The sequence below is a fragment of the Dicentrarchus labrax genome, unplaced genomic scaffold, assembly GCF_905237075.1.
Source record: "Dicentrarchus labrax unplaced genomic scaffold, dlabrax2021, whole genome shotgun sequence".
In the NCBI taxonomy this organism is placed as follows: domain Eukaryota; kingdom Metazoa; phylum Chordata; class Actinopteri; family Moronidae; genus Dicentrarchus; species Dicentrarchus labrax.
Window position 1 is genome coordinate 25170725 of NW_026136706.1, and position 144179 is coordinate 25314903.

The 144179-nt window shown below is 40.5% G+C and overlaps 4 protein-coding genes and 1 long non-coding RNA gene across 7 annotated transcripts in view; 3 read left to right on the forward strand and 2 right to left on the reverse strand.

The window, feature by feature from the left end:
• Positions 1-530: 530 nt before the first annotated feature.
• ndufa10 (NADH:ubiquinone oxidoreductase subunit A10) lies at positions 531-7696 on the reverse strand. The gene is made up of 10 exons (XM_051403648.1): positions 7522-7696; positions 6029-6197; positions 5633-5848; positions 5368-5454; positions 4277-4398; positions 3545-3624; positions 3373-3427; positions 3186-3271; positions 2844-2952; positions 531-743 (listed from the first exon to the last, which is right to left on the reverse strand). The coding sequence occupies exons 1-10, from the start codon at positions 7594-7596 to the stop codon at positions 675-677; spliced, it is 1068 nt and encodes a 355-aa protein (XP_051259608.1). The 5' UTR covers positions 7597-7696; the 3' UTR covers positions 531-674.
• A 10350-nt stretch (positions 7697-18046) lies between these two features.
• On the reverse strand, positions 18047-20115 carry LOC127365527 (uncharacterized). 2 transcript variants are annotated; one of them, XR_007885223.1, is made up of 2 exons: positions 19901-20115; positions 18047-19008 (listed from the first exon to the last, which is right to left on the reverse strand). It is a non-coding gene; the product is annotated as an uncharacterized LOC127365527 (long non-coding RNA). The 2 variants fall into 2 exon arrangements; XR_007885224.1 differs by having other exon boundaries at positions 19179-20115.
• LOC127365480 (aryl hydrocarbon receptor) lies at positions 19994-49393 on the forward strand. Its single transcript, XM_051403589.1, has 10 exons — positions 19994-20550; positions 27312-27502; positions 40258-40364; positions 42091-42180; positions 42935-43049; positions 43160-43287; positions 43454-43647; positions 43751-43860; positions 44545-44686; positions 44854-49393. Exons 1-10 carry the CDS (start codon positions 20498-20500, stop codon positions 46571-46573), a joined length of 2850 nt encoding a protein of 949 aa, XP_051259549.1. The 5' UTR covers positions 19994-20497; the 3' UTR covers positions 46574-49393.
• Positions 49394-55491: 6098 nt separating this feature from the next.
• Positions 55492-96534, forward strand: LOC127365478 (aryl hydrocarbon receptor-like). Its single transcript, XM_051403588.1, has 11 exons — positions 55492-56151; positions 60779-60966; positions 77044-77153; positions 82734-82823; positions 84083-84215; positions 85600-85733; positions 86707-86909; positions 87152-87261; positions 88686-88827; positions 89068-90676; positions 93196-96534. Exons 1-11 carry the CDS (start codon positions 56111-56113, stop codon positions 93343-93345), a joined length of 2910 nt encoding a protein of 969 aa, XP_051259548.1. The 5' UTR covers positions 55492-56110; the 3' UTR covers positions 93346-96534.
• A 13321-nt stretch (positions 96535-109855) lies between these two features.
• The window catches only part of kalrna (kalirin RhoGEF kinase a), a 148795-nt gene continuing 114471 nt past the window's right edge, over positions 109856-144179 (forward strand). The window contains exon 1 of one of the 2 annotated variants that reach the window (XM_051403569.1): positions 109856-110195. In XM_051403569.1, coding sequence (XP_051259529.1) covers positions 110129-110195 — 67 coding nt within the window. In that variant the 5' untranslated portion in view covers positions 109856-110128. The remainder of the gene's footprint in view (positions 110196-144179) is intronic. The other variant, XM_051403571.1, reaches the window with a different exon arrangement.

Consider the following 144179-nt stretch of genomic DNA (forward strand, 5'->3'; position numbering starts at 1 on the left):
AAGTTTCTATGTGTTCACTGAACATCTGACTTTAAGGGGCGGGGCCTACAAGCAGGATTTGTGACATCACAAATAGTTAGAAAGTCAGTCCTAACCGTGTGATGTAGAAACTTGAAGCCACCAGTGCACATCCACTGAGAATGGACTTTACAGTGAAGTAGAAGACATCTTGTGTCCAGCAGCAAAACTTTAGAAACTAACAACATTTGTATATTCAGAGATTCTGGAAGATTTAATGTAGTAAATTATATTTTAAGGATTTGAATGTAGAAATGATAATTTTGCAGGAAAAAAAACACATCAGATTCACATTATTGTTCCAAGGAGACCATTTGTATTATGTATTAATATATGTGTGAAGGCGATCTTTAATATTGGTCACGTTGGACTGGTAGAACCACACAACAGACTTTTGCTACATTAACAATAAGCCAGTCCAGCTGTGTCTTTTCATGATCCTATATAAGAAACTGCAATTTCTGTTTTTCCATCTTCTCTGGCACGCAGAGTGAGAACAAAAGAGAAAGACATTGTGTAGATTCAAAGATTATTCTTTTAATACATACATATTATTATTTAGGATGTACAACAGAAGACAACTGGATGTGTGGTTCAGAGTTTACTCAATGAGCAGATCAGCCAGGGTAGAATTAGTTACACGCCTGTGGACTCCTTCACTTCAGCCAGATGTGTTTGTCTCCCTTGTCTTCATTATAACCAGCGGCATACCTCTTCCCAGGGAGCTACAAGGACAAAAAAATTTCAATAAAAGTAAAAAAAAAGAACAAGACTTAACACTGAGCACAGAATCACACACAAACAGCTCAGGGTTGTTGGAAAGTTAAGTAGCAGGAGAACAATTTTGTATTTAAAATCAACTTGTTCTAATTGAAATTCTGAAAGCATCTAATCAAGATAACTGGGTTGCCTGCAGAGTTAAATTTGATTCTTTTAACACTAAATTTAAAAGGGATTTAATAATAGTTGTTTATTTGATCAGCAGAAAATTTGTCAACTTTGATAGCTAATTAATCAGTTTAATCATCTGAATAAAAAAAAACAAATCAACCATTTACTTGTTACAACTCAAAATGAATTCAGGATTTCTCTCTTATTTTCCATAAAATGTACAAGGGAAGCTGCAATACATCAGTGTTGCAAATGTCCTTCCATGACTTTACTTTGTCAACTCAAATGTGCTGAGAGAGATTACGCCACCGTGTGCCACACTTCTCATTCTCTCCACTGAGAGCCAGGCTCAGAATTAAATGTCAGGTCACAGCCTCCTGTAGCATTACACAGCCTCATTTTTGCAGCAGGGGGACACACAAAAAAGTCTCCAGTCAATAAACAGAAAAGGTCAGACCCAAATGTTTCCCTGAAAGACTGATGATACCAAAAGCCTTGTAGAATATTCCACATCTGGCATTTGCCTTCCTGTAACTAGGAGCCGTTCAATATTTCAGCAGAAGAAAATTTGTTCCATCTCTCCATCACATGGCAAAGGGTAGAGAAATAAAATTACTCAATATAAAAGATTACAGTGAGGATTTAGACAGAGGCAGCATTCCTCGGTATGATTCTGTAACTTTCAATAAAGTGCCCATCACAAGGTAACTTATCCTCAGATAACAACAAAACATAAAACCAAAGGGCAACATCCCCCTGCAACTTCACTGAACACTACACTGCTAATTAACACAGCAACCAGTGTCTCATTAGGAACCCCCAGCTGATGTGCAGGATTAGCATACTGATCATTGCTTATTCTTTATTTACCTGAGGTGGGTTAGGGTGAATATCTCTCGTCCAATAATGGCTAGTCGAGACTGCCGTTATGTGATCCAACCCCAGGGGTGACAGGGGTGGGAGACTTGCATCAGTCAAATGCTAGCATGGATGACTGTATCAAGAAAGGTAATAGCCACCTCACTAATGGTTAGAAACATTGACAGTATCTAGAATGGACAGAGCTCCTGGGTCTGTGAAGTGAAGTCAACATGGAAGTGTCGCAAACCTGCTTTCTACGTAAATGTATGAGCTCAGTAAACAGTTTCCTAATGAGTTTATGGTCTCAGTCGCTAGTTTCAAGTCTTCTTCTACAGCATGATACAGCTTTAGGGCGGGGCTACCTTGTGATGGAAAGCTCATTCTTAGTGAGTCTGGCCAGCACAGCGCACCAAACTCGGATCAAACTGTCAAACTAGGCAGTGCTGATCAGATATGGATCTAGATTCTGTTACTGTGTTACCTTTTTCTCACCTAAAATCTCACAGAGTTCATGCGAAGGTCCAGTTTTGCAAACCTCAAGCTCAAACAGACACAGAGAGAGACACAGAGAGCCGGTGTGTGTGCAGAGTGCAGCAGAGCTGCCAGTGTGTGTGGTAGAGAAAGCAAAGAGAGCATATTAAAGTAGTTTGTGAGAAAACACTAGTTGTTTTGCATGGCATCCCTGCCTTGTCAACCACTCCAGGGCGCATAATGTTTCTCACATAAACTTCAGAAGAGTGTGATTTGTGACGCAATGAAATGACAATAGCAAAATAAGAAACAACAATAGAACATACACACTGCCTCTAACTGTAGGACACCTGCTGTTCTGCTTCATCTAACATGACATGTGCAACCTGGGCTGCAACTGGGAGCCATCTCTTTCTATATAATTCATATCTCAGTTGTCAGTTAGATTATGGTGCTCCAGTGCCACTAATAGACGCTGGCAATGGAGCCGCATATATACAGAATATTTAAACATGAAATAAAGTGGAGAGGGGGATGGGGAGTGACATGCTGCAAAGGCACTGGGCCAAACCGGCAAGAAACAACATCTTGTCTCTACATACCGATCTAAAGGCGTAGTATTTTTCATCGTACTCGTGGGCCCCGATGGTTATCTCTGGCAGAAACTTCGGTATGTGGGTCAGGGTTGCCACCCTCTGTTTGTCTTGCACGCTGTAAAAACACAGACAAAAAGACTTGCTTATAGGAGAAATGGTGAAAACCTGCATGGTAGAAGCAATCCCAACGAATCTGCATTTCCAGCTCTCAGCGTGATTCATTTCAGGTGCTTTGTGTATTCATCCAGAACGACAAACAGATGCTGAGGCTGTGATATGTTGGTGTGAATCTGATCTTCCGCTGGGTAATTTGCATTACAGTGTGTATAACAGCAATCACAAACTCACAGCTTCCTCATGTAGTGGTAGCTGATGTCATCCTGCTCCAGCCACGGCCCCTTATCAAACTTCAAATACTCAATGTCTTCTGCCACCTGTGGACGGCACACAATAAAGGAGCTGTCAGTCTGTCTGTCACGAATAATCAGTCAATTTTAGGGGTCAGAATAAATGCTACTGTCCGCTATAGTCTTACCCTTTCGGCATCTAGGGCTTGGGCTGCATCGTAAACAAGCAGTTCTGATGTTTCCCTAGAAGAAAAACATAAAAACTCTCTTTAGGTTTGGTTGGAAAAGTGAACACAATCTGGCTAAGAGTTTCTAAATATCAAATTACAAATTATACAACTGTTTTTCATGTCTGCTCACCTGATCTGGTTCAGGAAAGACTTCTTGTAGCAATCCTCAATGCTCTTCAGATAAGCCAGGGGCACATTCTGAAGATAGGGCTGAGAATAATACGATTTCATTTTAATGAATGGTTGGGAGAAGCTTAAAAAGCATGATTATAGTGCTGGGGGGGGGTTTATATTGGTAATGCAATATTTTTATAAGATTCTGGAGATTTACACGATACGGTATATTAGGTTTACAGTGGCTGATTCTACTCTCAGGAGTCCATAGAATATAAAAACATTTGAATGTCATCATGTGTGCTTTGAGCTTTGGCAAAAATGATCAAATATATGAATCAGAATGCACTGAACAGTTGCAGTTTCTTTTCAAAGCTTAATATTGGAAAATAGTTGTATGAACACTATAAACTGATAAAATGCTCAAAGTACTTAAAGCATTCCAAGAGATATTTCTCCAATGTTGTATTACACAAGCAGCAATATGAAAAATGTACATCATATAGGAAAATAAAACCAATACGCTGCTTCATCCAGTATTTCATCTACAGTAGCTGAATAGATGTTTTCTGTTCAGTTGTTCTTGCTGAAAATGGAAGATTACGCCCTCCACTGATTAATGAGTGGGACTGAAATGTTTTGGCAGGATGACAGGAGCCTACAGAGATGACAGTATCCTGTGCTATCAGTGTGTGTGTGTGTGTGTGTGTGTGTGTGTGTGTGTGTGTGTGTGTATATGTGAGACTACCTTGCTGCTCTGTTTCAGCTTCTTCTGCACCTCCTCAGCCGGCAGGTCAATGTAGATGGAGAGGTGAGGAGGTAGGAACTCACAGATGCTGATGCCTTTGATCTCGTTGTAGTGCTGCACACCTGCAACACGTCAGAAACAAATCTCACATTTACCTTTAGCACTTTATCTAACTGAAAGCAAATGAGACGAAAACAGAAATGTGCCAACACTTTTTATACTCCAGTCTACTGAAATAAAAACAAATATAACTTTTAATGGTTGATTGATTGGTTGATATGTGCTGTTGTATTTGAATGCACAGGCAGCGCTATTAAGAAGCTATTATCACTGAAAAGTCACTTCAGCAGCTACCTCATGTAGCTATAGTGCTGTCAGTATCACACTGTACAGTAGCAGATCTGCCATTCACTACCCACACAGTGGCATTCAGCATAGGCTAATTAAGCTGTCACTGGCCTGAGATCAGTGGGGAAGCTTCTCTGTCACACGTCACTGCGTCACCTACATGAGCATGCCGTTATTTTCTGCAGCAGCAAGCTGAATTAGTTAAACTGGAAAATTGTGGATGACAGAAGAGGTAACAGTTTTTTGTAACAAGCGTCAGATTGTGCTGCTTTGAAAACATCAGTGGTGAGTTTGAATATATTTTTAATAATCTGGTGCTGACTTTGTGGCGTTCTGCATGGCCTCTGCTGTGTTACCCTCTCTCTTTTCAGTTGCATATTGGATCTGCTGCTGGTGTGTTCTGACTCTTGAAGCTGCTTTAGGACAACTCAGTAAAATGTGCAGTGTTTTTTTTTGGGTGGTCTGTGTGTGAAGTTTGCCTTGGCCCACAACAGTCAGAACCTAACATGATGGGCTTACACTCACATAGTGCGTATGGTGTAACCTACTGACTGTTAGATACTTGTCGTTATGATGGAAAATGCTGTACATATTTTCATTTTCAACTCGCTATGAATTATGTCAGTAAAATATGATTACAGGGTTAAGATCCTCTGTCTACCTCTGCCACAGCTTCCCCATATCTGATGCCCTAGCGCTGCCGATGTTCGAGTGGTTTGGTGTTTGTGACGCTGAATACTCACACTCCTTCCTGATGTATCCCTGTTTGAACATAGCGTCCAGGAAGACCATGTCACTGAAGGGAGAACGCTCCAGGATCACTCCTTGGCCTGAAACACAACAGATCAGGATGTAGAGGAGTTACTTTTGTTAATACATGCATTAAATCTTATGACTGAACTCAATCTACTGATAGCACACAGGCTGCAAACTTGATAGGATGTGACAATCACAAAGGAGGTTTACACACTAGCACAGGAAAGTGCAGTCAGTCTGAGTCGGTGATACCTGTGGCGAGCAGGTGTTCGATGGCGTCGGCGTACTGAAGCAGCCTCATGGTGTACATCCACAGCTGCAGTCTGTAGCTGTTCCCGTCGGCAGCTTTGGGGTCTGTGTAGAACTTCTCCAGGCTGCACATCCCGTTGAAGTCGACGGGAAGTGGCTCCTTCTCCCCGGTCATCTTGTCCACGTAGAAAGCGTCAGGCTCCGGCATGTGGAGCATCCCTGTACACGCAGAATGATAGGTTATTGTTTTTCCCACATTCTCTATCTTCTACAGAATTATCCAGGCAGCTCGACAACGCCTTCACCCATCCTCTGCCTGACTAAAGGCTTGGGGGAATCGATGGTGAAGTGTATGCTGGTGCAAACTCTAGTGGAAGACCCCTACAGTGAGATAGTTACCCAGCCTGTCAGCCAACTTCTGGGCCAGGACTCCTTTCCCTGAGGCCAAGTTGCCATCCACGGAGATGATTTTGCTGTTCTGGCCAAACCGTGGCGTCGTCCTCTCGCCCAGCGCGTAGGCCCACCAGCCATACCCCAAACTTCTCACTGAGCTTGTGTGAACGCCAGCCTGGATGAGAAACAAAAAAACACCACCTTTAATTACACTCTATTATTTTCATCATTGATTCATCTGTTGATTATTTCTAGATTATTCGGTGAATTATTTGGTCTATAAAATGTCAGAAAACAGTGGGAAATGTCCACGCCGGTTTCTCAAAACCCAAGGTGATGTTTTTAAATGTGAAAGATCTTCAGTTTAATATGACAGAAAACAGAGAAGAGCAGGACGTCTCCATATTTAAGAGGCTGAAAACAGCTTGACATTAATTAACGATTAATTGATTATCAAAATAGTTCGCGATTCTGTTTCCCCCGATGGAGTAACTGATTAGTCAGACCAGAGCCAGATCAACCCACTGGTGGGCCCCAGTGCAGCTGTGTGCACATATATTTTACTCTCTCCACCCTATCGGTAATACACACACACACACACACACACACACACACACACACACACACACACACAGCTTCCCTATTCAGCCTGGGAAAAGTGATTAGTAGTGACAACAACAAAGCATGCGATAGAGCTCAGTGATGGTGTGATGATGAATGGCAACAGGCAGTGGTACCAAACAATCTGAGACACTCTGACACATCTGTTCACTCGGACTGTAAGCATACAGATGTGTGTTCGTCACACAGGACAGTCAGCCTAACATTAGATATTTACAGAAACTGCAGAGCCCCATGTTGCTTACTGTATCACAATATACGGTCGACTCTATGGTAAGCCCGGTATCGTGATACAGATCGCCTCTCCAGATTCCAGCCGGTACCGAGTTTACCTCCGTTAGATGAAGGCGATACAACAACAACAACAACAACAACAACAACAAACACATAGAGGTGTTTGCGTTAGGAACACTGTACTATACTGTACATATGATGTGTGACCGAGTCCCGTATCGTTACAGAGTGTTGAGGTAACAAAAAGGACTACAAATAACTTGAAAATGGCACCTTTTCTTTTCTTTTCCTTTCCTTTTCTTTTCTCTTTTCCTTTCCTTTTCTTTTCTTTCCTTTTCTTTTATTTTCTTTCCTTTTCTTTTTTAGCGTCGGGGCTGGCTAGCTTCACGAGCCCAATGACTTCATTACAAGGTGGTCACGTTATCACTGTCTACTGGGGTCGATTCAAATACTTTAACATCGACTTCTTTATTATTTACTTGGCTGTAGTGACAGCTTGTTTTGTTGACAACACCGTAAACAAAACCGACGGCGACAGACCGCGGCGCTAGCGGCTAGGCAGCTGGCTAGCACAGTTAGCTTGCCCTTGTCAAACAGAAGCAGGACAGATACAAGGTCCGCGGGCGCCCCTTCTCCGACTGTACCTTCTGGGCCACCGTCACACGCTGTGAAGCTGTCGCTGCCGTGGGGACGAGCAGTCGGATCACCCTGAGGGCCATGATTCACTGTCCTCCAGAAAGCGTCCAGAAAGCGTCCGATCGCCCTCCGACCTGACCCGAACGATCACCGCAACACAGCGACGCAAAAAGACGTCACAGGCGGGAAGGGCCTTTGCGTAGTGTTGGCTCATTCGTTATACGTTGTTAGTATGTCTGGTCGTTGCCTGAACATATTTCTGTAACTGCATTAGGAACTGTCGAGTCGACTAACTGGAAATTACTTTTCAGTAAAAAGTTGCCTTGTCTGTCATTTTGCAGTCTTATTCAAAAAGCATTGTTCTGTTTTTGTGGTGTGTAAAATCATCATTTTACATTTACGTTTGAAATTTGATCAATTAAAAAACCTGAAAACATGTAAATGTCACAATATATATAGTGGATACAAGTAGATTGATGGCTGAAAAAAGTCGAAATGAATGAATGATGTTTAACCCATTTGAATTCAAAACCACCCCAACGGTGTTTGAATAAATCACTGTTAATTGATCTTTTGTTTTGTCCATAAGATGTCAGAAAATAGTGAATAATGGACATTACGGATCCCCAGAGCACAATGTGCTTTATTCAAGATGCTTGTTTTAGCGATATTCAGTTTAATACAAAGATAAGCTTTAAATCAAACATTTCATAAGGTGGACCCACCTATTGGGATATTTCACCTGAAATCAGAAATGATGTAACAGTTGACAATCGACTTATCAGCTTACCTGGATAATCATTTAAGTTCTGTAATCAAATACGTTTGTGCTGAAATGTAAGGTTTTCCCATAATAATGACTATTACTATTATTGTTGCTATTATCTTTCATTGTGAGCATTGTGTCCACCCTTCGTTGACCTAGTTATAGAGTCTTGTGAGGCCCCACTGGGACCACTACAGTAAATGTCTGGTGTAGGCCTGTGTGTCTCTCTCTGTTCACCAGCAGGTGGCAGCATTCATTTGTTTTAAAGAACCCTGGCTCACCACTGAGGTCAGTAAATCCCAAAGCCTTTTAGCTCATAAAAAAAGTTCTATTGCAATGTGACCCTGCAACAGGCAGGAACTAAAACTGCCCCCTTCTCTGACAGGGCCTTATGTTTTAACCCCCCCGAGGTTAGCAAGAACAGCTAAAGGTTGGAGCACTGACTTAGACCAAGCTCACGAGAATAATATTACTAGGTCTGTTTTCCTGCAAGAAATGTTAATGGTCGCACCACTACACTGACCATCAGACCAAACTAAATTGAAAAAGGCGATGAGTATCGGGGGGGGGGATCCCAGAGATTTTGTCTGTGATGGCAGGATTTAAAGGATTTAAACCACATTACCCGACCGCACAGATACTGTGTGCATCTGGGGGAGGAAATCCCCCCCCCGTGTGGAACCTGAAGTGACATGATCTCAGCTCTTTTGTCGACCCTGCACACATCGGGGAAAACCCTACACATCCTGTAGTATTTTTACAAATGTTCCAGAATCGGAATCTTCCTGATCTGGACTGGAATTTAGATCATGTAGGGCTAAACATTGCTCATCATGTCTTTGTAGTAGTACAGTAATGACTCACCAGTGAGACAGGTTTAGTTTAAGAGCTGGGGCTGAGATGCTGTTGATTAGACCATCATAGACCTGCTGTTATTGTAACACTGGTCTACAGAGAATGCACCCTAACAGATTATTAGAAACCGTTCTATTCTCTTGGTATTCACACTGATGGTAATAACTTTACACATATGCAACCACCTTCTGTCTAAGTTAGGCTTATCGTTTCCTACACTCGCACTTTCTCCCACAGTTACAACCTCACTACGTCCACACCTGAATTTTCAAGATTTTACATAACACCTCCAGCCTGTCAACATACAAGTGTGACTCACTGGCTGTTTCCTCTGTAGGCTAGGAAACCACCAGTGTAAACACGGCCAACAGTCAACCACGCCACTTCATATTTCATAGAGCGTTCAGTATGAGCGCTAGTGTTTCAGCTTTCAGCCGTCTGCTCGTACAAACCCACCAAATCTAGCAGATTGAAATTCCGTTAGTGTGGACCACAACACCAAAAAGTAGCTGTCTCCTTTTTTGTATTTTTTTCTGTTTCCCAGATTTTGTCAGACACACCTTGGATGCTGCATCATGTTTCAGTTGCGAGCTTTTTTATCTATGTGAGACATAACATTATTTGCATATATTAAGAAGAAGAAGAAGAAGAAGAATATATAATAACTTTATTTATACACTTTTCAAAACAAAGTTACAAAGGATTACAAACAAAGTTACAAACCTGGATTAAAACATTTCAGAAGGCACCAGGTAAAAAAAAAAAATCGTAACAATTAAAATCATATAGAGGTGAGGTAGAACAGGAAAGAGAACACACAACAGACTGATTATTTAGCTATTCTAGAGCATTAACGATGCTCACTGGCGACATATTTTCTTTGTTTTCAGGAAAACTTTAGAAACGAACAACATTTGCATATTCAGAGATTCCGGAAGGTTTATTGAGGGGGAAGGAGGAGATGGTGGATTTGAATGTGGAAATTATTATTATTATTATTTTTACTTATTACTTTTTTGCAAAAAAAACAAGCATGCTCTTTCTATATATATCTAAAGGGGATCTCTAACATACATAAACACTACAGACTGGGGATCCCAAGAATAAACTGCTCTATTACTACCATTATAACAAAATGTTAACTTATTTCTTCACAACAAATATAAGTTATGTAATTACTTTGGGGAAAAATCCCAACAGATTATTGATATTTTAGGAAAATTTTAGTTAATTAAAACTGCAATCGTCTTCAAAATGACTGACAGAGTGCTCCTACTCCACTCCTGATAGCATGTGATACTTTAAATAAGGACCCATGCCAAACATTAACTAAATAGTACATAGTTCCATCTACTACATTGACAGAATTGGGTGCTTTTTACGATCATATATAGGTATTTTTCACTAGTTAAAGGAGAAACAGAAAACAATGGTATGAAGTCTTTAGGAACACCTGTGAGATATGACAACAAGTACACCTCTGGGGTGTGTGGGTGCCCCAGTCGGTAGGATTACGCTAGACACAGCAGACTGCAAAGAAGTTGTTGCGTGCAGGGAAAGAGAGCAAATCCGTGAAGGAAATGTGTGCAGGCAATAGATCTCTGCAGCCAACGTTGAGAGATGAATTCATTCAGCACAAATGCATACACACATACACACATATACAGTACAGTACCAACACTTTCCTGTGTACACATCCTGACACACAAAGACATACACACACCCACAGGAACCGGAGTAATTAGTCAACAGTAAAACAACAATACTCCACATTCAGGTCTCACGGCTGAAGCCCTGTGAGGCCAGCCGAGGGGTTTGGCAAATCTATCTCTGCCAAATTTCCCCTGGTTTTACAGCAGGTTTTATTTCACTCCTCTGCAGTTTGCACTGGCTTTAACAGTGCCAGCAGGGAGGAGGTTCGCCTGCATTGTTTATCATTAAAACAACTCAAAAAGCATGGCAACCAAAATAGTCGCCTACATTTTTCTGCTCCAACCTGCCTCAGAGCCTGCACAGAAACCTACTGCAGCGGTAACACGATGACATAATATTTGAACAGTAACTGTATTACTGTTCCAGTGTTTCTTACTGGGTTTTCATCTCACAGCTGGACAAAAAAAGGGACAAACTGACATAAAACATTTGACACAGTTTCCGCACACTGAAGGTGAAATGAATGAACTGTAGCCTGTGGTGCAGCAGCTTAGAAAAATATAACACAACAATAATTATTTGAAAATACATTTTGGAGAATTCAAATCTGAATAGGCAGTAGAGTTTCAAATGAGGCCTGCAACCAACTTTATTTAATCAATAAAGCTGACGTGCAAAAGTGACAAATTTGGCCATGCTTTCATAAAACGGAAAGTTGCTGGGGTCGGATCCACTTTAGTTGTTATGAGATGTAGCCTTGTAACAGGCACTCTTCAACGTTTTCCAGCTGTTTTTAATTTATTTGACAATATCCCGAAATCATAAATTTTTTTCTTGGACTTGTTTGAATAGGTCACAGTTTCTCATAATTTTCTTACCGTATGAGCCTCCAATAATGTTTAGTTCTTTGTATTTAACACAGACTCTCCACAGAGGTCCAGGTCAGATTAGAAGCTGCTGTTTTCTGGAAGTGGAGAAACCTCCATACGCACTTCCTTCAAGGCAGAGGGTAGGAACAGAAAGATTGCAGCCAATAAGTAATTATTTTAAATTTTTTAGAATTTGGACATCTTTTCAATGAATCGATTATCAAATTAGTTGTCGGTTAATTTGACAACTAATCAATTAATCAACTAATCGTTGCAGCTCGATTTCAGTGTTACCGACTGACATCCACTGGCTCACACCTAGGATCATTTCCTGTTGTTGTTATTTCTTGTACACTAACCAGTGTTGGGCTAGTTACTCAAACAATTGAATTTATTACTCATTCCTCTGCAGTAATATTATCACTTTACTTATCATTTCCTGCCAACAGTAATTAGTTCCAATACTAGTTTAATTTCTTTTCTGTTATTCGCCACAAAATTGGTAGTTGTGTGTTTCTCCCCAAAAATTCATACTTACGACTATTAAAATCCACTTTTTTATTAAAATTAAAGTAATGTGAATATTTCCAGCTGCTGAATATAATCGTTTCCATCTTCCAAACTAGCTAACTGTAATAATACTATTGAAATGTAATTAGTTACACTACAAGTTACTGGGGAAAGTGATATTATTACTAGTAATGCCTTTATGTTACATGTAATGTAACATAAAATTTTAGTGTGGAAATCTCTTGAAGTGAACAACACAGGGGAACAACTGCAGGGTGCTCAGTAAGAAATCCACCACATATGGGACAACCGCCATGACCGCTGTCTATCTGAGTTCTTGTATTATTTACTTACTAATTTGGTCAAAAAAGTACAATTCTGCTCTACTTTCTTCTGACAGTGGGGTGTCTCCCTCTGGCTGCCCTCCAAAAGCACAGTAGTAACTTCCATACTTAACTAAAAACATCACACTTGAAACGATCTGACCACACACGTGCAAACGAACAGAAATCCTGACACTCGCAGGGTGCTTTATACGACCTGATGTTCATTTTAGTGGAGCTGTGGTTGAGGGTATAATGGATCTCAATTACGTTTCACCGTGTTAAAAACTGCCCTCCTGTCCTTCACACGCAATTCTTCCCTTCCCAGAGGGCAGCAGTCCTGCTTCTTGTCAAACCTCTGCCTGTTTGAAAAGGACTCCACAGTTCAGAGTGCTGATGGCCAACAGAATATCTGATGGTCCAGGCAGGGTTAGGATCTACTCTACATCTTATGGAAACCCATTCACACCACCAATACACAAATACACTAATCAACGTTAAATGCCTGATCATTTTTAGTTATTATTATTTGTAAGTAATGACTTGATATCTAATAATTATATCTGAAATCTATCTAATCTAAATTCATTTAAATCTAAAATTATAAAACATAATGTCAATTTATTTACATTTAAAGGTCCAGTGTGTAACATTTAGGAGGATGGAATATAATATTCATAGGTATGTTTTCATTAGCAAATAATCACCTAAAAATAAGAATCATTGTGTTTTCATTACTTTAGAATGAGCTGTTTTTTAAGGAGAGCGGTTCCTCTTCTACTGAGGCTGCCATGTTTCTACAGAAGCCCAATACAGACAAACCAAACACTGGCTCTAGATAGCACCTTGCTACAGCCAGTGGCCACCGTAGTTTCTCCTACATACTTCACAGCCCATTCTCATTACCAGTCGTCAAATACAGACATATGTAATACTCAGTTAGTTGCAATCTGCAACTTCACCACTAGATGCCGCTAAATCCTACACACTGGTCCTTTAATTCATTCAGCGTGGGCTTGTGTGCCATGGATGGTATTCATTTAACAATGCCCTGCTCAAAATTAATAGTATAGTATAGATAGTATCAAACAACACAAACACATCATTTTAACCCAGGAGACGTAACTAACATACTTATTTTAACCCAAACAATGATCTTTTCCCTAAAGCTAACCAAGCTGTGACTGTTTCACAAGTTAACCACCTCATGATGCGTGGTATGTGGACGCTTCCCCACAAAAGTTAATAGGAAGGACTACATGCAAAACTATATCTATATATATATATATATGTAACTATAACTATGACTTATGCCCCATGTATTTGATGTAGTCTTAACTGTGATATGTCTGCAACTAATGATTATATTAATTATTGATTCATCTGTCACTCATTTTCTTGATTAATCAATCAGTTGTTTGAATTGTGAAAAATGTTAGGGTTGGGGATGGGGTTAGTCAGTGTTTCCAAGGTTGCCAAGGGTGATGTCCTTCAAATGTCCACAACCCAAAGATATTCAGTTTACTGGCATAAAGAAACAGGAAAATATTCACATTTGAGAAGTTGGGGTGTTTTTTTCTCAAGAAAAGGACTTCAACGACAATTCATCAAAATAGTTGCCGATCAATTTAATGTTAGTTGACTTAGAAAGTGATCAGCAAAGGAAATAATTTAGACTAATTATTAAAATTTAAAAATGAAAACTAATTTTGTCAAATGAGAATTTGTATTGTTTCCACTGATTGTTCTGTACATATTTATTTACCTGCTGGGAATGCTGAGCTCCCATAAATCTTGCTCAGCGGAAAGGAAAAAATAATTCACAGATTTCTAACCCATACCTGAAAGTGTCCCAGGCTCAGCTTCAAATACTTTGTCTCTGAGCGCCCGTTTGAACAGCCTGAACCGTTCCAATGATGAAATCAAAACAGTAAAAAACATTGTCGTAATAAGTTTAATGGAAGTTATGCAGTGGGTGGAGAACAATAAAAGGCAGTGAGGTAGCTGGCCGTCCTAAATGGAAACCACTGCTGGGCTGAATAAAGCATTGCTCTAAAGTTAGTGTGAAATAAAGACATTGAGCTGGGTGCTGATGACCATGTACCGGTGGCTGTCACACAGGAATGCACCGGGGACGAATAAACAAGCGTGCAGAGTGGGTTCAGCGCATGGGAACAGTTGCACAGCTCTCACCAGCAACCACACGCCAAATTCTGTGGTACGGCAGCTGCCATATTCCCATTTCCTCGCAATGCTTGGCTGCTTTGTTATCCCGCTCAATGTGGGGGTCTCTGTCACTGCACATAGCCTGTGGGCGGCTGGGTCAGCTTTAACTAGGCCTCTGGGGAGCAGCCGGATGGAGATGGCCATGTCAGATGTCTAAATTTATCCCTCACACAAAGCTGTCTAGTTCTTAAGTATCTTAATGAATTCTGGGTAAATTAGGACTTTTTTTCACAAACAGCACAACAGGTTTCTGCGGCCTCAAAAACCCCTTTCCCTCCTCATTACTCGCTCCACAACATTGTAAGAAAACCACAAATTATGAGACATGTTGTGTCATTTAGCGCCACTGATTGTTACCATGGAAACATGGCTTTAGTTCTGTGTTAGCCTGCAGGGAAGGGTTAGCAAACTTTTTAGGCTTAAAAGAAGTCAGTCTTCATTTTTGTGTAAGTGCTTTAGACTCAGAGCAACATGAAGACTAACACTACAGACCACAGTCTGAAATCTCTTTGTGAAACTGGCCCCAGGAGTTGAGGTATTCTCACCATTATACTTGCAGGAAGTGGCTTTTTTTTCCACCAGCATGACCACAATGAGCATGTTTTCTGATCATTTGTTTGTGGAGTTTGCAGCCGTGGGCAGATGATTGTGACTTGGACCCAAGGTAATGTTTAAAGCTATTTATGTAACATTTCTGCATTAAAATGTCCATAAACACTAGACCTATATATGTAGTTGTTGTTATTTCAGATAACTCTATGAATGGTGTCACATGCCCTTTGTGCATTTGTCAGTGTTGTAGTTGTCAGAAATTGACTTTTTATTCAGTTTTAAGCCACATTTGTATGATACACTACACATCTAGGTGGTTTTTAACTCTGTATTTGAACCAGATGAAGAATTTTAGTCATCGAACATCTGGATCTTAAGTTATCAGTGAAACAAGCTAAGCTAACATTAGCAGCCGCTCGAATCGCAGCCCCTCCAGCACATTGTTTGTCAGCCGAACAGCGGCGGAGAAATACTGATTTTTTAATATTGTATGCTCATATTGTTAACTTAAATAACCAGTTTGTGGGTTTAGTGGCATCTAGTGGTGCAATTGCTGATTGCAACATCCTCGCCTCACTCTCCTTATTCAAGCAAGAAAGTATGGTGACTGCAAAACTCGCCAAATGCTCTATGTAGATCCAGTGTTTGGTTTGTCCATACTGTAGAAACATGGTGGTGGACTCCATGGAAGTGGACCTGCTCCCTCTGTTGATAAAAACGGCTCATTCTAAGGTCACATATCTATGAATATTATATTCCATTTTGGCCAATAGATCCTCCTAAATGTTACACACAGGAGCTAAAATGTAAATCCAAGTACAAAATAATGTATTAATGAATGTATTTTCCCTTTCTGCTGCTTTGTCCTTCATAAACCTTTCATGCAGAGGCTGTTGCCCTGTGCTCTAACAGTGAACCTTCAAGGCAAGACAAAAATAAACTTCCTGTTTTAATACTGTATCATGTAGTAATTTTCCATTTTCATCAGGCAGTAAATGACAATAATTACTGGAAATCAAACACATCATTGAGAAAAAGAGTAATATGATTACATACAGATTAGCACTGGTGATAAATGCCCACAACAATGTAAGTGTGAATGATTAGTGGCATACAGAGTGCGGTGATGAAGACATGTGTCAAATAATAAATGTGTGTATCAAATCAATCCAAATTTCACAGTTTAACCAACCAGCACACAAATATACAATAAACTGTTCATTCAAGTGAAATGATTTACTAGTCAACTCTCTTTTAGAAGTTTGTTCCTATGTGTTTGTGTTCAAGTTGTTCTGTTCATTCTGATGCAAATTGGAAAACAATTGCACATGTTTTGACAATAGTGACACAAACAAGAACAGTGTGTCTGTAAAAACACTGAACACACCAAATGAAACAGAAACAATCAAATCGTGCATTGAGAGGTGGGATTATTCAGTTGTGACACAAAATTCAAATAAAGAAATACACGATGTGAGAGCGGACATAACTCTTCTTGTGTACAGGGTCAGCCTGCTGTGGTTCAAGGTAAAAGTGCCTTCCTCATTTGAACCAGTAACAAAATGTCAGGCAGGGATTGTGAACCAACCCGTGAACATGACAGGCAGCTGTTATGAGGAAGTGCACAAGATAAACACTGCTGTTTACAGAAGAACACAGGGAAAGCTTAGGGTGTCAGTGGTTGCCATGGGAACTGTCGGCAACATGCCTCTAGCTGTCAGTGACGTGGGGTGAGGTGATAAAACTCACCTTTACAACATCAATGTTAGAAAGCTGCTTTTTAAAAAACGAAGATCAAAACCTCTCTGTGCAAAATAATTATACACAGAGGTGTTAGTGTCATTCGGCCTACCCTCATTGATATAAATGGGGCGGGCAAAATAATAGAAACACCCGTCGGTGTAACACAATATAGCTCAACAGCCTCCAAATTGATCATAGAGTTGAATCAACACCTCTCTGAAACATTATAGCCTTCATGGTGGTAAGGTGTTTTGCAGGGCTGTTGTATTAGACTGCATTGGTTTTAGCTAGGAGCACCTATTCTGGCAGCTGAGTGTGCAGCTTTATGCATTTCCTTCATGCATGGCATTGTGGGATAATAGTGGGTAACACTTTACCTCATGCTAAATGTTTATACATTTCAAGGGTGTAACCATGCATAGACAAAAACATATTTTTTTTTAAGTGCATTTCCCACAATTCTATGACACATTTAGGACATTGTTTCCAGGACATTATTGACATTTGAATTCACATTAAAGGAATAGTCTGTGATTCCCCCTGAGATAGTGGCTGCCCCTACACTTGTTGTTTTGGTTGCGTACTGTTTACTGACTTTTACCACACCTACCAACAGGCTTTGAGAGTAACAGCTTACATGTAACTGAGTTACCTAATCAGGATACAAAAAACAGTTACATATAGTAAAAATTGGAATAATTAGCAGTTTTTTTTAAAATTTTTTTTTTTTTTTAAAAAAAAAATTATTAAGGAGAAAATTTTTTTTTTTTTATTTTTTTTTTTTTTTTTTTTTTTTTTTTTTTTTTTTTTTTTTTTTTTTTTTTAAAAAAAAAATTCTTTTTTTTTTTTTTTTTTTTTTTTTTTTTTTTTTTTTTTTTTTTTTTGTAAAAAGGGGGTTTTTTTTATTGTTTTTTTTTTTTTTTGGTTTTTTTCGCAAAAAAGGGAGGCCCCAATGGGGAAAAATAACTGGCCTGCTGCTGGCCTTTTAGAAATAAAGTTGCTAAGAGAGTCACCAATAACAAGAGACAGTGCTGCATTAGAGTGTGTTATAAACCATTTATTAATTGTTTAAATGCTGCTTATAAATGCTAAAAGGCGGGCTTACCGGAACAGTTCACCCCAAAATGAAAAATACATATTTTCCCTATTCACTGTTATGCTATTTATCTAGAAGATTGTTTTGGCGTGAGTTGCTTTGGAGATATCAGCCGTGGAGATCCGACATCTCTACAGCCCTCTCTCCAATATAATGGAATAAGATGGCACTTGGCTTGTGGTATACAAAGAGCCAAAAAAATACATTTTAAAAACTCAACAGCAATGTTCTTTCCAGGAGTCATCACCCGGGTACTCAGGATAATCCACAGACCTTGTTGTGAGCAGTTCCATGCAGTAACTACTTTCTTTCTGTGTATAACCGTGCAGAAGGGTCTACTCATACTCACAAGAGGCTTGTGCTCATGACAGCACAAGATGTTAACATTGATTCCCATTAATGTTATCCCATAGTGTCCATCAACTGCACATTCAAAATTCAAGAGAATTTGTGTATGCATGCGGACTGATTTTGCCAATGTGACTGCACTGCACGCTCAAAACCTGCTTAGAAATGCATTACATGTCTAAATGTATGTGGACACATCTGTCTACATACATCTGAATGCTTTCGGTCAATAGGGCGGTTTTCCATGATTTGGGTTAGGCTCCTTAGTTCCAAGAAATTTAAAGGGAAGTCCTAATTCTGCAGCACACAGTGATAGTTGAGACAATAGTGTTCTTCCAGTGTTGTGGCAGCAGTTTGGGGAAGGCCCTTTCCTGTTTCAACATGACAATGCCCCTATGCACAAAGCCAGGCCTGTAAAGAAATTGTTTTCCAGTTCAGTGTGGAAGATATTCAAGCCCACTGGACACCTTGGAGGGGGAACATCGACCAACATCAGTGGCCCATCTAATGCTCTTCTAGCTGAATGGGAGCAAATCCATAATCTGCTGGAAGTCCTGAAACCAGAGAGGAATGGATGAGATGCTAAATCACATATGGGTTTAATGTCTTGGTGTCCACATAGTTTGTTTGAGTGACATAGTTTCAACCATTTAATAGAGTATATGAAACAGGGGCATAGTTTAAAAATGAAAAGCCACCATTATTATGTATATTTTTGACTTACCCCACACTAACTTTGTGGCCGTTTGTGTTATGTGTTAGTTTTTTGGGCTCTGTACAGTTGGGTATGGAGCCCCACTAGGGGGTAGCGAGGCCTTCTTGATTTTAAGCTGTGCTAGAAAACTTAAAAAATATACACAGTAGGCCCATATCTCAGCATTTGGTTCACTTCTGTGAAGAAAAATAAGTCAATTAATTGTCTAACAGAAGAATGGCCAAACGTCAGGGACACGAAAACACTGAATTTGTCAAAAAACGTAGCCGAGTAAGTCCGTATGATTCTTAACAAAAAAAATAATAAAAAAATACATAATACAGACAGAGAATTGTATAAAATGTTCCCTAAACAGAAAGTAATCTGCTCAGAATTCATCCAAATCCCTCGTTTACACAAACTTCTTGCAGTTTCTGAATTCACTGTTTAGGTTCATTGTACAGTTCGGAATGTAAAATGAAATATATATATAAAATATGTCATTTAATCAGGGGTCGTCAGTTTACTAAATGATAGAAGAGGGGTCCCTTAAGGAAAAAGGTTGGGCACCACTGCTGTACTGTATGATATTCAGCTTAAGTATAGCTTTAAATGTAGGTTTACAACTGCATACAGTAATAGTGGAAATCAGAGCCAGATTATAGGGAGTTACAAAAACATGGTAATATATATTATGGAAGCTATTAGGGGAGGTTTTACATTATATTTCCTGCTGTGGCCAGAAAACTCACCCAAAGAACATATTTTCCGAAAAAAAAATCCCAACACAATCTGCATATTACAAAAGCAGAAGCGAGCATACTGTAGTTGACAGTCACAAAGAGTCCAGTCCACCTTAAAACGCAGCTCTGACAGACTACATACACATTTCCTGAAAACGCCCCGTGCGAGAGAAAAGCAGCGAACTCCAGTGACTCTGAATTATAATAATAACAAGGCTGCGCTGTTTATCCAGAGGTGGGGGTTGGACATAGGCTCAATCATACGCCAAACTTTTTCGAAGTCTCCCTTTCCTCCCCCCCAGGTCTCAGAGCTGAGCAGCAGCATTCGGTCTACGGGATCACTCTCGCCGCACCGCCGACCGAGGTCAGTGGCAGTGACCGCCCACGGGAGTTGTCAGCGCGGCAGCAAACCTGCGCGGACCCCGGCTGTTTTTCTTGTTTGTTTGTTTTTTACATGGGACTTTGACTCACTGGCTGAACAAACGACGGACCGCCGACTGTCTCTGTCGTCGTATGGAAGGAAGAAGCCTCTGTAGCGAAGGAGTGAATGAGCCGCACAAAAATTAGCCTAACGTCAAGTTTTTGAGCATTACACGAAGTGACACCATGTTGGGAAACTCTTACGCTAACAAGAAGAGGAAGAAGCCTGCTCCCAGACAGTAAGACATGTCTTTAACTGCTCCACTGAACACAGTGGTGACTTAAGAGCTTTAATTTTTACTTTATACACTTGTGGTTAATTCTTATATGAGAAACTTGCTATCTTTATTAAATTAAAGATAAAGCTTTCCCATTGACTAGTAAATGTGCCATCTGCGATAGCCTAACTAATGCTCTGTGCTATAAGTTATAGAAGGTGAGCACAAAGTAGAGAGAAAATGGACATAAACCGACCGATGTCAAGTTCCTATAGGTATATAACTCAAAAGCAACCTTCGCCAGAATAACGAGTGACTCCGGGTCTGGGTTTGTTCTGCGCTTTTAGTGGACTACCTTAAGAATGTGTCTAGCTCTTGGATCTGGCATGGATATCTTGCCCTCGCGCATTAATCACAATCAAGTTGGAGAGTCGGCTGCTGCTCTCACGCGATGCTCCGAGGAGGGCGGGGGGAGGCGAGGGCTCGCGGGCTCCGAGTATGTTATTGTAATCTGATACGGCCTCGCGCTTCATGGTTTTGGGATCAGTACTGGCTGTGTGATGTGTGTGCTGTTCTTCTGCCCCCCCGCTCTTGCTCCGTATACTTTATAAAGTTGATTTCCCAGCAAACCGGGACTTTACAGTTAGTTACAAGTACCAATAACAACAGCAGAGACTCAGACATTGGCTCTTTCCAGTGTTGATGTGACAACATACAGCAGCATTTTAATGTTGGAGCTGGTCCAGAGTCAGTCTGACTACTGCATTACTGCACTATTTTGAGGGGCTGTCTGGTGTTGTGGGGTGGCAACAAGTGTTAACTGAATAATGGTTTTGTTTATTAAGTATCAGAAAATAGAGAAAAATATTGATAAACCAACTGTACGCTACCTGTGGAGCAGCAAGACCAAGCCCCAGGCAGAGAGCAGGCCTTTGAAGCCAGTTTGACATAGTGGCCGGACCCTGGAACTACAGGAATGACATCCATCACGATGCACACTGGCCTGACAAGACTTTTTCTCATAAGGCTACATTGTGAAAGGACGGGCTGTACTACAGTGGATGATTTTTTCCAAGCAAGTGACTCGATTCACCATCAGAATTTGATTCATTCACTTGGAATAACCTTTTTACAGCGTAGAGGATTCACAAGACAAACACAAAAATGATTAATATATCAACCAAGTAAGATAGCCAGCTCGGCATCCTCTATGGGCCACTGTGGCCATTCATGCAGGTCATTTTTCTGTAGCGGTAAGTGGCTTTTTTGCACCTCTGAGCAGCTTTTACAGGAGTGAACTGCAGCGTTGAGAGCTGCCTCCAACACTGTATCCAGTTCTCTTTATACATCCATGGGTCACACAGACAGAGTTAGCAACCAGCCGGTAAACACAGTGGAGCATTTAGTTCCTGAAAAGCTGAATATGTTTCTCAAGAGTTGGTGGAGACCAAAAATAGAGCTAACTGGAGAGTGAATATTGGGAATTCATCAGCTGACCCAAAGTTTCATGCTTTAAGACCCCCTCCAGACATGTATTAAGACATATATACAAATTGTCTGCTTGAAACAATAATATGTGCTTGATATGTTTTTTACTCACAAAACAGTATCATTTCCACATTAAAATCCTCTCCCCCTTCTCCCTCATTAAACCTTCCACAATCTCTGAATATGTAAGTGTTGATTTCTAAAGTTTTCCTGCTGGACACAAGATGTCTCCTACTTCACTGTAAAGTCCATTCTCAGTGGATGTGCACTGGTGGCTTCAAGTTTCTACATCACACTGTACAAGTTGCATACTGGACCATGCTGGACTTGAGAGCTTGAGAAAGAGTATATAGTTACACCCGACTACTGTTAATTAAAGGCACTTCCACATGTAAACCAAAGGCCTTGCCCCTCATCACAATCCAAAACACAGGACTGGTTCCTGCGATTGCTTTTAACTTAATCTCTTTTAATACAGGCATTAACAATAGACAACAAACCAAATCCAGGTGAAGGTTTGTTTACATAGTGAGTAATGTAAACAGTTATAACACTTTTAATAACAGTGATTTGAAATCATATTGTTGAACACAGATGCACTATGAGTCAAAAGTAGTATAGATACATCTGTTTATAGTGATCTGGCAAATAGGCTGTTCCCAGTGTAAATCCCAAAATAAAAAGGTGGCCTGTGTGCAGACGTCTGTGTTTCTGAAGATGTGGGACTGTGCAATGAGGACTGAGGTTTCCTGGACGGCCAGCTGGGCTCAGCTGCACAAAGGCACCATTGAGCCCGACTGTAAAAAGCTGTGGTCACTACACAGGGGCATTCCATGGCAGATCTGCCCATCCAAATTCTCTGTTTTATTACCCGAACGCCCTCTGTGCATGTTGCCAGTTCCCTCTGCCATGCATCCTGCCGTATTATTAAAAGTTTATTCTGCGCAGCATTTTTTAAAAAGAGGACACGTCTTCCACTCGTACAGCAACCATTTTTAGTCCTCATGCACACAACTGCTTAAACACTGGGTCATGTGCTTTAACTTCGAAAACAAAGCAAACACACAAATTCCAAACTGGTGACCATCATTGTGTCACAAGCCCATATTTGTACCCCAACTGTAGTCTCCCACATTGACATCTAAAGGACGAGAACCGACAGTGATTGCAATGCTTCTGCTGCATGGTCTCTGTGTACCTGCAGTGCAGCACTGCTGAATACACAGTAACCACACAGACTGTACATTCACAAGCTTTGTCCTTTCTTTTTCAACGGTAGCAGCATTCCTACAGGTGGCCGTGAAAGTGTGAGTTAATTATAGTGCATCGGGCTCATTAACCCCGTCCCCCCAACCCCTTCCCCACCCAGAGAGTACAGCAGTAATGTGTGTGAATGTGCAAGTGGATTATGTGGACATTATATTGAGTAAGTGCCCCAATTCATTTATTTTTTTTCCTTAATAAGAAGGGATAACGTGTCTCACCTATGCACGTATTTTTTTTGCACTGTAATGTAAAGTTATTGTGAGAAACACTTCCAGGCAGACGTCCTGATAAGAGCTTTGGCAGAACACCAAAACACTCCCAGTAAGCAACAAAGCTGCCCTTTGTTCTTTGCCCTTTGTTTCATTTTCAAAGAGTCCTCATAAACAGCAAACACACTTTTTTAATCTTTGTGTAACACTCTTATAGGAAAATGCAAATGAGCTTGACATAAACCCCAAATGATGAGTGTGCCTTGCTAAAAGCTAACAATATATTACTGTAAGTTTGTTGTTTATATTGAAGCTTTGTTAGACTATCAATTAATGTCTCATCATGTCTGTGTGCATGGTGGAGCAGGGTAAAACAAATGAGGCAGCTCAGGTGGTAGGGCTGGTACGATAGAAGGCCAGTAAGAGTAGGGTTGGAGGTTTGATCCCTGACTGTTCCTGTCCACATGTTGGAGCAGTTCCCTAAAGGAAGACCCTGAACCAAATTGCTCCTGATGTGTGCGGGTGCCGGGAAAGAGTTGTCGCTTTGAAGTGTCTGCCAAATGAATGCAATGTAAACAAAGGCCGGGTACTCTTTTTTTTTTTTTTTTTCCAGACCCGCGAACAGTAGAGCGGTATCTTTAAAAGTTAAAAAACCCTTTGCATGCTTGACAACAAGATCGAAGCAACCAGCGTGGCGTGCAACAGAAGAAGTTGCTTCCCAGAGTATTACTCAGGCCAGAGATTTCAGCCCAAACCAGTCCCAGAGCTTTTAAACACTTTGGTGTAAACCTGACCTGAAGCCAGTGTTTGAAAGTTGGCTCTGAAGAGTTTGTGGCTTGCTCCCTCCCAGAGGATGGTGCTTTCAATGGACTTCTCACTTCTCATAGAAACTTCTGCATCCAATTCTCCGCTGTATGTATACACACGTTTCAAACGCTGCTCCACATCCATAGTTCGTCTGTCCAGAACATTCCTGAATGCACTACTTCTGTGTCACGCTGTTGCCCCTAAATAGCTCCGAAGCTCCTCTGGATTATATTGTATCTGTTCTTGATTTTTGTACGCATTCGTGCTGCTTCTTTGTATTGTTGTGCACTGTTTGATGCAACTGGAGAGCAGAATTCCCCATCTTTTCTGTGGAGTGAACAAGTTCTACATTTTATTGTCTCCCCTGTCTGGAAAGCTCTTTGTAGGCTCGAGCCTGCTTTTGTAAACTATCCTACTTCCAAACTTGCAGTCTGTGTTTGTCAGCAGCCAAACGTGTGTAGAAAGCACGCTTTTGATACTTTTGAGCCAGAGTCATCCTTTTGGATCTGACAGATGCTCCACCTACTTCTAGCAGACAAATGTATGTCAGTGTCAATATGGCAGACTGCCTTCACTCCGAGACAGAGTTGTTTGGGTTCAGATGTCCACTCTTTTGCCCTTGAGATAAGGAGTTCAAATAGAAATCGAGGGATGAGGTAAAACATCCCCCTTTCCAACAATTAACGTCCTGATGTCTGCTGCTCAACCCCGTGATCCATGGCAAATCAAGGTGGAAAAAATAGTTCTGAATGCTGGCTTTTGTCTCCGCTAGGCATTTCTTGAGAGTGAGATCAGTCCCGCTCCTCTGAGAAGGTACGGCTCGGGTCTGAAGCCAGCAATCAAGTTTAGGCTGCATTCCCTGTGGACTATTCAGTGGCAGAGGAGGAAATTTTATAGCCTATCATTAACCAAAGTTTCAGTAAAGAGAGAAATTAAGGGAACGGTAGAGAATTTGCAGCCTGAAACTGCAGATATGCCGTGGTGATAATTGACCTGGATAAGTTGTTGACGCTGAAGGATAATGTGATTAGAATTGGCCAGTTTGATTGGCTCCTCTTCCTAAATATATACAGGGAAAAACTCCTACTGCTTAAGAAGTTATCCATAAGCTTTTACAATACATTGATAGTAACCATGTCTCATCTATTATTGGAATCATATTAGAATGAACTGTGGGTCCTGCACAGACTGCCTCTAACTGTGACCCTGACCAACCGCTAGAGAACTGCGACCGTGACACATCAAGCACTATTTACGGGATGTTTATTTATGTATAAAGATCCCCTGATCTAATAAGTCATGAATGTGAGATGCTGTGATCAAATACAGATCTATCTCTGTACTATCATAATTTCAGTCTGTGTATTTCTCAGCAGGTGTGTAGTGGAGGAATGTCAACAGTGGTGTTGTGTGTCGTCCCCATTGCCCCCTTTCACTTGGTCTCACTCCCAGTCTAGCATGTGTGTCTGATTTGTGAGTAATGACATGTATCTCCAGAAAATCCAGTTAGTTTGTATTTTGCACTTGAGCATGGGTGGTCTCAAACACGGCTGCTCCCAAAGTGAAAGTCAAGCAGAGAAAATAAAGCTGCTGTCATGGTAAAAAAGTGGTTTCCATTTTGACAAACTACATAAGTAGCCATTGGAATGACTTGTGGTAGCGATGTATATTTTGCATGCTGGTGTACTCTTTATTTTATTCTGGGCCGAAGATTGTTTCCTCGACAAAAACTCCAGTCTGTGTTGTTTTCAAGTTGGCAGATAGTTACTGTAGCTAGGTAGTTGTCAAGTGCTGCAGATTTCCTTGTTTTCATTGTTTAACAGTTCCCAAAAATATCCAGTTTTCCCCATATTTTAGTTAAACGTACAGGCGGAGCTTGTGTTAGACCATGAACCCGCCATAACATAACACGAGGTGGTCGGCAACTGAGTGAGCTAGCAACAGTTGGCGAACTCAACATATCCTTAGTAGGGCCTTTTATTGATACTAATACCATTATTGATTCTGCCTATCGGTCTGATTCTTTGTCAATAGGCTGAATATGGTGTCTTCCTCTCCTCCATGATTCCTTCTTCTTCTTTTAAGTTTCCAGCAGCATATATACATGAGTTTGACATCATGCACAACTGTCAGAAAAACATGCTTGCATTGATAAAAGGAATTTCTTGGTGGCCTAGGAATCTGGTTCTCAACTGGAACCAGTTCTCCATTCCCATCACTTCTCCTTAGTTTGGAGATATTTTGGTGTCTAAACACAGAAAAGCAAGATAGCAACTTGTAGTGTGTGCAAAGCCAGCATCAGTATCAGCAGATATCTGAATTCAGGTATCGGTTCAGAACTGAAAATAAGTGCATCATACATCTCTAATGCTTGGCCTCTAATGCTTCTACGTTGCTCAACCTTCAGTCGATGTCCCGTTGAGACTAAGTGTTCGATTCCTGGTGCTACACTCTCAGAATGGCAGTGCTGTTGGAAGGCCCCAGCTTCAGTTGTCAAAAATGTGGGCCCAGCAGAGCTTTTTGTGCTGCATGGTGCTGTATCATCTGGCTAGGCAGGTCAATTTGTCCCTCTATAGAGAGCCAAGCTAGCTTCTGTTCCACCATCTTAGTTTCTGGTCAGTCTCACAGATACTGTTATTTAGTTTCAGCCTAAATGAGGATCCTGTTGTGTGCAATCAGCAACTAGAGCTCTTGTGAGGCTCTGACAGCATTCCTGTATCTTGTGCTCATCACAGGAGTTGTATGTAATACTGACTCACCTGAACCGCAGTGTTTATTAGTTGCATATATGGCTGTCTCTTTTTTTTTTTCCCTTAGTAGTTCTGAAGCTGTTGCTAAAGTTAATATGGCTCACATGTAATTGGCATGAATCACACTGCACCCCACATCAGATGGCATGCTGTGGCAGGGCCGGTTAGCCAGGCCTGCACTGAATCAGTCAAGGTCAACCGTCTTTATCTCTGCAGATTTAACACTTCGATAACCGGCTCTGATTTTTTTTACGCTCCACAGAAAGAAGCCCGCTGAAGGTAATGAAGTTGTTAAATCAAACCCTTCGAAGCGCCACAGGGATCGGCTGAACGGGGAGCTGGACCGGCTGACGGACCTCCTGCCCTTTTCTGATGAGATTCGCTCTCGTCTGGACAAACTGTCGGTCCTTCGCCTCAGCGTGGGATACCTGAGGGTCAAGAGCTACTTCAAAGGTGTGAACCTTATTTTACTGCGCTGTATGCACTTCAGACTACTGTCTAGACTGACTTGAAATAACTGCTAATTAAGAATTAATATAGTTCACTTGCACAGAAGTTTAGTTTAGGCATTGTTTCATAATTGCTTAATATCCATCTTCTTGAGCAGTTGAGACTTTAGACTACATGGAGTAAGATATGGATTCAAGCTTGGGTAGAGCGGGTTACGAAGAATTAAAGTTTGATGAAGGGGCAAGACAGAATTGTAGAAACCAGGCCAGCTCTCGCAATCGTTCGCAAAGTTTCTGGCACTTGGCAGCCAAGGCAGGAATGAGAAGCCTGCAGGAATCTGGTTTTAGGAAACAACACATCCTAAATACCTGTAACCTTACTCCACCCTGTCCATAAGCAACACCAACAACAGTTTGAAAAAACATTGTAAATATAAATATTTTTTAAAGATTTAAGTCTTTAATGTAAGTTGATTGTCAACATACAGAGTAACAGAAGAGAACATCAATCAGACTTTCTCACGTACAGACGAAGCATTTAGAACACAAAGCAAAAAGGAAGTTAATATAACTTGCAGACATCCTCGCTTTGGCTTTGGAGACCTGATGAGTCATGTGTGAGTCAATTATATGTGAGTCACTCATGTAACATCTCCAAGAGCCACAGATGATAGTTTTCTTTGAGTTACACAGACATTTTAGGTGAGGTGTTGGCAGATGGACGGCTGAGTAAGTTAGCCGCCTGCCTCTGGCTTCACTGGTGTTGTTAGAGTTTATGTGTCTTGTCTCTGTACATTTTCTGTGCATTGTTTTGTGATCTTGCAGTTCTTCACGTTGCACTAAATCTGTGCTCTCTGTCAACAAAAACCCTACAGAATCTTGGATCTTAGTGACTTCTGTGCTAGCCAGCAAAATACAAATGAAATGGCGGAGACTAGTCCAATCTACATAGTCATTGGTATAAAAAAGTGCTAGCAAGGATGTGTTTTCACTAAAAGAATGAAAAGAGTTGCACTGAAGCAGCCGCCTACATGTGCTCAAACTGTATTCCATCACCCTGATATTATCAGGATTGGACACCACTTAGGGTAGTAGTACATAATAGCAGTCATCCTTCTATAATGTATTTAGTGCAACCTAGTAAGCACCTGTTAATATTTTATCAAACAGCTAGTTTTTACAGCTCGCAGTGACAATCCAGTGAAATGCTAAAAAAAAGGAAATGTAAAAAGTCTGTAGCTGCAGACTGTAATTCCCTTGTTAGCCAAGTTGTTTGCAGTGTGAACACCCAGTATGAATCGACATTTAATGCAGTCAGAGGAGTTGTGACATTCCAGCGCTGCTTGTTCTCACACCCTTCTGCCTACTTTTTTTACTGTGCAAGTGAGATAGGTTGAAGTACAGCAGTTGCGCCATCATTTCAGATAGGAGTTTCCATAAACCTTCCACACACATTTACAACTTTTTAACCTATGATGAACTTTCCTCCAGCTTTGATTACCTGCTTTAAGTCATTTTGAAGTGGTAAATCTATTGATAGGGATGAATATGCAGACTGTTCTTTTCTAAGCATGATTCATGCAGCTGGTGGCTACCAAGAAACATAATTTAAATGGAGTTTGGGTTTCTACAGTTCCAATGATCCATGTATAGTATGTGTTTACAAAGAGGAGACTTAAGTTTGTCTGTTTATGTCATTATGCTTTTGAAAGATACAGTAATCTCTCAGTTACAGAATTTATCGATCATTCAAATAAACCATAAAAAACTAGTTTCCATGTAAGGTAGGTTCTGCATGGTTTGCCTCTACTGTAGTATATATATGGACAGACAGCATATGTGGAATATCAGTGGAGTCATGTCAGGCTCCTATCAAACACCTGCGGCCAGATGTAAAAATGATACTAAAACTATGCACATACCATCCCTGAAACGTAAACTGGTATTGATGAATGAGCAACATACAGTGAGAATGTGTGCACCTCACACACACTCCAGACCTTGGATTCACAGTGCCCCATGAGTATGTGAAAATTAAAGTGGAGATGAGAGACTGAATCTCATGTCTAAGGTTGAATTCCAATGGCGGTACATGTTGCCGTTTCAGCCCTAGACATTTTAATTATGCCAGTGTAAAAGAGAATAATATGTGTACGATGCTTTAGAAATCTGATAGAGTATAGTATAGAGTTTAGTGCCTGTTTGCCTCTTCCTAGAAGAGTTTAACATGCAACAATTGCTCTTGGCATTTTTCAGCAGTCTTTACCAATCACAGAATACTGCCCTCCTCATTTATGTCACCCATCCTTCCGCCAGAGTGACATTTCTGAACTCCAGTCATTCTCCTCAGACAGTCGTAGAGGACTTGATGGGCTGCCATTTTTATTTTCCCTCTTTATACATTGCAGGTGTCTCTCAGTGTTTATGCCACTCCTCTTCTCCCTGACACTTCCTCACTGCACTCCTACTACACCTCTCCTTCAGTTCATTAGACATCAGCAGTAATCAGGCACACTGAAAAGACGGTCTGTGCCCTGTAGCAGCGGAGGGCAGGATCAAAATCACATGTCACATCACACTGCCCATGTGCAACCCATCACCCCATAAATGCTGCTGCTTTGTCACTGTATCTGCACTCACTGTTGACCGCTTTACATGTTTAATTTTGCTACCAGAAACACAGTGTTGATTAAATGGCCTGTTACTCATTGATTTATTCAGATACACATAAAACAATCCAGTTATAGCTAATGAGTTGCTTACAGGATCGTATTTATATGTAATATTTATGTTTCAGTGCTTGGGAGCAGAGTCTGAGTTATTGGCTGAAGACACCCCCTCCACTTCAATGTATTTATGGCTTTCTGAGATCAAGACACACCACTCAGTAAATAGCTGCTAGCAGGCTGTTTGCTGGAAGAACAGGAAGTATGTTGTAGCCTCAAGAGCATTCAAGAGTTTGAAGCATGTCAGTAACAGAACGTCTATGATATGTTTTCATTCAGCAGTTCATACTGCCACGGGAAAACTGATAGAGTCATGGATGGTTCAGTTTTCACAGGCCCTTTCATGACACTGGCATCTGAGTCATTATGAGCATAATCACATTTGCATATTCAGAATACAAGCTGCACCTCACTCGCATTACTGCACTGCCAATTTTACACAGCCTGTGAAAACAGTTGTATAAAGCCTTCTGTGGCTCTGGAGTTCGTCAAGTCTAATGAAATAATCTCTGCTTCAACAGAACAGTTAAGTTACTAACTGGGAACATGCAGTGACAAATATGTTGGTGCTCTCCTGCCAGGGAAAATATGGCATTTTGAGTAATTTAGGCTTACACTTTTTTGAAGCCTGAGCCACACTAGCCATTAAAATGTCAGACCTGAGAGTGTGCTGCTGTCACTATTCTTTCTTCAGTCTCTCTCTTGTGAGTCCACTTTATGGAAATGTAATACTTAATCAATGGACTACACCTTTAACTGCATTATGATTGATGTGTATGTGAAGGTTGCCTTGGACTACTGATATTCAGACTGACACAGTGATGTGGGTCAAGTTTGGGTCTAGACACATGACAGGCTTCTTTCCTCTTGTGGTGACCAGGGCTGTAAACTGAATAGAATTATAATTAATTCTTCAACTTTGACTCCTTGAAGAAAGTGTGAGAAAGAATGTATATGTTTGTGCAAAAGAAGTGAAAGGATGCTTAACCGGTAATAATGTTATGTAAACGTGCATAATAAAATAATGGTTTAGTGGTAAATTGTAGCTAACTACACTGCAGACTGGAGTCTCTACTAGCAGTAGAATGTAGAGATTAAGTTGTCTATTGGCACTGGCACGAATGGGACATGTGATACACCAATAACAATATGCAGTATCGACCTTGCCAACTTTCTTTTTGTGTCTCATGACACTTTACGCCAACTAAGTGTTTTGAAAAGCCCTGCTGAAAGGGATCTTATTTGTACTGATGACATGGCAGTTTGATAAGTGTACAATGGAAGTCAAAAAAGTGTGTTGTTCATTTTTAGGTGGTATTAGATTGCAGCATCGTGTTTCTCGGTGTTTTGTTTATCTACTTTCAGTAATGTAATCAAGGTGCTCTGATACCACCTTCAGTGAGATAGGTTACTAGTTACTGGTTCCATCCAAATTCTCAGACTTTATTCAGAAATTACGCTAATTGCAAGATTAGAGATTAGAGGTGATCTTGTTGCAGCTACTCTCATGACAGACAGAATATTAATCCATTAATCCAGATTTACAATCTATACAAACTAGTAGATCATCTATTGAGCCTTTCAAGAACATAGTTGTTATAGCTATGCTGTTCATTAGGGCATAGAAGAATCTGGGGATACGATACGTATCACGATACAGATGTTATAAATCATGATATTGCTCTATATTGCGATACTGTAAGAAAGGCGATATATATTTTAGGAAAACTTAAATAGTATATTCATAAAATCTGAGTAAAAAATGTTTACTTTTTATGCAGCCAAACAATGTTTTCTTACACCCCTACTGTTCAGAAGTTGAATTGATAAATATTATGAATAAAACCCTCATGGCACATGACTAGTGTTTACTGGAGTCAGTGGTTTGTATAAATTACAGTGCTCATTACGTGTTCAGTACATCTTCACCACAGAGGTAATTTAATGATATTAGGCCTGTGTAAATAAGCATTAAAGTAATTGGAGGTGCTAGTTTTATGTTTCACAAAGATTTCTTTAAACACTTCATTTGTCCCTGTACTGGTGGAGAATTAAGCAAGACTAAAATCATCCAAATAGATAAATGTGCAAAGACGAGTGAGATGAGTGTGGCATTTTTATCTTTGAACGTCTTAATGTTGCCTTTGAGTGGTATAGCTGGTACAGGTGGGCAGATGCAGATATGTGCTATAATATGGGTTTTAATCTGTTCCATAATAGAGTGAATTTTGATCGTTATTTAAAATAAAGTGCACCATAAGCATCAGTGCAACTCACTAAATGATTACCAGTGAATGTAGGCTTCCCTTTTACTAAATTCACATGTTAAGGAAATGTATGTGAGGGAATGAAGACAGAGAAACAGGATCAAATGATGAGGAAACCTTAGAGGAATGTTTGAGAATGCTCTGGCTTACTGACAAAAAAAAACACTTTCACAGACATGATGGCCTGAGTCATTGTCTAATTACTGCCCTTATCAGAGAAGACATACATAGCTGCAAAGTTCCGATGTGTTTTAATATTTCTTCACTCTACGCATACATGTAATACCAAGTCAGCAAAAATACGTTTTTGTGAGAAAGTGGAGAAAGCAAACACACACATTTAAAGATACACACACATTGCAACTAAATCTCAGCCCCAGTTTCATCTGTATCAAGTTGGACCAGATGAATTTGCACAATGTTTAGACAGATGATGGCTGCATATAGCGATGGATTTCCAAGCACAGTCTTTGCTATATGTCTACTCTCAGGGTTTATCCCAGTCAAAACATAAGCCTGGGATGGGTGCTCGAGTGGGGACATGCCTAGAATTTAAGATAAGGGTCCCGTAAATCGTTAGGTAAAAAGAAAAGGCTTTAGAAAAGAGAACAAACATAAGCAGTTTGAGGGGAACGAGTGAGATTTAAAGAGCTGATAATGAAACAGGCTATTTGTGGCCGCCTTGAAATGGCAGATCCCTCTGAGCGAGCTGGACTGTTCGCCTCATAGCGTGACTTTATGAGGCTGCGCTGGATATTTTGAAAGGCTTGTGGCTCACTGCTGCTGACATATTTGTGTGACGCTGTTAGAAATTTGAGAAAAATGTGGACTGGCTTTCCAAGCTCATTGAAAACATCCAGGGCCTGTTAGCAATCATAGTTGATGTGGTAACACCGTATCATGTGCTATAATTCGATATAATTTGGTATTTGGGATATCTGAACCATGTATGCACAAACCCATACATATAACAGTGTAACAGTGTTACAGAAGGAATAAAGAGGTAAGAACAACATTTAAAGTCCTGGCAAACATTTGCAGCTTAGAGGAGAGAGTATCTGTATGGGGAAGCCCAGTCTTGTTTGTTACTGAATCCCAATGGGCTCATTATGAGGATACTTCTTTTTGAAAGACGTGTGTTTTACTTAAAACCTCAGCATAATTCACCTGTCAGCTCAGTATCATAATATGTGAGAGGAGGACATCTCACTGAGGTGACAGAAGAAGTTGCCTGTTGGCTCTTGATTCCTGACTCGCCTTTCACTATATCGTGAGAATGCAAGCAACCCCTGGGAGACAGATTAAATCATGTTTTCTTTTTTTCCAATTTCCATTCTCTGGAAGGTTTCTTCTCAGTCTCTCCAGTTTTAAACCACAGTGCTACATCTCCCTTCATACCCAAACCACTTTTTCTCTGGTTCCTCTGTTGGCCGGAGCCGAGCTCGCCCACCAAGGCTTTCAGTGACATTTAGAGTCTTCCAAAAAATGCTGTTGTTTGTTTATGCGCCCAACCAAAATCAGCTGTCGTCCCACTCAAAGCTTGGTTGGGGGATCAGAAACACTGCAGATGTATTATTACATTTATTTAGGGACTATGATCCAAACCTGTCAGGGTTCGGAAGGAATTTGAAAATGTAAACAGGACCATCCAGGACAGTAAATGAGCTCTTAATGTTGATTATAATTTGCATATATTCCCAGACTTCAGTTATATTAATCTCCATCTACCAACAGCGCCAACATCCAAATATGTGACTATTGCCTTACTTTGTTCCCTCCCTTTGACTGACCTCCTGGAGATTGATCAGATCATTTTAGTGATACGATGCGCGAGGCACGCCTAACACAGCAACCTGTGCCCAGTCTGAAACCGTTGACGTTACTTTTCAAGCTGATAAAAAGAGCCCAGACTGCCATAAATAGCTTAGTGTTGATTACAAAAACAGATGCCCCCAGATTCCAGTACCAGCAGCACCAAAACAGACATTGTGTCTTGAATAGTATATAATCACTGTTTATTTTGATCATCAAGGTCTGCTCGTGGGCCTTATGCTGGAGTGCACAAAACCTTTTCAAACCTGCAGGGCTGTCTCAAGGCTCTTTGGGACCATAAACAGTGGTGAAAGGTGTGATAACAAGCAACGTGGCAACAGTGTAATCCACAAATGAACATCAAAATACAACATACATACAACAAAACAACATACATTCCCCAATTTTAAAGAACACTTTAAAGTCCAACAGCATGCTCTTGCGAAATACTGCCTCCATATGCATAATAAGCCTTGGGCCGGCTGTGCAAAGCTCTGTTTTTCACCCAAAGCTGCATGCCCTTTTTCTTTCATTTCCTTGTGACATGACTAGATGACACTCTAATCTCTAATCCTGAAAAAACCCATTGCTGTTTCCTTCCCCTAAAGTCCTGGAAGTAAACGGGGACATTAATCAAACAACTAATGGGAGGTTGAACCTTTGCACCGAGTGACCCAGCTCATTGGCTGCTATTTGTTGCAAGCACTGCCCTTTCCTGCACATCTGCGTGAGAACAGAGATCTCTGTACAGGATCTACTGGAACTAAATGTTTTCAAATCAAGATAATATTCCCCTATGCATTGCTGGCATGCTTTATACTCACTCCGAATCTGGCAGACTTCCAACCCGTGACAGCATTTCCTTTTTCTCTCTCTTTTAGTGTGTCTCTATACCACATGCTAATACTTTAAAGTAGACACATTGTACAAAGGTTATTTTAGTTCAACTTGAAGTATTTGAAGATTTAGGGGTTTTAGTGTTTAGGTTTACTTTTATTTTTCATTGTGTGTTATGTATTTTTCTATCACCATTCTACATAATGAACACTGCCCAAAATATAAGACTCAAGATAGTTATGCCTGCATTTTTGCATCACTATTCAGTGTTTCAAGCACTACTTTATATTTTAACTTGTTTGTCTTTACTTTAACTGAGTCAGGCTGGATTGCGTGTACAAGAAGTCCGGCCCCTCATAGTTCTTTGTATTTCACTTAATAACCCCATGATGAAAAGACGTCAAATCCTTTAAATGCTGCCTCATTCCCTGAGTGACAGGGATGTTTGCCTGGAGTGAATCTTGCATCAAAAGCACGCTCTGCATTTCACCAATCCTATAATGGCCTATTTTCTGAAACAGGAAGCTACAGTTTGATGCTGAAAAGTGGACTTTCTTGGTGTCAAATTACGCCTCGGCTCGAAGAGTATTGTATTGGAAGAAGCTTTTAGAGCAGTAGAACAATGTTTAGTATGTGTCATTACTGTTATATGTTATTGGGGCTGTTTTAGCCAACAGTAAAGAGCCATACAAGAGTTACATTCTTTCTTTTGATCTGGGTTTTACAGTAATCACATGTTTAAAACTTACTACTGTCTAGGAGTTCATGGGTGTCGCAGGATTACGTCCTTGTCAGCCACCACACCTGGAGACCTAGGGTTTTGATTCTTGACAGTAGCTCTGTCCTTCAAACACACACAATTGTTAATGTTTGCATGGAAAGTTGCAGTAGCAACTGCTTCTGGTTTGGTCAGGGCAGCTGCAGTTCTTCTCCAGTAGCATGAATCTCATTTGTTTCACACCCCATATGAAGCTGGCATGTGAAGAGTAGCAAGCTGTACTGAATCACCACTGTTGTCACTGACTGAATCAGTAGCTTTTAGCAGTGGAGATCCCCTCACTGGTGACTGAGATCATTGTCAGCTGTGATCCACGAGTATGTTACTTCCTCATTAAAAGCTTCTTAAAAGGCCACAGAAGCCACAGAAACAATTATAATGTGATTACTGTTAAAAATAAGTGGTTTCTGAGCTATAACCTTACAAACAGGGCTTGTATGGGCTTTAGTTTGTATTAAACTGAACATATCAGGTTGAACCAGTAACAGACTGAACATAGTACTGAAGGGAAGACAGCAGTATCAGTGCTGAGTGTCACAGAGGAATGAATCGCGATGCATTCACTTTCTAATGTACTTTTTGAAGTGTGTTTGACTGGTGATGCAATTGCATACCTTAGAGAAAAAGTGAATGGACGACACAGTCAGTGACAAAAGAATCTTTGTACTGAACTGAGGGAAACACCTCTACAGCAGACAGGTGCTCCTCTCCCAAGCTGTTGTGCTCTCACCATAGTGGACAAAAATGCAACTATTTATCAGAGCTAACTGCAAGCCTGTAATTGGTCAGCTTGGGCTTATTTGTGCTGTCTACTATGTTTCCAGAGCCAGTTGTTCTGTGTGAATGCTTCATGCAAGTTTCTAGATTTACGCATGCAGGGCTTAAGAGATTGTTCAGGCAATTCATTACTGCAATTTCAGCAATGCTGTAGAAATTATTTTAGGTGTAAGCATTCACACTGCATTTTCTACAGAACATGCACTGTCTAGTTAGCACTACAATCATCTATCTAGTGTTAGTGCTGGGAAATCCCACGCTGACCTCTGAATCAGTCCTCATGCTATAGCTATCAACAGCGAGAGCACCAGAGCAGCTCAACAAATCGGAATAAATGTGGCTTTAGTGTCTATCTGCAACACAGATACAATCCAAAGACATCAATCAAACTGTTGAAAAAATGATTGTGCAATATTTTGGTCACATGTGAACACCCCTTTCCTGCCCTGTGAAGGCGGTGCGTTATGTTTGATGTTGGTGGGAATCTGTATTTCTCTCCCTTCTCTGCCTCCCACAAACTTACAGGAATGTCTTTCCAACCTCTGGTCAAGCTCTCTGGCCAAGTATCATTAAACATATTTCTCCCGCAGCCGCATGAACAACTGTTAAGTGCACATGAACAACCCTGCAGTGCCGTAAACTGTTACGCTGTTAGCAGCGGAAAAGGATGAGGGGTGAAAAGTAGTATGAAAACAAACAGACGGCCACAAAGAGGCCCTATTACTCACGCAAACACTGAAGAGGAGAAAAAACTACATTAGGGGTGTGGTGGATAAGCCAGATTTAAAGTGGCATGGTGTATGTTTGGCTGAAGCAGTAAGAATTAATTGTGTGTGAATGTGTGCACATCTGTTTATTTCTAATATGGGTTAGGGTTAGTTATTTTAATTTTGGTCTGTCTGATGGTATGTTTTTGATATCCTGCACTGGCTGCACATGTAGCTCACATTTTTATGCTAATAGTGGTTGTCTGCGTGGGTCGCATTGTGTGTCAGGTCAGGTGTGACCTTTGTGTGGTGCAGGCGTGTGATTGTCAGGCTGTGCAGGTCTGGGTGTTTGTGTAAACACTGTCTGAGTTGTAGCTGAGGGGCGGGGAGGATCTCTGTGTCTGGGTTTCAGGAGGAGTGTTCAGGGGCCCCTTCCCTCCTTTAAGAAGTTGCGTGACAGGACTGCATGGACGGGTTGGGAGAGGCCATATCCTGGGATTTTCCTGTAGTGGCCGTCCAGATAAGGGAAGCGCTCTTGTCGGCTATTGCTTACAAAACCCCCCCAGGGGCAGATGCAAGAGGGCTGAGTGTGTTTGTGTGTGTTATTTTTTCTGTGTATGTGTAACGTGTGTGCAGATATACAGGCTGCCAGATCAGTTCTCCAGCAATGAGAAAACCTGTCTTCTGGCAAGGGACCAACGATTGCAGCTCGACTCAAGCCAGATAGCTAGCTTCACTTTTTTTCATGCTGCACACTCATGATCTAACATGTTGATTATTTATAGATTCATAAAAGAGTGTTGTCCACAGTGCAGCCACAGGGATGTAAAAATGTGGTCTGCGTAGCAAAAGCAATCACACACAAAGATTACAGTATGCCATAAAGTATATCATTTAGTGCAGATTTACATTTTAAAATATAGAATAAGAATTAGGATAAATCTTAAATTGATCAAGCTTCTGATAACCAGTTGTCAGAATGTAACAGGAAGTGCTGCCACAGCCATGTAAGAATGCCGTTCTCGCTTGCTGTGTGTTAGCTACGGCTAACTTATACTTTTATTTGCATATCTTTGCATCGTATTCAGGCTTTTAGCTTGCAGCAGCAGCAGCAGCACGTTCAACTGTTTCAAAATAAAAATGCTAAATGATTCCCATGTGAACCCATATTAGAACAATAGCATAACTCTTCTGAATTTGAGAGGCAATATAAACATGACATGACATGGTGGGCTGCCCAGAGTATAATGATGAACAGCGAGAAGGCTTTCAGCTGGGAGCCAACTGGCAGGAGACGCAAAGGTAAAGCCAAAACAAGCAGTGGGACCGAACAGGTATTGTACTTTGTGCAGGCTGTCATCCCATTTAGACATGCCAATATGTATTACAATGATGCAACTTCGGCCTACACTGGAAGTTTTTTCATCAGTTTGCAACAATGGTATCACATACACCTTCCTGAATAGAAACACAAGACAGAGGTTGCAGAGTTTTTGTGAAATGCCCTTACCTGGAAATCTCTAAACTGGTTTTGTTTTCTCAAGAGCTCAAATGAGAGCCAGTGGTGTTCTTTTACCTCTGGTTCTTTAAGTCACAGGACCTCTGATATGGTACGGATGAAGGTGGGGATCACAGCTGAGTGTTATTGCCCTTAGCGAATAAACGTGTTGTGCTCATCAAAAACTTAAACATGCCGAGGCAAATGACACAAATCAAGTTCTCAGCCAGTCAGTCTACAGTGAAATGAATTCTGATATGACTGTTGACCTGGATCTGATTTGGACCACACATTAAAATGGCCTAAATCAGAACTGAAAAGATCAGACTCAATGGGCTGTTTACACTGTCATGAACAAATCAGATCTGAATCACCTGCAGTCTGAACACAGCCTAAGATGAACAGTAGAGGAGCTAAAAGGTGTTTTCCTTGAAAATGTTTTGAAATTACAGGAAGTCCCTTTGAACCAGGAGTTTTTAACAGTGTTGTAGAAATGAACTGTAGTGACCTGCTGACCATCCGATTCAACACAACTACAATAATAAACAGTAGCATTTTCCATTATATTATCAAGAGAATGTTATTGCTACAGTAAGGAATGCTGGACTGAACTGCAGCTTTGCGAACTGGCCTTTTTCCAACTCTCTAGAAAGAAAACTGACCTTGAAAAAAGAGACAATTCTAATGCTGTTCCATTCAAATATCTCCCTCTCCTTTGGGCTCTTCTAGGGAAGAACTATTAGGTCTTTTTGCTGTAGCTGTGGCCATCATTCTTATTGGTTATAAAACCTTTTACAGACTATCCAAGGTGATTAATGTGTATGGTAAGTAGTCCAGCAGAGCAGCAAGATAAGAAGAGAAACACAGCAGTTTAACTGTATTTTATAAACCAGATAATAGAGTTCAAGTGAAAGGCAACCTTCATTTTATTACCCAAACGTTCTGTTAAAGTATCAATTAGATTTTGTTTCACCTTTGACCTAGTGCACTTACCATACTTGTGTGCGCATGTAGTCTATTAGGTAATGAGGTCAAAATGAGGATTTGTGTACAGTCGGTCTGTAACACAACTCTATTGTGTTGAGGATTTAAGAGACTTGGTTCCAGTGCTGATGGAGCATTCCCAGATCTCAGCAATTATTGTATCTTGGTCAAAGAGATATATTAATGCAAAGGACGACCAACATATAGAAATTAAACATTTTCCTTCAGGGCGGTCTGGTGCCCCCCACTTAATCCTTTCATCAGTTTAATTCCTGATCATGTTTGTTGTCAGTCAGGCAAGTGGATTTTAGCTGAGGGATACACAGCATAACCTTGCTAACCTTGCTCTTCTGTTTTGTCACCTTCTGTGCAGCGACCATGAAGAACAGCAAAAGCAGTCTGATGTTTCCCGGACTGAACGGGCAGAACGGGGACAAGACGGGCGTTGCAGGCTTCTCTGAGGGGGATCTACTGCTCCAGGTACGAGACAAGTTAACCTTCGGGGGGAAAAGACCCATTCAGACACACTGCTTGTAAATGTATCTTAAAGGGTCATGTTTCGGTAACATGTTTCACTCATTGGTTAATTCATTTATTTATTGATCCATTCATTCATTCATTCATACTACAGAACAATAGAGCACGATATAATAGTGAAGTGACAGAGATATATAAAAACAATTGGATTATGTAACGGCAGTGCCAGAGATGAGATGGTAAGATTACTCAAGATTTGCCTTAAGCTGTGTTTTATGTTTAAAAGTTAGGTAATTATTTAATTAATTAATTACTCTCTTAATTCTTAATTCACTCCTTCATGTGGAAATCATATTTTCATATGGATATAAGGTAGTTGAAAATAAGCGGAAGCAAAGATCCTTTGTATTTTTTAGTGAAAAATATGTTAAAACATTTTTTTTAAAAAGTGTGCCAATCCCATGAGTCCAGCTATTCAAGTGACGCTACCTTTAATCCTTCCATACAAGAGAACCATGTATGACAGGTTGTTGTAAATGCATATTTGATCTAGTTATATAAAAGGCAGTGTTCACAGGCACTTCAGTCTGCCACTTGAGTTCTGTACACCCTTCCAGACAACAGTATTACACACAACTGCTAAATAAGATTAAACAAAATGAAAGTAAGTTGGTTTTTTTTCTCTCAATAACATTGAGTTATTTATGCTGCATTTGCATGGCACGATCACAGCAAACAAAGAGCACAAACTCACACAGAGCAGAGGCCGACTACCAGAGTAATAGATCAAAGCCGTTGCGTAAATAAAACACTTTCAATGAATGTTGCTTCTGCACATTGAAGAAAAAGTCCCACGGACTGATTGATAACTGAACAGCCTGAGGCTAGCAGGTGCACAGATGCACTGTCAGACTGTGTTTATGTGTGCGCTAGTCGTGTTGTGTCGAGCTAATCCAGGTCTATCCATTTAGGAGGAAGTTATGACAGGTGAGGCTGCTTGTCTTGGTGCCTCTTGCCAAAGCTCGGCCACGCTTTGTGGCTCTTAACAAAACCTGTGCTCGTCAAGTGCCCTGCACCATGTTTATTGATGCTCACCTGTCAGGGACATTTTCACACTTTGTTCTCTATAATGATCACAACAGGCGGTGATTAGGCAACACAAAGGGCCTTTGAGAAACAGCAGCTGTTGATGTTGCTTTGGATTATAAACAGGCAGCAGGATTTACAATTCAGTGTCCCCTGGAAAGCATGGCTTAAGCTAAAAAAAGATTTCATACATACAACGTCACATTAGCAACTTAGAGTAAAATCTTCTTAAATTTCAGCAGAACAGGATTTAATCTGTACTTGTTTTTGACGGTTAAAAACTGATGAAAGTTGAATAGTAAAAAGCTGCTTTCAAGCCAAACCTGTTTTTTCTGTGCGGATTCACAGCTAGAGGAAGCATATTCTGAGCTGTCCTTGCCACCAGGAGTCCTTGTTCACTGTAAACTCTGGTAGCAGTAAACATTACAACTTTGTGTAAAAATAAGTTGCAGATAGAAATCTTTTTACCACCCACTGTTCCACTCACAGATTTGCACTGTTTGCTCTCTTTAGCAGGTGTGCAGTGTGATTTTGTGTCCATTACAATTGCCATGTGAAGCTGATATGCATATGCCTCCTTTGTCTTGTGTGTCAGTAACATACCTGACCTGTATTCTTTACTGACTGTCTGTCCCCTGTGCAGGCGCTGAACGGGTTTGTGATAGTGGTCACGTCAGAGGGATCTGTGTTTTATGTCTCTCCCACAATCAAGGACTACCTGGGCTTTCATCAGGTGAGTAAAGTCATGTTAAATACAATATTCTTTTAGTGTCAAACACTCATCCTTTGGACACTTGAAGGTTTCTGAATTGATGTCAGTAGCTATTTCCATCAGCATATTTTAATGCAGCTTTTGATAAAAAAAATGTTTTATGTTAGCTTGAGGTGGGTTTATCCTTTATCCTTTTCCAAAAGAGAGCACTTGATGGGAGGTACAAGCACTTTTTCCAAATTTAACTCACACGACTGCTGAGCTGTTTCTGCTCTGACAGTCTCCTCATCGCTCCCATGGCTCTATAATACATCCATGATCGCTGCACACAGATCTAATTAAACCTTCCTCACATTAATACATGAAATAAACAGAAACGTCATATATCCATCCTGTTTTCTGCATTGTTTTGCGCCCTCTTCTTCTGGTTTTCCGACTGAAGAATTGGCGCCACCTACTGCTTATCTCGATGAACCAACTCCTTAACAAGACTGGATGGAAACAAGCATTAATTTGCATTTTCTTTTGCCCATTTATTCAAAATTTGGTTCAAATTTTAGTTAACAGAAGTGTTAAAGTGGTGGTGGAGAGGGCTGTCTAACATAAATTCATATCATTTGGATGTCAAACCATTCAGTGACCCAGCTCGTGTCCTGTAGGGAAGCGCATGCATCAGTTACAAAATGGCTGAATATATTGCCTTTGTCACTGTCAGAGGAGCCTGAATTGGTATACACCTCATGTCTAAGTGACGTGTTCTCTCCTCTGCCGACAGTCGGACGTGGTTCATCAGAGTGTGTTTGAGCTCATCCATACTGATGACAGGGCCATGTTCAAACAGCAGCTTCACTTTGCTCTAAACCCCCCAACGCCTGCCGACGGCACAGATGGTAAGGAGACTGTAAAGCATTCTTTTATTCAAACTCAATATAAATCAGTGGTTGGTGGTTCAGGTAAATGGTTCTGGTGTGTAATGTTTTATCTCTCCCTGCGTTCTCAGCCCTGCAGGGTTGTGGTAATGCAGTGACGTACAACCCTGAGCAGCTTCCCCCAGAGAACTCTTCCTTCCTGGAGAGGAGCTTTGTGTGTCGCTTCCGCTGCCTCCTGGACAACTCCTCTGGCTTTCTGGTTAGTATAGTATTTTTAGTGAAATTACATTGTAATGTGGCTTAATTACCTGAACATCATCTCCATTGGATTCATTGTGAAACTAACACACAACAAGCTATTGTGCCTTGATAAACTGTTTCAAAGCCCTTTAAAGTTACTCATCGCATTTTTTTTTTTAAACCAGGCTCTGAAGTTCCAGGGGCGACTGAAGTACCTCCATGGCCAGAGGGACAACGGGACATGTGACAAACTTCAGCTGGCTCTGTTCAGCATTGCTATGCCTGTCCAGCCTCCGGCCATTGTGGAGATCAGAGCTAAAATGCTCCTCTTTCAAAGCAAGCACAAGCTGGACTTCACACCCATGGGCATCGATAGCAGGTGCTACAAATTCTTCCATTCTTCTTATTTATTATTTTGGCACATGGACTTTTTTTAACAGGTGTGCAACAGGAACTTAATGTTTTGTCTTTTCTCTCTACAGGGGGAAGGTTATTCTGGGCTATTCAGAGGTTGAACTGTGTATGAAAGGCTCTGGCTACCAGTTTATCCATGCAGCTGATATGATGTACTGCGCCGACAACCACATCCGCAGTACGTTGGCAATTTGGACATGACTTTTACATTAAGTATTTATATTATCTGGCATATGATGGAGATGCAACAACCATCGACATATAAAAGATGGATGGCTAGACAGCCAAAACATCTCAAACGCTCCCTGGTGGCTGACTGCAGTATAGGTCATAAAGCCTCTGCCTCCATGGTACACATCAAACAAATTCTTCCCAAAAATGCCATTTGCCATAAATATTTTGCCATTTCAAAATAAAGAAAATAATTATAAAAGGAAAACAAGGTCCTGGGTTTACTTTTTTTTTGGATATTTGACAAAAACTGAGATCTCACTTAGTTTCCAGAGTGAAATATCTTACTAACTGCTGCCCAGATTGATGTTTTGAGTAACCCACTGAGCTTTACACGTAGTTTTCTGTTAGAGTAGAATTTCTGCTTGTAGTCAAGAAACATCTAAATCTGGGAAGAAATTTGCTCCTTCAAGTTTCCCCATCAGGATTTTAATGTCCCAGTGGCCTTTTTCTCCCTGATGCTATCCTCAATGAAAACATAATATTTTCAGTTCCACTTCTTGTAAAGCTCTAAGAACAGTACGTGACAGTATATGTAATGTGAAAACAAATACAAGGTTACCTTTTGGTAATAGTTAAAGCATCTCCTGATGAGCTCTCATTGTGTGTTGTTTGTGTCTTTTTATCACAGTGATTAAAACGGGAGAGAGCGGTCTGACTGTTTTCAGGCTCCTGAGTAAGTCGGGGGGTTGGGTGTGGGTGAAGGCCAACGCCAAGCTATTCTACAAAGATGGGAGACCTGAATTCATCATTGCATACCAGAGAGCTTTAGTGTGAGTGTTTGATCCTTTAATAACTTCTTTGTCAGTGGCTCTGTTGCTTATTACAATTATGACAGCAATGGCACACTGTCAGCCTGGACAGTTGCACAAAAACTATGACACCTCCTGGACAACGTCTCTTACTAATTCTAATAAAACTGCTGTCTGGTCTGTTTCAGAAACGCTGAGGGGGAGGAATACCTGCGTCAGAGGAGGCTGCAGCTTCCCTTTAGTTTGACCACAGGAGAGGCCGTCCTGTACAACACCGGCCCCACGGTGGACATCACAGAGTTTCAGTTCAACAAAATGTTTAGTAACAATGACGAACACCAGGATGTGACGCCTGGCTCTTTGCTGGACTGCTTCCTGAGACAGGACGAAACAGTCTACACCCAGCCAGTGGACCCTCCTTTGCCTGTGGATCAGGTGTTCAGGGACAGCCGGGCCCTGGTCAGCGTTCCCAGTGACACCTGGCAGGAAAACGGCCCTACGACAGCCACGACAAGTGCCCCTGCTATAGTGAAAGAGGAGGCCAAACAGTCAGTGATGACTGTAATCGACAACCTGGAGAAAATGGCTCAAAATAGCGACTTCTGTACGGTGCTGCAGAATCTGGACGTTGGTAATACAGAGCTGATGGAGTGGGAAAATACCCTGAAGAGATTGAGTCAGGAGGAGGGTCAGCAGAACAATGTCAGTTCTGAGCTGGACAGCATCCTCTCTAATGACATATTTGACTACATTGATAATGTTTTGTTCAAGGACAAGGGATCAGATTGTATGAACACCAGCCCCCCCAGCTGTGTTACAGCAGCCAACAATGACCAGCAGGACCCCTTCACTCAGGCTGTCCGGCTCTCAGCCACTGACCCACAGTTGTTTCAGACGCTGAGCCCTGATCCTCCTTACCCGCCAATGAATGGTATGTACGTTCACCAGCAGGATACAATGAATGGGCTGATGATTACAGGGCAAAGCTTAACAGACTCTGCTCAGATATTCAGCAGCACCCAGAAACTCTCCCACACTGACACCAACCTGCCCCCTCTTCAGCATCTGCAGCTGCAGGACATTTTCAGCCCATCTATAGAGCTCCCAGAGCTCACCCTCCCTGACGCCTCAGCTCATGCCTCGGCCCCTTTTCAATCCTGGGGGCAGCCATTGATCAGCCACATGGGCTGCCCTCAGGGGATTTCTGGACAGACACAGTCGGGCCAACGGCTGATGTGTCCACCAAACACTTTGCAAGCTCCTGCAATGGTAGCAAATGGACAGCTGCAGATTTCTGTTAAACAACCAAACAATGTAGCACCCAGCGTAGTAGACCTGTTGCCGCCCCTGATTCCTTGCAATGACTTTAATTCCTCTAACATTCCCATCCCCTTTGCCACAGCATGTCTGCAAGAAAGCCCCCCTTTGGAAACACATAACCACCAGGTCCAGCAGTGGCCACAGAGCCAGCCGCAGAAACTGCCACATGCTGGCATCATGCAGAACGGACATGAGCTGATGCCAGCATGCCACAGCCAGACTTCAGAAAGCCAAACATTCCCACGTGCTGGCCTTTGGCCAAGGAGTGTCACCGGACTGAACCACTCTCAGCAGGGAGGGCTGGCATGCGGCCAGGCAGTTACTCACAGCAGCTGCATGTTCAACCAGCACTTTTCTTCCGACCCGACAGGAGGTGATGTCCTGGCTCTCTCAGGGTCTTCGGGCATGAGGGGGGCTGAGATGTCTCTGGATCAGAGTCCCCCTCAAGGTTCCTGCTACTTCCAGTGGAGCCACAGCGAGCCTGTGGTGGGCACATCAGCCATCAACCAGGAAAACGCCAAAATCAGCCCTCTGTCCCACCTGGCATGTCCTCGTCAGGCCGCACATTCAGCATTCAGCACTACCTGAACTGCCACAGACAGACACAAGTAAACATGTCCCACTGTGGGCTAAATACCAGCAAGAAAGTTATAACAGGAAATTAAAAATGAAAGGAGAAAATTAATGAGAAATTATTATTATCAGGCCATAATTAAATGTATTTTAAATCTTATCCATTTTCTTTTTTTTCCCCAAATCAATCAGTTAATTGTTGATATAAAGTAACAAATGCCATTTGCTGTTTCCAAGGGCCTAAAGTGACATATTCAAATAGCTTGTTTTGTCAAACCTTTCAAAACCCAAAATATGTACTATTTACTGTGATATGAAACACAAAAAGTGGCACATTCTTTGAGAAGCTAGAATCACAAAATATTTTTGGATTATCAAAATAATGGGTTACTTGAAATTTTGGAAATTAAAAGCACACAGAAATTTTGAAAAGCCTGTCAGAGTAGAGCCGAGCCATATTCTGTTGCAACATATCCAGAAGGGCAAAACACATGTATAGTTTGCCAGTATCAGTGCCTATCACACACCCTCATACATACACTCACGTTTTATATCTCCCTGTATCATATATACGTCGTCCAGTCTGTAATGTTTAAAAACTGTTGCTTGTCAGTTTTTAGAGAAGATACACTATAATAATAATAATAATAATATTAATATTAATATTAATGAAGTATAAAGCCACAAGTGCGTTTACCAGAATGGAGCTTGAGCCAGCTAGGAGGATCGGTCAAGTAAATCCAAATAGCCAAAGAAATATGTTTTTATAAGGGAATCCAGACGTTGTGACTTCCTTGTTTTCAGCCAGGGACATTCATTTATTTCCCAAGTATACATACTTATAAATACACATAAAACAATGGAAAAAGGATGTTTATATATATATATATATATATATATATATATATATGTGTGTGTGTGTGTGTTATCACTCTAAACTTTAATGCTGGCAAAGTGGAGAGTTTTTCTGAAAACTGTAAAGAATCACTGAAAGTAATAGCTACCTGGAAACACAGCTGTGCCTTCAAATGAATATTATTACAGTATATTTTAGTGTGAAATCCTTAAATGTGGTTGATGTGTGTGTTGTATGTACTCATAGTATTTGTTTCAGCAGAAGGTCTGCTTCGGCTCGCTAAAGAAAAAAATCTCATATGTAGAGAATGCAGCTGCATGTGACTCGTGTTTATCTGTGTGCTGTATGAATGTGCTTTCATGGAGAATGTTTTCCACTTGCAGAGACATCTCAAATCCCACAATTTGAGACCAACTGTGTCAGAAATCAGCAGAGAAATTCACAATGAGGAAACATGGATTGGTTACATCTTGCAGTGGCTTTTGCCATGTGATGTGATGATATCGCCTGTGACCACCAGAATGCTGATGAATACAATGTGCAATCAACTGACCGCCTGAATCCACTATTAAACACATGGGCTTCTTCAAGCCTTTGAAATGGGTCTGCCCTGTCAGCCTGCATGTTGCACTGCTGTTGATGCACACTTCAAAAGGATGCAGTCCCTAAATCTGGATGCAGCAAATGAATAAAAATAGCCTCCATACCTACGGCTCTGCTGCATATTTTACCATTCATAGACCTTCAATCACAGAAGCAGCCCCCACCCAAATAAATTCTCTCATATTCTGTGATCCTGCACAGCAACGCCCTGATATATATATATATATATATGTTGCCTTATAAATGTTATTGTGCCTTCATGCTGAATAGGCAGCTGAAAAGTGTCTCCATATAAATATATCTGCCTTGTATAAAGCATCTGAAAGAATATTTTGCTCAGTTTTTCTAAGGCAATCCTTTGGAGCTGCACTACTTTAAGGGAAGCCATGTCCATAGGAGATACAGTATCCATTATAAGGCTTTATCCTTAAGTGCATTTCAAGGCTCTGAGGTATTTCTTTAAGCCTTTTTTCCTTTACACAACAACAACGGAAACAAGGGAAAACACTTCACTTCAGCGGTGACCTATCTCTGAAGAGATGGCAAGGTTTCTCTCATTGAACAGAATGGAACTGCACCGTGCAGAGGATTAACAATCCAGAATTTGGAGATTTGAACTGGTGTAACTGCATTCAGATCATATTTACTCTGCTGTGTCTGCTTCCTGTTTGTGCTCTTTAGTCCGTTTTGGCTCCTTTTTTTTTAATCTGATTGTGTAATAGCCACACTTTAAAAACAGCATTAATGGTTTGGATTGACATGAGCAGGAACAGCATTAACATGGCAGCTTTATCATATTCCTGCTACACTGTGGGAAATCACTCAGTATTTTACCTTTTCTTCAGAAGCTAATGTGTTATGTTTTTGGTAATACCTTTCAGTACAAAAATGGAAACAAAAATTAGCATTTTAAGTGGAATGTTAAACTGTCAGGGCACAGATTAATGCGGCCTCCTTTCCTGTCCTGGTTGCTCATTGTTCTGTTGTATGGAAAGAGCAGCCTCGCTCTTCCTCCTGTAGAGGATCGCAGTGTGAAGCAGGCTGTGGAGGCTAAGGACAGCCTATAAATCTGCTTTGATGTTGGGCTTTGATACAGACACGTCATGACTGTAGCCACGGTGGAAAAAAAACCTGGAGCCAAATGTTTTATTCACAGCGGTGTTGATGTTCTGAAGTTAACGTGCCTTGAAAGTTGCCATATTTCAGTTATTTGTAAAGAGAAAAAAAAAGAAAAAGAAAACTACTCAGTTTATGTAATCCACTTATATGTTGCCAAGTCATTATTGTATCTATATCAAACTATATGTTAAACAAATAACCACCCTTTGTCTACTCTTTAATGCTTTTTCATAAATACATGTGTGCAATGATTAAAATTGTGTTTGGCTCATTTCTTCAGACAACACTTTATTGAACCATGGAGGGATATTTGGTGACTGCTGGTAGCTGCTCTCTATCCTGTACTGTGCTCTATAGCAGTGGTTCCTAACCTGAGGGTCGGGACCCCCACTAGGGGTCGCCTAAGCTCCATGGGGCGTCGTGAGGCCTTCTTGATTTAAAGGCGTGTATGAAAACTTTAAAAATATACACAGTAGGCCTATATCTCAGCATTTGGTTCACTTCTGTGATGAAAATTGTGTAATCTAACAATGGCCAAGCATCAGGGACAAGAAAACAAAGAATTTGTGTAAAAAGCCTATTAAGTCTGTGTGATTGTTAAAAATGATACAAATATATAATAGACAGAATTGTAACAAAAATTCACTAAACAGGAAGTAATCTGTTCAATAATAATTGCAAACCTCTTGCAGTTACTGAGTTCACTGTTTGGGTTAATCGTACAGTTTTTAATGTAATATGAAATACCCATAAAATATGTCACTGAACCAGGGGTCAGTTTATTTAATGATAGAAAAAGACTCCCCCTTGGGGAAAAAGTTTGGGAACCACTTCTCTATATATCCCCCCCGCCCCCCCAACCACCACCACCAAAAAAAGTATATTTTCCACATTAAAATCTGGAAAAATATAATTCTTAAAAACTGGACCTCCTGCTTGTTTCCTCCCTCATGTCTGCTTGTGTCTTGTTATGAGGTGTCCATTACAGATGAAGTGGTCTGGTCACAAACCATTCATTCATTCCAATCACAGAAGAGCAGTGTTAAAATGCTATGCATTCTTTCATTTTCTGTGTTAATATGCATTTGAAACAGCAGAGAAGCAAAGGCAAAGCAAATATGTGAGAAGCACATGAGCACACGGAGCCGGTGCCTTTACAACCTCTTACATAAATACAACATGTTCTGTTTCTGAACCTTGAGCTTGAGGAAATGGTGATTTTCCTATTTTCTGACATTTTATAGCTCAAGTGGTTCATTGAGGAAATAATGAGGAGATGAATTGATAATGAATGCCTGTGGGGACTAACAGCATCAGTGGCAGCTATAGCTGTTATTATTAAGCAACACATTTGAGATATGTGCAAGATGTAAATAATGAGGTTATCATTAAAGTGAGTGAGGATGTTCCTGTGATTCCTCCATCCTGCCTAGGATGTATACAAGAAATGAGGGAGGTGAGGGGGCACAATTAGCTAAACAATAAGCCCCCTAATATGTAGGAAGTGAAAGTAGTTGGAGAAGGAAAAAAGGTGGTAATGGAGAAGGGGAAACACCACACACACACACACACACACTGGTCATGTCTCGAAAGAAGGGAAGAAAGATTGTGAGATTTGTCCAGCAGAGGGCCCACTCTCCCTGTCCTCACTCTCTGGTGCTCTGTAAACCTGGTACTTAGGCCCCCAAGTCTTTGAATGAGTCTGAAGTTAGAAAATGCAGCCAATCAGCTCAAACATATGAAACTAATGCAAACAAAGCGATATTTTAAATCATGTAGCCTATAGGAAACTCATGCTAGTCTGAAATCCGACTGAACTGCAATTACCAGATATGGCAAAATGCTCCATTCAGTTTTGAACAAACATTGCAGCCACTCTGTATAAGACTTTATAAATGCATTACATTCATTATTAGGGTCCAAAACTATTTATTTATTTAGTATTAGTTAGGATTTCTTTTTTCTTCTGCCCTAAAATTATTTGGATTTCAGAAACTGTAATAGCTACAGTCCCTGACAAATCAGATTTTTCGCTACTTTTTTGAGCAATTGGATAGCACATCTGGATCAATCCGGTTAAAACTTGTTTTCGGATTTTTGATATTCCATATAGTTTTGAAATGATACATTGTTATAGCCTGTGTGTCTTTAAGCTTAATTTTACATATTTGGTTATAAATCAAAATTGTTCTCGAAGTGTTCTAGAATCACATTCAACTCATTGTATGAAGTTTGATGGGCAAAACGGGGAGTGGTTTATAAGAGTTAACTCTATATTTTCAGAAATATTGCAGTCAAAAAAATCATTTCACTTTCACAGAAGGTCCTAGAGAGTCTACTGGTCTACTGAATTGTTAAACCAGCAGTATATGATTTTTCCACATTATGTGGAAAGCCATATCTTCCCAGTGAATAGTGGAATAATCCATTGTTTTAAAATATTGGCAGCACTCAGTAGAGCTGAAGGTGAATAGAATGCAGGGGTACACAGTACTTCTGATCCAACCCCTCTCCCTCTCTCCCTGATCTGAGGGAAAATGTTTCCAAGTTCTACGCACGTGATGACAATAGGTTCGGGATCGACTGCACCTTGCCTGTAAAGTGAACGAGACCAGGCAGCAGCAGGAGAAGGAGGAGGTGACAAAAAGCTGCAGTCAAGTGGGACAGCTTCCAGCACCCTTCAAAGAATATACAGGAAGTCACAGAAATGTTTGCATCCTGTTAGATCTGTAGGCTTCCTGTGGTTTTTAGACCATGTTTGGATATATAAATAAGCTTTATTACTATTATCAACCACACAAGATCTGTTTGTTAACCTTCACTACACAACATGAGACATGAAGCAGCTACACTCTACAGTTAAATATTAAAATCACACAGAAAATTAGGAAAACATGGTGTTTGTCGTCAAAACTAAGAGCCAATCAGTGTTTCCCATCATGCCCTCTGTCTTGCAATTGGTGGAGAGCAACTGCGTCGCCTGGCTTTCAAAACTGCCTCGATCTCGTGAGGTTATCGTTGCCCATATGTGCACGACCAGACACAATCTAACCAGCATGCATTGTGCTGCGATCTGCGCAGGCCTGGCTCATCTCGAACGAGCCTACTTCTGGGTAACTTTATTAAAGAGCACCTCAGTCACACCAAGTCAGGGTGCTGCCATTGTGCCTGTTGGCTCACTGGAAAGGGTCTGCTACACTGTAACGGAACCTTCATTAGTATCATTGATAACACCCATGTTTACCCTACTTATTTCATGTCAAAATGGCTGCTGTGAAAAAGGTCTATTGAATAATGCCTGGGAAGATGTAGCAGCTGTATTGTGGGCTAACAATATGTCTACATTACAAAGAGTAATGGGTACACAGTGGAGGTGTTCTCCATCCATACTGGGAAGAAGAGGGAACTGTGTGTTCCTTCCAGTCTGAGTGGACTCCTCGGCTGAGCGAACGGCTCCCCTGCAGGCCGACAGGACGACCTTGACTGGCAGACAGACCAAGAAGACCACAGCTCTCTTTCTTCCTCGTTCTCTTGGGCTCAGAGCATGAAAAAGGCATTTACAGCTGTGGCGTCCATCCCGTGAGACGCACAGTGTCCAAACAAACATAAAACCTTTCTTGTCCCCAACCCCCAGCTCCCGGAGGCACGAAGGGCAAGTGGCGGTACAGATTTCTGCAGTGGTGTGTAAACTAAAATATACACTTAAGCAAATGGGCTGGTCACCACACAATCAATTCAATGTCAAGAGGAACGCTGTGACTGTGTTTGAGGAGTAGAAGACGTTAACATGAATAAGTGTTTGCTGAATGTCTTTGTGTGTCTCTTGTGTCCTTAGACAATAATGCAGAAGCACCTGGATGAAGGTTGTTGTAAAGAGACCTTCAGCTGATAGTAGGTCCAACAGCTGCAACTGTAACTGTATCTGGATTTCCTGAAAAACAACATTATTTCTCCAGTGCATGCTGGTACATTGCAAACCCTGATAAGGCAGTTCAACTCACATTGTTTGAGGAAAGTGATTGCTTTAGACTGTTTGCCTTTATTGCCTCCAACAATTTAAGAATAAAAATATTTTATTTCACAAGGTCCAATGTGTAGGAATTAATGGCCTAACCCTCGCCGAAGTGTGTAGGAAAACTGATGGTGGCTGTGAAACTTACATTAAACGAGAAAGGCCCATGAGCCTTTAGTCCCGTGTTTCTGGGCTACTGTAGAAACATGGTGGCCTCCATGGAAGGAAATATGTCATCCTGAAAATGAGGAATGGTTTGCTTTACAAATGAAACAGTAAATTAATGGAGTCGACTACATACAACCTAACAGCATGTTGGCCTAGTTTTCTTTCTACATGTGTTGTGGGGGTCTCGGGCACCCTAAGGGGTCTGATCTGGCCATGTGATAATGTAAGCATTTCCATAGTTGAACATCAAGACCTATCTGTCTTTGTCTGCTGTCAAAACACAGTTATGTTAAACCTCTGCATCTCTGTTTCCACACAGTCTGACAAGATAGTGTACATATGATTTCCCAACACTGAGATCTAAATGCTGTTTCAGTGCCTTCTCCACACTGCCAGGAATTTCAAGGATTGTTGCAGCGAGCGTAGGGGAGGCAGCTCCCACGGTTCTCTAGAGATCCACCTTTGGTCCAATCTGTCTGACTGAACATGCATTTCTGTTCAGTTAGTTGAATATTTGAATTATGTTTGTGTGTCTTAATTGCGGTATAAAAAAGTCAGACTCAGACCATTTATTTAAATCAGAAAAGGTCTAACTGAAATAACCCTTTTTGCAGTCAAAAATAAAATGTGAAATGCATTGTTAATAGTCTTATACTATTAAAAGAAGGGAAAGGGTATTTCATCACAGGGACCTGTAGTCTATATTGTGCTGTATGTCATGGGCAGATCATGTGTACTATTGAAGAGTAAGGAACACAGCAACATATAAACCAGGGCTGTCCAAAGCGGGGCCTGCGGACCAAAGTTGGCCACCATAAGGTTCAATTTGGCCCACCAGATGTTTCTAACTATTTTTCATAATCTGAGCACGGCGAGCTGTCATGACTCAGGAAACTGAGCAGGCAGCAGGATGACTGCAGTGATTTGATATAAATTGAGCTTACAGGCAGGTGCAGCTACAGGTAGGCTGGCAAGCACATAGATAGGCAACCGCTCCAGGCAAAGAAAAAGCAAAAACCAACAGGAAAACAAATAGATGGTATGCCATCAACCTGCCAGGGACTGCAGATGAAAATGAGCTCATATGGCTAAATCTGGCACATTTACATAGTGGACTTAAGTCCTTGTGTTAATGAATGTGCATTGTCCCTTAAAGTAAACCAGGATGAACCGACTGTGCCTAAAATGGGTTGTACTTCAGATTTTTGTCCACATGAGTAAGCACTTACTTTTTATTGAGTACCACCACCTCTGGTGAGCATGGCCGTACCCTCCTCAGAGGTCACCAAGGTCTTGACTGCAGTATATTTTCCAAAAGGTATACAATTAAAGTCATTAAATAATTGCCTAAAAATAACTACTTTGATGCTTTGGTATATTCCCCTTTTGGACCTCACTAATTTTAAAACCCTGCAGCAATGTTTGTGAGGTACTGCGTAACTGCATCTCCGTCTAAACACAGCGAGCTTAACACGAAGAAAACAGCACTGAAAAATGAAAAAAAAAAAGAATTTTTAATCCTGCATCCTTTACACCCGTTTACTTTCTGGCGGTCCTCCTCAGTGAGATTTTACTGCTCTTTCTCTGCAAACAGCTGCAGGCTGCGGCTGAAAATGACATGAGAGCGGTGTGAGTGAACTAAAACAGTGAAGTGGAGGGCCGGGCAGCTGCACGGTGAGCTGGAACTCACTGTATGAGCAGCAGATTCAGGAGATTCATCACAGTGAGCAACCCCTCTGACTCTGCCACATTGTTTCTACTTTGTCATTTGATACATCATTATAAAAATATGAATTCTTTTTGCCACTCATGGTGGCTCCTGGCTGCAGGTCCCCCTCCACATGGCGAGCGGGGGGCCGTCCAGGGGCCGTCCAGGGGCCGGCACTGCAGGTGAAGCCCCACAGAGAGCTCTTGCTGAAACGAATTCAGTTACATTATTTAAAAGTCTAACCCCTGACCCACATTCAGCACGGGCCACTGCAGGCTCAACATAAACCTCCATCTCTCTCATCTCGAGCGCTGATTGGACGGCGGGACGCGCTCGGGAACGCGCCGCCGTGGACGCGCTTGGCCCGTGTTTCCAGGAGACTCTCCCACGCGCCCGCGCAGCGCCTCCTGCCCTCCCCGCGCTCAGAAGCTTCTTGAGGCGCGCGACCGTGACGAAAATCTGTGTCGGGCGTGCCCGCCAGTGGAATGCGCGCTCCCCCTCGCAGCTCGTGTCCGGCGCTAATTGGAGTGCACCGCTGATGTAGATTATAAAATGGAAATAGTTGGAGCTTTTACTGCGTTTAGTGGAACTTCTCTGGCTGTTTGTGAAGCGGAGGGAGGATGAGGAGGGTTTCTCTGCAGGCGGCTCTTCTCTGATAATCTCATCCTTCCTCCATGAGGACGCAAACTGTGCGTCGCCTTTTTGCTTGGAGCAAGTTCACCTCTCCGTGAGGCTGACGGGACAGCGAGGGGTTCCTTATTTTCCTGAGTGGTCCCTTTGGTTTCGGGGTCGGATCCGGAGACTCACCTGTGTTTGGGTTTTGTTGCAGATTCTGATTTGAAGTCCTGTAAGTGGAGCGGGCCCTAGAGACCGAGGCGCCCCGTCCGACCTCACTTATTTTGTTTGTTCGTTGGTTTTTGTTTTTTTTTTTCTATTTTTTCTTTATTTATTTATTTGAAATAATGTGTGTACAGTCTCGATCTGGAGGATTATAGCAGCATCTTGTCGGTGGCTTCCATGTAGCGGGGAGAGAGGCTGTGTGTGTTTCTGAGGGATCCATCAGAGGCTTATATAAGAAGAGCCGTCATGTATGCGGGACGAAAGAGGAGAAAACCCGTCCAGAGAGCGTGAGTTCATTTTATTCTTCTTATTTATTGCCAATACCATTTCTATTGGTTTTAAACAGCCATGTATTCCAATGTGAACTCGAGGCGTGGATTGTGTCTGATCCACCCACAGCTCCTGGATCCATCTGGACATTTCTAAACGCAGAATCCTTTCATATATATGTATGTTACTTACTGGGTAATACTTTACACTGTGTGAGGGAATATAGAGTGCAAAATGCGCCAGGAGTGTGTAATGTTGTTTAGGCTGCGCTAATGCCTGCGGATTATTGCAGGCCTGCAACTGCGGCCTGATTCTAACCTTCAACACCGACTTTGATTTTTTATTTAGAGATTACATTTTTGACATCATTTCGTAAAGAAACGAAAAGAAGATGCAATTCAACTTTGGTTTCATTTTTCGTTCTGTCCTTTAATGCCGCCGGCTGGCTCGGAGCCTCATTCAGGGTGTTGCGCCATTTTCTGTAAAAACGCCCTTCAGAGGGACAGAGGGACAGGGGGACAGGGGGTTTGTGGTCAGATTGTTTACATATTTAAAGTTGGGTCGTGTCTTATTAAAATCATGCGTTTATGAGGGTAAAGTCTGCCTATGAAAAAAATGTTTTGATAAAAGGCCTTCTCTGTTTTTATGAACCTGTTTTAAATCATCCTGACTAACATAAACGGATCTTGCGTTCAGTATAAACCTGTGAGTGAATCCTCAGCAGTGCTGATGAGAACATCACAATTAAAAATGAAAAAGTCTGAGCACTCACTGTTCTGTGACATCATAGTCAGCCAGCGTCACACTGACGCCATTTCCCTGCCAAATAATGTCACATTTAAATAAAACGCACACAGACATTGAATGAGACCTTTGATGTGATCACATGTGACTGACAGTGCACAGTAAGAGTCAGCCAGCTGCTGCTAGAGGACAGCACTATAGATCAGTATGATGAGCTGAGCCCTTGCTTTACTCATGCAGTCCTTCTTGAATCAACCTGTGAGTGGAACATGCTACAGGCAGATAGGCTTTGATCTGGGAGAATCTAATTCCTGAAAAGGAGACTCAGCGTCTGCACACGTAGGATAAATCCCCATAATCCTTTGTGATGAGACAGATTCATAACAGACTCAAACTGGAGGTGAGACACGTTTGATTGAGATACTGCTGTTGAACTCAGTGGGTCAGGTTTTCAGCTGAGGAGGCAGGGCAGGAACACACACACACACACACACACACACACACACACACACACACACACACACACACACACACACATAGATTTACTGCTTTTCTTACAGTGTTTCATATCATTAGAAATCAAGGTGTAATTTATTTATCCATAAAAATTGCAAAACTGCATATTTTATAATTATAGCTATTTTATATCATTTAATGACATTGTACTGAACAGGTGAAAAATATAATCAGGGACTTTTAGAATGAAAAAAATTGTTTTGTTTGCAGCAGTATAGCAGTATATGCAGGCACACACACACACACCAACACACACACACACACCAACACACACACACACACACAGCTAACACTGCAGGTCAAAACACTGACATCCCATTGTACATCAGTGTACAATATAAACAGACCCACGTCCATATTCATATCCAGTGACTCTGTGTATGTGTGTGTGTGTGTGTTTAGTGGTAGGTTTGTGTAAAAATAAATCCAATGTATTAATGATTTCTGTTAAATGTTTTTATAATACATAAACAGAAACTTTATATCTATATTAAAGTGTCAATTATATGAATATACCTTTACTTAATATGGTCATATTGTGACTGTTTATTCTCTTTATTATATCCAGTGTTGGGCAATAACTCATTACTAGTAATAATATTACAGTAATACTATTACTTTCCTCAGTAATTAGTAATGTAACTAATTACTAATACATGTCAGTAGTAACATTACAGTTACTCCCCAAAAAATAATTTGTTACACAAAATTGGATTTTAACCGTCGTAAGTGGGAATTTTGTGGGGAGTAGCAGAAAAGTAATGTAACAAGTAGTGTAACTAATAACTGTTTGCAGGGGGTAATACACAAAATTACTTTTGAAAAGAGTAATGAGTAATAAAAAATAAAAAAGTTTGATTAGCCCAACACTGATTATATAAAGCCATCAACACATAATCATCATAACGTAACATTTTATCAATGTGTGTGTGTTGCCATGAAAACACAGTCTGTATGGGTCAGTGGAGCCCAACCTCCTGAAACTCTGAGGTTTGAGCAGTTCTACCAAGGAGGGATTGAATTTCTCCTCCTCCTTTAAATACTACTAGAGCTTTGATTGGGCCCAAAAAGTCATACCTGACGCAACCCGAGCCCGAATTTCCACTTAGAATAAATAAATCATTTAAATAGTTTATTACAAGCTGAAGTAAACTGAATTGTGCATAAAATATAGTGCAAATTATTCTTTAAACTAATAAATAACCAATTCACTAATTTCTTACAGTTGCATGCATTATTAGTAAAATATTAAATACATATATATTTTTTAAATTACTTCTGTCTGAGCCCAACCTACGGCAGCAGTTTTGGGTTCGGGGAGAGAATCAAATCTTCACCTTTTTTGGTTAATTATTAAATTTACATTGAGTTTTCTAGCAGGGTCCCAGGCCCCAGTATAGTCCGAAATCTCTTTGTTGTAGATGATGACTCAATGGTCCGTGAGCTGAAAACTAATCAAGGCTGAAATATCTCAGAAACCAACCTGGGAAAATAGAATGAATTTAATTGAAATTGAATGTGCAAATACAGGATGCTCAAGAGAATAGTTGGATAGTATTTATCGAACAACAATAATGATTATAGGTGGGTTAGAAAAATGTAAATAAATAGCTAAGTAAGAAAAATACGGTTCACTCTCTAGTAGGGCTGCACAATTAATCGAAATATTATCGAAATCTCAATATGGACAAGTGCAATATGCAAATCACAGAAGCTGTAATTTTATGATGAACGTAAAATGTGTACCAAACAGAATTATAATGAAGTATATTTAATTATAATTATGTATAGTTAATGAAGTACTGTAGTGCTGCAGAGAGGCCCTGGCCTACAAACCTTGTTCTCCAGATTTAAGATTTGTTTGTTTGGTACAGACCCCAAATAATTTCACATCATCATTATTAGAATACTTTTTTTCAATGAAAATTAAATTTTGATGCAAAAATAATAATTCCCACCAACCGTGAATCATATCGCAATATCTGTCAAAATAATCGATTATCGAATTGATTTTTTTGTTAGTTTCTTCTTACCCAACAGATTGTGGAGATTGTACAGCCCCATGAGGCAAACTGGGATCTGCAATTTTATACAATATAAATAAATTTGACTTGACTGTGGGCCTCTACAGGAGACTCAGCTAAGATCAACATGCCACCAACTACAGCTGATGTTGGATAGCTCAAAATGCCACACAAACACACACAAACACACACACACACACACACACACACACACACACACACACACACACACACACACGCAAAAAAGAAAAGAAAAATAAATTAAATTTTCAATAATAATAATGATCAGAATAACAAAGTATGCAAAAAGTTTATTATAACTTTAAAATACCCTTCGGAACTTTGTTATAAAATGCTCAAATCCACCAAATGTTGTATAGTGGAATGGTTCCCAACCTGGAGGTCAGGGCCCCACTAGGGATCGTCAAAGCTTTGCGGGGGTTGGCGAGGCCTTCTTGATTTTAAGGTGTGCTAGAAAAAAATATACACAGTAGGCCTATATCTCAGCATTTGGTTCACTTCTGTGAAGAAAAATAAGTAAATTAATTGTCTAACAGAACAATGGCCAAACGTCAGGGACACGAAAACACTGAATTTGTCAAAAACAAAGCCGAGTAAGTCAATATGATTCGAAGAAAATAAAAAAATACATAATACAGACAGAGAATTGTATAAAATGTTCCCTAAACAGAAAATAATCTGCTCAGAATTCATCCAAATCACTCGTTTACACAATCTTCTTGCAGTTCCTGAGTTCACTGTTTGGGTTCATTGTACAGTTCTGAATGTAAAATTAAATATATACAAAATATGTCATTTAATCAGGGGTCGTCAGTTTACTAAATGATAGAAGAGGGGTCCCTTAAGGAAAAAAGGTTGGGAACCACGAGTAAAGTGGACAAATGTATTTGCTATAGTCCCACAATTGAATGTTTTAATCTCAAATATGGTTAGATAAGATGTTCCTTTATTGATCCAATACAATACAATATAAGAAAATTAAAATATAATTAAAACATATAATAAAAAGCTAGAATATAAAAAAAATTATACACACTATATACAATATTATAAAAGTGGAGTATGGTCCAGATTGATAACTGTACATGTCCAATGTTACAAGGTATTGTTCAAAACAAAATAACAGTTGTGCTTTGCAGTATATAATCCCACCAAACTGTTTTAATCACAAGGTCTGTTACTGCACCTCCAAAATATCCTCAGCTCAGTGGATACAAACTTTGACAGAAACAGAAGAACCCAAAGAGAGGTCATATGTTGGGGCCCTGCAGTAAGTGGGCTTTGAAGAACAGCTGACAATTTCATCGTGACCTATTTCTCCGTGTCTGACGTCTATCAGGGTGAAGCAGCAGCCGGCTGAAGGGGCTAAGTCCAACCCGTCCAAACGGCATCGGGACCGGTTGAACGGGGAGCTGGAGCGGTTGGCCAGCCTGCTGCCTTTCCCAGAGGAAGTCACCGCCAGTCTGGACAAACTCTCCATCCTCCGCCTGAGTGTCAGCTACCTGCGGGCCAAGAACTTCTTCTCTGGTAAATCTACTAGTCAGGAGGATAGATAGATAGATAGATAGATAGATAGATAGATAGATAGATAGATAGATAGATAGATAGATAGATAGATATAAATGTGACTGTTCTTAGTGTTACTAGTGGTGGTCAAAAGGTCACACACTCTGCTTTTGTTGTGTGGAATGCTGCTCATGTATCATCTAATATATTACTGTCTCTTTTGCGTAACGGTTACGCAGATAAATTGATCACATCCGTCACATAAACCTGTTTCCAGTTAGTGGGACCGTTATGGGAAATCCTCTTGTTTGGTATGAAACTCAGAGGAGATCAATATCACATTAATGAGCTCCTGCAGCACAGAGAGAGGTCTGCCACATGTTTAGCCTAAAATAGTTAGGAGGTCAGTTCTGGTCCAGTATGCAACTGGTACACTGTGATGTAGAAACTTGAAGCCACCAGTGCACATCCACTGAGAATGGACTTTACAGTGAAGTAGGAGACATCTTGTGTCCAAGAGAAAAACTTTAGAAATCAACATTTACATATTCAGAGATTCTGGAAGGTTTAATGAGGTAGAGTGAGGAGAGGACTGTTTAAGGATTTTAATGTGGAAATTATACTTTTTTGTGGAAAACACACATCGTTCGAAATGTTCTTTTTTGCCTTAATTCATGTCTCGAGGGGATCTTTAAAGTCCAGTCCTGGTAGAGCTTATTGGTTCTTCTCTGGAAGCAAGAAAACTTGGTTCATAATCATACTGACATCTGTAATATATAGTATGTAATGCCTGAAAATCTGAAACAACAAACAACAGGCCTGTCATGCGGTTCATCTGTCTAGACAGGCTGGTGCAGTAATAACTTTGTTTAAATTGTTTAAACAATCTTGTTTGTTTATCTAATTTTCCACAAGCCCAAGACTTTTATTCAGGTTGAAACAGCACGTTTAACAGCGTTTAAGGCCCGTCAGGTGGCCACGTAGGACAGGGAGGGCTGGACAGAGAGAATGTTTTGTAGACAAAGCCGGGATTGTGGGCAAAGGGCAAAAAGTTCTATATGACATAATATGAGCTCTGTCACACTAAAAAATCTTCATCACGGTTCCCACGTGTCCTGGAAAAGCTGGAAAAGCTGAACATTTAGAGACTAGTTTTCCAGTCATGGAAACACCTGGAAATTTAATAAAATGACCAAATAATTTGGAAATAATCTGTATTGTCCAGGAAATGTTTGTGCATTAGTCCCTCACTCAGATCGCTTATGTAAACCTAAATGCATATTTAGCAGATTTACCAGATGCAATGCAGTGACTTGCAGTGATCTTTTAGGCATTGAGTGTATTTTTTCCACAGCTGCAAGCATTTCTCATGTCTACATGCATACAGCAACTCATTTGTTGTTGTTGTGGTCAATAAATAAATAAATACATGCACAGGGATGTTAATTGTATGTGCAATGAACAATTTCACTTTCTAGAAGATGAATTCTACTTGATTTGAACTGTTACTTATGGGCTGTGGCTAAATGAATGCCCACACAATGCCCGAAACTGCAGCTTATATGACCGTTTGTAAGCAAGTGCTGTCCTGTACTGTCAAGAAAAACTCCTGGAAAATGTCCTGGAAAGGTCCTTTATTGTTAAATGCATTATCTTATCATATGAATAATAAACCCCAGGAACACCTTCCACTTTAATCCATTGTTTTTTCGAGTTGATACATGTTAATGTATCAAACATTTCGAGACTTTTTGGACTGAGTGTCGGATCGAAATGAGTCACTCTTTGACATCCTCGTTTGAGACGGTCGTTCCCTCTCATTCATTGGTTGATACCCTACGATAACAGCGAGTGGGCGGTTTGAGTAGGAAAGGTCCATACAGGACTTTAAAAAGAGTCACTGAAAAAGATTTGTTCTTTTATTTTTGCCGAACACTATCACTGAGGACAAAGTTGTTCAAAGATTGTTGTGTTTTTCTTCTTTGAGAAAGTTAAGCAGTTTTACATTCTCTGGTCTTTAGGCTAGCCTAGGCCTGGACTAATCTCTCAACTGAATGCACACGGATGAAATTAAAATTGATCAATATTCGCTTGGGTTAATTTGGCAAAGAAAGATTTCCCCAAATTTTCTTTTTAGCAATATTGATCCTTAAAATCCTCACTGCTTTTTAGCATCTTTTGGAGTGTTGAATTTAAACAGGAGGGAGCAGTTTTTGCTTTGGTCCCTGCAACCATTACGAGAATGTCACAACAGCCGAGTTGCTCGCTCTGTGTTTGTGCTGGATGTGTTTCCCTCAAGGCTCATCTCATCAACCAGAGACCACCATACCAAGAGAAGAGCAACCAGCCACCGCCTTATTCAGATGATTTCATCCGAGGGAAAGGCCCTCAATATTTCATTGAAACCCACGTCTGTGTGTGTGTGTGTGTGTGTGTGTGTGTGTGTGTGTGTGTGTGTGTGTGGACATCACTTATTTGCGGATTAGGAGATGGAGCTTCGCTTGGTGTCCATTAAAACTGTACGCCGAAGCATTGAAAAGAGTTGCATGCCAGTGGATGGATGCGTACGGTCTTCTCTACTATGCAGAGTGAAGACATTGTTATTTTAGGCGCCGATCTTTCAAAGAGAATGCTGCAATGCGGCCGTCGGATGCTCTTGAAGCATGAATAATTGAGAGGAACCCCGGAGTTTAAAGAATTTATGAAATGGAGGCAGAGCAGTGTTTGTTTAAGGCAGCGGCTTCTAGAGATGGCTGTTTGGGGTGAGACTGACAGGATACAGCGCCGCTGATATGACTGTTTCAGGCGGAGGGAGCAAATGCATTTCATATTTTTACTGTGTGTGTGCGGCTGCTTGGACAGGCATCGGATGCCCTGAAGACACAAAATGAAGCCCTGCACTGGCATCTGAAGCTGTTATTATTACCATTTCACAGCTATGAATAGAAGTCGTGTTTATTGTTTCCATTCAACAACATATGGAAGTTTTCGCTGCCTATTCGGCCTGTCATAGTGAATTATTGATAGTGGATTTTAGTACCAATAGGTCAAAGTGTAGCCTATAGACAAACCCTCTTGTCTAACTGCATTAGCCTACTTCCTGGACAGTCTCTAAGTAATTAACAAGCTCAGGGCTCTTACATTAAGGAGGCAGCATCACTGGGAGAAAGCGCCAGGGACCCCTGAGGGCCCATCGCTCCAGGCTGCCTCTGTGGTCAGCCATAAATTGTTGTTTGTAAACAGAGTGATGCCTGCTTGTCACAGCCATCCGATAGTGGGTGGTCTGTGGGGCGATGAGCTCCAGTACACTCTGGGAACGCTGCCACTGCTTCAACACTCTGCTCTGTTCGGATGTTTAGAAGCACTGTTAAACGCAGAGAGAGGCTCACCGACATAAAATATTCAAATGCATCAGAATTGCATTGTGCCGCGGAGACCTTTGGTTCCAGGATACTGTATCTCTCCTAAAAAAAAAAGTCATTTCGGTGAAGTTTATTGTCTGATCCAAACACTCACGGTCCGACTGTGCATGTAATTGAACATGTCGTAGGAGTTGAACAAAGCCCAGGCACAGCAAGGTTAATCTGGCTGACAGTATTATCCAGCCCTGCAGCTGCCATCTTTGTTATTGTGAGGAGCCACAATGGGCTCGTCCCTCACAGCCACTCTGCAGAGAGGGGCGTTAACTCTCTTAAAACCGATAACACCAGGATCACCCCACTCTGGGTGTGAGGCAGCTCTCAGCCATAAGAGCCATCTTCACAGCTGCTGTCTGCCTTTTGGATCATTTATGCTCCATGTGTGCACTGTGGCAGTTGATGGGTTAAATATGGAAATTTGTCTATGAATGATTCTGTGTCCCTGAAGGTGCTGTAGCCCCAGGTTGTAAGGCGACGGATGTGAAGCCATCACATTCTGCAAGATTTTCACTAGGGCAGCAACAAACAATTATTTTTCAAACATTTAATAATTTTCCTGATTAAATGGTTAGTTATTTGGTCCATAAAATGTCAGAAAATTGTGTTTCTCAAAGCCCAAACTGACGTCCTAAAATTTCTTGAAAAAAAGATTTTCAGTTTATTGTCATAGAGGACTGAAGAAACCAGAAAATATTCACATTTGAAAAGCTGAAATCAGACTCAAATGACTCAAAGTGATCAACTGATTATCAAAATAGTTGGCAATTAATTTAATAGTTGACAACTACTCAGTTAATAATCATTGCAGCTCTAATTTACACTCTGGGCTGAAAGCTTTACACCACATTACTGGTGGTTGTCTAACTTTTGTAACAGTTCTGCGCTGGCCACACGCAGTACCTCCAGCAGTGTCAGTACTGTCACACATAATGTGCTGTGGAGAATCAGTGATACGCTTATTAGTATTAGGCTGCTCTCTCCTCTATATCCCTGTACAAACCGCAGGATCTATTCATAAAAACACAATTCCTATATTAAGGTAATTATACACTTGTCTTGCATATTATATTTTATTTGTGCCATTAAATCCTCCTAAATGTTACACACTGGACCTTTAAGTTAACAGTAATATTTTTAAGAGTGTCTCCCCAGTTTGTTTTTATGTCATTTGGTGGAGGTAACGTGCCAAGGACTTCAGCAATATGTCAACAAAATATTTTAAACAATGTTTCCAAAAATCCCCTAAGCAACACAGCGTCCAATATTATCTCAAAACATGCCCTACAGTGTGCATGAGCGCATAGCCATTATGTTTTCTTTCAGTTGTTAGTTCCAGCAGATGAGCAGTGATCATTCTCCATAGTGGATTAGTCCTGTGGGGAAATTGTTACAGTGTTTACGATGGAGAAAACCCTGATAAGATCCTGGATGACACAACTAAGCCAATAAGGGCTCTCCTGGCTTTCCTGGAAGAGTCACCATTGCCCGCAGCCAAACGGCTTGATTGTCCCTTTTCCTGTCCCCCCTCATTCACACTTAATCCCTTCTGGTTCTCCTCTTGTTTTTCTGGAAAGGTTCTCTGAGTTTTAGAGGCAGGCTGCGAGAACTGAAACCTGCCATCACGTGACTGCTGTTGCATAAGCAGCACTCTCACAGATGCATGTCAGATATTGCTTCAGATCATGCTGTAGCTCATAGATCGCTGTTTAAACCTGCAGTGGACAGGACATAAAATTATGATTAATCTTTTTTTTTATCATAGCAGTATGGCTGTTGTTAAAGTGGGCCGCAGCTCTTTCAGATACACTCTATTGTAAATATAGATGGAGATTAGGAGACATAATCCCTGTGACTGCAGTCACTCTACTGTGGCACTAGCCTGCAATGTTACACCCAAAGCCAACACACAGCCAGAGGGTTCAGCGCAGTTTGCATTAAAGCTATGTGTCATGTGTAAATAGGCAACAATTGGCATGTTCTCCAGTGAACTTTGTGATAATACTGTATGTAACTGTTGTTACTGTGTGTCTGTTTAAACTGCCCCAAAGTGGCCAAAAAGTCACTTATTGCAGTTTTGACTAAATGTTTTTCATACTCCATGACCAAAGCTGTGTATTAAAGGTTTAAAGGTTCAGTGCGTAACGTTTTGGTCTAAAAAGGGTCTTTTTTTTTTTTGTATGTTTCAAGGCCACCGTAGTTTCTCCTACAAAATTTGAAGGCAAGTGGTCCTTTAACAGGTCACTCAGAATTTATTTTTTGTAGAACCTTTATACTGCATTTCTACCCATATAACTTAATGTATATAACTTATATACTAATTTGTAGGGCTTTGTGCTGACAAAGGGCAGCCTTCAGCACAGAATACTTTGTACACCCTTTTGTGGTGTGAAAACCTCAGAAAATGCTTTTACAATACGAAAGGAATGTGAATATGTTCCCACTGAGTCTACATAGTAATTATATAATCTTTCAGCTCCTACTTCTCCTTAAGCTGCATATTACTACGAACAGAGGAACAATGTAGCAGTAGAGGACAAATTAATCTTTCACAAGTTTCCATATGGTAGACCATTATATCTATTATAAAAGCACCGGCTTGAAATGTCTTCCATTAATAGAGAGATGGCAAACATGGATCCACACAGCACACACATATTATGCAACTCCCACTGGAACAGGACATGGATATAGAAAATGAATTATGTAAAACACTATTCTGACTCTAGTAGAATGTAGTTTGTTGTACACATGAAGTTAGTGTGTGCTCTGATGGTAGGCTAATTAAATAGCAATTAAATATCTCTTGTCTTCCTCTAAGTTGTCACTTGGCTGTTCTGTAAGTTTTGTGTATTGGCAAATGAATTCAGTGTTGGTACTTCTGCATAGAATGTTGGTACATGAAAGAAAATGAGGCCAAATAACTGAAATGTTAATGAAATTAATGTCATCATACATCACTGCCATGATACGGCAAGCATAGAATTGGCACACAGAAATATCAGAGTCAGAGTCAGAGTTGCAGTCGGACAACATTTCTACAGCCCGCCACCACCGCCGCTGCTGCTGCTGCTCCAGGATCAGTTATGTAACCTGTGTGGCTGTTGTGAAAGTCTTGTGACACATCATCATCATCATCATCATCGCCATCACTGTTTTGCTCTGAATGGCGGCGGTGATTCGTTAGTTGCAATACCGCCTCCCCTCCCCCTCCTTCCTGTAGGTCATCAATCTGCACACAAATGAGAGGCAGCGCTATCTGGGCTACATGATCGGCACTGGGTCATCCCTTCATGACAAACCCTGCCTCCCCTCCCTCTGCCCTTCCTTCTCTCCGTCCTTCCCCTACAGGGCTTAACCCCATCCCCCCAGCCCCCGCTGATCACGATACAGCACAGCGAGGAATGCAGGCCACCAAAGGGAAAACCTGGTAATCAGTAGTGACCCCTCCCCACCCTACCCCGCCCAAATCCTATCACTCCTCACCTCCTCCTCTTAGTCCCACCTCTCTGGATTGCCTCTCATAAGCAAATATGCAACCATGTGATCTAGAAACCTCGGGAGACACGAAAGCAGCACAGGGTGCGTGCTTTCCCCCTGCATTAGTGGCCGCGTGTTCATGTTCAGCCTCTATATGTGTGTTGCGTGCATCCATGTGTATGTTAGTGGATGTGGGGGTGGTACGTGTGCATCGCGTGTTCATTTACTGCGGTGTTTGGGGGGTGAAGGAGTTGAAATGTTCTATATTTACTCACTGCCATTCACACTCTGGTAGAATAATTAGCACAAAAACACACTCATGTACACATACTGTATGCATGCACTGCGCTGTGTGTGGCTGCATGTGTACGTCCTGACACACACATTCAAGTTTCCTCCTCTCTGTCCTGTGCAGAAGTGAAGTGTAGCTTGTTAACTTGAAGGTTGGATGCTATGGTTTTGTTCTGTCTCTGTTGTTGCACATGATGCCATGTAGTGCTTAATGCAGAGTAGGATCCATAACAGAATGTTTTTGTTGCTGTCATGTTTTTAATTTGAAATTCAGTATCAATACAGAAGCCCAAAACAGATCAGAAAGGTTATATATTTTGCCTTCAGGCTGCACTGTAATAGAGAAAAATGGAAAGAAGTATCAAAAAAATGGAATGCAGTTTTATAGAGTGCTGCAGAAATAAAACCCATGAAATCCCAATCAATCAAGTCAATGGGGGGTTTAAAATGGGTTTTTGGTTAGATGCCTGAAATAAGGTCTGTGGTTAACATAAGCTTAAGAGATTTTTACATTTTGTCCAAAAATCTATCAAATCATGTGAATTTTGGAGCTTTTACATGTCTTGAAAAAGGTGGTTGCTAACAAGTGGCTAAATTAAACTTCAGGGGTTGTCTGTGGGATTAAACGTAACAACTTATCTACTCATTACAGCCTTGTGGTTATACTTTCCTATTTGTAGATTTTAATGATGAGATTTGATTACAAGTTGGAAGTTCAGTGGTGGAGACACTGAAGTCATGCAACCGTGGTATAGCCTACCATTAGCTTTTTACTTTGGTGATCGCATTGACACTTCAAAACTCATAAAAGTGATGGGTTAGGGTTAGGGTTAGGTTCATTTGTGAAGATTATCTTACTGAACAAAATGTCTAAGTACCATAAAGTTTGGTTCACCACAGAGTTTATTTTCTGCAATAATCCAAAATCCAATGCAAAAATCAGGGCGATGCTAACTTCGGGGTTGGACAACAAACATACATCATCCCTGCAGCGCTCTGTTTTTTGGACTGATTTACACAGCACACGACTGTATGTGGAGGACAAGCTCACAATCCAAACCAAACTCACAGATAGAAAGTCACGGGGATGTCGTAGTAGTCTAAGACACACCTGGACAGAAGTCAAAATGTCTGAATTATGTAAACAAAAACAGGTTACTCTGTGTAAACATGGATTAAAGCAGGATAAGCAGAGACAAGACAAGAGTGCATGCAAACATACTCTGTTAGAGAAATGAAGTGTGATGTGTTTGGTGGTCACAAGCAACTGATCAGCCGTGAAAGTAAAAGTAATTCTCTATTCTGCTCCCGTCCTCGCTGCCTGCGGTCTGCATTGCTCCTGGCATGGATCCAAAACAAACTGCAGCGCCACCTCCTCCTTCCTCTACGTAACCAGTATGGGCCATGTGGGTGGGGCGTGTCCTCTAATCGTCAGCATTAACACAGTGGCTGAGGATGTCCAACACCACTGGTCTCTGTCACCGTGCCCCCCCCAACTCAGGCTTAATACGCTTGGTTAATGCTGTCCAAATATAGCAGTTTCATGATTCAGACTCCTGTTTTTGTTATCCCATGTGACCTAGTGACACGCTAATTGTAGTGTTAACAAAGTTAATTTTGAGAACTATATTAACTACTCAGTCACTTCATGTGAATGCAAACAGAGGGTTATATTATAATATATTATATTTTATTATTATTTTTAAGTTAATTCATGAATAAATTAATATATTCCATACCACCACTACTATTACTAACACTGCATAACTGCAGCTTGTCTACACAACTCTGTCTAAAAATATCTCAGTAATGGCCGACGAGAGATGGTGTTTTAACGGCAGCTCTTCGGTGTAACATTTTATCCTAAAATGTCCTGTTATTGGTTGCAAACACTTTGTTAAGTCTCTGTTGGCAGTGTCATGTGTGTGGGGTTTTCTTTGTTATCAAGGGTACATGGCAGCCTGTTACAACGCTTTGGAAAGTTGCCGGATGCCATGTAGGGATTGGGCAGGAAATTGAAGCGGCACAAGCACAGAACATCCCCGCTAATCCTGTTGTAAATAGCATGATGGGACAAATTGAAAGTGGTCAAATATTTGATAAATATTTGCAGTGTGCTGAATGTTTTTTGGGCTTCCAGTGAAGTAAAGCCCTCTGTGAGATAAACCCCAGCATACCCGGCCCAGGTCTGGCTCTCTGTGGAGTGGTGTCAGAAAGCTTTATGCTGGAAGGTCCATGATGAAGGCCGGGACCAGAGCCAAGTTGGCCTCTGGGTCACAGTCCCGGGACAGAAATATTTGTCCTCTAAAAGTGTTGACAACTGGAGTTCATTTGGTTTGGCGGGTCTATACAGTTCTGAAACCCGGTCTCCGAAAGACTTTTATTTACTAGGCATAAAAAAAGGCTTTGCCTGGATTATGATTACAGGCCATGTTTTTTCAGTCCCACAAGTGCTGTGTTCTTTTGGTTAAGGCCAGGGTAAGATCATAGTTTGGGTTAAATATTAAAATAGTGAAGACATACTTAAAGTCACCACTGACATTGTTGATCTGGGCTGGGTAAGTAATGTAAGTATGCTAAATGCTAACTAAGAGGGGCAACTGACAAAGCTTTCCTTCTGAAATATTGGTCCCACAATTTAGTATAAATGATTTGGGAAGAAACTACAGCATTCAGCAACGTCTGGTTTTATGCATGGGAGGGTTACCATGAATGTCATGTAAGATGTTAAACATCTGTTAAAGTTGTTTTCTAATGCTGTAACCCAAAAATTTCACGTTTTGAAATTGCTGAACTGTCATGTGACTTGAACTTGAACTTGTCTTGAGTACTTATTAGTGGAAATTAATATTATAATAAACCTCTTGGTTCCAGCTGCATCACTACCTTCTATAGACACACACAATGCGTGAACAAATGCCTCCAATGGCAGCTGAAATATGTTGTTTGTCAGGTTTGATCTATCAAATACTGGAGCAGACATGTGAGGAAGAACCACACCATCTCCAGTACTGGGGTCAGGATTTCTCTGAAAGTTTGAGGAAATAATTTGAAGTGACAGCGACACTAACATGTCATTTCACGCGAGGTTGAGCCTTGAAGCTTATTTTTGTTCATCTCAGCTGTGGACTGGAATGATTCTGATTCTGTCCCTTGATGTTGTTAAAATTAAGTCACCACAAAGTCACACAACGTGCAGATATAAGCTGAATATGATGAGAAGTACCACTTCTGCCAGATATTAATGAGCTGGGCAAATGCAAAAATTGAGAAAATCCGGCCAATACCTTTTAAATTTAAGGTTTTGGTTTTTCTACTAATGTAACTGAATGATATACCACTGGTGACTGTGTTTGAAAGCAGCCTGCATTACCCTTTCACAAGCTGGCAGAAACACTTTCACTTTCCATTAATGTCGAAGTGAAAGCACATTTAGTCTCTGCAGAACAAAGGTTGGCTCTAAACTGTATAAAGTGCATTCCCTAGAAACAACCATGTTGCACAGTTGATATTTATAACCCGATCTAACACTTATTATTCCAAAAAGAGACTTGACTCAGACTTTTAAAGGTCCAGTGTGTAACATTTCAGAGGATCTATTGGCAGAAATAGAATAACCTGAAAATAAGGATGGTTGTGTTTTTGTTACCTTAGAATGAGCTGTTTTTATCTACAGACACCGAGGGTTGTCTTCCATAGAGCCAATGTTTCTACAGTAGCCCAGAGTGAACAAACCAAACACTGGTTCTAGATAGGAACTGTCAAGTTTTTTTGCGAGTTTCGCAGCCACCATAGTTTTTCCTACACGCTTCACAGCCTGTTCTCATTTGCAGGTCGTCAAATACAGACGCCAGTGATGTTCAGTTAGTTGCGATCTAGATGCCATTAAATCCCACAGACTGGTCCTTTAACCAAAGACTTAAAACTTGGCATGGACCTGCATAAAATGATATAATTTTATTTGAGTCATTTTTTATGGGAGTTTTTGGACTCTACTACTACTCTACACCCTCCACTGTTTGTGGTTTAGTAAGTTTGGAGCTCCATTATGCGAAGACAAACATGTTTGGGAAAGCCAAGCTGTTCTATTCAATTCACTGGAAACGCCTCTGGGTGATTGCTGGAGTGCTATTATGCCACATGTATGTGATGGCAGTGGAATGTAAATTTTTCATTATGTACACTTGTGCCTAGTGAAGCTTGATAACAAGAGCTGCTCTTTGTCCTCCTCTGGCCATTCAAGAGGCTTTGTGTTGGCCCACTTTTTTTTCTGGTAGGATTATGCTGCTGACGCTGCTGCGTACCTGTGGTTTCTGATGTGTAAACAAAGGACAAACAACACAGATCCTGACATAAAGATAGTGCCCCAAAATGTTTTCAAAGAATAAACACAGATGATTTGAGAGCGCTGTATGTGTCGAGGATTTTCCTATGATCTTAGCGTTACAGCCCTTTCTCATGATCAGGAAACAATTATCCCACAGTCACAATAATCTTTGTTTTCTGGAGATGATAAAACAGTTTGATCTTTACATGAACCAAAGCTGTGTTTTTGGATCACAAGATAAAAAACATCTGCCTGTTGTCTGTGGTAGGGAACAGTCACATAACAGACAACACATGTATACATTTCTGATTTATTTCTGATAATGATCACCCCAAAGTCCCACAAATGTTTTTATAAACATAAAAAGCTTGTTACATCACAATCACAAAGTAATAATTTGGGGATTTTGTGACCAAGAAGTAATTGTTTTGGGATCACAAGTGAGGAAAACGTTATGAAAATGAGATGAGATTATTTTTTGATCAGAAATGAAAACAAAAAAAGGGAGTTACATAACTATTTGACCTCTTTGGTCTTCCTTACAAATTTGACATGAAGGCAACAACTTTGGCATTATATCGATACTACATGTTACTAGGCTACCATAAAATACACAGTTTGCACTTGACATGTTGACAATGCATTTTTAACCAAAAAATGTACATACTATAACATTAATGGGTGCAGGCAGGAATAAACTCCTTTGAATAAATTTCAAATAGGAAAGCTTGAACAAAGCTGAATTAAAATGATTTTCTAACTGATTATTACTAAATTAGTTATGTTAATACTTTTAAAAGGGCCCTTTTTACTTATTTACTATAGTTATTTTTAGGGCTCTAAAGTGTGAAAAAGGCCTTTTATTATTTCCCAGAGCCCGAGGTTACTTTCAAATTACCCATTTTATCTGACCAATGGTGCATTTAAGAAAGTACACCAGCAAATTATTGGTATTGGTTATTGGTATATTGCTTGATAAATGACATAATGCCATTATGAGTATTGTTGTGGGATCATTTTATGGTAATCTTATTGACCAATATGTTAATTGACTTAGGTTTCAGCACTAGTTGGCGTTAGACTGGAGGGACGATGCCATGGGTATAGAAGCTGTGTCAGGCTGTTGTCATTTCGTTCCAGCTGTGAGTCGCTCCTGCATTTCTTTGTGACAAGAACGCCACACTCTAGCGTATCTAACATACGCGACGCATTGCCAACGCCATTTCCCCACCAGTATGTTGGATTATGTCACACATTGTTCTTAGTGACCCTCTAGAAGTCGATCCAGCATGTCTGTATGGGAATAAGGTCAGGGGTGTCCAAGCAAAGCTCTGTCTCGTGTGATGGTAGAAGCCACGTCGGACTCCCCACACAAAGCCCATATGCTATCCAGTGTCTGCTCTGACACTCCTAACACCGGCCCGCCCCTCAGATGGAGTCCTTGTTAACCCCATTTGCAGACAACAAAAGACCTGACCCAGAACCCAGTCACCCAATCATGTCATACATCACCGTCAGGGTTAAAGGTCATCGTGGGTCGCAGCACAGTGCTCCTGCAGGGGTCAGAGATTAATGTGCTTGACCACTGGTCTCTTTCTCATGACATCACCACAGCTCACAGTCTCACTTTATGGAAATAACAAGCGATTGATAATGTCAGTTTATCCTATCATCATTGATCAAATGATAATCTATTGTCAGCTATTGATGTTTTCAGACAGTCAAAAATTCTTGAAATTGTCTATTATACAGTTGTATGTCTTCAAATAGCTTTTTAGTCTGACTGACAGTCCAAATACTCAAAGTTGTCTACTCAGATAAGAGCTACATGTATGTACAAAGCCATATTGAGTCCCATCCTTGTCCTGCCTAGGACATTACATGCTGTATTTTCAATCAAAGTGTCCTGTGCTATGTTCGTTTGAAGATACATCATGTAAAACCTTAATACGAACTACCTAGAACAGGTGAAATGTGACAAATAGAATCCTTAAGAAAACTTGCTTTCTTGTATTATTGTGACTCTATTTCTAGTTTAGACATAAAATATGTTTATATTTAAAAAAAAAAAAATATATATATATATATATATATATATATATATATATAGGTTTTCACTCAGTCCACCATGCCACAATCCCCCTTCCAAAAATGTGGGACATATCACAGGTCACATGACCAACTCTTCAGCACTTTGGTTAAGGTGAGCAAAAGATCCTGGTTTCAGTTAGACGTTATTAAACACGTTGTGTCTCAAGTCCTTGCAGACTCTCTCTGTATCAAAGGTCCAGTGTGTAGGATTTACTAGCAGTGTAGATTGCAAGTCCCTCACTTCACCTTCCAGTCTAAGCTCAAAGGAACAACTGCAGTGGCCGCAAAATGCATAAAAGAAATGCTAAAGGCCCTATCTACAGTCAGTGTTTGGTTTGTCTGTTCTGGGCTACTGTAGAAACATGGCGCCTCAACATGGCGCACTGTGTAGAAGAGGAACCGCTCCCTCTGTAGATAAAAATTCTAAGGTAACTAAAATACAACTATTCTTATTTTCAGGTGATTGCACACTAATGAAAATATACCTATGAATATTATATTCAATTTTTGTCAGTAGATCCTCCTAAATGTTACACACTGGAGCTTTGAATCACTGCAGACTTTCTATATTAAAACAAGACTGCTGCCATGTGCCTAAACATAACCATAAAAGCTGAATAATGCTGTAGTCACTACAAGCAGATATTAAATCAATATTTGGGACATGTTAATTCTATTATATAATATTATATATTATTTGTATACTTATTATTTATGAACAACAATTAACAACATTATGTTAATAGAAAATGTAATTGTCAAAGAAACAGGTCAAATGAAACAAAGACTATTATAGAAAGACACATAATCTTACTTCATGTTGGGCCACTTGCTCATTTTCTTAATGCCATAATCAAACAAATTACCTCCACACACACACACGCCTTGAGCATCAGAGCTGGATGAATGGAAGAAAAAAAAGTTATGATGTCACTCTGGGAAAAAAAGGAGAATCCCATTAGGATGGAGAACAGCTGGACCCATCAGCCAATGAGCAGCTGAGATCCCGGAGAAGGAGAGGGGAGGTAGAGGGGAGTGCGGGGGGGATTGAGCTGAGCTGAGCTGAGCAAGCAGTAAAGTGCAAACACAGTGACACCAGAAGGAACTGTCACCTCATCTCACTCAATCTTGCAAACAATGCATCGCTGGCAAAGACAGGAAGCTTTTATCCAACAGCTCGGTTCTCTTTCTTGCACACACAAACACACCTGAATGAATGTTTGGCCTTATTCTTTCCTGAAGTCTTAAATTGATTGATTTGTGTTTTGTTGACATGTTGACGTATGTGTAGATATAATAATATTTCAAAAATATGCCAATTATTTTCCTTCAAATATATATTTTAGTTTCCTCTAACCTCATTAAAACCCAATTAGTAGAAATTGATTAAATTGATATATTATATCTGTGGGGGGGGAGTTACACATTTGAGTATTCACTGTTAAAACAAAAGTTGAGAAAACTCATAATTTAAGTAATTTAATTTAATTAGTTATAAATCAAAATCTGTTAAGTTTTGAAATAAACTAAAGATAATTAATTATTTTCTTCTTTAGAAACAATTGTTTTAGAAACAAAAAAAGTCAAAAACGGTTAATCATTAAATGTTTTCAGTTGCACCTATTTAATTTTCAAGCACCCAAATAATGAAAACTGGGTTCGCAGCTCACGGTGAATTCAATTCTTGAAATGCAGAAGTTTTTGTTTCTAAAAGTCCGTAAAGATTTTTTCTAATGAAGAACAAGTAAATTACTCCAACAAAAGATTATAGGTTCACACAATGCCCAATCATAAATAGAGAGAATATGAAAATCCATTATATTGCATGTTTAATGCTTTTTGACCCCATACAAGGCATTAGGGTTAAGAGAGGTGGGGTTTCTTTGGGCTGCACCAAGCAGTTATTTCATTATTTATTAATCTGCTGATTATTCTCTCTATTCATTGATTGTTTGGTCTAAAAACATCTAAATGTCTCAGAATTGCCTAAAACGTCTTCACATGACTTGTTTTGTTCAATCAACAGTCCAAATGATTCACTGATTCTCAAAATTGTTTAAGATCCTCAACACCACTACATTTCCTGATATTTCATGTTACGAAGACTAATACCCCCTCACTTCAGTCAGTCTGAGCATATACACTGCAGTCTTGAAGCTGTATAGCACTGTACACAGAGCTTCTCAGGAGACTGAAAAAACAACAATTGTGTTTTTCTGTTGTGGTGTATGTGTGCTGATGTCTTATAAATCATGATGTGAGCAGGTTAGACAAAATAAAAGGTTGAGTTTGGTTGAATTAGACTTTCAGATTGCAGGTAATGAATGTTTGATGAGCTGGGATCGGGCGTGCATGCAGCATCTTTAGCGGACTAAACATAAGGCAGTCTGACAGTCACAGCAGTGCTTTGCAAACATTATCACTGGACTAAAACCTGTCTGCCTCTCCCCACCTCCACCACCACCCTTCCTCCCTGTCTGTCCCTCTCCACAGTCACCCTGAACAGTCGGAACGGAGCGACTTCAGCCGGTGCGAATGATGACGACAGCAAAACAGGAGGAGCAGTGGAGAGCAAGATTCCTGAAGGCGATCTTTTGCTGCAGGTCGGTATTAAAGCCGTATTTATTGTTGTTTTCCTTCAATCTGTTTCTATTCACAATATATTTTATCTTTATCAACTCTTTCATTGATTTTATGTTCAATGTCTGAGATGGCTGCCAAGTCAAACACTTCAGTTTCCAAACAGGCAAACCGCCATGGTCAATATGTTCGATATGTTTTGAGGGACAGCCGCTGTTGATGGGTAACTGCACTGATTTAATTTGTTTGTCTGGACAGCTCTCTCTTCCTGACAAGTGCCCAAAATCTATTTAGGCCAATGACAGAGGCTCAGAAGCTCAGGGCAGCTTACGACTCAATAAGTCTGACAGACTCCCGCGTGCCCTCCTGAAACATTACTCTCCTTTTTTTGCCGGGATACATTTGTCCAAAAGAATTCCTGCCTAAATATGGATTCTTCTGAACAGAAATGTGACACTTCAAGGATGCTTTGTTATTTAAAGAGCAGATTTCTACCCAATAGTCTTCAAAATGTGCTTGTTGTTTGTATTTTCACTAGGGATGTCCCAAGCTAGTTTTTCTATTCCCCGGTCCGATCCGAGTCATTTAATATTGAGTATCTGTCAATCCAGAGTCCCGATCCGATAGATAACACAGTGCACATTGCACACTTCAGTCATTAAAATCATTCAAATATACAGTATATGTGTGACAATTAAATAGCACTGCATTACATCAAGTAGCATCGGATAGGCTCAATAAAATATAATAGAGCTGGTACCGATCGTATCGGGACATCCCTAATTTGTGCTGCTTAGGTCATATTTCTGTCGTTTTGGACATCATTCCCATCAATGGTGGTCATATTTAGTTTAATAGTTGAACCTTTTGGGAAATACTTTATTCACTTTTTGCTGAGAGTAAGATGGGAAAATCAATTCCACGTATATCTGTGTGGTAAATATTAAATTACAGCCAGCAGATGGTTAGCTTAGCATAAGCATAAGCTAAGCTAACGACAGGTGAAGAGCTAGCTAGCTATTTGTTACCTTTACGAATGTGCAAAACTGACAAAGGATGACAGGACTCCAGGAAGTCCCTGTTGTCAGATTTTTTTCAAAATTTTGGACATAGAAAGCATTTCCCCTCTTTTTTCCCAGCCTTCATCCTAAGCTGGCTTCATATTTACCATGCAGACATAAGGGCGGTGTCAATCTTCTCATTTAACTCAACAGGAGAGTGACTTAGCATAGTTCCAATAATGTCCAAAAAATTTAGTCCAACAACATGAGAAGACTTCACAGGTTAAAAACCAGTCACCATTTTTGATTAAAGGGGAAAATGAGAGTGGATGTTGATTTTCATCCAAACTTTTCCTGGTTCACCTCTAACCTGATACATACAGCGGCCAAATGTGTGGACACCATTGTCCACATAATCTCATGTGATTTTGGTCTGGTTTGGGCCTGGCCGCTTACTTTCAAAAAGGTAAGTGGGGTGTTCCCGGTCTGCAGTGGTCAGTATCTATCTAAAGTGGTCCAAGGAAGGAAAAGAACCAGAGACAGGGACATGGACTGCCAAGGCTCATTGATGCACGTGGGGAGCAAAGGCTGGCTCGTGTGGTCCGATCCAACAGACGAGCTACTGTAGCTCCAACTGCTGAAACAGTTAATGCTGGTTCTGATAGAAAGGTGTCAATACACACAGTGCATCACAGTTTGTTGGTATGGGGCTGCAGAACATTTTGAGCACCAGGGTGCCATACAGTGTTGGCTGATTGGTGTATATCAGTGTAAAAGGACTAAAAACATATTCATAATGATAACAAGATACTTGTTAGACTAGAAAATGCTCTCAGACCTCCACCAAGGAGGCAGCTCACTAAGGAGTGATGGTGCAGATCTGTAATTCTGGAAACATAACTGCAGAAAGCAGGAAATATAGATCCACTTCAACCGGTTTTGATGCTATTATGCAGCTTCACCGGTATTGTGCATGTGACAGCTGTAGTTACTGGTGGTAAATGTGGTTCAATACTATGGGTCAAAGAATACTGGGGGCAAAAAACTAATGATTGTGGTTTTAATAGAATAGTCGAACAATAATTGGTCTTTTTTCCATCATTCTGTGAGCAACTGTGATCTGTTTTTATCCTGCACACAGCATGAGTCTGAACAGCGACAGTGAAAGTGACTTTGGTTACCTGGCTGAGAGGTTAAAGGTGTGTGCCTGCAGCTCTTCATCTAACAGCTCACTGTGGCTGCACTTTACTGGTCCATTACTACCTGCAGTATTTCAAACCGATACGCTCTCAAAGAATGTCCAAAATGCCCGTTGTCTTCTTTGGTAGACATATTTTGGATGAGAAATGCTTTTAATGTGAAGCTGTGTTTGCATTAGCAGAACTTAATACTACCTTTCTCTGGGAATTTTGGTACAGATACCCAGTGTGTAATACTGTATCCACAAATACTGAAATAGGTTCATCAGTGGTCATTGTGCAGCCTGGATGGGATGCTTTCACGGGCTGCCTGTTGAAGACCTCTGCTGTAGTCCCTAAATGTGACAGAAATGCAGGAAAAGGGATGCGAATGTTCTTTTTCATATCTTTTTCTGGAGGAAGATAACCAGACCCCTGTGCTATTGTGTCCCACCCCCGCTAAATCATCTTTATAAAGCATTTTTCTGTTTGAAATTGTTTGCATTTTTAGAATTTCAGGTCACGGCTTAGCCTTTTAAGAAAAGGCAATCAACAGACCTGTTTTCTTTTCCAGTAAAAGCGGGGGTAAAAAAAAATCCCTCCTGGTTCATGGCGGCTTTGTGCCCTCTGTACTGTATGTGTGATTGAGTGGAGAGCGAGCCCGCTGGCTGCCAGATCTTTTTGGGATCTGCTGGAGTCATTGATTTTCCAGTCCAGTTCCTCCCAATGTGCATTACACTGGCATTCCAGGAGGGGAGAGGAAACAGGCTGCCCGCCATACCCCGACCCTACCGGGGAGGTTTCATTATTATGATAAGCCTACATTTCCCCAGCTTGTTAGTAATGAGAAATGAAAGCTCATTTGGAGAAAAAGAGGGAGAGTTTTCCACAGGGGGCCTCCTCCTCCTCCTCCTCCACCTCCTCCTAATCGTCGGGATGAGAGGGGAGATGGACAGGCTGAGGAATGTGAGGTTTATTTCGGAACCCCCAGACTGAGCCGGCTTCTTTGCTGTTCTTCGCATCAGACGGTGGTGAATTATAGAGGAGCTGTGAGGTTATCAATTATTCAAACTCAGAGAATGGAAGAAACATGGCAGAATGTCTTAATTGTGCTTTTACTTTTTAGTCATGATTGAAATCGACCACAAGCAAAATTGGTCCTTTCTGACAGTAACTGACAACAACCAGCTCTAACCATGTAGACCGTCCTCCATATTTATTCTCTCTTTCTATTTCAGTGCTAAATGTGTAAGCCGTCGCTCTTCTTTTGCTCATACTCATGACTGAATTCAATCATTTGCAGCTGGGAGGTTAATGAGTACACATGAGTAGACGATCTGCTGTTATGGCCTAATTTCTGACGGCTGCACAGCCTTTCACATCCCGACGGGTTCCAGCAGCAACAGAGCATTTTGCAGTTTTCCTGAATTTGAACAAACCATGTGGGAAATTACACCAGAGGTTAAATGAGTGCTTTGGGTTTTTTAGTCGCTCTTGCTACAGAGTTCAGCGTCTGTTTGGTTGACATTTGGGTGTTTATGTTTACTTGTTGGAGGAAGCGTGGCAGATAATTGTGGTGAATCACTGGTGTATTGTCAGGAAGAATAACATGGTGTCTCCAGCATTAGTCATTCCTGCACCCTGTGGGCTGATTTGGGAAAGAGAGGACTGTGCTTGTACGGATGTTTGTGGCTGCGTGAGGAAAGTTGTGTGTGTGCACGTTAGTGTTTGTTGGTACAATGTCATGTCTGTTTGTGTGTTTGTTTACGAAGCGTTCCTGTACCGGGGGAGGGCACGTGTGCCGTTTAGTGAGGTGGAAATGTTGGACCAGCTGTTCCCCTTTGAAGAGAAACAATGAGTGTGCTCCATTTCACTTAACATGCTTCCTCATTTTCCTGTCTAGTCTAGTCTCCTCCTTTCCTTTTCTTTCCTTTCCTTTCCTAGATTTTCCAAGCAATTATTTTACTGTACTGTTGCCATCTACTACCATCTATCACAAAACCTTGTTTTTTTCCTTTTACAGAAATAGAAGACATTAAATAATTCACGTCATTAAAATAGTTATGAAAGGGAAGGGCTGACAGTGTTCACATTATATATGTATATGGATCTTTATACATATATATATATATATATATATATATATATATATAATCTACAAATATATAAAATCATAGAGATGTTAATTTTTATCTTTACATTGCTGCATTATAAAAGTCTGTGCTTTACTGTTTTACTGGCCTGAAGTTTGTGATAGCGCCACCTTATCTGTATTGGATGCAGACTTTTGTGCCCAATAAAAGGCAACAACTGCCCCACTGTATTGCATTATACAGAGAGGTGTCTCTGTCATTTAGCCTATTATTAAAATCATGAAAACACCTGTCAGTGTAGCACAATACACAAACTACATCCTCCAAGATGATCTATAAAATAGAATCAGCACCTCTCTCAAACTGTTTCATTATGTACAACCAGTATAACCTTAACATAGGGATTTGACTGCATTGGTTTTTGCTAGGTGTAATGTCAGAGTTCCCACTCTTTTTTTAACAAATAATTGTTCAGGACCTTTCCAGGAGTTTTTCTTGACAATACAGGACAGCACTTTCGGGCAAATTTACTACTTTAATTTGGCCACAGCCCATACCTAACAGTTCAAATCTTTGACAGAATATTAATATTTTAGAAAGGTAGTGTTCATTGCACGTACAATTGACATCACTGTGTGTGTATGTATCATTTATGTTGTATGAATGTAAATATGGGAATTTGGCTAGCAACTCTGCAACAAATTTACTAGACGCCAGAAATATCACTGTCACACTACTGAAAGTTCAAAGTGGAAATGCAATTTACACTACCAAGAGTTGGTTTTCAAACAAAATACACACCTAGGTTTACGTAAGTAATCTGAGTGGGAAAAAAAATTCCAGCACAACAGCCTAATTGTGAAATATGAGGGCACAGCTGGTGTAAAATGTTACCTAGTGAGTGTGAGACTGTGGTGAGCTGACATTTGCTGTGTTGGATCAGTGACGAACATTGTGTGGCCATCTATGATTCAAATATAAGGCCAACTCTAATGTCAGTGGTGGAAATACACCAAAGCCAAAGTCCATGATTTGGAAAAAGTGAAAACAGTGTTCAGTATATTGTATATTGCAGAGGGTAGTTCGGTGGGATACACAGAGCTGGCCATCTCCGCCTTTTTAAATAGCTCGAAATAAGTGGCATTTTTCAGGATCACTTGCAAACCTCCCCTTCATATCCAACATTTTGGTCTTTGGGAGTCAGGGAGAACATTTGGTGATGACACTGTGGTTCTTAACTAAAGGCTCCCACACAATGAGAGCTAATTGTGCTAAATCATAGCAAGATGACTCTGCTAACTGTTTGTGGGCTTGCCTTGTCTGACCTACAGGCTCTCAACGGTTTCGTCCTGGTTATCACTGCCAGTGGAACCATCTTCTACTCCTCTCACACCATCCAAGACTACTTGGGCTTCCACCAGGTATTGTAGCAGTCTTTCTCTATACCCTTTTGACTTCTAATCACCATCCAATGATTACCCAGCACTCTCTTCAACAATGACAACAATCGGATATAAAAACGGCATAGGGGGGAACTTCCTGTCATTTTAACCCATCTTGTTTATCCTAACCTAGCCATGATTTAATTTAATCTTTCTTATTTATTCTTGCTTACATTTCAGGTGCATAGGTAGACACAGAGGGGTGCAAATCTATAGAGGCACATTTGTTAAATAGAGATCTCAGGCCTTTGTTTTAGCAGTTGATAGATAGGTCTGGATGGATGGCTTGCGTGCAACATCTGCTGGGAGCGGCTCAGGGGTCTTGTTTGATCCAGCGGTCTTCTCCCTGCATGGTGCAGAGTCAGAGGCTCAAACAAGAGCAAAAAGACCTGACCTATTTATAGCTTGGCCTTTTTACAAACCACCAGGCACAGCAGTGGGCTGCAGGGAGCAACACATCCCTGCCTCACAGCTCAGCTGAGCAGAACACACTGAGACGCTTTGGACAGCTGAGTGCACCTGTGACTTTTAGGAACGATCTAAAAGTGAAATTTGCTTTTGAACACAATGTTTTGAGGAAGCACACACTACATACACACTGCTGGAGCCACATACACAATGCTGGGCATATGTGTGTACTTCTGCTACAACTACTTCCACTAATAGCACTATCCCTATGACTGCAAAAACATTAGAGTCCCATATCCAGGTATTTTAAGCAACCACCCAGAACCTCACCTTGCAACACCCCAAATTCTCTCTTAGCAACCACACCAAACACCCTAACAATCAATAGGCAACCTTTTAGCAATACCTTAGCAGCCATGTAGCAACACCCTAGTTACAACTATGAAAACATTTGCAATGACCTACAAAGACAGCTTGTGACGACAGCAAACCTACACGGGCTTTGTTCACACAGTTGAACCTATTGTAGCTTGCATTTGTTGCTCAAAGAAATAACTCACGTTATCCACGCTGTGACAACTTTCACACTACAGCATCACCAGTGTAAAGGGAACAGTCTGGTCACTGAGACAATGAATGGCAAACTGCATTAATGAAGAGGGGTAGCAGTCACAAACTAAAACTATTCATGCACATTATATAATATTAGATACATTATGACTGACTTTTGGATGCTGGTTCTTTTTCAGGTGTATAATTTTGCCTACATCCTCTATGTCTTTACTTGCAAATAACTTGTTTTATCCTTTACTCTCGTTATTTTTCCTCAGACGGATGTCATGCACCAGAGTGTGTATGAACTAGTCCATACGGAGGACCAGCAGGAGCTCAGGAGAAACTTGCACTGGGCTTTGAATCCTCCTCCCACCACTGCATCTGCCATTACCCAGGACTCCCCTCAAGGTGATCACTCTCTCCTCCTATGAGTCCATTATTAAGACCACAACCAAACTGACAGATCCTGGTGAGACTGAATACAGGTTTCTGAACTGAAACCCTTGTCTGAAGGTCAAACACAAAAACAAAAACACACCAGACCATGGTATTATCATATTTTCACGGGTCAGTTGTATTTGACCATGGCTCTTACCAGTGTTTAGTGAAATCAGTCTCTGAATATTTGCTGCATGACCTGGAAGCTATTTATCCCAATGGTGTACCAAAGTGAAACATTGCTTTGTGTGTTGTTGTCCACACATATGTGTTTCAGTAGCACTGCACCAATGCTAAATGTGCTGCACTCCACTGCAGTCTGTGAACATACATTTGGACATCAGTTTTAGACAGTTAAGTACACACAGTTTGAACATTAAGCTCTAAGACCATCCTCAGGTCAGGTCACATGACCGTGTAATCTTCACTGTGGCTTATGAGGTGAAGTGGTCGCAGATCTGTATTTGGTCTTTAAGATGCTTACGTCTGTTTGCTTTGGTTCTGACCAATGTGTTTAGGCTAAGACCCACAGTCCCGACACAACTAACCCGCTCCTGTACTTAGAAACTGCTTACAGTCTCCCCTGTAACTGCAACAAATGCTGTCACTTGGTGTGTTAAGACAGTTAGCTCCAGGGATCATTCCATGAGTGCATTTATACAGTGGAGGGCAGCTGATGACATGAGACAACATTTCATCCGGCTCAAGACTAAATACAGAGGAGGGCAGAATGCTAGGCCATTATTTACTCTCAAAATGGACTCTCAATTTTTACTGTTGTGACATTATTAATGAATTCCAACACACCAGGAATCAAGAAACACAGCTTCATTGTATATGTACTGAACACCTCTATAGTAAAGGCCTCTAATCTTTAACACAAACTAATACTTGAAGTCACAGTGAAATAGCAGTCAGACCATCTGCAGCTGATGGTGAGTGACATATTTCCAAGTAAAACTCAATATGAGCAGGGTTGTTATTTTGAGAGGAATCTGATTAAATAATTTTTGGATTGCCTCATTCAAAAGTAGACTTGCGAAGCACAGAGAGATATGAAGAAGTGTTCATTTTAAGGTCCAGTGTGTAACATTTAGGAGCATCTATTGGCTGAAATAATGTATACATAACACACTTTTATCAGATTGGTATCAGCTGATCACGTACTGGAATCTGTAACATCTTTAATAAAATGACTAACATGTGACTAAAATTAATCATTTTAATTTAAACACTAAGGCTAAATCTAAAATATCTGCCAAATGAATACTGCTCGGACTTAAACTGACTACTTTATACTCACCACATTATACCCATTGCCACTGACTGCAGCTCATATTGTTTGCAATAACAGAGATGGAACCAGACAGCAGCTCATCTTTAGTCACCTACAACCCTGAGCAGCTTCCCCCAGAGAACTCGTCCTTCCTGGAGCGGAGCTTCGTGTGTCGCTTTCGCTGCCTCCTGGACAACTCCTCTGGCTTTCTGGTAGGTTGAACCTGTCTGCTGCAGTCCACTCCCATTTGTGTACTGAAGTAGCATATGACATAGTTAAGTTACTGTTTGAGTCAAAGTATGTTTGATTTGATAGAGAATTTTAAATAAAGCAAATTACACCAGTAGTTTTTTAACTGGTCAGTATGTTAAAGAGCTGGTACAAGGTGAAAGGTACGACCAAAGCACAGTATAAAATGTAAAAAAAAATATTTTTCTGTATTTTATTGGAGGATGTGTGTTAAAAGAATACATTCTATACATAGTAGGGTGATTAATAAAAATGTAGGTTAATGACAGAGATAAAAGATAATGTAGCCGCCTGCTTTCCAATGCATAGGGTCCATTCCTCCATCAGTAGGTTCTGATTTAGCCTATTGGAAAAACCTTTACGTCCTGTCAGTGGGGGTGCCCCTGGGGAGAGCTACGCCACACGTCTGAGTGTTCTCAGACACATCTCTCTCAGGGTGGGCAGGAGGAACATGCTTCTTATAGGTGGTGGGGGCACAAGGGCCGGCGCACATGTCTCTGCACATAAAATGCTGCAACTGCCTGATGTATGGAAGGTGATTCAACATTTCACCCTGCCGCTGGAGAGTCATCACGATTTGATTCGTACAGACAACAAAACAGCAGCAGCTAACATAAATCTCCGAGTGGGGGGGGTTGCGGTCAGCTATAGTGCTGGGTACACACACACTTACTCTCCATACATTCCTGGTGAATGGAACACAGCAGCCTCTAGGCACATGAAGACGGTCCCATTTCCTACTGTGCCCTGTGTTACAGTGCGTAACCATCGTCTCCACTTCTTACAGCCGCATTCTTTATGTTTCTTCCCCTAGTGTCGGCCCCTTAGTGAATAACAGGTGTTGTAGCGTTTCTGTGCCACCTGTACGCACTGATGGGATACGATAGATACGATAGACAACTATTCCAAACTTAATTTATTTTATTTTCTCTACAGGCTTTGAACATCCAGGGCAGACTCAAGTTTCTGCATGGACAGAACCAGCGGCAAGAAAACGGAGGAAAGGTCCCGCCTCAGCTCGCCCTTTTTGCCATTGCGACTCCCCTGCAGCCTCCATCCATCCTGGAGATCAGGACAAAGAACATGATCTTCAGAACCAAACACAAGCTGGACTTCACACCCATGGCCTGCGACGCAAAGTAATGATACTGGCATGCAGCATACACACATACTTATGTAAAATTACTTAATTCCTTGAATTGTGTGAGGATAAAGCATTAGTACCAGGAATTAATGTTACATGTAGGAGAAGCCTCATAGTTTTGCTGATTAAAAAAGGATTTGTGGTTTTATTCTTCTGTGTATTCGTTTTGCTGTAATACTTCACTTAATATGGATATAGGATGTGCTTGAAAATGAAGTATGTTTTTTTAACGTACAGGGGGAAGATAGTGCTGGGGTACACAGAGGCCGAACTGCGGGTACGAGGATCTGGCTATCAGTTCATCCATGCAGCAGATATGCTGTACTGCGCAGAGAACCATGTCAGAAGTAAGTTCTATTGGTCGCCCGTGACATTTGTTTTATCTCTCTCGCTCTCTCTCTCTCTCTCTCTCTCTCTCTCTCTCTCTCTCTCTCTCTCTCCCTTGCTTCCTGTCATCACTCCACTGTTGCTTTTGAATAAAAAGTCTAATGAAATGTCAAAAACATATATAGATATTGTCTGTTACCCTGTCATTTTACAGAAGCCAACAAGTTAGGAAAGAGGTTTTTGTGAAAGTTGGGAAGTTTCACATAATTTGCACTAAAAGAAATGTACTTCAAGTAAACCGAACATACTAATCTATCATAAAAGTATGGCTTTAAAAGCTTTCACCAACTTAAAGACAGATTTTGAAGTGGAAAGTGCTTTTTTTTCTTGACCGTGCAACTCTCTCTACTTAGTACACAAAACAAACACTTTTGGCTTCACCCATGTTAAAAATAACTTTATTTTAATGCTGCTGTATAAATGACTACTTGTGAGCACACTTTGGCCCAAAGAGATGCTGGTTATGTAGCCTGAAGCTGTTTCATAATGAGTATATGTAAAATGAATCCATCCATCTGTGATGTTTATCTGACAGAAGATTGTTCCTATTTTAGATTTAGCCTGGTCAGAAAAGTTGAGGTCTAGTCCAACCTGGTCAGAGAGTTCAGACAGCTTTCGCAAGTAATCCTGCTGGATTACGGAGCAGATTGAGCAAAGCTGTAGAGCTGCCAGAGGAGAGGATAGGGCCCACAAATCCACTGCATGAGCAAAAGCATCAGAGATGATCCATACGGCAGAACCAACACACAGACCACTCTCTCCATACTGTAGAGTAAGGGTCAGTGTAGTTATATCAAGATGTCAAAGCAAGTAGAGTTTCTACACAGATGAGCCAATTGATCTCCTTCATTGAGCCTCACATAATACCATGCTGAAGGATTAAGTGGCTGTCAAAGCTTTCCCAGTTTACTTTCTCTGCTTTTCAAAATTGTACAAAAGGAAGCGAGAACACTGGATTTACGAGCTCTGACGTGCATTTTTTCAAGATCAAGAGCATCTTGTATAAGTGCTCATGATTAACTTTTTCACCCTCAGTAAATTGCAATGTAAAGCAGTGAAAACACATTACTGAATATGTGTGATAACTTGCTAGAGGATGTCAGTTGGGTTGTCAGTCCATCCTTATGGTCCACTTTCATCCAAGTTTCTCAGCAACTACTTGCCAGATTTCATGTTTCTATTGATATTCCCGGGCTAGGGATGATAGGATTTCTGTCAATTAGATTTCCATTTAATATAAGTTATAATAAGTAATGCCAATATGCAGAAATGTAAGTACATCTTTGAACTCCGTCATTGCTAAAATACAGAGCTTTAGTAGGTTTATATTAATTTTGTAATTCAATTCACTTATTATAACTGTTTGTATTCTTCATACTTATAGTGATGAAGACTGGAGAGAGTGGCCTGACTGTGTTCAGGCTCCTTACCAAGGAGAATCGCTGGAAATGGGTCCAGGCCAATGCCAGGCTGGTGTACAAGAACGGCAAACCAGACTACATCATCGCCACCCAGAGGCCTCTTTTGTATGTTCCTATATATTTATGTTATTTAGTCTACAAATGGTAAATTTTGTTGGTTTACAAAATGTTTATCCAAAAAGGGAAGCATGTATAGTTTTCAGTTATGATGTGCCACAGACTCCCATTTTTACACTTATGCAAACTGAAATTCCTGAAACCAAGCAAGCAACTTTGATCATTAATTCCTAAATGAATTGCCATGGTGAGGTCTTCAGACAATAATCAATTTTTCTGTCTTTATAGGGATGAGGAGGGAGGAGAACACTTGCGTAAGCGCTCCATGCATCTACCCTTTACCTTTGCTACAGGAGAGGCCCTGCTTTACCAGTCCAACCATCCCATAGCAGGCTTTGGAGATGGAAGCCATGAGAAAAATGGCAGTAAGTCAAAGAAGAGCCGGACTGAGAGGCTGGTGAGGGATGGTCTGGACCCTGGCTCTCTACTAGGGGCACTCATGAGTCAGGATGAGTCGGTGTATGTTTGCCAGCCTGCCGTGGAGCCCAAAATGTCATTCCATAGCTTCTTTGGAGACCAAATGGGCTTCTCTGACTCTGAACCCCCCAGCTTGCACAGGAGCTGGGACGAGACGAGAAATGGTGTGCTGGGTCCAGGAATTACACAGGCAGGCACCAGCTTTGACCCACTGCTGGCTACTCTGGACTCCCTCTCCCTGGAAGGCCATGGTGTTGTGGATTCAGAAGAGGGGGGTTGTTCAAACGGCGAGCTGTTTGGGGCTCTGGAAGGTCTCGGGCTGAGTGCCGAGGACCTTGAGCTGCTGCTGCTGGATGAGCGCATGATCAGAGTTGAGATGGACCCTGAACGTGTGCCCACTTTGGACGACCTACTGACGAACGATGAGATCCTTTCTTACATCTACGACTCCATAGAGGGAAAGATTGATTCCACAGTGCATGGAGGACAGGTGCCTCCCAGTACTGCCTCAGCGACAGCCACAACAGTGTCACTACCTGAAAGTAATTCCACCTCTGACGTCAATGTGCAAATGCAGTTTCCTCACCATAAGCCTCCCCTGGTGGGGCAGACCCCCATTGTCCAGCTGTCCCAGCAGATGCAACAGCACCTCAACATGCGACCCAGTAAAGTGACGCATGACTGGGGCCAGCAGAGTGACCATTTGGCCAACAGGATAGTTAATGGAGACATGCTGGGTCAAAATCAATCCATCCCAAATGGACAATGGACAGCCCAAGACATTCTGGCAAGTGCAGGGATACAACTGGAACACTATAACACTCAACAGACTATTTTAAATGGCAAGGCCTCAGAGCTGGATGGCAAGCTTAATCAGCAGCAAACACATCAACGCTACCTTCAGCAGCAGCAGCAACCCAGAATGCAGAACCATCTCTCACAGCAGTGCCATGCCAAACAGAAGGCAGCCAACCTCAACGGACTGTGTGGCATCTCCAGTGCAGAGCACTCAGCAAGAAAATCCCAGTGGCAGGAATATGGATTCAGCGAGAGTCTGGGCAGCAACCCCTGCCTTGATAACAGCCAAAAACCTCTGACAAACACCTCACTAGATACTTGCATGGATTATAGCATGCCAGATATTGACAATGCGGATTACACTGTTAGTGGAAGTTTGTTTGGGGGGAGTGGACAACAGCACGGGGCTGTGTCCACGGTTTCATCATTCCAGGGGCTGAACCATAAACAGCAGTCGGAGCAGATCCCAGTTCCTTTGGCCCAGGTCATCTCCAGCCTGTCGCAGTGCCCTCCCCCCAACGCCTCCCTGGAGCAGATCCTTGGAGTGGAAAAGCCCTGCCGGCAGTTGGACCACTATGGCATTGGGACTACTGAGATCCCTCACGACCCCAGTTCCGATAAGGTGAGATTGCTGAAACACCGACATGCTGGTAGTGTTGAAATAGTAACTACCCAAAACAGTTTGAGCTCGGAAGGTCATTCTTGAGTTTTGGGAACAATATGTGTAACAAAGAAATGTAAGGTCAACAGGCATCTCGCTTACTTTTCATAATATCCAGCAGCAAAACAACCCATAATGTTGGGGAAATGGTTCTCAAAACTTTCCAAAAAGCTTTACTGTATAATCAAGCATTATCATCATTGTTTCTGGCAACATTCTCAGTATTTAGCCACATTAGTAGCGGTGCTCCAGGGGTCAGTCCAATACTTAGATAGAGAGCTGCAATGATAAGTCTGTTAATTGATCAAAACAAAATTAAAGCAAATATTTTGATTATTTTTTAAGTAAAAATCCCCCCCAAAAAATTGTTCCAGGTTCTCAAACGTGAGAATTTTCTTTTCTTGGTCAGACATAGTAGAATTAATATCTTTGACATTTAATCACTTGTGCTCTAGGGCAGTGGTTCCCAACCTTTTCCTTTAAATCACTGAGTAAACTGCAGACTAAGTCACATATTTAGTTTTTATATTATATTCAATGCATACAAATAATAGTATAGATCAACTGATAAACTGTACAATGAACCCGAATAGTGAACATAATAAATACAGGAAGTTTCAGTAAAACATGCAATTTAGATTAATTTTGAGCAGATTGTTTGCTGTCAATATTGTATTAGTAGGCTTTTCATGATATTTTTAGGAACTTTATACAATTCAGTTATAAAATAAGAAAAATACATTGTATTGCCTTGTGACCCCCTATCACGCTTTGGCTACCCCTAATGGGGGTCCAAAATACTCTACTATGTCAAAATACTCAAGACTCAAAAGCTAATGAAAATAAATTCTAAATTCTAATTAAATTTGCTGTGGATATTCATGACACAGCTCTGAACGAGCTTGGTCACAGTCTGACCTTTCCTGTCAATAGCCGCAGGGTAATCTGTCAACATTTTATGACATTTGCAGAGAAAATTCAAGTTCCTTAGTGAAGGACCCTTGGAATTTGTCTGACTAGCACACTCTTTTGAAAAGTAAATTGATATTCTCTCCTGTAGTGCATTACCAATACATTTATACCAATACTATGAGACTTCATTAAATTGTTATGATTGTCATTGTAATCATTACACAATTTGATGCATTTCAAACATACACTACTGCACATCATAACTGCACATATAAGAAACATTAAATCCTTACAAAATGAATCAAACTTTAATCACAATCACATGAATCATTACACTCCTGGTAGTGGCAAGTCTAACATGTCTACTGCATGTGCCAGAATTGGAAAATAGCTCACCTAAGAAGAGGCACAGAGCTGTCTTCTTTCTGTATCTGTATCTTGTTTGTTTTGTTCATTAAGGGTCATTGCAAGATTGAAAGACGTGATGTGCTGGTGCAGTTTGTTTTCTCGGTCTGTCTCTGTGACCTACAAAAAATGGAAGGGTTGTGTGGTTTATATTTGCTGCAGAAACTGAAAGTGTTTGAAAATATTGCTCTACATTAACCAAACCTGAAACATCTCTTCTTAACTTCTGCAACCTGTGGGTTGGAACTCCTTCATATACAAACAATGGTGAGAGATTTCTCACCATTTCTAAAACAATGAAATACAATACAAATACAACGCATCCAAATAATACCAATTTATTAACAGAAAGTATGAAATGTAGTATTTCTGTATGTTCCTATACTAGACAAATACAATGAAACATACTCAAATTTAGTGATGAAACACTGGTGGTTTAATCTGGATTTGTCAATGGTCAGAAACAGTGACAGTTCTGATACTGAATACAACAATCTCAACTGCTCCTAAATAGTTAGGATGGCTCAAAGGCCTACAATGATTTAGCCCATGGTGATCAGTAAAGTGTCACTGAACGGTTTAAAGATGTCACTTTGTGTTCTGTGATGAGCATTTGTTGTACCGCATGGATTTCAGGCTGACACAGATAAATAAAATCAGACCTATTGTGTGTCAACCAAGATGCATTTTGTGCACAAACGTACACATAAAGCACACAGAGTGGTTGAGGTCATCACATGACTCCTATGTATAGGCTTTTGTCCTCCAACAGGAACATTTCCCTTATTCCAGCTGCTTTCAGCCTTCATACACAACATATTTAGCTACATCTCACTTCAAAATAAATATACATGACAGTCAGAGGAAACTCCTATTGTGCAGCCATTGTTAAAATCCACAAAGCTTTATTTTAAATAAAGTATCCCAACTGAATTCTCGCAAACACTATATAAAATTATGCACATTTCTATTTTAACTAACAATCAGCCATGAAAAAAACACATTCTTTGCTTCAATGAACAGCTGCCAGCTATGAAACTGGATATTGAGTAATTCAAATCAAATACAACAGGGGTCCTATTTTTGAGCTAACAACACATTTCTGCATTTCATAATATTTCTTCCAGCTGTCTTTATTCACAGTGTCCTCTTGTCTTATACAGATGGAGAATGGCTGCATCCTGAACAGCACTTACCCTGGAGGCTGTGCCCTGCCCAATAGGAATGGAACAGCACCCCCTGCTGTCCAGATGCCCGGCCCAGAGACTTTGCCCAGCCTCCCCGACCCACCAGCCACTGGCTTCTACCTCTGACCGGCTGACCAGGAACAGTAGGACACTGTTAATGGCCAGAAACACACAATGACTGGACCAGCCTTATACATCTAGACAACACAACAAACAAAGCTGAAGAAACGTAGGCCTATATGTTTCTTTCTTTGGTTTCAAATTTGTAATTTTTTTTTGTGGGGGGAGGGGATCGTTGTGTTGTATTTTAAGTCATATTATCATACGAGTCCTTTGTTTACAATAATGCAGTGAAGAGTGCTCAGTTGAGTTTAAGTGTTACAGAGAGATAAATGTGAGTTTTTAAAGCTGAGTTTACAGATCCGCGTTCAGATACAACACAACGCACAATTTACATTCAGAGGCAAAAGATTATGGCTAGTTTAGCATCAATTATTTAATATTTAAATTAAAAAAAACTACACTAATACACCCATTTCATGTAGGATATTCTTAAAGTCAAAAGTGAAAGAGCAAGACAACACAAGTGATAGATGTCCTAAAGATTTTAGATTTACTGAGTTAATATTGGGTGTCACTGGTGGGTAAATGATTCATATTTCATCAGCGGAAGCTGATTATTAGCCATTATCACTGGTAGTAGATTAAGGGATGACTTGATCAACAAAAACTAGCATTGTTCATAGTCTGACATTTTATTTAAGAAACAATTAAAGCTGCAGTAAGTGATTTTTATAAAAATTAATTGCCTAAATTTCACTATATGCTGACGGTAGTACATGAGACAGATAATCTGTCAAAAAATCAGGCTCCTCTGGCTCCAAAAGGGTACCTGTCTCTGCTCTGATTGGTTGTTTTCATTCAGGCCCGGTGGATTTTTGCATATGCCATTAGGAGCACTAGGCGGAGCCAGAGGAACATGATTTTTTCACAGATTATCTGTCTCATGTACTACTGTCAGGATATAGTGAAGTTTTCAGCAAATACGACTATATATTTTTATAAAGGTTATTTTCTGCAGCTTTAATCAAGAAAATAACCAGCAGTAATCGGTAGTTGCAACCCGAAACTGTAAGATGCAAAAACAGGCAAACAGCAGGAGATGAACTGAGGAGAAGAGAGGTTGTGGTATGTTTCCACTTCATGAATGTACAGAGGGACAGGAATATCTGACCAAGCATCAAAAGCACTTCTTGGTCATGTGACTTTATTTTTTCATCTGAACAATGAACAGTCACAATTCGGTTTTAGGGTTGGGGTCTTTTGACTCGCTTTGTATCTGAACGCACCATAAAAACACACACATACACACACACACACACACACTATCCTTGTCAGTACAACTCCAACGTGCTTTTGGCACTGGCAGTTGACAGGACATCCGCATCGCTCATAGTTTTGCTACAAGAATGTAATCTTTCAGTGTTCAGTGATTTCTTTGTTGAACGGTTTTACTTGTCAACAATGAGATTAATCCATTATGTGTATGAAAAAAAAAAAGTATAGAATATGGAATTTATGGCTAGAAATATCCTGCACTTTATTTCAAGCAACCCACTTAATGCAGATCTGTAGTCAGGGATACTGGGGTTATAAAACCAACAGACCCTGTTTTGTTTTTGTTTGCTTCGGATGCAAGATGAACCCGTTTGCATTTTTATTTTGAGGTATATTTCAGGTGATGGGTTTTAATGTCCTCACAAGCACAAACACTTGTGTACAATTGTTAGTGTCATCATTTTTATCTTCCTCCACTTGAATTCTTTTTGTTGTTGTTGATGTTGATCATTTTGGACCTCTGGATGAGTTCTCTTTCTTTTATTTCGGTCATTGTTAAAAGTTTGACTTGACTAGAAGAAGTTGATTTTTCATTTTCCTGTATTTATTCATGTCCTGCAGCAAGTAAGCATTCTTGATTGTTTTGAAGTTGATGTGTAAGACATTCTCTTGTACAAAAAAAAGAAAAGAAAATGTAATGCTTTGTCATCCTCTAGCTAAGCAGTGGTTGCACTCGCTCTCCCGACAGAAGAATCATTCCTCAGTGAATCCAGATCCACTACAGTACAATCAAAGCTTTTAGAGTTTTTAAAAGGAAAAGTCTGACATGTTGGGAAATCCTCTTGTTTGCCTCCTCGCCCAGAGGAGTGAAGATCGATAGAAACACATGCTGGATAAACAGATATGAAATCATATCGATCTCGTAGTTGGAAAACAAACATCCCCAAAATGTGAGTGCTTTTCCTTGTAAATGCCAGAAAACTTGGTGATATTATGAGGTCAGTCATTTCAGGTCTACACAGGATCTTGGAGCAGTTACAGAATGGCAAACACTGAAAAACCAAATGTGAGTATTAAAAAGAGATATTTACCGGAAGGATACAGTTGTGAATGTTTCTTGTACATAGCAAAATGACTGGAAAAAACGATGCAGAGGAGAATTATTTCATCAAGAAGAGATGCTGAAAAGAGATTTCCATTTTAATTGTTCGAATAATGTCATTACTATTGGTATTAATATTATTGTTATATGTTTTATGTTGAAAATGTGATACACACGTGGTTATATGTCATTCGAATTGATTAATTTCTCTCCCCGTTCTTTTTACTGCAGCAGACATGTTTGCTATATTTAATATGATTGATGTGGCTTATTAACAATGTGAAAAAAAGATGTGTATATAAAAGGCAAACAAGCTTTGACAAATACAGGTATGTACATAGTTTTGCGTCAAGTCACTCGTTTCAAGCACTATTTTTAAAAACACATGCTTATCAAACTCCTTTGTTGATTCATTTTTTGTTTGTTTTTTTAAATTGTAAATAGTACTCTCATCACGAAACACTGGACTCTATGACAGGCTGAAAATGGTGCCATACTACTGAGACTTGTTAAATAGGCTATAATGTTTGAGAGTTTAATTTCGTCTTCTGTTTAGCCACAGTAACGTTAACATGCTAACAGGACAAGGTGTAGATGTTTGACCCGTGTCCTTTGACTGCTTGTTTCAAATGTATTATTTTCTTCCTTTGAATAAAGGATTTCTTCAATCACAGTGAAAAACACAAACATGCTGCAAGCATATAACTGACCACTCATGTGTCTCTCTCTCTGAGCCCTCTGGTTTTGTATTCACTTGGACAATAAACAGCAGGGGTTTCCAACCTGTGTCAGTGACCCTCTTACTGTGGGCCCCTGACATGTAAAAAAGGTGCTATGTGTAGCATTTTAACATCAATAAATCCTTACCACATTAACTCTTGGAAGTCTGCATAATTACTGTAAAGCTGTCATGGCATATAAGTGGCAGTCCACTCAACACCAATTTATCAGAGGATCACAGACAGTGCTTTAACAGTGTTTCTCAAATGGGTCTACATTTAGTCCTAGGGGTTCCTGACATAAAAAGTTCATTTAAAAATAGCACAAGCTTCACTGCACTGGGAGTGCAACTTATCAAAAAGATGCAGTTCAATGCCGTTTTAGTGTTATTGCATGATGACAAAACATTGGTTTGCCATGAATTTAGTGATGATTCCATACATTTGAAATGAAGCATTTAATTGATGCTGATGCACAGCACTGATTTGTAAGTCTTTATATAGGATTTTTCTTCTAACAAAAATGTTTTTGTGCTGCTCAGATAGTGGCTGAAAAGATATTTCTAAAAGGGTATATTAATGAAAGGGAACCACTGCTTTAACCTATTGTAGAATGTTTAAACCATTCTCAGTGTGTACGACCCAGAATGACATGGTCTGAAAAAAACACACATAATAAAGTGCCCTCCACTGGTTCCCAGCCTGGGGGTCCTGGCCACCACCAGGGCTCACCAAAGCTTGAGTGTAAAAAAAGTGTGAGAAAACTTTTTTTTATATAAATATACTAATATAGAGGCCTATCTCAGAATTTCATGAATTTTTATGAACAAACAAATTGACATTTTTAAAGTTTAGACACTAAAAAAAATCTCACTGACAAGGTATATTCACAGACCCTTCACTCTCTGATAAACAAATGTACAGTTAAAGACAAAGAGCTAACAGAGCAATGAGTAGAAAACACTGAAAACAAAGCCTCTTAAGTATGTATCGTTACAAAAATACCTAAATGCAGACAGAGTTTTCTAAATATTATACAGATACATATTTGGGGTTTCTAAAACCTTACAGATTCAAAATAAAAAAAAACTTTAGAGTTTGAGTTTAACAAAACAACTTTACTGAAGACAGTGACCTTGAAACTATGAGTTTTCATTAAGGGGTTTCAATGAAAATAGACCAATAAACAAGATAAAGTCTGCAGGTGGCAGGTAATGGTTAGGCAAGCAAAGCTCTTGCACAAATGGCACCAAGATCTGCTCTGATGTCGGTAAGCTGGCAGAAAGGGGTTCTATAATATTCATTCAGACTAGGTTAGTCAGTTACAGAATGCTTAAAATCACTATCAGACAGAAAACAAGTGTGCAGTTCCTCACCTCTCTGATGTCATAAAGACTGGGCATCATCACACCCTGGTTGGGTGGCTGTGGCTCAGAGGCAGAGGCAGAGCGGGTTGTTCCCTAATAGGAAGGTTGTTGGTTCGATCCCCGGCTCCTCCTGCCAAGTGTCGAAGTATCCTTGAGCAAGATACTGAACCCCAAATTGCTCCTGATGCACAGCATCGGTGTGTGAATGTGTATGAATGTGTGTGAAAGGGTGAATGTGGCACGTAGTGTAAAAGCGCTTTGAGTGGTCGGAAGACTAGAAAGGCGCTATAAGTACAGGTCCATTTACCATTTGCCATTGGCCAAGAGGCGAATCCACCAAGCTGCACTTATTCACTGGTGAGGAGTCGGTCCCCACAGACTGTGCAACAGGTGATCTGAATAACCCTCCAAACAACAACTCAGAGGAACTTTGAAGTCCAGCTAAAATGAGTTGGGGGAAAAAGGGGAACTAAATGACAGCAAGAACGAACGAGTGAGGGACTACTACATGGTTAGATAGCTCCCTAAAGTTCTTTATGAGTTAAGTTAGTACGTTTTTGCACACAAAATATAAGAAATATATAAAGCTGAAATACCCAGATAGCACCTTACATCAGCATAATGTTACATAATCCCTCGTTAATTGAGCAGGTAGGTGGAGGAGAAGCAATGTCAGCAGTTTGCAGATATTTTTAGTGACATTTAATTTGTTACAGTCTGAAATTGAGGAACATCAGATGAAAATAAAACTTGTTTTAAAGTCATTGTTTAATGACTAAAGTACTAATATCGGTACTCGGTGGTAGCAAGAACCCAAATGTGAGTACTCTCCAAGTTTTGCGGTGTTCAGTTTGTTGCAAACTACAACTTCACCACTAGATGCCACTAAATCCTACACACTGGTCCTCCATCACTGATCAATGGCACCAGACTTTCATATATTTTGAACAGAACGCTATTTACCACTCACAAAGCAGTCGGGAATCACTGGGGTTCATCCAGGCTGAAAACTCTATACAAGAACAGTCTTTTAAAATAAAAGCATTGTGTTATGTTGTATTATGAGCATTTGCGTCATCCTTGCTCCTGGAAGATCCTCTTACTCTCCTTTCAAAAAAACAGCGACTCTTGCATCCTTGCAGCTATTGTTGATGGAGTCAGTCTGACGCTGCAGACGCTGCTTACAGACTTCACTGTAATTCTTTGTGATCAGCAGGCTGCCAGAGGGGAGCGGTGGCAGTATGATCAGGAGAGAAAGGATGAGGAGTCACAATATGGGCTTAACACAGTCGCAGGCGTCTTATGCTCCACTAACCCACTTTGTCACACACAAACACTGTTCTTCATATTATTGGCGGTGTAACTAAAGATGAGCAACATGGGATCTGTTAGGTTAAATCACAATTAGGAATTAAAGCTGACACCGCCTGAATGCAGTTCAGAAGTGTGAAGACATTGAAGAGGGAGAGATTCATGCTGAACTATCATCCCTCTAACACATGGTCCTCATTTTCTTATGATAATTCATTGTTTCATTGATCTGTTTCATTTTTTTCCACCTGGACAGGTCGAACCAGGTGACCAGGTAACCATCAGGTTAAAAAATCACTTGTCTTTCATGCCACAATCTTAAGAGATCTTTTTTTTTTTTAATCTCTGAAGCTGCACCAGATACTAATCATTTGTTCCCCAGCACATCCTACCTTTCTACCAAATTTCCCTGAAACCTGGTATTGTAAAGTACTTAATGTACTTAGTTAGTTTAAATAACTATTCTTACAAAATAATTACACCCTTACACCACTTCATATTAAACCTTCTCCAGAAGTTTGCATTTGCATTACCCACATGTGGAAGGTTTGAGTCTAAACTGAAACACATTTGTCATTTGTCAGAGTCAAGTTCTCACAAAAGCCCTGATTTAACTCAAAACCCTCAGTTAACTGAAATCTCCTCAAATTGCAACAGAAAATCTGAATGCTGCTGCTGTACTCATCTGTCTTAAATTGGAGCATCAGATCAAAGAAGCTTGAAGTGATGTGTTGTTTTCTTTGAATGCAATTCTATTTCAGTCCCCAGCCACATCAGCCTGAGGCTCGCTGACGTCAGTATTGACAAATCCAGCCACAAAATAAAGGGTCATATCACTCATTGCTGATGGCAGCAAAACAGGGCAGAGGACCAAATGTGCACATATAATCCTATTATTAGCTACCCTCGATTCATATTTGCAGCCACTGGAAACTTGATGTTATATCATCATTTTCAAACAAAACCAGTAAATTAATGCCAGGATTTTGAGACGAACATCAGAAAGAGGCAGTGGAAATGCCACTTTGAGTCTCCCGAGGGCGTATCTCGTCTCATTTCGGTCCAACGAGGCAAAAGGAAGAACAATGGGACTGTGCCTGAGGGACGTTGTTATAGATAAAGCGTTCAGCGTGGAGACGTGAGCTTTGTCAGGCTGAGTCGGCCGCGTAGACTGCACACATATTTAGATAATAAATAGCCAATTAGAGTCCCTCTGAAGTAGAGGGAAAAGGGACTGCAGCCTGGGACATGTGAATCATCACCCCAGTACATCTGCTTACCTCCTCTGAGGCTGTCAGGGCCAGGCTGCCCTGGATGTCAAATATAGAAAGGAGCAGCCAAAGAGGCCCAAAGAGAAACATCCTGCATGCAGAGGCAGATTCTTTTAATCTAAATTATAAACTGTCAATTTTGAAGTACTTATTATTTTATTTTCATGCTAATTTATACTTCTATTTCCATCCCTTTGAGAGGCAAATATTGCACATTTTACTCCACTACATTTACCCAACAACAACAGCTGTAGCTGCTTTTTACTTTTCAACGTTTAAAATGTTACATAAACATCTGATACTCTTAGAACAGACAGTGGATCATTATATTGGGCCTATTGTCACGTTTCACATGTCAGCGAGTAGTTAATTGCTTCACCAATGATAGATGTGCCATCTAAGCTTTTCAGATGGTTTAATTTAAATTACCACATGAGGACAAAAGAGGTGAAACTCTCCAATAGGGTTCAGGAATAAGACTAAGCCTCTCTCACTAATCCTATCACCTGTGCCTTGTTAATTCAATCACCTGTGCACACCTATAGCTGTGTCCAACCCCTCTCTCCTATTAGTTCTCACCCTCCCCCCATCCCCGACAGGGGGGAGGGTCATCCCTCCATACACAACCCTCATTTGGAATTTCCCCATTGTGGGACAAATAAAGGAATATCTTATCTTATCCTACCAGGATCCTATAGCCAAAACCCAAATAATGACTTTTTATACCACAAATGCTCATGGTCTTAGTGAATCCCCCATTAATCATCTCATACCCCCAGATTTATCTTGTGACCCTTCGCAGAGGTGTTTGGTAATGAGAAGAGAAGACAATAGCTGCACTTTGAGTAGCTAAAAGAGTGAAATGCAAGTTACACACTTCCATATTATAATGCTATACATATACCACTCACACAATGAGTACTTTGGTCTTTGGAGTCTTGTTTGAGGAAATGTGTCACGTGCTCTGTGGTATTTTGAAAGGTGCTTGTTGTGTTGAAAACAAAGAAGAAAGTGTGTTCTTCCTGTTAATGCCTCCATCTTTAATGCATTGAAAAACTCATCAACGCATTAAAACTGCAGCATACTGCTCTGTAGGCATATCATAAAACAACTTATACAGCCAGCCATCTCTCCTACTCAACTTGTGAGCACAGTGTCCATGGATGACCATTTTGGGGGCAAAGAGTGCTACTACACAAAAGCAGGCATAAAAAAAATGGGTGCTGTTTGGATCCAAGGACATATCATGAGACAAAAACAGAGGAGAAGTTAGACTTGTTGACAATAAGTCATAACCACAAAATACCAATGGGCTTTAATACCTACGTGTTTCAACTCAGTCTTCTTCAGGGCATGTATATGGAATATAATATTCATAGGTATGTTTTCATTAGCGTATAATCCTTACAATAATACTAGAGCAAAAGGGGAGGAGAGGGTTAGGAGGGTATTTACCAGAATGCTGGAAGACAGATAACTGAGGCGTAGTCCGCTAACAGCTTCAGCTACAAGCAGTTCCAAATGTATTTAATAATAAAAAATAAGATTAAAAGCAATATAAGAGGTATACAGAATATAACCAAAAACACTCAGAGGTACTTATTAACATGAGATTAAAAAGAGAACACACAGAAAAAAACAGTGTGTGCTGAAATTAAATTAAAAAATCAAATAAATTATTAAAAAAAAAAATCATAAGGATACACATGTGTAGATTCACACAAAAGCCTGATTATAAAAGTGCGTTTTTAGGAGGGATTTAGAGATGAAACAGCTTTAGCTAGCGTCATTTCCTGGAAGAGAACTGGATATTCAGAACATTTCAGTCATTTGAAAGACTAGTGCATTATTATACTTGATGTCACGCTGCTGAATGGGATGTACCATTACTATGAATGGGTCGACTGTCTCCTGGTGATGTTGCTGGCAGGAGGAAGGTTGGCAGTATGTGTTGCTGAGATGGAATCCTCTCCTCTGGCTCTATGAAGTGTGATTTGGTCAGTATTGGCCATGTTTTTTTTTGGGGGGGGTTGCATTTTAGTCAGAATAACAACAAGATCTCCAACTTTTAAGTCATCCTCCCATCCTTACTGACAGGCTTCAAGTTTTCCCACAGACCAACATGAGATGGAGGTAAAGGGTAAAAGCACAATTGTGCCATTTATTACCATAGAGACACAAAACTTACTTAAACTTAAAATCAATAAAACATTCAAAATCATACAATAAATCAGCATTGTTCGTGCTTCTACTCCCCTCCTCATCGTAATGGTTTGCTCCTGGAGCCCCTAAACAGGTGCTTGAGCCTGCCTCACTCTTTTGGCTCCGCCCCCGGCTGAGGAGGCCAGGAACAGGTGAGTACTAACATTGCTTGAATCAGCTGTTTGAACTACTTTGATAACTGTAGATGAAATAAAGTAGAAACACACAATATGCCTGAACCGCAACTACTGACAGTCCCCCTGTGCTTCCTCAACCCCCCTCTGGAACTACCACAGCAATGACAGTTACCAGATGTTACCCCCTCTGCAGACTCATGCTTCAGAGGGTAGTCCTCTACACTTTGTGCGAAACAATCAACCATTACACAAATGTATTTATTTCCATGAAGGAGGAGGCACTTCAACCTCTCTCAAGGAAAAAGGCCTGCCCACTGCTCTCGGAGTAACATAGTAAATATCTCTCATTATTAGAGACTCATTCAGTGGAGGCTTGAAAAAAGGAGGGGACAATAAACTATATATAGCTGGAGATACAACTTTATACAGTCTTAAAAAAAGAGGAAAGGAGAATACATGTTAACACACATTCAAGACATTTTATAAGTAAGAAAGTTCATAAAATGTATCCAAATGTAAGTAACAACATTAAATAGCTTGTATCAAAGCGCTCTAAATATCTATACCACTCACCTCATAAGGAACTACACAGCAGAAATAAGATAAAAAAACAATCAATAATATGAGTTGGTAAAAATAATGAATGTACTATCTAATGTAACTGCTATATTCTGTGTTCCAGTATACTTTGGACTATACCTCTGAAGGCTCTCCTGGTAGTGATCACCACCTTCAGTTTCAGTGAGCTTCATTAGGTCCATCCCAACCAGCTCAAATGGCTGTGTTACATGAAAGAACTGATTGATAATTAGACTTCTGTATAAGTAGTAACTAACCTCACCTCTGCAGGGCAGTACACACCCTTTGTTTGCCTCTGACATGAATGTTTTTATTTATTTTTTTATTTTTTCAATTTCACACATGGCACACAGTTTATTAACTTATATTAATTCTATCTCATACAGTATTTTGCATATTCATTTAGATTAAAAACAAACAAGAATTGTAAGATGACATTGTACTGGAACAGTTGAATACAAATACATTTAAATAGATTGAATCAGTGGTCTGAGTCTCCCTCTGTTGTTCACTTTGGGTACCACACTGTCTTTTTGTCTTTTTGGAAGGGAACGTCTGGATCATGGAAATGATGTAAATGTTTAAGTTGTCCTATCTTACAACAGGACAGAGACTGAGGGAGAGTGAGGTCAAGCCCAATCCATACACACCCACACAGTCCTGAGAGGAAGTCTAATAAATGGAAACACCTGTGAGGGTGAACCAAGGGTGTGCAGCCAATCTGTTGACCCCAGTGAGTGACACGCCCATGCAAGCTGGATCATCCATAGTTCACAAGGAAAAAACAGTGTCTGACATCTCTATGAGGAGGCTCATATGTGTGGGAATGTACGTCTGAGTAGAGAAAGAACAAAGAAACAAAGACTTGAGGAAAGATGAGGATAGTGGAGAGATTATAGGAGAAGAAAGAAGCAACACAGTTATTAATCTCATGGGGCATCCCTGTAGCTTAGGGGTTATGTTGTCTGGGAGGCTGACTACACCTGTGCCAAGAGACAGTTTAGATAAGATTTAAGTCATAACTGAAAGACAATTTGCAGCATCACCTAGTGAGGAATATTCCCTTTAAAGGTCCAGTGTGTAACATTAAGGGGGATCTATTGGCACAAATGGAATATAATATTCATAAGAACTGTTGTGTTTTTGTTACCTTAGAATGAGACGTTTTTACCTACAGTAGCCCAGAACGGTCAAACACTGGCTCTAGACAGGGCCTTTGGCATTTTTCACAAGTTTCATGGCCACCCTACTTTCTCCTGCACACTTGGAAGGGGAGGGTGAGGCGAGGGTGTAGTAATCTGCAACTACAGTATGACTAAATGAAGGTATATGTAAATGAATAAATAAAATTATAAATAAATGGTAAATAATATATATAAATGAATAAAGAAATAATAAATAAATTAACATTTATATATTTAATGTTTAATTTGTAATTTGTTTATTTATGGTGACTATTAAGGAATAAACTATTTATTTAAGCCTTTTATTATCTAATTATATGTTTGTAAATTGAACATTTAATTATATCATTTTATAATTTATGTTTTCGTTGTTTTAGTTTTGGGCCTATCCCCCATACACCTACACCACTAGAAGCCTCTAAAACTTACACACTGGTCCTTTTAATGTCTCTGGGCTGACCTTATATTAGCTAAAAACTGTGCTCACGTCTGTAAACCTCAATGTTCCCTGCAGGTCTCCTGAAGTATGACACTGGAGTTTCTTCCTGTTGTAGAAAGCCCAATCATTTCCTTCCAGGGAATCATGACTGACCAATGTTGTTGATGGCCTCAGATATTTTAGGTAGTCTCTCTGGTTTATGGGCCAGGTGACAGCAGTGAAGTACACAGGGCGGTGCTGCAGACTTCTGAGTCTGATGACTCTGGACTTTGACACATTGAAAAGACAAGTGATGCCAATTAAATTATTTTTACCCAAGAAAAGAAATAGAAATATGGCCAGTTGTCTTACCTGGTGCAATAGTTGGAAATCCCGGTGATTTGGTGTTAATGTTGGATACTGAGGGGAAACAATACAGAGCTGTCAAAAAAGCTGAAGGAAGTCATTACAGAGTTAGATACCAATCTTGATGAACAGGAAGGGGGTAATACATTGGATTAAAAACCTATATATCCAATGAAGAAACTGCTTCCACCCATATACGTTTTGCCTGCTTGCATTCATGCCCTCGGGTGAGATGGTTCATAAAGAAAAAATCCAATTCACCTTCCTTCTGTTGAGTATATCACCACTTTGTTTAAATCCCTCAACAAAAGAGATACAATGCTTAAAAGACAAAATGAACAGCCACAGGATATTCTCTATCATTTCCTGTAATAGAGCATTTGTGCTGACATTTTAAGATGTCTTGATGTTTTATCCAATCGCAGTAAATCACACAGACACTTACTTAAAGGTCCAATATTTAGGAGGATCTATTGGTAGAAATGGAATATATATATATATATATATATATATATATATATAGGAGTCCACCATGTTTAACCACTATGTTTCTACAGAACGGACAAACCCAACAATAGCAATAGATCACGTTATTCACCACTAAGTAAGTACATGCAGTGATATCACTGACAGGGTAACAATTTCTATTGCGAGGATGCCTGACTAAAATACAGCTGTTCTTAGTGTTACAGCACACTTTCTACATTTGTAGCACCCATTCAGGAAATGCTTTAGGAGAGTCTTTTTCTGGCTTAAGGACTGGAGACAAGGGGGACCAGAAGACAGCAGCAATAAAAGAGAATCAGGATAGTGGGCTTAACGTTTTACATCAAGGCTCATGACCTTCTAGAGTTACATGTTACCGCCTTGCATTTTGTGACACATCTTAGATCCTCCCTCCAAATTCATGTCTGTAAATCAGCTTTTAGAGTAAAGACAAATGTAATATAAGGATGACATGACACAGCAACAGTCTTTGGTATTACTTTTTATGTAATCATTTGTCTTGAGCACAGTTAATTATTTGGAGAAAGCAGAAACCATTCATTAAAACTGACTTGAGTGGGGCTTTGAAAAGGGAACTCTGGGGCTGTCAAGTGTTACAAAAAAAATCATGTGAAAAAAACGTTATACAACAACATAGCTGCTATGTGCAGTATTGTCCACTGGGTGGCAGTAGCACACAGTAAGAGGGTACAGACAGCAGGGCAGGGTGCACACTGCTTCCATGCTGATGAGGTGGTCTGTAAGAGGAGAGGGGAGGGGGTCAGGGGGAGTAAAAGGGACATGTTAGACATTGTCACCTCTGGAAGAAGGCCAGCATACAGGCACGCTCCTCCCAGCTGGCACTAAAGAGTGAATCGAAAATAGCTTTATGTCAAAAACATGCCATACCTCCCATGTTAGCTTATGTAAAATGACTGAACACTGCCTGAATAAAACAGGAGAAAAGAGCAGAATAGTTCATTAGTTGTGATGAAGTCGCCAGAATTAACAAAACTGAAGGAACTGAAGGCATCAATTCTCCATTTGTGTTTATTCCTCTTTGTTGGGGGGCAGACTCATATATTCTAGCCTTACAACTGTGTACTTTGTTGCTTCCCACCTCTGGTCAAACAACAATACTTCGTTACAGTACTTAAGTCGGTTTTTTTTTTCAGCTACATTTTTACACAAATATCTGAACTTTTTATTCCTGACATTTTCCAAACAGACTCATTTCTTAGGTTTTAATGCATTTGAGAAAGTTTTTTTTTTTTTTTTTTTTGCATCATTGCGCACCTTCCAAACATCTAGACCGGTGCACATCACGCATGACAGACGTAACAAGACGAAACGGACAAGAGAGGGAGACTCGACCCAATTTGAAGGTTCACTTAGCTTTGCATGGAAACAGCCGGTAGAAATGTCCTTCAGAGGAACCAAGAGAGTTCTTTTCAGAGCCTGTACTTTTCCACTTTTACTTGACTTAAGAAGTTGTATACTTCTACCTTTACCAGAGTACTGTTTTACACAAGTGTCTGCATTTCTACTTGAGTAAAGAATATGTTGCCACCTGTGGTTTGGGTCTAACGTGTTAGCGAATATTTGCCTGCACTCCAGACTCTTTCCAGACTGCATGAATTCAGCATTCTTTTGAGTTTTCTTTGTAGCTGCTTCTCAAATGCACCCCAGTATTCATCCTCTTTTTAGCCTAATTTAGTTTGGTCTTCACTAATTCCTTTCTTTGTTTTGTTTGGTGCTGTGTAGGCAGCATCAACTCTGTTCTGAAACAGCTGTCTGCTGCTGTAAACAGGGTTAATGAGTGCTGAGATGGAACCAAACAATAAATGTGCCATGAAACTGAAACAATTTGCTAAAAGATGCTAACAAGCTCAATAGAACTGAATTTGAATTTGGTGATAATTCCCTACAGGCTTTTCTATGTGAGACAAACCCTTTTACATGAATTAATAATAACATATAGTAGTATAATAGTACAGTAGTTGATTAGCAGCACTAAGGTCAGGGGTATTGTGTGAAGAGGATACTATACTTTTATTCAAACTACAACAAAAACAAAAAGAGTGAATTAAGACATCCGGATAACAGCTGACATACTGTAGTGGTGTTTTTAATGAACGGGCAGGAGAACTGGACCTTAATGGAGCACACATAATTCCCAGTATGTCTCAGCTGCATCAAACATTGTCCAAATAACTGCATCAGCACAGTTACAGTTCACTAAGAACTATTTGTTTCTGCTTTTGTGACCCAAGAGGATGAATCATGTCTAAAGCCTCTTGGTGAAGCTTTAACTTCAGGCCAACAGAATCATTTTCTGCTGTTTTACTGCCATCCTTAAAGCATCTCATTGTTTGGCTGAAGTACCTGATATTTACACACAAGCAGCTGTTTGACATTGGAGATTGATGTGAGTATCTCTAATGTTTTTATGAATCCGATACCAAGACACTGGCTCAGCACTTTCAGGTTTGCCTTTTGAATTGGAAAATTATAGTTTACCCTGTATAGCTATCTTAGGCTTCATACTTAACTGTTTTTGAGTCTCCACATGTGTTTGTGTGTTTCACTAATTCATTGATATTAAACTAAAATTGACTTATCTTCAAATCTGCATTCCTGCTGGTTTCTTCAGCTATGCTCAGCAGAGAAATACTGTATGCAACTATCCCAGGACCATGACTCATAATGCTTCTGGTGACCTTTTGTAAAGTTAAAGGTCCAGTGTGTAACATTTAGGAGGATCTATTGTCAGAATAATTATGTAATAAAATATGTATAGGTTTATGCTTTAATTTGTGTAAAATCACCTGAAAATAAGAAGGATTGTGCTTTTGTTAGCTCAGAATGAGCCATTTCACCTGCAGACGTGTGGGTCGCCTTCCATGGAGTCTGCCATGTTGAACCTCCATGTTTCTACAGTAGCCCAGAACAGACAAACCAAACGCTGGCTTTAGATAGGGCCTTTAGCATTTTTTTTTAAGTTTCGTGGCCACTGTTAGTTGCAATCTGCAACTTCGGCACTAGATGCCACTAAATCCCACACAATGGTCCTTTAACTCACTATTACTTCTATAGCTCAAAATCAGAAACTTGTGTCAGAGGATTTCACAATCTATGCAACATGTGACACCCTCTATCCTTGGACGCTTGACTCGGATAGTAAAAACAACAGAGAGGGATCCCTCTCTCAAGATGGACAGACTGTACAATAAGTGTTATGTACAGGGTGGACAGATGTAGTTTTGATATTGTATAATTACAATATGGATGTCGAGCATCTTCCAGGTGCCAACAAATACTGGTTGGACCTGGACTAAAAACCTGTCCTGTGCCACTGAGACCTGGAAAGAGTCTCCAATCAGTCTTTGGGAGGAAACCAGAGCACCTGGAGGACACCAACGCGGGCATGGCAGAACATGTGTAACCCTGCACAATGTTGCACACAAGGATAGTATTCAGGCAGAGGTAGATGACAGCACACACAATGCTAGAACATAGACAGGAGAGTTAAAGGTCCAGTGTGTAGGATTTACCAGCATCTTGCAGCAGGTCTCTCGACCGAGTCCAACAATATGTTGTAGTTTTTTCTGTGTAACTTCCTCCTCCAAACAAAACCATTGATGAAGTGCACTAGTTCATAAAACGGGTAATTCAAAATCCATCTAGAACGGGCATTGACACTGACACTACCACAGCTAACAGGTGACCAGTCCATTTTTTTTTTTCTGTCTTGGTCTTGACTTGGACTCGAACTTCGTTGGACACGGTCTTGACTCGGTTCTCGACTAGCCCTGGTCTTGAACTCGACAAAGAAACACTAATGAAAACATACCCATGAATATTATATTCCATTTCTGCAAATAGATCCTCCTAAATGTTACACACTGGACCTCTGATGTACTGAGCATGCTCATGGTCCCCAGAGGATGAACTTTAATAATAATAATAATTATTATTATTATTATAATAAATTGCTGTTTGTGTTTGACATTAATATGTGAATGCTTTAACAACAAACACATTATGTCTAGTTAATAAAGGTCAATGGATTGAATTGAGAGAGAGAGAGAGAGAGAGAGAGAGAGAGAGAGAGAGAAGGGTGGGGAGGTACGGGGGGAGAGGGAGGGAGGTAGAGAGACCCTGGCGGACAGCAGCAGGGAAGGAGGTTGGACCGGGAACAATAGAGAGAAACGAAGCCAGCCCTGAAACACCAAACAAACCAAGAGGGCGACAGAAAGAAAGAAAGCTAGCGAGGGGGATGGAGGGAGAGAGAGAGAGAGGAGAACGGAGAACATGTGAGGAATAAAAAAAAAAGACGTGAGGATTTTCCGGAGCGGAGGGCTTTTTTTTTTTTTTTTTAAATTTCAGTCTTTCTTTGTCGGTGGATTGTATTGAACCGGATTCCGGTATGAACCCTGCAGAAGCGGCCGAGGAGGCGCCCAGCGACCCCGACACTGATGCCTTCTACAAAACAGGTAGGAAGAGCGGCTGCAGACCAGACCACTGTGCCACAAAGGCATCAGAAAGTGTCCCGAATGTCACCAAAAGCGCCGTGTGGACAGGCGCATGAAGAGCCAGTGAGGATCAGCAGAATGTGCAGAGAATGAGCAGAGGTCTGTCTGCTCCGGGCTCTCACACAGGAGCGGCCAGATGGGGATCAAACCGTGCACATTCACACAGTTCATGATAAATGTGGCTCTCAGTGTCGCTCTTTGATGTTTAACATGCGTTTGCTGTGTATATTGTGTCCGTGCGTGTGCGCGCCTGTGCGTGCATGTGTGTGTGTGTGTGCAGTAGTGTGAGCTCATGTGTCTGATGCTGATGGTCTCTACAAAAGAAAGAGGAATCATGGAGGAATCACATCATCAGCTCATGGGAACACCAGGAAATCTGCTCATATGCGACTAAATGACGATTTATGTAGTGCTGTTAGAGCTTTAATAAGCAGGCTGTGTGTCTATGTGAGTGTGTGTGTGTGTGTGTGTGTGTGTGTGTGTGTGTGTTTGTACACTGATGCATTTAGAGAAAAACAGCAGATGACAGCTCATTCTGACCAAACTGATCAGAAATGGTCCGAAGGTGGGATAAAAAGTGTTCATATGGTTGTGTGTGGGATATAAGAATGGATGGAAGGGTGTGTGTGTGTGTGTGTGTGTGTGTGTGTGTGTGTGTGTGTGTGTGTGTGTGTGTGTTTTGATGACCAGAGTGTGTGTTTGACACTTCTATTAGAGCATAATAGCTAAACACACAGAGCTGCAGCTGGCAAGTCTTTTTTATTGATCATCATTGATTGATCTGCTGGTCCATCGTGTCTTTAGGCTGTCTGACCAACGGTCTGAAAATCCTTCTTACACTGGCATGAAATACAGAAAAGAACCTCACTGATGCTGAAATAAGCGGGTAATGTTCGGTATGTTTATAGCTGCTGAAACAATTACCAGAGTAGGCTAACTGATCAGTAAGAGCAACGCTGATCATCAGTTTGATCGTCATTTGGGGCTAACAATTAGTTTCATTATAGATTAATCTGCCGATCATTTTCTTGATTAATCCATTCGTTTTTTGGTCCTGAAAATGGTGAAAAATGTTTCCCAAAGCCCAAGGTGTCGTCCTCAAATGTCTTACTTCGTCCACAACCCAATGACATTCAGTCTACTGTCATAGAGGACTAAAGAAAGCAGAAAATATTCACATTTCAGAAGCTGAAATGAGAGAATTTCTTCTTAAGAAATGACTCAGAGATTGATTGGTTATCAAAACAGCTGGCAATCAATTTAATAATTGACAGCTAATCAGTTAATTGACTAATTGCTGCTGCTCTAACAGTCATTGCTCAAACAAAAACTCCACATTTTCTCTGAAATCTGAGACTTTGCTGCTTTTTTTGGTTATATATGATCATAGATTGAATATCTTTGTCAGATAAAAGACAACACCTAGCACTCTGGGAACTTGGGATTTGCAGTTTCTCCATGCTTTTCTGCCATTTTGAAGAGCAATCATCAAAATAATCAACAGATTAATATGTAATGGATGGAAATTGTAAGTTTCAGCCTTAATTGTTCCTTTAGTCATTGATTTATCTGAGCAGTTTTCATTAATGTATCAGCACTGTGCACCTGCACTATAAGCATGCTGGGTTTTGTGAGGGATTCAGTTATGTTTTATGCATTGGAAGCTGTATTGTGTGTGTTGGATAGTGACAGTGCAAATAAGGACCCAAGTGTAAACACAGTGATACAGTGTTATCTCAGGGTAATATGAGTTCACGTTTGTGTGTGTGTGACAGAGAAGGAGAAACAGGGGAAAATAATAAAATAGGTTTTATTAGTTTAAGAAACAGGCAACACATCAGTGACATGTTAGATACACTACACACACCCACACTCCCACACAGTAGCCTATGCAGTGGTGCTGGAGGGGGACACACCCTCAATCTCTGCCAGTGTAATTCAGTTCAATAACTTTATCATGAACAGTCCTGCCAAGGTAGTTTATTAAATCAAACACACACACTCTGGGAGACAGTGTGTGTGTTGTCTACAGTAACAGGCCTCTATGTGTGATCCCCCTCCTCGTCCTGTTTCTCATAATATTAGATGACTGTCAGTTGGAGCACTTCCAGGAGATGGACATGGATGGAAACCTGCTGGTTGACTCATCAGTACAAACAATGAGACAGTGTGCAGGAGAGTGTGATTCATTGAAATCTGGTCAAAGGTACAACAACTGTAGGAGAGAAGTCAAGTACGAGTCCCAGAGAGCTCTGATGGAAGAAAAGAGCAGCTATTGTCGAACACCTTGGCCGTTCTGCTGATGGCAAACAGAGGTCTTAAGACCCAGTGTGTGTGTGTGTGTGTGTGTCTAGTGCCTACCAATCGTGTGGCGAATTCCAAATGCAAAAGTATTTGCCACTAACACACGTATGCCCCTTACTTCAAGGACATGCCTTACCTGAAACAATGCTCTCCCCCCATTCTCCTCCGTAGAGACGCAGAGGACAATATAGAGCACACAGAGCTTTAATTCTCTGCCTGATTCTCCAGCCCAAAGCTGCTGCTGGGAGTCGGGCTCGGACAGAATGAGATCTTTTTTAATAAATGTGTGTTTAATAATTTATTATTAATCAAACTGTAATTAATGAGTGAATGTCTTTTTTATTTTTTCTAACATAATTTGCACTATATTATATGCACAACTTTTTAAAGTGGAAATTCTGGTTCGGGTCGGGCTGGAAACTGCTTTTCGGGGTTGGGTTGGGTCCGATTTTCTGGGCCAAGTCAGAGAACATACAGTAAAGAGTTTCATAGATGGGTGTTTACCAAACTGATTATTATTTCTTTTTAATTCAGGGATCATATTCATATTGTAAGGAGAACCGTCTAGACCTGCTCTTAGTGTCCTTAGATAACTTCTGGTATGATTTGGCACTGTACACATAAAATTGAATTGAACTGAATATTATTCACATTTACATGTTTTTTTCCTATCTTTTCCTTTTCTGACAAAATGCCTTGTTACTGCAGTGCTGAAAGAGGCTCCAGAAAAATGTTTGATCTCATATCTAAAGAAATAATAATGTCTCCACAGCTACACAGGATAGAATAAATGGAAAAATCTGAATTTAGTTTTTTATTCTGTATCAGAATCATTACACCTGCAGCTTTAGTCAGAGCTTTTTGCTTTGTAGTGTTCCTTGACGTAGAGGACACATTCTATTGAGAAGATGATCCACATGTAAAAGCAAAATGTAATGATTTTTGTCTGCATGAAGAACAAAAGCTGCCTGCACACATTAAAATGCACCGCTGTGTCTGAACAGCTGTGAGAGCGAGACAGGGAGGGATCTGTCTTCAGTACAGAGGAAATTAGAGGTGGCTCTGTATCACTCCTTCATTTCTAACAGAAATTCCACATTATTGAGTATCTGCCAGTACCGACACCAGTCTGATACTATACAAAGCTGTTGATGAGCTGATCACAGTTAGCATGTTCCTGACATTGTTAAAGCAGCCATATTCTTTTAATATGCCATTGTTTAACATCCCCCCCCAATTGCTCCTGTAATGGATTCCTTCTTGTGGAGTGCCTCTTTTTGCAAAACTGAATTCAGGCAGAGTGCTGTCAGACTGAGTAATAACACAGGACACACATGTGAGCCTCATGCTGACTTTTCTCCCTGGTGCTTCTTGCTTCTATTGACAGCTTTTCCATATTCCTGTGCACGGTGCTTCTGCAAGTCTTCAATCAGATTTATGATATTGACACTAGACCAGTGCTGCAGTGTAACATAACGTACATAATGTAATGTGACACAAGATGCACATGGTGTTCAGTAACACATGGCGGGTTCAGGCAGGGACAGAAGTGCCATATAACGGGAGAGGAAGAGGAGTTTGCAGCGTCTTGATTTGTAATCATCCGTCGTATTGATTAGTTGGAAGTTATTTATTCCGTGTTTTGAACAGCGAGACTGTGTGATGTTACACTGTGTTTAAATAAATTAACTACATTTTAAATGTTGTAACATGTATTACAGCGTGTGCGTATAATTTAACAGGTGGCTGTTATATATTTATATTATTAATTGTTAATATATTTAAATAAGTTGAACAACAAGCTGGCTAATGGCTTGAACAAACAACAACTAGTCAGCTAGGAAAATCTTTAGGCGGGAACGGTGCTGGCATCGATATTTTCTCACACCCCTAATTAGAGGCATCTTGTTGTTCTGCCAAAACCAACATCCCTTAAAAAACTTTCTACTTTATGCTGGCAAAGGAAAACCATAAAATATGGATGAAACAGTGGATGGAGAGCAGGCCTGGGCAATAAAAAAAAATTGCTGTATGTATCGACAATAGACAATTCATCAATAGCAATAAGGTCATTATTCAATAGAATAACGATAGTGTCACCATTATGGGTGTGAGAAAATATCAAAAAATATCAAGATTGAAAAAAAGTGATACATATTGTATTGCCAGATTCCTACCAATACACAGCCCTAGTCACCATGAAATCACATAACGAATGTGCCCTGGCTCATAAACAGCATATCCCCCTAGTCCCTGATGGAGAGGAACTCAGCTCCAATAGTGGATGACAAAACATTAACATTAAAATTATTACCTGTGTGCCTTGATACACAAAGTGGATAAATTCAACCTCTTTTTGTCCTGGCCCTTGCTAAAGAAAGGCACATTTTATATAAATGTATAATATATCGGCCAGCCCTAACAGAGAGACAGGGACAGCAGGGACTGTAAACAGCAACGACTGTGGGGGCTGGAACTGTACACAGTGCGGTCAACTACAGCTGAGAGGCTGTCTGCACTGAAACCTGATCAACTGGATTATTAAATCTTTCTTGCCATTTGCTTTTTTATTATTAGTTCCTTTGCTCACACACAACGTATCAACAGTGGCCATTCCAGAAAATAAAAATAATAATAACAGCGACTATATCAGAGGACAGAGCGTTAGCATCCTTCAACACCACAAACTGTATGATTCTATCTATTGACTGTCAACGGCAGCTAAATGAAGTGATCACAGAAGAAAGTTGGCTTTATTAGTTGTGACTCCCAAATCAGAACTACAGTGTAACGTCTCAGCTGTCACAGACTGCTGGTAGAATTTTGATACAGTTTATATAAAAGCTTGAAAAAGCTCCAATCAAACTGATTTTACTTTACGTAGATTTACTTTTCCCCGCATGTGTCACAGTGCGCTGTTAAAAAGTGATATTTATCTACTTAAATTTTGTACATATATAGGAAACGGCTGTACCACTGAGAGAAGATAGAAACACTAAATGGAAATTAGACCCATTTTAAGCAACAGCAGAGAATTTAAAGAGTCAGAATATATAAGTATGCATCATCTGCCAGACGGGAGTCTTCAGACACACACACAAATACACACTCTGTGCAGGCAGCGCGGCTGCTCAATGTTATGCTAATCAGCCATTTATAAATAGGGTCCTAAATTATCAGACGGAAACAGGAAGTGACACACACACACGCATTCAACCTACACACACACGCAATCAGAGTGTTTATCAGACAACTGACGCCAGCTGTCTGTCAATAGCTGCTGCTGTTGCTATGCTACCAGATTAACTGTAAATTGCTATTTTCTCATTTTATTGGAGTGACAGACATAACAGGCAGACGTTAGTGATGTCATTCCGGTCCTTGTCGTGTTAGGAACAGGTGAAGCACAGCAACTCTTCACACAGGCATGCTGGGAGATTAAGACTACCTTCACACCAAGTGGCACCATGGCTGTCCAAGTGCTAAAAACAGAATCTCACTTTATGCTGTTTCTCCATAGAATCCCATTAAAAAGGCCTTCTTCAAATACACAGTTAATACATCATCTAATTTTTATGATTTCATACCGTTACTGTTTGGCATTAATAGCTGCCTTTTCTCGTGAGATTGATTCCCAGTGTGTGTTCTTCATATTCCAGCAGTAAGGAGTGAAGCAAGCGCTCACAGTGTGCATGAACAGGTAATTAGAGTTAATTTTCTCAGCTAATCAGCTGAAAGCAATGAGTAACGTCTGCAGCCATGGAGACGTTGAGTAAAAACCAAAAATGGCTGCTTCAGCAGCGGTTCAGTAAAGCTTGCACTCTAAGTGGCCATAGAAAAAGTACTTTGTTTGCTATGGTGTATGCATGAGATACAGTTTGTTCCCATATTTGGTATAATTTGGGCCACAAGATACAATTCGTTCTCACATGTTGGCTCATTCATGCGCACCAGAGTGTATATACCGTAGACAGCACAACAGACAAGCCTTTCTCCCCAAAGCATGAAGTGCAGTGCACCTGCTTCAAGTATTATGTGAGGCATGTTTTGGGCATCCAGATGTTACATACACTTATCTAGTGCACATTAATGAACTAAAACGTGGGAACAAATTGCATTTTGTGGGAAGGAATTGTTTCTCACACACAGTAGCATATTGAGCGCTCAATGTAGTAAAACGTGACTGTAACATGTATATTCTTTCTCTCTATGGCCACTCCAGGGCTCTGTAGATTTGCATCCAACAATTTCTGTAACTTACCAAATCTGACAATCACGCCCCCTTTACGCAGTGATTGACAAGGTGTGCAAGAAGGCATGGATTGACTTTCTTATTCTTTCATTCTTCACAATTACTTTGTGGAAAGACTGTCCAGAAATGTATGCAGTCATCCACAATTCATTGCATCAATAGTAGAAAGACATGACAGTTTTTGGAAAATGTACAAGGGTACCAGTGGGATGCACTAAGGATGATGCCGTGATGGCAGGCAGAGTATGTGGCCATTCGGACACGTATGAACACTTTTTCCATTAGACATAATCGGATGACATGTTGAAGATGTAATGATCCACCATCCAACTTTTTTTTTCCAACAGTGATTCCAATACCTCAGCATCTACAGATGAAGAGAATACCAGTCTGACCTCTTCAGACATGTTGTTCCCGCACTCTCTGAGTACCGGTCTGATACCAGTGCCCTCTCTCTTTGAAAAAAAAACTGCATACCTCACTGAGTGGAACTTGTTGGAATCATTTTTATAGGAGGTAAAATGATGCCAGGGATTGCTGTGGCACTAAGAACTGAGTCAGCGTCTTTCTGTGACTGAATGAACGTAACCGATACAGGAAACAATGATTTCTATAATGACAATGATGAAGACACTGTATTTAATGTGGATCAGTTACGTCCGGCCGATTCCCGATCCGCCTAATCTGGTCAGTATCAATGCTGAAATCTGATTGGTGCATTCCTAGTAAGACTTATTTAGTTTGAAGCATAAGTCCTTAAGGCAAGACCTCATTTCACCAGAGATCTTATTTCACTCTGAAAACAAACATTACTGACACTGAGGGTAAAACTCTGAGGAGAGAACTTATTTCACCCTGAGGAGAAACAAAGAAAAACACTTCTTTCCTGCTATCACAGGTTTCCTTCACTGCCGAGGGAAGGCTTGAAAGAATTTATACTTATGGTTGACATCACAGATAGAGTGTGTGTGTGTGTGTGTGTGTGTGTGTGTGTGTGTGTGTGTGCTTTCAGCAGGACATCTAAGAATGACTTTGTTGGCCTGAGGATGGAAGCGTATGTGTGTTCCTGTGTGTTTCAGTGCTTTGCGAACAGAGACATTACATGGATGAATGAGCAGTAATCCATTCATTCACACACACACACACACACACACACACACACACACACACACACACACCTGCTTCCTCCAGGCTTAGAGCCAGATTAACCTGCAATATAAGCACTCAGAGAGACAGAGAGGGGGAGAATGTGGTTTTGTTTGGTAGGGTTTAGTATTGAACATAATCAGAATCCCACTTTCATCAAGACGTATTTTGGACAGTCTCATCAGGTGTCATTAAAATCAATTATGCAGAGGGATTAAAGCCAATGATAAAGGCTGTTTAAATACAGCTTAATGAGATCACACTCAAAGTAACACTACTTGCACTAATACAAATCCTCTAGTATTGCCAACGCTCACACTGATACCTCTGATCATGTGCTGCCATGAATACATATTAATATTTACTGAACATCTGTGCATGTAGCTGCACAGCTCAGCACAGGTGAGTTTAACACCAAATTAGTTACATTGTTCCTATTTTTATTTTGTTTTGTAAGATTATTTTTGGCCAGATTGATTTGCCTTTATTGGATAGTTGTCAGCGTACAGACCGGAAACATGGGAAGCGAGGTATGACATGCAACAAAGGTCACCATCTGGAATCGAACTGCTAAAATTGCAGTTATATGCATCTTAATCACATGACTGTGGCTGTTCTGACTAGTTGCTGTTGCTAGAGATTTGAGAAATGCTGGCTAAAGGAGATCAACGTATATTAGAGCAAATGGGGCGAGCCTCGTGAGGCTGACCACAAGTATTTATTTATTCCTTCATGTATGTATTTATTTATTTTTACTAGGACAATGCACATTAATCCACCACACTGTAAATGTTCTAGTGTTAGCCAAAAGGTTGTGGTAGCTGAATGCATTAGGGATTTACTTCTGGGGCAACCTGCTGGCTATTGCATTATTCAGAGACAGCATTGAAGTGATTAATGTAAACTTTAAAGTTCATTTGTAAAGTTACAGGCAGCTCACATATATGGAGTCCATGTTTCTCTAAAACTCTCGTCTCAAAAGACATTTTCACATGTTGCAGTCAGAAAAGCACAGGTGTTAGCCTACTAATAAAATGAATGATGGCTGAATTCCATTTAGCTGCTTTGGTTTCAGGGTCCTGCTATTGTGCATGATGGCTCACTATAAAGGGTGGAACACATGAATAGAACAGAGCCATATGTTATTAGTATTAATCTAGAAAGAACCTTGAGTAAAATACGTAACAGCCCAACAGAAATATGACAGCAACCTAAAATATTATTTTACAGGTGCGAGTATCATCAGAGTAAAATGTGTCAATATCCGCAGTTGTACAACAACTTTTACAAAATTTAAAGAAACATGAAATGTATAGTACAGTACTTAACTCATTGTTTTATTCCATGCAGTCTTCTTATTCGCCACAACATTGCGCCTCCATTACCCAAAATGCAACTCATTTGGAGATTTTGGTTTGCTATACTAGTAGCGACAAATGTAGCCCAGAGCAGCTAGCCTCAAGCAGAGATAAGGAGCAGCCTGCTCACTTATTTCTAACGGCACGCCCCAGCCAACGCTTTTTTCAATGTTTAATTTAGTGCTGCTCTCTCTGGAGCCACAAATGGTTATAGTCTACAACTTTTTTCAAATATGCAGTACTCCCCCAGCCTGTAAACTTTAATGTTTAAAATCACAAGTTGCCCTTCAACCGTGTACTCCTGGCCCCCAGCAGAAAGTAATGAACAGAGGTCAAAGTGAATTGTTACAGCATTCTTCAGCTATGTTCCAACTCCCTTCTATAAACAATGAGCAGAAATCCAGAATCTATCATAAGGAGACAGCAAAAACCTGTTGAAACTAAAATTGCTCCTCTTACAAGACAAGACTCTTATCTCTATGAATATGTAGTCATCTAAAGTTTCAACATGCATACTAAATTATTTTCAGTACACTTTTAGTAGCACTCGTGAATTGTGTAAGTATGTAGTGTTGAACATTTTCTTTGAGTTTATGGCGGACCAGCAGCACACTTTTCAATTGCCATGGAGTCAAAGGGATATCATCAGGTCAAGCTTGCAGTTCACAGCAGGGACACACCACTACCATCTGGGAATATCATGCTATTAAAATGTAATTTCTTAAGGCAGCTTTGGTATGGGGCTAATCCCCCCCAGTTGTGTGATCAGTCAGTTAACAGTTAATGCAGCTGGTGCATCCGCAGAGGCTTGTCCTTTTGAGCTTGGTGGAAGTATTATTGGTGGTAGCACGGATGTAGCATCTAATAGTGCTGCTAGCAGCAGTGAGTTCCTTTACATGTACAGTATTAATGTACGTACAGTTACAGTATAATTTTGGTGTCCTGTTTACATGTTTTTAAAACTGATATTCTGCTTTATGAAACAGCTAGTATACTTCTTAATGGAAACAGACACTGTAGCAACACCTTATCTAGTATATGTAGTAGTTAGTCATTAAAATGACAAGTATGATGATAAACAATGTAAGTATCAGGATCAACGCACTGGATTCAAGTCTGATAATGGAAATGTTGCGGATACACTGCGTCACTGCTCACGTCTTTCATTATTTGGGATAAGATGAAGACAAATCCAGCAGAGTGGTAAATGCAGTAATAAATGCAGGGTTCATCCTCCAACTCCTGCTGGCACAGAAATGACAGAGTGGCTGGATGTCAAAGAGTCAAAACATGCAGATGTTAAAACTGATGAATCTTAGAATCGTGTATATAGGCATATGACCAGGTTTCTTCATCTTCCATGTAAACACCACATCCAGAATATAAAAACTTGGATTAGACTCTGGCGTGCTTGGAAATATAGCCAATTTAGTGTCAGTGCCCATTTAAGTCCACTCCAAGTACAGTCTTTTATCTTAATATTGTTCTAACTTTCAGTTTGTGATTTGTTATGGCCATTATTTTTCTCTATAATACAGAATTCATCTTATGTAATATGTTTGGGTAGGAGTGCTTCCTGGACTGGTTTGAGGTGCTCTTTAAAATCAAAAGAACACTCCAAGTTTCTCTCCTTTTAAACAATTAAACTCCGACAAATTGCGATGGCTGGGTGCTGAAACGTGTGTTTAGGTCTAACTTGACCATGCCATGACAATAAAGGTGTTTTTTGTTATAAAGGAGAGTGCTTTGGAGTTTTTTCTTGTGATCTTTATTTTGATGTTTCAGTTTATATCGGAGGGGTGTAATGTGGGTCCTTTGTGGCCAGTGGATTTCTGTTTTGAAATGAGAACCAAAATCGGGAAACGAGCTGTTTCCTGACTACCATTTACAAACAGGGGAACGGGCCACAAAGTACACTGACTCTCAAGGATACACAGAGTTAGTTAAAGGATATAGCTGGCAATATTCTATATTTTGGTTAGTTTCAGCAAATTCTATGGAAAGACCAAAACCAACAGTGTGTTAGTCCATCTCTCAATACTTTCTGACTCCCCTACTCTGCTGTGACACTCAGCCCCAGGCCCGTTTGTTCCCACTGAGGACGTAAATCTTAAAAACAGGTAAAAAATATATACTTATGTTTTTAGAAATTCTTTGGCTAAAAGAATGGCTAAAAGATTGCTACTTTAGGTTCACATTGTTTGAACAGGAGTAAGTGTTGCATTTGCTTGGGACTATTTTCAGCCACATTTGGTGGGCTTGGAAGTATTTATAGTAGCAGTTGGACAGTGTACGTGGGATTGACTCAAAATATGTCGCCTAGTGCAGAGGTGTGGCTCACTGATGTGTTTCAGTACAGTCAGTAGGATAAATGCTGCACTTGTCAATGGACTTTTTTCATCCACTTACTTTAAATGTGCGAATATGCAGGTTGGAGTAAGAACCAATGGGGCGGTACTGATAGAGTGCCAACAGTTCCAACTGCTTGAGTGAGTGGTGGAGTGTCCTGTTCCTTTAAATGAGGCCTCAGTCCTGAGTCATGGTGAGGGAACTTGGAGGGAGGAGCTACACATCTATTATTGAAGAGTGAGTGTGTGTGTTAGTGTGTGTGTGTGTGTGTGTGTGTGTGTGTGTGTGTGTGTGTGGAACAATCAGATGCTGCTGCTGCTCAGAAGAGAGGCAGGGATTCCCTCCCTCCATCTCTCTCTTTGTCTCCCACTCACACACCCAGTGTCAAGAACAGCAGCAGATGGGTGTGAAGAATAAAGTGTGTGTGTGTGTGTGTGTGTGTGTGTGTGTGTGTGTGTGTGTGTGTGTGTGTGTGTGTGTGTGTGTGGATGTTGGGGGGACAGACCCAGAAGAGAGAGACAGAGAGAGAGAGAGAGAGAGAGAGAGAGAGAGAGGCAAGAGGCAGCTTAAGTGGATTAGCCCTTATTACCCACCGGGGGACAAATGAGAGAGAGAGCCACAGGGACGGAGAGAGAGAGAGTGTTAAATAGATAAATACAAAGAAAAGGATTTCCTCTCCTCCTGCTCCTCCCTTTGTCTCCTCCCTCCTTAAAAGCTTTCTAGTCTTCGGACAGCTGCAGCCATATGGTGTGCGCGTGTGTCCGTGTATGTGTGTCCGCGTATGTGTGTGTGTGTGTGTGTTAGTGTAATGAGCATCCGTTTTGGCTATAATCTATCACAAAGACATTTTACAGACATGTATGTGAGTGTGTGTGTGTTACTAGCTGATTAGTGGTGCTAGCTAATAGACCATGATGTTATTCACTGCTGTGGGCAGGTGTTTGCCTTTGCCTTTGTGTGTGTGTGAGACAGGGACAGGAAGCTTTTATCCTGATTGACAGAGCAGCACAGAGCTGTTAAAAGCCACAGATAGACTGTTAAGTAAAATGGAAAATAGAATTTGATTCTATTATGATTTAAAATGTTTTTAATTCCAAAATTAAAAAGCACAGAATCGCAAAACTATCTCAGAGGACTTTGCAACACAACACACCTTCTAAGATCAGACTGCAGTGGACAAAGATAGTGACCAAGAAATAACCCTGGACCACCATAGACATAAACTACCACATTAACTGCACTGCTGGTGTCAGGAAAGGTTCCAACTAGATTTTCTCTTCAAATAAATAAGCCATTTTTAAGTTAATTTTGTGCCTTGGTGAAGATTTGAAAATGAATTATTATAAAAGCCTTGTTCACTTTGGCTGATTTTCAGCTTGACTATGGGCAGAGCTAGGCAGCAAATGGGCTGACTTCACTAATGTCCATAAAACCGAAAGAATCATGAAAGTGGAAGTTGTCCTGCCCTAACTGGTGCAGCAACGATCCAGGGAGGAGGCCGGTCTGGCTCTATCCTTTTTTCCAAAATCAGCATTTTCTAACTGTAGTAACTAAAAAAGATGAGAGGGAGTGATACATCCCAACGCCAGGCTTTAAAACATCCCCTCAGAAACCTACAGCATCTTTATCTGCTGTATGTAGAAGCCAAATAGCTTTCGTTATGGGCATGTCTCCAAAGCTCCTGAGGAAGTGTAGATTTATTGGCTGATGACGTTTTTAAACAGATCCTATATGTTAATGCCTACTGGTTGGGTTGTAGGTTTTAGGGGGTTTTCAAACATATTCGCTCTTGTCCGATTTAGTGAACAATTTGGTAAACCTTTGATTACGTTTTTGGTTCAGGAAAAGAAAGAAATGCATAATTGTCACATGGCTTTTAATGACACGTAATCAATCAGCTCTGACTGGTTTAACAATCAGAGAATCCTCTCATTGGTCAGATGCGTCTGGAGTGAAACCGAGAAAGTAAATATGGTAAATAAGGTCCAGAGGAAGGTCCTATTTTCCCAAATATCAAGAAGCCAATGTAGCCGATTGCTTGTCCAGGTCACACCGTGATTCACTCTCCAGCTAGGTGCTAGCTCCCCGCATCCCAGTATGCAAAGCACACCTGGCCATGGGAACCATTTGCTAAAACTTAGTACACCTTTTAGTCAGGTCAGATCGAGGTCAGATGATGTTCCCACTACAAACGAACCCCTCTAGAATGTCTTTGTGACCAGACCTAAACCACTTCCTCTAAAGGGTCTCGGTGCAGTTGTTTCAGTGTCTCAGCTGAAGGTTATTTCAATTACCTTGCCTGTGTCAAAGATAGCTCAATATTTATAGGGTTTTACCTCTCTGAATTGATCTAATTGATGGGGTCAATTCATGTCTTTCCTCCTGGAGTTGGACCTGTGGTGTCCCCTCTGACTGGCCTGTTGCGATCGTCATGTTTCAGCTGAAATTCACCTCACAGAAGATGCAAGAATGAAGATTTGAGAAGATGCATGTTTCACCTCGAGTCCCTTAAGAGGCTCTTCTCTAGCCAGCTGTCTGTCCAATCAGAGTAGAGGCCAGTCACAGCCTGAGTAGGGCTGTCAACACACACACATGCACGCACGCACACACACACACACACACACACACACACACACACACTAATAGGGCTTCTTTGGAGATCACCAGTATGCTTGACCCTGAGTAATTACTCACCACCCTTCGTTTAAGTGTGTGCGTGTGTGTGTGTGTGTGTGTGTGTGTGTGTGTGTGTGTGTGTGTGTGTGCGTGTGCGTGTGCGTGTGTGCGTTTGAAGCAGAAAGAGATGGCTCCCCTGTGCCTGGCTGAGCTGTCAGACAGCAGATAAGAATCCTGAGAGACATACAGTCAGACCTGTACACCACATTATTGAGCTTTCTTCATCTGCCATTGATTCCTTTGTCCTGCTCTCTTTAAAGGAGAAAAATATCACACTGACTGATTTTATGTTCACTATGTTTTACTGCTGAGCAATTTTCAGAAAGAAAATGACAAATCACAGATTCATCATTAGAGTCATGTACTGGTTTAGCTATAAATGTGCTGCTTTTCTCTGGTTCTGGGTTTGTAATTTGATTTTTGTAGTGGTTGTCAGACAAAATAGGCATCTGGAGACATCACCTCAGGTTTTATTGTAAGGGGATTGACATTTGTGCTTCTTTCAAATGCCTCTTATACACTTGGAAAAAAACAGCCTGTACATGAACTGATTGTTACAAATACTGCTATTTGCAATCCTGACATTTTTTTTCCAAGAGAGAGAAATGCCACCATCTTGACCAGAAAACAACACATAAACACAGTTAGAGATCCAGATGTGCATCTTGCTGTCCTGTGTCAGGAACAGTCTTTGTGTCTGAGTGTTTTTGTATGAAATAACAAAGCGTGAGCTCACTTTATCATTGAATTTATTCAGCTCCCTAATAATCAGAGTGATGGTGCGTCTGACCATTCTGGACCTCTTGAAGGTCAATTTCAGAACGCTCATTCACATTCAATTCATTGATCACAACCTGGAAACTTCTCAAAATGAATCTCATATCAAAGTAGTAAACTTGTTTTTCTTCAAAAACGAATTTGAAAACAGCTTGATTTAATCAATTAATCATTGGTCTATAACATGTCTGACACTTATCTAAAGCCCAGGCTGTTTCAAATAACTTGTTTTCACCAAAACAGCCCAAAACACAAAATGATTGTTTCACTGTCTAAAGACAAAGGAAAGCAGTACGTTCTGAGTAGCTTGAACATGGGAATGTTTGGCATTTTGGCTTGAAAAACATTCATTACTCATTATCAGCATAGTAGCTGATTTTGTGTCTGTGGACTAATAGATCATTTCAGCTCTACTAATTGATATCATAAGGAGTTGTTGGTCATTGTCGCTTCTTCTTAGGGCTGCTCAATTAATTAAAAATGGCCAGGTGCAGTATAGTACTGTAGTTCTGCTCAGATGCAAATCTGTCCTACAAATCTTAGTTTTCAGATTTAAGAAAACCTGTTTGGTTTCAAATCATTATAAATTTAATATTTCTTTCAGTGAAAATAAAATTTGTGACGCCAAAATGATCATTCCCATGCTGATTGTAAATCATATCGCAATATCTGTCAAAATAATGGCAATATGATGTTTTAACCATATTGTACAACCCTACTTTTTTTTTTTTTTTTTAAGTATATCTTTTGGGCTTGTATTGCCTTTATTGTAGTGACAGTTGAAGATAGACAGGAAGGGGGGGCAGAGAGAGAGAGAGGGGATGACACACAGCAAAGGGCCGCAGGTCGGATTCGAACCCTGGGCTGCTGCAGCAAGGACTCAGCCTCGGTACACAGGTCACCATCTTTACCCACTGAGCTAACCAGGCTGCCACAACCCTACTTTTTATATATATTTAATATACACCGTTTTCCAATAGTTCTATGTTATTTTTACCTATGCTTGCTCACCTATCTATCTGTCCTTGTTTTCAGCTCTGTCTGCTTATTGATATAAGACCTGTGTGTAAGTACATTGACTTGAACTTAAAACTGGAGCCAGATTATTGGCTAATAAAGCTGATTCTGATTCTCATTGTGAGACCATATCCCGAAATGATGTCATGTATAAATATGTATGTAAATATAATTAATTTGACTGATAACTTATATACTGAGCCACAATGTTGCTAAATGGCAATCGCATTTTAAAGGATATCGACTGATTATCATTATCGCCAAAATCCCCAAAAATATCGAGATATTATTTTTTGCCCAAATCGCCCATCCCCTAGTTAGGACCTGCTTTACTTTCAGATCAACCTGAGTACATACATCACCAACAGTACCTGGCACATAGCCTGTTGTATCATCACGTGGTTTCTCTAACCTGTCCATGGCCTTGCTTTGATAGTGTGTTTAGTTTGCTCTGATTTACTCCACTCTCTGTGCTCTAACATGCTGTTCATGAGTTCACTGCAGTCAGTAATTAGCCTGTTATCCTGTACTACACAGCAGTAAAACACTTTATTGGCTGCTCTTTAGTAAACAAGGAAACTACTGTGAGTTTGGGCAAATGAGTTCTAGGGGAAGCATGTGTTTTTGGTAAAGTGTGATCACAATGGATACAAGTATGATTAGGTCTGTGTAGTTTGCTGGTGAACTACTGTAACACAATACCTGGACTGGACTGAACTAGTCAATACTGATAAGTGGAGGTAAATACTGTTACAATAATACTACAGGGGATAACTTTGCTGCTTTTTATCAGACTTTAAATTTTAAAAAAAGGCTCCTCTTAAAAAATCACTGAACATTATAGTTTATTGGTGAACTGTGGTTATAGTCATGGACAGTAAGCAACATTTTTTCCCAAAACCATGGCACCTAAAGTGGATTGCAGTAACATTACTTCAGGTGCAGGTTATGTATAGGAATGCCCCCGGGAAGTGTCCATTAGACTGCAAATTTCCCTAAATGTCAGAGTACTCCTTCAATGGCCAGCACCACCACATTTATAATTTACAGCGAAATTTCCACTTGCGTGTCTAACAAATCCAGGGGATTTGGGGGGGAATCCTGGTATGTCTGTTTCCACTTCATCACTAATGCAAGTTTTATTAAGCACACCATCAGTTCCTAAGCTGACAGGTTCAGAAAACTTTTCTTGTTCTCTTGAGATGAGGAGGCAGCAGAGACAATTAGAAAGATCAAAAGGTTATTAAAATCACTGGAGCTTTTCAGTGAGAGCCAGACTTTATTTTTTTTTGGAAAGGGTTTTTTTCACAATATTTTGCAATACCTGTGCAGGGCTATCATAAGAAAGTTGCAGAATTCAAAACCTGACTCACATCAAGTTAAAAACTGGAGAAATTACAACAAACTGCCCTTATCCACAAAAGCTGCAAAGTGAGAGGAGGACCATGGGACTCCTCTTGTAGGGAGTAAGGCTAGGTTATACTAGAGATGTTCACAAGTCTTTTTTTGCAAGTCCAAAAAAGGAAGGAATCACATTAAGCTCGTCAGACGTTTCAGAGTTTCCTCAATATTAATACGCCAAAAAAGAAAACATAATGATTGTTCACGACTCCCAAAACACGAGGCCGAGTCCAAGTCTTTTGAGCACGAGTCCAAGTCAAGTCTGAAGTCTCTGTGTGTGCGACTTAAGTGCGACTTAACTCGAGTCCCCATTTCTGGGTTATACTTAAAAAGAACTAGTTCATATGAAGTGCTGTATGACCTCATCAGAAGGCAGAAGCACTTATGGATGTTCCAAAAGACCGCACTCAGAGGTGGGGTGAAAAAATAACACTGGAAAGGTGTGGGGGTAGGGGGTTTCCGAAGCTACTTGACCGTCCGTCTTCCAGTGTGTAACCTTTTGCAGGATTGGAATATAATTTGAATAGGTATGTTTTCATTTGTGTATAATCACCTAAATATAGGAATGTGTTTTTCTTACCTCACAATGAGCTGTTATATCTACAGGCACTGTGGGTGGCCTTCCATGGAGTCCACCATGTTGAAACAAACACTAACTCTAGATAGGAGCGTTCATGTTTTTCTCACATTTGCAAGATCGTGGAAGTTTCCCCTTTGCGCTTAGAAGGAGAGGGTGAAGTGAGGGAGCTGCAATCTGCAATTACACTGCTAGATGCCACTAAATCCTACACACTGGACCTTTAAGGATAACATTTTAAGGACATTTCCGCAATCTCTAAAAACACTCAACCTATGTTATATATTTTGTTGAGTTCCGTACTCACGTTTTCCCAAATGTTTCAACAATGTTTAAACCAAGAGAAATCTGTAAGTTTATTTGTTTAAAAATAAACCAGCAAAATCCAGTATATGGTAAAGACTTCAAAGTAGGGAGTTATCATCCTGGCCTTGGTGTGTTGGCCATGTATTGACCACCAATCCTACCCCCTACCAGGATAAGGCAACATTTAAGCTCATCACAAGACTATGTTAATCGAAATCCCCATGACATCTCTGGTTATATGTTGCAGCTCAAGCTGGGAAGATAAGCTCTTTGAACACGCTCTGTTTGGTTGAAGGAACACTCATTGGTACACAGTGGAACTGGCTGCTTTAGTTTAAAGTACTCCTTCAATATTCAAACTTGGCGACAAATACAACAAAGCGCTCCCAATTAAAGGTCTGACAGTAGATGAAGCAGAAATGGAGGTTTTGTGCTGTGTAGTTGAAGGTTATTTTCATCTTTTGGCTGTAAATGTTTTTGTTATTTTGTTATGTCGCTGTCTGGTGTGACTCATTTGGTTCTGAGCGGTTACTAGTTGACTGCAAGTTTCTGAACACTGAACTCCCACCAAAATGAGTCATATCCACGCATTAACATCAGCACTGCTGGGACCTCTTAGAGTTCTACCAAAATCTGAACTGTACCTTTAAATGAAGATCCAATAAGGGACAGATTTACAGGTTGGCTGTTTACTGACAGATATGCATGCTCATTGACAGAGTTTACCAATTTGTTGACTGATTATTTGTATTGAATGTCTGTTTTGCTGTGAGGCTTATAAACTAGCTGGTGTCTTGGTTTACTGGCTGCTCGTCCTCAGTTTAACTTCAGTTCAGCCTGAAACTTTGAACCTCTCAGGCATATGAAGATTTAGTATGCTGTGGTTTGGCCTCAGTCAGTGAGTTTGTGTGTGTGTGTGTGTGTGTGTGTGTGTGTGTGTGTGTGTGTGTGTGGTGTGTGTGTGCATAGACGACTGGAAAACACTCCAGTACAACCACAAGTAGCTCTCTGCAGGAGAGCCACACTGCAGTTGTGTGTTTGTGTGTGCGCATTTGAATCCTGAATTTCATTCATTTTCAAAGTTCTGTTCATAGTTTCCATGCAGACAGAATGAATGAAGCAGCTGGGACTGATTCACAACACTCCTTTAATTCCTTTTATTCTTCCTTTTTTGTGTTACTTTTTTCAAAATAGTAATTTATTTTATTTCATTTTCTACATTTGTATCCCTCCTTCAATGTGTGCTAGTGTTTTTACTTTCTCCTGGCACTCTTTTTTATCTTTCTTTCTTTGAACCAAGCACTAATTAAAGCTCATTCATCCTTAGAGGAGGCTCCACACACGCACACAAACACACACACACACACACACACACACACACACACACACACACACACATACACAGGAACATTTGTGTCAGACTGTAATTGAGCGAACAGAACCTGGCTTACTAAGAGTATTAATAGAACAGAGAGAACAAGAGTGGAAACATTAATCCTTAATATTCCTCAGTTCAGGGTACAATTATCATCTGATCTTTGGGGCTTTACATCCATGATCTGAGAATTTAGTCTCAATGTTTCCTACATGATGCTCATCCAACATTCATTAGAGAATAAAAAGCCTCTATTACTGAGACAAGATTTGGACAGGCTGTCAGGTAGGGTTGGGTGATGTGCCAAACTCAGCCTCAGCGTTTCTTTAACTGGCTAATGCTGATGCACTGGGGTAGGGTCTGTTGTCTCTCACTGCCCTGAAGGCATGACTAACGTGCATGGTTAGGATCATCCAAGTTCCAACTGCTGCTGCACAACATCTCTACAGCTACTAAAATCAAGTGTCATGCTGACATGCTTCAAGTTCACTTCCACGGGTTCACTACGGATCGAAGAATTCAGTGTATCACACAGAGTTATGGATCCCACCACCACTGTTAGGCTGATGATATTCATCTTAAAAACACAATACGGAGTAGTGATAGACCGAAGTTAAGGTACTTGTTGACAAAAATCAGAAGTGCCAGTGGTGTTCAGTTAGTTGCTGTCTGAAACCTCACCAATAGATGCCGCTATGGTACCCATGAGCCTCAGTGACCATAAAGAAAAAGAAGACCACAAAAACACAGCACTGTGGCTGAATTAGATTAAAATTTGATCCAAAATGTGAAAATCAATTTGAGTTGCTGAATTTATACATTAAGATTTATAAAGCGTCCAACTGCAGAATGCTATGTCTGCCTCGTTCATATCATATGGGACGGATGTTAGAAATAGGAAAGATTCCCATGTTTAACTCGCGAGTGATCACGTTTGAAGCCATAAACGGTTGTATAATAGCAGTGTTGGCCATTTAAAAATACTGTTCATGGACAATATAACAACTACGTCTGTTATATTTAGCTTTTCTTACCTTAAACAGCCAACTCTGGCTGACATGAGACATCCTTGTCTGTTTGGTGTCCTGGTCTTAGATTTACAAGTTGGTAATTACAGTAACGCCAGTGTGACATGAACCCAGGATTAGTAGCATAGGCACAGAATTTGAAGCTCTCTGTGTTTGGCAGTTTCCTACCACAATACTCTTCAAATTTTTTAGATGTTGCCTACACAGTCTTGTATCTCTGATTTTCTTTCATGTAGAAGACTCCCCCCCCCGCAAATTGTCTTATTGTTCCACTGATGATTCAACACAAAGAGTTTCATGTCCATCTAAGTGTTGGAAATGTTCCGACAATCACCTTATACAAAAGATAAATGGGACTTTCACTTGCAGAGCATTAGCTGCCTGATAAACCCCTCCTGCATGACTACATGGGCTGCCTCACCCTGCTTTCATCCATTAATGGTTCAAATAATTTATTAGTCATGATAAAAAAATAAATAAATGTGATTCTGCATGATAAAAGATGCTAATAAGTCATAATCAAAATGCTGTTTATGATATAAGTCTCGGTTTGGAAATGTGTTTGTCGTTATAGTGAATGTGGCGCCTCTAAGTACCTAACTGTCACCAGGCTCTTCACACATACACACACTGACACACACACATTCCATGTCTGACCACTCAGTCTAAGTTTTTCCTCTCTACAGACAGCTGCTGTCTAGAGACTGAAAGCTGATCCAGAGAGAGAGCCAGAGAGAGAGAGAGAGATTCATCTGATAGCTGAAACACGTGTTCCATGTTTTAACATTTGGTCCCTCTCTGTCTCTAGTTCTGTCTTTCCTTGAGGAAGGCACCCCTGGCTTCCTTTTGACCTCTGACCTCTCTGGTTAATCACGTTCATGTGTGTGTAAGTGTCTCAGCAGGATAAACAAGTGTGTGTGTGTGTGTGTGTGTGTATGATGGGTATTTCAGCATTGTATGTGCAATGAATGGTTGGTTGTCTGCAGCGGCCAAAAGGCCACACAGTCCAGCAGGTTATTTTGTATGAGTAAAACAAGGCATTTTCTTTGGCTTCTCTTTCTGTATGCCTGTAAGTCATTTTACAGGTGCTCTATATGCACAATATCTGGCAGGGAACTTTTATGACTGTTACAAGACTTGATCTTTTACTTTACGAAGTCTTGAAACACTGGCTAAACTCATTGCTAGCAGATAAGACTGCCATTAAATTTTAATAACCAAGCAGCATTTATGAAAGATCCATGTGCAAATGTTCACACTTTATACCTGTATGTAGCAACAGGAAGTACTGATTACCATTAATCCCATATTTTGCCAATAGACCCATTGTTTTATTTACAAGCTTCTGTGCCACTGGCGTTTGTACCACAATGTATGTTTGCACAATGGGTGTCTTTCATTAGTTGTTCTGAAAAGCTAAATAATGAATATTGCGTACATTCTAAGCTAAATTGAAAAAATTGAAACCGCATACTGCTGCACTTGCTTGTAAAACCTGATCACCTCAACAGAACTAATTTATTAGCATTTCACAACTATTGCTCCATGACTTTTTGACATACAGTGCTATAACCTCAGTTGTGCTTTGTCTAAAGTTCATCTCTTTTACGCACTGTACAGTATTTCTACCTGACCAGTGGAAGCGTATCATGTCATGTTTGGTTTGTACTGTAGGCTAACTCATCTCCAAAATATCTGATGTCAGTGTGCCACCCATTATTCTGAAACCCCAGTAGTCTGAAAAATATCCCAATAGACCCAAGGCCCATTTGTCCTACTGCCCGTTATCCTGAAAACAAAAGCCTAATGCTCTGAATAACTTGTGTAATAAGAAATAAAAGATAAGATAATCCTTTATTATCCAACAGAGAGGAAATTTGGTAATGTATATAACTTACATCATGGATGTAACGTCGCTTAACTTACGTAACAAACATACTTATTACCATCATTATTTCCTAAACCTAAAGTAGTTTTGTTGCCTAATTCTAAACAAAGCGGCGGACTGTTTCACAATTTAACCATGTGTTTATTGTTACCATGACTATGAAGGTCACCTGCCATTTGCACATCAAAATACACAAAGATATTAAGAGAGAGTGTATTTTCAGAACAAGGGGCCTTGAGAACAGTGGGTTATTAGGGTTTCGGAATAATGGGCCATCGGATTGTGACCATATTTCCAATTTACCTGCTGTACTGAAGTACTGATTTCAGTTGATATGACCCAAGAACGCAGACAAAATGAACAGTCTGATAAGGTAGACTTGTTCTAACCTGATTATTGAGATACAGAACATATGTCTAGTCTACTACTCCAAAAAACCATTGGGTTGGAGCCTGACAAGAGTCAATTACACTGAACAGCCCTGTTAGCTAGCAGTGCACTTTCCTCTTGTACTGCAGTGTGTGTAGTTTAATTTTGCATGACAAAATTCTGGATAAGTTAACCTAATAGCATTTAAAGGAAACAGTTCACCCAAATTAAGTTTTGTGATAGTTTGGTGAGGGTTAGGTCTCTGCAAGTGAATAAAATTGAATTTGTGGCGCTCACAGCAATTAAATAATTCAGTAGCATCTCTTTCCAGAGACAGTGGCCTTGTAATTCGTCTGCATAATCCACAGATCTCACAAGAAAAACTGCTAACTGGTCAGAGGTCTGATGTTGCTTTTGAATTTTTTATGTAATTATGTAAGCACCAGAAATGTCAATCACCTGCACTGTACAGAAAACTCTAAACTTTTGATGTATCTGTACCACCAGAGGTAAGTGGGACAATCAGTTTTTCCTTCGATTTGGGTGAACTGACCCTTCAAACCAGTGATTCAGAATCACCAGAGTTTTTTTCATCCAGTCTGCTTTTACTGAGACCAGTACTGTTTGATCCAGGGCTACACTACTGAGGCATTCAGTGTGTGTGTTGTGCTGAGTCAGCATCTTCCAGATGGCATCTCTCCATGTGGTTGGAACGCAGCGCAAATGATGTCATCACCCCCAAACCGAAGATTTGATTTGATTGGTTCCCATCCGAATGAGTCAGATGGTGGCAATGGACAAGAGAAAGAAAGGGAGAGAGGGGCATACGCATATATATAGATACATGCAAACACACACAAACACACACACACACACACACACACACACACACAAGGTCTTCCTCAGTTAGTCAGTTCCTTAGTAGGTGAGAATATTTTGTTTCTATGGCCTTCAGCCAAAGGTGTGTGTGTGTGTGCGTGCGTGCGTGCGTGCGTGCGTGCGTGCGTGCGTGTGCAGCAGCAGCCTTGAGTCTGTAATAGGAGGAAAAGCCCATTGTTATCGTCGTGGAAACAGCAGGCAGAGTCTCAGTCAGTCAATTATCAAGAATTGAGAAGTAAGTAGTTAAAGTGACAGTGTAGAGACACACTGTAGATATATATATATATATATATATATATATATATAGAGAGAGAGAGAGAGAGAGAGAGAGAGAGAGAGAGAGAATAGTCTCTCTAATAATTGCATTGTATGTTTTTTTTCCAAATGTCCCTTTATGAGAAGAAGCTTCCCTATGGAGAATACATCATCTGCTGTGTGTGTGTGTGTGTGTGTGTGTGTGTGTGTGTGTGACCTGAGTCCGATGCCTGGCAAGCACTTAACTATTACAAGCTTTTTCTTTCTGTGTGTGTGTGTGTGTGTGTGTGTGTGTGTGTGTGTGTGTGTGTGTGTGTGTGTGTGTGTGCGTGTGTGCACTTTTGGGAGTGTGGTTGTGAGAGACAGCGAGTGAGAGAGCAGTGTGTGGTTTGTGTTGGAAGAGTGATGGATGTGGTTTTCCTCTGCAGGGGAAACTGGAGCCGAGACCATTAAAGTGTGTGTGTGTGTGTGTGTGTGTGTGTGTGTGTGTGTGTGTGTGTGTGTGTGAGAGAGATTCAGGAAACAGATTCACCCTGCAGTGTTAAAGCATATATGCAGGTAATATGTTAAAATAATGAGACAGAAATGAATTATTCATATTCGGTATGATACAGTTCCTACTTGACATTATACAGCTACTGACTTCTGCTGGACTGGGTGTGTCTGGGTCAGTTGCTGTTTTCAGATCAAACCACTGAAATCAGACTGTGTGATGCTGAGATACTCAATCATTAAGTTACATCATTGTCCACTAGTGTGACGGTACAGCGGCACAGGCTGGCAGAAAGACCAGCGGCAGTGTGTTAAAAACCAGTGAGGAGTCTGAAAAGGTGGCGCTAATTAAAAATAATGAGCTGTGTGGGTATCAGCTACTGATATCATGAACTCCATCACAGTGTAACACCTTATCTGTAAAATGATGGTTCAGCACTTTAGCCTCTAGAGAAGCACATCATATTTACTGTATGTACATCTTATGGACAGACATATTAGGTCTGTATGACAAATGTAAGAACAACTGCTGGTCCTTTAAGTGAAAATGGGTGCACTGGATTTTTATGACACACACCTGTGCTGTTTCCACTAGTTCATAGTTCATAACAATAAGATATCAATGTTTTCCTCTTTAATATGTGCTGAGTCATTCATATACATTGATTGAATAGCATGAGTCAGTATCTAGTGCTGCAGTAACAACCAGCGCTCACATTTAAACTCCATGTGTAACTTGTAAAACGCGAGGAAGTTCAGTGACTTGCCTACAGACGTATCGCACACAGCAGTGTCAGAGATTAAATGTCACTTGGACGGCGTGTATCGAGGTCCCTGCTGGTATTGCCATCTCCCAAGGAACGCCACTTCAACGTTCAAGTCCTCCAAGACTGAAAATTTGTCCAATATTTACATGCTTAACAACAGTTTCTGTCCCTTTTATATCATCATTTTATATAAACTCTGTTGTTTGCAGCCCTGCAACCCGTTCTCTTCTTATCAGCGGTTTGCACGCATTTGTGGGCACCTTTGCTGTTATTTTGTGCCAAAAAAAACATTTTTTTTAAAGAATTGTGTTTGGGTAGTTTAAATTGATGTGAAACAGTTTTTATATATATTTTATATTTTTGACATCATGTCGCGTGTGGGGACCGAGGGCCAGCAGTTTGACAACCCTGGTTTAAGGAGTCTGTGGGTAAGTATCACAGTACCTGGGTTACGATTCAATACATTGTCATATATTGTGATACTGTAAGCAAGGCAATATATTGCAATTTCTAAATACATTTTAGGAAACTGTCATAGTAGAAACAACATACCATTTTTTTAATGCAACCAGAACAGAGAGATCTGCACTTGTATTTATCACCGTACCTGTACCATCCAAAATCAGCAGTTTACGTTTAAACACTGCTATATAGCTGTTGGCTGGTTTACACACAAAAATCCATAGTGTTCAATACAACAGCTATGTTTTTATGAAGCTATGTTTGTATCATATGGACATAAACCCCAACAGTGGCAACAGTTTCAAGCTATTCCATCAACAGTCGTAGTGGTAATGCGCCAAGACACACTGCAATGTGGCAGTGAAACATGGACGTAAACAATGCAGGCTTCAAAATATTCAAATAGTGGGCTTTGCAAATACTTTATTTGAGGAAGGAAATGTATTCAGCATGTTTGGCCTCAAGACTACAAACAGTTCAGTTCAGTGAGAAATACTGGAGGTAAACATAACTGTGTTTGTTTACAAGAATACTCCACAGGGTAGCTTTTTAAGTGCAGAGCCACAGCTCAGCTGAAGTTCACCTCACTGTTACAAAGTTCACTCGCCTCCAGCTCTCTGCTGAGTTCACTGTTTATGATGCGCATGTCTGTCTGTCCACCATTTCATCCTGTTTTCATTATTTATCTCCATGCCTTTGATTTCTCTGTGCACTTTGAAGCTAAATGAGCAAAGCAAATTCATTATCGATGGATGGATGGATTTCAGTTTTGGTCGAGTGAAGAAGAAGTGTTCTTGTGAGATTTGAAAGCTTGCCTAGAGACAGAACTCAATTTGTTGACCATGTGTGTTATTACTTGTTCAGTATGCACTCCCTTCTGTCTGCAAGACTTAAACATCTGTATATGAAGGTAAAGGTCAGTCTGTGTTGGGATGTCTTTGCTTTAACCAGTCTGCTGGTCTGTCCCCAACTTAAAGCCTCAACGTGTACAATTTAAAGGTCCAGTGTGTAACATTCAAGATCTATTGTCAGAAATGGAATATAATATTGATAGCTATGTTTTCATTAATGTATAAATACCTGAATATTCTGTTTTATCTACAGATGCTGTGGGTCACCTTTCATGGAGTCTGCAATGTTGAACTGCCATGTTTCTACAGTGTCCCAGAAGGGACAAACCAAACACTGGCGCTAGATCATTGACAGTGTATATAATGGACTGAGCCAATGCAGAAGTGTCTTAAACCTGCATTCTATGTAAAGCCAGCAGGGGGCAGCTCCATTGGTTTGATTTATGAGCTCAGTAAACAGCTTCCTAAATGAGGTTTTTTGGAAGTCTTCTTCCATACAGCATGATGTTCATTTAGTAAATGAGGTTCCCATTTAGAGTAAAATAGACAATAAAGCAGGGTATGCTTGAGGGCGTGGCTACGTGGTGATTGACAGGTCACTCTCAGTGAGTCCGTCCAGCTCAACGCACCAAACTCAGATCAAACTGTCAAACTAGGCAGTGCTGATCAGATTCAAAGCAAGCTCTTGTAGACTTGCAGCTCGTCACCTCCACTGGCTCCGTCTAACTGTCATGGCGACAGCCAAAACGGCAAACTCAATTCTTCAAAACTGTACCCCACAAACCAATGGGTGAGGTCACGATAGGTTCACACTTGCTCTACATAGCCGCGCTTGTGTTTCTCAGCCACCGTAATCTCTCCTTCGCTCTTGGAAGTGCAGGGTGAAGCGAGGGAGTTGTAAGCTGCAACTACACTGCTAGATGTCACTAAATCCTACACACTGGACCTTTAAGGATATCATTTGTAACATTTCTGCAGTCTCTAAAAACACTCAACCTATGTTATATATTTTGTTGAGTTCCGTACTCACGTTATCCCAAATGTTTCAACAATGTTTAAACCAAGAGAAATCTGTAAGTTTATTTGTTTAGTGCTGTGTTTCCTGCTCGTCTATGAATAAAACTCATCCCTGGACATGATTTTGGCTTGAATCACATCAGTTATATTTTCATCAGCAATGGTGGTTGTTTAACAATGAAGACAACAACAACAAAATAATAATCTGAATGTGACCAAACTGTGCACCATGCTGAGATCTGTTCTTAATTTGAGCAATTGCTGCCTAATTGCATTGTGTTGCATTAAAATACCTCTTCCTTATTTAAATAAGATATCCAGATATAGATTGCATGTTAATCACAGGTATAAAAGGTATCGCTCAACACCAGCATGTTTAACCAACACTTGTTCCGTGAAAGATGTTATTTATGGTAGTTTTCTGTGTTTACATTATTGATTTGATTGCTTTCTGAATGGATCATTCCATACAGATGTTTCTTGTTCCTTGGTAACCACTTTACACATTAGTAAGGGCTTTACTAGCTAAGATGGTCCCGCTCAATGCTAGGTACTGTAAGAGCTTAATAAGGACTCATACACAAATGTGGTAATAGATACAAACAGCTGATGCAACCCAATCCTGATAGCTAACACATGCTGGCGTGACTGGATGACAAGTGTTGCTTTGATCAGGCTGCTGTTACCCGCGGCAACGTCACTGATGGATGAATAGATAGTAACTGCTCAGCTGAAGCTTCCGCGGCCGTTGACCCAAGAACACTTTACGGTGTCATTTTGGATTCTTTTAACATGTAAGATAGGCAACATGATAGACCCCAGCCGCTGTCTCCGCGGTAACACATGAGGTTCCGGCTGCCGGTTGTCGGGGCAGCTGTTGCTAGGGCGCTGACGGCCTCACCTGTTGCCTTCTAAAGACATTTAGGCGCACACATGACCTGTGTGTGTGGGTGGGTGAATGTGACACATGTTGTGGCCTCTGACACACTCACAGCAGTTTGGTTTTGCATAAAGCTGTTGAACTGTGCTTTTTTTACTGTTACGCAAAACTACTAGGCAGAGCACACACACACACACACACACACACACACACAGTCATTTCCAAGTACATTAGGCTCCCTTGACCTTTTGAATTTTGGCTACCGCTGTGCCGATATGGGCAATGAGCCTCTCTCCTTAGATGAATCAACACATTTACAGTGATTTATACAGTCTTAATAGCTGAAACCGACGTCTGTTGGCTGTCTGAGCATCCTCAGTGTCACCTTCACTGTCTGCTGGAAAGCCCGTATCTCTCACTGGCAGAGATGTTACTACGTGAACAGAACTTAAAACTGGAGGCATCTGACTGCTTATCTCACTGCAACTGCATTATGGGTACAATGATGATAGCAGTCCTTCCTGTAAGGTTGGGTCATCAGTTGGTTACTGTGCGCTACTTCATGTGTGTATGTGTGGGAGGGGGGGTATCAGTGTTAATGGTTCCAGCAGGACTGCGTGTTGACCTTTAACATCTACACGTCTGGAAACAAGGAACACCAGATATGTCTCTCCGCATGTCTGCGTGTGTGTGCAGCCGAGCATATTGTGACCCTACCCCTGTAGGTAGACTAAGAATAAGAATAGACATAGATAAAGTGGATCACACACACACACACACACACACACACACACACACACGCAATCCGCTAGCAGTCACATCACTTCCTGACTGTGTGACCTTGCCATGACAAAAGAAGCACATTGTACTCAGTGTGGGAATAAATGTTTCTCAAGTGTGTGTGTGTGTGTGACAATAGAACATATGGGATACACTAATCGAACAAACACACACACACACGTATTGCCGCTACCAAATGAAAAAAACATGAATGTTCTCTGAAAGACTTCTGAAGACTGTGGGTGTGTGTGTGTGTGTGTGTGTGTGTGTGTGTGTGTGTGTGTGTGTGTGTGTGTGTGTGTGTGTGTGTGAGCGGTTAGTTTGGTCACAGTGGTTTTTGTGTAGCTTTATGTCTTTGAAATACTGTAAGGCACTAAATCAGTGATATATCACAGAGACTATGTATTTCTCAATGTGTGTGTCTGTGTGTGTTTCAGTGTGAGCTACAGACTTTCTCTTTATTGTTTTATTACTCTTTTCAGTAGTTTTTGGAGCACATATCTCTGAGTAAAAATGTGTGAAACTTTCCGTTTAAATATGTATCCTTTCATAGCTTTAGTTCTAATTTCTCTAATTGTTTTACACTATCTGCAGAAAGCTGTGGAAAGAGCTGACTTCATACTGTGAAGATAGCCTCATAAAACTCCACAGCTGTGAGTTATACAAGGACTCTTTGCCTAACTGGTCTGTATTGATACAAATGACCTGATTGTCTATTCAGCTTAAACCAGAGAGTCAGAGACACAGAGATGCACAGCAACAATAATAGTAATAACAACTATAATAGTAGAAATATGACTAATAATAATAATAATAATGATGATGATGGATGTTAATGATGATGGGTTGCTGTGGCTCAGGAGGTAGAGTGGGCTGTCCACTAATCAGAGGGGGAGAGGTTTGATCCCCGGCTCCTCCCGCTGCATGTTAAAGTGTCCTTGAGCAAAATACTGAACCCCTAATTGCTCCTGATGTTGTTTCATCAGCGTGTGAGTGTGTGAATGTGCTTGGTTTCCATTATGGATGAGCAGTTGGCACCTTGTGTGGCAACCTCAGTCATCACTGTATGAATGAGGGTGAATGGGTGAATGTGACATGTGGTCGTTTGCATATTCATAGATTCTGGATTTTTTTATGAGGTAGAAGGAGGAGATGTATTTATAGGGATTTTAATGTAGAAAGTATGTACATGTCTGGAGGGCATCTTTAAGACTGTATTTCTATTTTACCATATTGAAATTTTAAAATATTATATCTAGCATGAGCAGACAACAGACTGAATGTTCAAAGGACACAAGCTCCAAAACCTGACAAACTGGCAGCCCTTTAAAAGTTCCCTGCTACATAGTGTACTCTTTACATTCTCTATCAGTAACCATTCAAAACAGTCAGCAAGTCAGCACCTGTTGGCTTAGTGTTGCTCCAGTGTGTGGTAGTGTGTCTGTGTTTGGAGGTTGTTTTTGGTAAGTTGGTCACAGTGTTTCCTTAAGATTGCCATCAATTGTTCTGTAAAACCTCTCTAGTTTTTTTCACCAGTACAGATCATCATTTCATTACTGGGGGTATAACGTTTTGTTATTAGCTTTACACCAATGTTGTAACTGTGGTGTTTACATGAGGAATCATTATTCTAATTAGGTTGTAACATCGGTGAAATAAAAGTCTCCATGTTAAAGCAGGTGTTGACTTCCGTGTGATGCTTGCTCCAAACGCTCAGTTGCAATGTGGTTTCCAGACTGTGACGTGTGTATGTGTTGACCGAAGCAGGGTTCATTTGAATTCATCGCTTTCGTCCTTGCTAGTATGTAAATGAGGCTAGAGACACAGTCAGTCATTCATGGTTATTAGAAGTTTATTCACTGACTGTTTTTATGCTAACAAGCTGCTGCAGAATGACGTGCGGAGCCGGCTGTTTCCTCTGGTTGCTTAGCAACACTTGCTGAGTTTGAGGACTTAAAAACCAGAGAATACATTGGATAAAATTCTCTCCGATGGTAGTTTAGTCTGTCAGACAAACAAATAACTGTAATCCATCACATAAAGATTTATATACTCTAATACACATAGGTGCCAAAAAGAAGATAATGATGAAACTCTGTCTGACAAACTGACACAGCGGCTGCATAAGACGGATTTTAATGCATTTCTGAAATTAATGATGATGTGAAACCCATGCCCCAGACATTTCAAAGACCAAATCCTTGTGCCTTTTGGCAAGCAAGTAAGCTGCTTGTGGCTAAGAAGGTAGCCAGTTAGCTGTCGTTACACAGGTGGTACTCTTATGTGGCTAAGTTTTTGGAATGAACACAAGTTGTTCAGAAAGAACACTAGTTGGAAAGAAAATATCAGTGCTAAATGATCTGCTTTAAGTAAAGTTTTTGAACTCTGGTATAGTCAGTTTGTCTGTAAGTGGCTCCCCAGTTTGTTTGTTGAGGACGCAAATGGAAACTTATAACAATTATCGACATATAAAAGATGGATGTTGCGTCTCCACTTCCTCCCACTGTACAAAAATGAAGCCAAAATATCCTGGATACGGCCACTGCCATTATCCGCCGCTTGTAGCCAGAGTCAGCGCAATAGTGATCAGTGTTGGTGCTGCAGTATAATATATATAGAATATTTTAAGGTTTAACCGTGCAACTGAAAGTATGAATGAGTGGTTGAAGAGTAGGCTTGAAGGTTTTTCCGAACTGACTTCCGTTGTAACTAAGCTTTAAATAAAGTATTTTTATTGGCTTTTTTATTTGATAGGGACATCCGAGGATAGACAGGAAAGAGAGAAGTCGGATGACACGCAGCAAAGGGCCGCAGGTCGGATTCGAGCCCTGGGCCGCTGCAGCAAGGACTCAGCCTCAGTACATGGGTCGCCAGCTCTACCCACTGAGTTAACCGGGCGCCCCAGCTTTAAATAAAGTTGAACATTTTGAAAAGTTTTATTGGGATTTGAAAGTTGAATAATACCCAAAATGTATGGAAGATCTGCAACATTTGAATGGCGTTCCAACCTAAATGTACAAATGAGTAGATAAGAGTTAAAGATGCATAAAAAACTGTGAAAAGGTGTGAATTTTCAACATTATGTCCATTATTTTATATAATGGCATTCAAATATAAATTTCCCCAGAAAATGTGAATGTTTTGAGAAGGAATAGCCAGAATGTCCTAATGTAGTGCTTCTGCTGCTGACTGCTAGTGATGCTACTGGTACTGCTGGGACTCATGGCTTTAATGCTACAGATGGAACCATTTCAGCCACCAGACTCATTCTGGTGGAATTAAATCTCACTCTTGTTGATGATAGAGAGTTCACTGAACCTTCACACACACACACACTCATAGAAGTCTTCTTCCATCGTTGTTCCAATGGCTAGCAGATGTTCCAGTTGGTTTCTGGATGATGTCAGCCTCAGTGTAAGGGCACACACACACAGGGGCACACATACAGAAGGTGCACTGCCTTGTTTCAGGGCAGCGTGGCAGCAAAGATGAAGACTGTCAAACCATTCAGGTTTTCCTCTGTTGGAGGATTTGACTTTTTTTGGCTACAAGATCAGTCTACCCGGTCTGTGCGTGTGTATGTGAATGTGTACGTGTGTCAAGTCAATTTAATGGCCCCATGTTATTCAGTCCACTGTGTTTAACTGCCATATGCTGCTGTAATCATCGCTACTGCATCGCTACTGTACAAACATACTCTGAATATGTGTATATGCGGTGAACATCTCTGATGGAGAAAGCACATGTTGGATCAAAGGTGTGTGTGTGTGTGTGTGAGAGAGAAAGAAAGATATGAAAGGATCAACATGTTCTTTCTGTTTGTCCTTTCTCTTTGCCTGTGGGAGCCCACAGAGGCTGTGTGTGTATTATATTTTGCTTTTAATCTTGATGTAACCGCCTCAGCTTTCTTACGATTACAAGAATAAGAAATGAAACAAATCATGTCGCGTCCATCAGGATAGGATTTTTTTATGACTGTGGAGCAGGTGCTGGCATCCCCTCTGTAATGCAAATCTGATCATACTAAATAAAAAATGTGCTCAATGTAAACAGAGCCACTTGTAAACTTGTACTTCGTGTCCAATACATCTAACACACTCAACACTTCAAGAAGGATGTCCTGATTCCTGACCTCTGGCCTTCATCTTAGATTTTTCAGCAATGGAAATAATTCTGGCAGATACTGCCAACTGCTACTGAAGCTTCTGTGCTGATTGCCAGGTGTTAGTTAGGGCAAAATCTAGCAGCTTGTTAAAGAACAAAATGTGAGTCTGAATGTTAAAGTGAAACAAATGGTAATTCAGTCTGATTATCAGGCTAGGATTAGCTATTGTGAACAGATGCAGACCATACAGCATACAGACCATATCAGACCCGACATGCTGCCCTCTCAAAGACTCAAAGTCTTTTGAACATCTAGATTTGACCACAATCTTTGTGTCTCAATCTTTTTCTTTTTTCTTCTAACAAACCAAAACCAAACTGCTTAACTACAGACCTTCTGTGAATGAGTCAGTCAATGCTGTTCCAATTCCCTCATCGTGTTACCAAACTGTGTATAAAAATGTCTGAATTAACTATTTTGAGTCAACTTTGTCAGCAATGAAAACACTTCTTGAGGTAGTTTTACAATAAAGGCCCACTGCAACCTTTACCCTAAAACATATTTATTATAATGCATATTTATGAAGTGATGAGTTAATATCAACAGCAGCTGTAAGCATCAGCATTATTTTATA

Bases quoted from the DNA above. Each gene is read 5' to 3' on its own strand.
- ndufa10 (XM_051403648.1), bottom strand. From the start codon at position 7,596: ATGGCCCTCAGGGTGATCCGACTGCTCGTCCCCACGGCAGCGACAGCT. The intron at 3,272-3,372 runs GTAAGACTATAG...TGCCGTCCACAG, and splicing joins AAGCCCTAGATGCCGAAAGG to GTGGCAGAAGACATTGAGTA. The intron at 744-2,843 runs GTATGTAGAGAC...TTGTCCTTGTAG, and splicing joins AATACTACGCCTTTAGATCG to CTCCCTGGGAAGAGGTATGC.
- LOC127365480 (XM_051403589.1), top strand. From the start codon at position 20,498: ATGTTGGGAAACTCTTACGCTAACAAGAAGAGGAAGAAGCCTGCTCCC. The intron at 40,365-42,090 runs GTACGAGACAAG...TCCCCTGTGCAG, and splicing joins AGGGGGATCTACTGCTCCAG to GCGCTGAACGGGTTTGTGAT. The intron at 43,648-43,750 runs GTGCTACAAATT...TTCTCTCTACAG, and splicing joins CCCATGGGCATCGATAGCAG to GGGGAAGGTTATTCTGGGCT.
- LOC127365478 (XM_051403588.1), top strand. From the start codon at position 56,111: ATGTATGCGGGACGAAAGAGGAGAAAACCCGTCCAGAGAGC. The intron at 84,216-85,599 runs GTGATCACTCTC...TTGCAATAACAG, and splicing joins TACCCAGGACTCCCCTCAAG to AGATGGAACCAGACAGCAGC. The intron at 88,828-89,067 runs GTATGTTCCTAT...CTGTCTTTATAG, and splicing joins GCCACCCAGAGGCCTCTTTT to GGATGAGGAGGGAGGAGAAC.